Genomic DNA, 143394 nt, shown 5'->3' on the forward strand with positions numbered 1-143394 from the left:
AAGTTGTCCTTAACAAGCCACTCCAACAGTCATAACACATACTCAGAATATCTCTGGCCTTTAATTAAAATAGGAATTTAATTCTTGTGAAGACAAGGAATTGATATAATTTGAAACATGAAATAATTATATAGTATGCTAAAAAAAGGAAAATGCTCTTTTAATCATATTTTTTCTATCTTTGCATTATGCAGCAATCTAAGTATTGAATTAGCTGATTATCTTCATTACGAAATAGAAGTATTCCTGAATGGTTTCCAGATAATAACATGGTAAAATTAAATTACAGCATAAATACATGAAAAAGTATATTCTATCTTCAAGGGAAGTCACTTGAAATGCAAGAATTCCTCGGGAAGAATAAAATAAATAATGTACCCTTGCTGTGTGTGAAATGTAAGTTTTGCCCTTATGTGCTTTTTCTTTTAAATTTTTACGCATTAATCTATTGGAGTAGACCTGTACTTGGAACATGAGATAAAGAAACTGACTCCTTGGTACAGCACCAAATGTTTGCCAATTATAGGTGTGAGAAAATTCAATGGAAGGAAAACAAGAATATGTGAAAGGTTGCCAAAGGCAGAATTAATTAATCAGTTAATTAAGTGACAATTTCCACTAAATTAGAAGTGAATACTATTTTTTAAATAGTTATTTCATTTCTTTCCTTTCTCCATTTTTTTCTGGTTTGCCAAAACAAGCCTCTCACCTATGCCAAATAGCTTAAAACAAAGCATAATTTTTAGTTTGAAAAAGAAAAAGATGATTGACTTATCTGTAATTAATACACAGAGAGTTAATTCTAAAAGAGAAAGAGTTGGGTGACCCAAAAGCTCCTCCTCTACCTCGATAATGAAATTTTTTTTTATATTCACTGAACATTTTACTGAATAGCTGAGAGGAAGACACTTTTATATCATTTTCCCTTTTCCCAGAAGTTGTGCTGTATTTATTGGAATGAATTTCAGCACTTTCTTCCTATTTTCAGATGACTATGACATATGAACTTTCTCACAAGGTCAGCAGCCAGAGCTGGAGGATTTGTGGGGATTTGTATTTTGAGGCCAAAGATTCTTGGGAACAAAAAGAAACTTAGATAGAGATATTGGCTGTTCTCTATGCTGCAGACTCTCCAGAAAAGCAGTTTTTAAAATACTTAATATTTTTTGTGCCAGAAAAAAATGGACAATGGCGCAAAAGTAAAAAATGTTCCTGGAACAACTGGAAGCCTTTGACCTTAGCAAGTCTGGCAACTTTAAGTTGGATTCTTCAGCCCCCACATTTGGTCTTCATATTGGGCTTTGTACCTGGACTCACCCCTTCCCAGGCCAGGCACAGTTCATCTGGCTGTGCCTTTTCCTGTGTGGGCTCAAAGATAAGTAACTAAGTGGACTCACTGCTCTTCTTGCCAGTGTATTTCTCTGCTGCCCAAAAGAAAAGCAACAACATGGGCTGTCATGAGTAGATTTCGCAAGTCTTACTTGAAGGAATGATTTCCATATGGTGTAAGATTAATTACTTAGACATGGGGCAGTTGAAGGACCCTAAGGGATCTTAAGTGTCCTGAAAGAAAAGGTCAAGAAAGGAAAGGATGTGGAGATGTTTCAATGAGCCGCTAAATAAATTTATGCAGGTCATGACATGTAGCCTATTATTTAAACTTCCTAGACCTTAAATTATTTTTTAAGGAGAAAACATTTCCACTAATGGTGTGCATTAAAATTGACCAAAAAAAAAAAAAAAAAAAGAAAAAAAAAGAAAAGAAAAGAAAACATGCATAAAAAAGAGACAGTCCTTACTATTCTTTAGAGAGGATCAGGCATAAAGGGTATGCAAACAAGTGAACAAATCTATAATAAAATTCACATATGCCTGTAAATAAAAAATATGGCCTAAAATATTATCTTGGTATAGGAAATATAATTTATTTGTTTTTATAAAGTTCTTATGGGGAGAAGAAGGCTTAGAACTCTCCACTGACTTGTCCAAAGGGCTTGCATGCCTTGGGCTTTATCTGACTTAGAACAATTCCCGGGATCCCTGGGTGGCGCAGCGGTTTAGCGCCTGCCTTTGGCCCAGGGCGCGATCCTGGAGACCTGGGATCGAGTCCCACGTCGGGCTCCCGGTGTATGGAGCCTGCTTCTCCCTCTGCCTGTGTCTCTGCTTCTCTCTCTCTCTCTCTCTCTGTATGACTATCATAAATAAAAAAAAATGCAGTATCATAATGTTTTAAAAAAAAAAAAAAAAAAAAAAAAAAAAAAGAACAATTCCCTGTGTGTGTATTTATATGTCTGTGCATGTACCATTGTGTTAAATTATATGTCACTTATATTAGATTGTAGATATCTAAAGAGCGAAGATTATACTTAACTTATATCTGTATTATAATGTAACATATGGCAGGTGGCCTGGCTAATAATAAGCACTTAATAATTATTATACATAAAGCAGGTTAATGTAGTGACAGGTTTTTAAGTACAATAATGATAATTTGTTCATTTATTCTACAAATCTTATAAACTGCCTACTCTATTCTAGATACTATATTAATTAAAATCCATATCTCTTCTCAAGACAATTACTGTCTATAGGGGGATAGGAGATACATAAACAGATAATTAAAAATACTGAAAGTCTTTAATCAGTTGTATAAAAAATTATACTGTAGGAAATAATCCTAGTATGGTGACAATTTTAGTTAGTGTAATGGGCCAAGATCATCAATTAAGGTACAGACTATTAGAATAGATTTTTATTTTATTATTATTTATTATTATTTTACAGAATTTCAGGGATAAACAAATTCTAAAACTAGATATTTAATACACCCTTCTTTGTTTTTTTTAATACACCCTTCTTTGAAATTCAGAAATTGCCCACCAAAGAATGCTTGTTGTTTTTCTACCATATTTTCAAAAATATTATATTTCATTACACAAAGGAAGGTTTGGTACCAAAGTACTGATATTATATAGGTTACATTTTCTGATTATGATCTAGTAAAATTAGAATTTACTGTCAAAATGATAGCTAAATAAAGTCAAACACTTGGAAATTAAAGATATATTATCAAATAATCCTTAGAAAAAATGAAATAAAAGATTAAAGGAAATAAAGCAATGCTTCGATTTGAATAATAATGAGAGCACTACATACCAAAATTTGTGAGAGCCAATCAAATTGGTGCTGAGAGGGAAATGCATAGCTTTACATACATTAATCAGAAAAAAAAAAAAAGAAAAGTTGAAAACAGGTGAGCTAAGCATGCAACCCAAGTTGGAAAAAGAGCAAGAGAAACAACCCAAGAAGAAAAGAAGGAACAAGATAATAAGGATAAAATAAGAAATCAATGAAATATAGAACAAAATGTTATATAGTAGATATTTATATAAACTTACTATTTGAAAGATAAATAAAAGAAATATCTCTGCAAACACAAAAGTAGTAAACCCAAAACTGGCACAAGAAGAAATAAAAAATGTGAACATCAAGGGAGTGAAAATGGCAGCCAAATACCTCCCTTCCAAAATACTCCCTGTCCAGATGGCTTTCTAGTTCAGACGTACAAATCTTTTGAGAAATAGTTTCTATCTTATACAAGCTGTTCTACAAAATTTTTAAAATGTTAAAGATATGTAGCTCACTTTATGAGACTAGTGAGCTCTTCATTGTAAAACCAGATAAAAACTACAAGAAAACAAAATTATTAGGCCTATTTTATGAATATGGATACTAGAATCCTAAATAAAATATTAGTTAACAAGGAGAAAATATTTAAAAAGTCTACATACTGATCAAGTAGCTTTGGACCAGGAATGCAAGCATTTTTAACATTAGAAAATATATCAATGTTATCCACCATAACAGATCAAAAGACAAAAATTATGGAATTATCTCACTCGATGCAGAAAAAGCAACTGGTGATGTGTTTCTTTTGATTTCACATATATATATTTTATATATTTATTTTGTATTTATATATTTAGAAATAGAAATATAATATAAATCTTACATATAATTATATATATTCTTCTTAATTAGGGATAGATGGGAAATTCCTTCAATTGGTAAAAGTTACATGCCAAAACCCCAAAGCGAACATTCTTCTTAATGGAGAAAGTTAAAATGTATTTCCTTTACAACTAGGGATAAGAAAAATATGTTTACACTTATCATTATTATTTTTCATAGGACTGGTAGGCCTGACCAATGTTATACAGAAAGAAACAAAGTGAAACAAAGGCTAATAAAAAGGGAAGAGAAAGAAAAAGAACATTGTTTTGAGACAGTGCTATTTGAAAAACACAAAAATAACCATACATTCAACAAACTATTACAATCAGTGAGAGATTAGTAAACTTGCCTATAAAAGATCATCTGAGCAAGTACCATTTTTTACATTAGCAATAACTGAAAAATATACTGAAACTAGAATACATTTCACAATACCAACAAGAACTGTTGGGTATCTTTGAATTAATTTAATTAAGAATATATAGACTCTATGAAGAAAACTCTATGACTCCAACAAGAGTGATGGAAGACAATCTGAATAGATGTAAATATCTTCTATGCCTATGGATAGGGTGATTTCCTACTATAAAGATATCAACTTTCCTGAACTTTCCCTATAAACTCAATGCAATCCAAATAAAATTTTCAGTTGTAAATTTTGAGATGTCATAATCTCTCATAGATTTTACTTTTTATTTTTCACATTTAGATCTTTAATCCATCTGGAAATGTTCTTGTTCTGGCTCCATCTTTTCTCATTGGTTTGCAATGTTCTCAAGTTCCCATCAGGGAGGAACTCTTTCTAGTTTCTGTATTCTTTAATATCACTGTTTTTCCTGTGCCATAACAATTCTCCCAATTTTCCAGGACATCTAGTAATTTTGCTAAATGGAAGAAAGACTAATTTTTCTCCTTTCCTTAAAATTATTTTGGCTATGTGTGGCTCTTTGGCTTCTCATCTGCTTTTTTTCATTAGCTTGCCAGATTTTATTTAAAATCTTCTTGGAATTTCATTTAAATTTATTGAAGAATTTGGGAATGACATCTTTAGAAAATTGAACCTCTTCATCCATGGCCATGATATGTTTTAAAATTTCTTTAGTTGGTTTATATTTATTATAAACATTCTACCTTTTTTTCCTGCAAAGATCTTACATTTCCTTTGTTTGATTTATTATGACTTTCAGTGTTTTTGTGAATGACATTTTAAAAGTTACATTTAAATATAATTTCTACTGGTATACTTAGGAATATGGAGGATTTAAAACAATCTGTATTTTATAACATGGTAATCTTATAGAAGTCTCATATTAGTTAAAAAACTTTTTTTCTTTAAATTTTTTTTTCTAAAGATTCCTTCAATTTTCTGCGTAGGCAAATATATTGACAATGCTATTTTTGTATATTTCTTTCAAAAACATATAAAATATATTTTATAAATCTAAAAGATTTTTTGGTTGTTTGCTTCATCACCCTGCTAAGAATAAGGTAGATAGTGGATATCCTTACCTTGTTCTTAACTTAGAAGGAAATCCTTCTTGTGTTGCTCTTGATTATAATGTGATATATTTATAGATTTTTTGTGAGTATCCTTTATCAGGAGACAAACGTTCTCTTTTAACCTTAACTTTCTGAGAGTTATTATTTTTAAAACCAATGGGGTGTTAAATTATATCTAATGTTTTTTCATCTGTTGTAGTATCACTGTTTTTCTCTCCATTAACCTCTTAATATGGTGAGTTACAATAATAGATTTTCTAATGTTGGCCTTATTAAATTATTTTGGTTTCCTTGATTATTAAAAGGTTTTAATGCCAATTAAGTTATTCCCATAATTAGCCACTGTTACCATTAACGTTTTAGACAGCCATTGCTTGTTTTGACTTACACATTTGTTTACCAATCCCCTTGCATTCAATTTCTTCTCTTTGTGCAATTTTCTGAAGTAAATCCATTACCAACAAGTTACAGTATTTGTCTAAAAATATATTTATTTTGGGGCGCCTGAGTGGCTCAGTTGGTTAAGTGATTAACTCTTGATTTTGGCTCAAGTGATGATCTTGGGGTGGTAAGATCGAGCGCTACGTGGATCCTGCTTGTCCCTCTCTCTCTCTGCTTGTCCTCCACCCTGGCTTTTCTCTCTCAAATAAATAAATAAAATCTAAAAATATATTTATTTTGTCCTTCCTCTGAAGTGATAGTTTACTGAGAAATAAAAATTTTAGTTTGAAATTTGCTTTCCCTAGTACTTTCAAAATATTTTCACACTATCTTCTGGCTTCTTCTGATACTGTTTCAAAATCTGAGGTCAGTCTAACAGTTGCCTTTTCATTTCAGTGATTTTAAGATTTTTCGCTTAATTCTTTGGTGATCCATTTTCTGCTATGATATAGGTAGCTGTGGCTCTGTTTCTATCATATGGCTCAGGACTGCTTCTGTAATGTGATGAATTCATGTCTTTCTCCAATTCATGCATTTTTAAAGACATTATTTCTTCAAATATCGCCTCTGCCACACTTTCTTTAATGCCTCTTTCTTCAACTTTTGCTAATTCATGGTGGATCTTCTTATTTTATCCTCCATAAGATTTATTTATTTATTTATTTATTTATTTATTTATTTATTTATTTATTCATTCATTCATTCATTCATGAGAGACAGAGAGACGCACAGACACAGGCAGAGGGAATAAGCAGGCTCCATGCAGGAAGCCTGGCCTGGGACTTGATCCTGGGACTCAATCCTGGCTCTTCAGGACCACACCCTGGGCTGAAAGGGGGCGCTAAACCGCTGAGCCACCCCGGCTGCTGTTTCCTCCGTGTGTCTTAATACTCCTTTATACTGAATTCTGAGTAGTTTGCTAAACTATTTCCTCCTATTTGCTAATTTCCTTTCCTTCATTTTTATGTCTGTTGATGAGTTCCCTCATATATTTTGTGTCTCTAGATAATGAGTTTATTTTATTTGAGCTATTTATGGGAGTCCTAATCAACCAAGTCATTAGATTATCTTTCCAGAATTGTTCTACTTTTTATGCAAGTGCCCAAGGGAGCAGAATTTATCAACTTGAGAGTTCTCAGACACAAAATAGGGATATATTTAGAGTTCAAACCCATCTTTGTTTGTTTGTTTGTTTATTTTAGCATATAAACAACAGAATTTTATTTCTCTGAGTGCCTGGGTGGCTCAGTTAGTTGAGTGTTTCTTTTTCTTTCTTTCTTTCTTTCTTTCTTTCTTTCTTTCTTTCTTTCTTTCTTTCTTTCTTTTTTTTTTTTTTTTTTATCAAACCCGTCTTTGGAATAGGCCTAACTTTTTGATTTCTCATGGGGGGGTTTTTTGTTTTTGTTTTCTTTTTAAATACTCAGATACCAACAAGCATCTATGTAATCTTTCTGTGCTGCTGGATTGCTGGATGAATTTCTTTCTGGCCATTTACTGACTCATTCATGCAACAATATATATTACATATTAACTCTGTGCCACACACAGTGCTAGATGCTGGCTGCTTGCAATACAAAAGTGTACCTGATACAGTTCTCAAAAAAACCCAGAATGAAAAGTGGCTTAATCACTCAGGTGTCATGGTAGCAAAAATGTAGGCACTCCTGCATTTTGGGACAGCAGAGCCTCCTCAGGAGTTAGCCAGGTTCAGTCTGTGCCAGGGCATAGATGCTACACTTCCTACTTCAGATTCCAGAATCAGGAAGTTTTGTTGGTTTGTTTTTTAACACTTCTCAATGGAAAGAATGAATGACTCATTGGCATGAGTCACCATGGTTAGTCTGTACTGCTCATTTCTGGAGCCTCTGAAAAGCCTCAAAGCTCAACCAAGGCTAGAATAGTAGCCTCAACACTTTCTCCTAGTTCATGGGTCTGCCATAGGTGGGGTTTCAAAATTCAGATTGCTTAGAATATATAAAAAGGGGAGAACTGACATTAGAGGCTCATTCTTCACTGAAGTGGTTAAATGGGGTAAATACAAGATTAATTAGCTCCTTCCTCTCTTTACTAGTTATAAGTCTTGCCCCTTATTAAAATTGCAACAGTGCTTGGGTGGCTAGGGCAGCTGAGCAGCCATTCTTGATTTCAGCTCAGGGCACGATCATAGGATCCTGGGACCCAGGCCAGAAATGCACCCTGTAAGGGACTCCAGGCTCAGTGGAAAGTCAGCTTCAGGATTGTCTCTCTCCCTCTGCCCCTCTCCCCTGCTTGCTTTCTCAAATAAAAATAAATAAATAAATAATCTATAAACAAAAACAATATAAACAGAGGTTTACAAAGATGTATGCAACAACTGTAATAATGTAACCACATATCTCACAGCCACTTCCCATGTCTGGTGCTCTCTCTGTAGCTACTTTTCTGGGTATTCATTCTCACTTTTCAGTCATACATATTATTCTTAGACACTGACCACCCCGATACATTTATACTGATTTCTAATTGTAGGCATAGTTTCCTTCTTCTCTGGGGCACAAACTCATTTTTATGGTATGGGTTATTTCTTTTGAACTGACTCTAACTTTTTTTCATTTCAATGTGATACTCACTTTTGTTCATTTTTCAAACTACCTATTTATCAGGCTGATACTATGTGTTGCTACTGATTGCAGAGAGGACAAGCAAAAAACTCATGAAAACAAATAAATAATTTCATAGGAGATAGCAGTAGATGCTAAGAAGAAATGGAAAGATTATAGGAATTGCTTTGAGGGTCTGCACCTCTATACCACACGATCTGCAGCTCACTTATTCACATTTGAATGTTCCTTTGGATTAGCTCACCCTCATCTACTCCCTACACATGCTTATCACAGTATGGTGCTATGCTTGTGAGCTAGATGGATAAATCTCTACCCTATGGAACATATAGTCTTGTTGAATGAGATAATCATGAAAATGCATAATTATAAACTTCAATAAATATAATGATGGAAAAGTACTTCAAGTTAAGAAAGTATGTGACAATAGATCCAGACTTGATTTAGGAGGTAAGGAAAAAATTTCTTGGAGAAGAATGTTTGGTCTGCAATTTGAGATATAAGTAAGAGTTAAATGTATACAGGGGGCAGTGCAAACAGGAAGAGAAAAACTGAGATACAGTAACTGTATACGCTGTAAGGTGGAATGAGGCTTTTTGTGTTCAAAGGCACAAGATCTTAAGTGTTCTCACTGCACACATGCACACCACATGCACACAAAGGTAGCTGTGTGAGGTGATGGGTGAGTTCATTGACTATGGTAATCATTTCACAATGTATATGTAAGTCATTATTTTGGACAACTTAAAAACACATTGTACAAACCAAATATATACAATTTTTTACTTGTCCATCATACCTCAATAAAACTGGGGGAAAAAAGACACAAGGCTTGGGAATTAGGCAGGACCATGTGAAAATGCCAAAGATACAACACTTTTAAATATTTTTTTAAAGGTTTATTTATTTATTTATTAGAGAGAGAGAGAGAGAAAGAATATGGTGTGGAGAGGCAGAGGGAGAGAGAATCTCAAGCAGACTCCACGCCCCCTACAGAGCCTGATGTGGGGCTGGATCTCATGACCTTGAGATCATGACCTGAACTGAAACCAACAAGTGGACATTTAACCAACTGTGCCACCCAGGTGTCCCTTTAAATCTTAAAGCTAATTGAAAACCACTGAAGAACTTTAAGAAGGAGGAGGGAGACATAGTAAGATATTGTTTTAAAAGCATGAGTCTGGCTGCCGTGTAGAGAATAGTCTGAGAAGGGGCAGGAGTTAATGCAGGAAGATCAGTGTAGGGGGCTATTGTAATAGCCCAGTGCCAGGTGATGGTCGCTTAATCTAGGATGATGTTGAAAAGAAGGAAAGGAGGAGGGGTATAAAAATTACTTAAAAGGTAATGTTGAACCAATAAATGGAGAGGTAAAGGTGTGGCGTCAAAGACAGATCCTTTGTTTCTAGATGATTACAAGTGTTGCTGATCTAAAACAGTTCACAGTTTTAGGGAGAAATGAGCATGAGTTGAGATGTTTTTGTGATATCTAGATAGAAATGTAGAACATGTTGTTGTGTTTAGTGTCTGATCTGAACTGGAAAAGCAAATTTAGGAGTCAGTAGCCCATACAAACGAAACACATTTATTTTTCAAAATAAACGAAAATATACCTTTCCCTAAATGAGTTCTCACCTGTTTTCCTCTATAAAATGAGCTGTTTTTTACTCAGGGATGAATGGAGGAGATGAGTCCTGACAAATCCCTTTGCTTACCATATCCTAACTCCTTCATGAGTGATAATAATAAAAACCAAACAATAAATATACTGTGCAATATCGACAAAACAGAGTTACCCAGAGAGAGTTTAAACACACAAGTTCATTGGGAAGATTTGCTCAGAGTAGGCGATCAATACATATTTGTTGTTTGACCAAGTCACACTGAAAATATTGCTAAATCACTTTTTAAATGACAGCTTATAATTGGGTTTGTTGTAAAAAACATGACTGTGACCATAAATATTCCCCTGTAGGAAGACAAGAGAAAGCTCTTCCTACTCTGGGGAGGCTGACTTTGGCCACACAGTTCAAGTGACCTGGGATAACCTAAGACCCAGAGTTTCAGTCTGTCACTTAGTCTTTGGTGGGCCATGGGCCTTCTCAGCTAATATAATTTGACAAACACAAAGTGTTTTATGAGAGAGGCAGTGTGGAAAGAACTCTATAATTTTGTAAAAGATTTTGCCAACGTTTTTAACCACTCATCTTCTCAAATGCTCTGCCTCAGTCAAATTAATTTACAAATATCTCCTATTTTCCATGCCTTTTTCCATTCCCTCTCTAGAGACCATGTAGTCAGCATGAATTCTGGCTGTAATACCCTCTTGGGATCAGGCTGAGGAATTGTCTGGAGGGACAGGAAAAGACGCCATTTAAGGTTCAAATTCAAGTTACTATTAAGGAAAGGGAGAAAAGGGTCAGAATCAGAAGAACAATGTTAAATGTTGGGTCCTATGATAGAGTTCTGGGCATACATCGAAAATGTAGCAAGAAATCAAGGGATCAGCTGAAGTTTCCCCCACTGGGGCTGGTGTGTGGGTATTTAAAGGCTCAGCATCATCTCAGACATCTGTGTCCCTGTACTGCACACCACTCCCCTCTTCTAGGATACTTTCCTCTCCTTTTGTCTACCTAACTCCAGCCCATTTCCTTTGGACCAGCTCAAGTCTTATGTGGCATGGGGTCACTGATATAGTACTTAATTGGCCTGGGAATAACTGGACAAAAATCTATTTACAATAAAAATGCCACATCACTGTAGTCTGTTTGTTTTAGGTGGTAGATTTTGCAACCTTTTATGTGTCTTTATGCATTTTGCTCTTTCTCCCAACATTTTCAGAAAATTTTTCTAAAGTTTTTTTTTTTTCTGGTTTTATGGCTTATAAGCCTGAGAGTGAGAATCATGTTTTACTTGTGTTGTTTTATATACTTTGGAATAATAATGATAATAGGGGCACCTGGCTGGCTTGGTTGGTAGAGCATATGATACTTTTTTTTTTTTAAGAGCATGAGACTTTTGATCTTTCAGTAGTGGGTTTGAGTCCCACATTGAGTGTAGAGGTTACTTAAAATAATAATAATGATGATAATAATATCTATTATTTATCCAGTGCCAATTATATTCAAGGCTCTTCACCTATATTATTTCTAATTTTCATAGAAACCCTTCCAGATATGCATCTTATCCCCATTTTGGGTTTGGAAAGGCTTACCTGCTCAAGGATAGAACCAGTAAATATTAGAGTTGAGACCAATACTCAGATTTGAGTTTTCCATTATTCCAGGCTGTATTTGAATATCTGTTGAATTGATTAACCCAAATTGTTTGTTACAGAGTTTATGTCACGCGTCTCCAAGAGCTTCTGTGGCCATCTCTAGAGCTGGTATATACAGGAATCAGAGAGAGAGAGAGAAAGAAATGATAGATAGATAGATAGATAGATAGATAGATAGATAGATAGATAGAAATATGGGGAAGGAAGAGGCCCACATTTTGTGCCTCCTTGTTTCACATGGGAAAAGCTCCAGTTTCTTTTTTCATTGTTGGTTATCACCTTTCTTTGTTTTTATCTTGACTGTTCTTATTCCTTTTCTTATTCACAAATATTTACTTAAGAAAAAGAAAAAAAAGTTTTCTTACATAACACTTTGACACTTCCTCCCACTTTCTGGATTTCATTTTCCATCAGTAAAATGTCTAATTTATACATATAGTTTCCCAAAAGCTCTTTAGGTAAATAGCTAAATTCCAAAAATAGTTAATTTGTCCAGCAGGGGCTAATTTGTTTCATCTTCTTCAGGGGGAGAGGGGTGGAGGAAAGGAGGAATGGAGAGTTTCTAAGAGGAGAAAATCAACAAGTTCCAGCAAATTTATTCTTGGAGGCAACTTAGCTAGTTTTCTATACTAAAAAGACAAACTCCATGGAGTCTCTTTCTGAGTGGTCACTGTCATATGCTCATATATTTTCAGATTAGCATAGATGTGGTGGAAAGAAATGATTGACCACCAGTTTTTGGATGTATCCCAGAGATTTCTAAACTATTTATTGAATTCTCAATGAATGCTACATGATTTTATTTTTATTTATTTGAGAGAGGGAGAGAGAGACAGAGAGAGCGTGAGTGGGAGGAGAAGGGGGAGAAGAGGAGAAAATCTCAAGAAGATTTTGTGGTGAGTGTGGAGTCCAACTCGGAGCTCGATCTTAAGACCCTCAGATCAGGACCTGAGCTGAAACCAAGAGTCTGACGCTTAGCTGACTGCACCACCCAGGTGCCCCTATGCTATACGCTTTTAAAAGAAAGTTAGACACATATGTAAATTGATAGTGGCAATAAGATATGATCACTGCTGTATTGGTTGATACACCCCTGTATCATGTACTAGGGGAGTCCAAGGCCCGAAGGAACTTCCAGAGAGACCCATTTGAGTGTGGCCCTTGGTGGCTAATGAGGAGCTGCCAACTAGGGAAGGTGCAGTGATATTCTATGTAGAATGACTAGCTAGTACCTTAGTACAAACTGGGGGGAGGGGAGAGGCAAAGAAAGCTTGTGAAGTGCATGTCTCCCCACTTCAGGATATTCTTCAGGGATCGTAATTGACGCTTGCTCTGTGCCATTGATGTTTCAAGTCCTTAACTTGTGCTATTTCACTTGGTCTTCACAATAAGCCTATGAGGCTAGTCTATTATTATTCTTATTTTGCATCATGGAGACTGAGAGACAGAGGAATTAGGAAACTCATAAATGCTCACACAGTTCATATGTCATAGAAGCAGACTGTCTGACTCCAGAGCCTATATGCGTAACTGCCGTGATGTATTGCCTCCTACCAGGCTCTTCCAAGTGTCTGTTGAAGACTAGAAATAATTGTTAGTGAGGTTTCTTTTGCAGGTCACTTGTGAACCTCGCTAATCATAAACCCCTATATCTTAATAGCACTTTACAAAATCCATGAGGAGAAAAGGAAGAGGCAGATTCACATGGAAAGGAAAACTCCTAAAAGGTGGAAGGGAGAGGACTGAATGCAAACTCAGCCCTAGATCTTGTTATAGAACCGAAGGCCCTGTAGGGACAGGAAGTGATAAAGACCATCATCCTTAGTCAAAGCCAGGAGGGCAGTGAGTGCCAAAAAACACGGAGCGCAAAATGAAGATTAAAAATGGATCTCACTCACTGGGATTATTGTGCCAGATTTTTTTTTTTAAAGATTTTATTATTTATTTGAGAGATAGAGACAGGGAGTGTGAGCAGGGGAGAGAGGGTCAGAAGGAGAAGCAGGGAGCCCGATGTGGGGCTGGATCCCAGGACCCTGAGATCAGGACCCCAGCCGATGATGTCAGAGCCATCCAGATGCCTCAATGTGCCAGTTTTTATAAAAGGAAGATAAATGATCCTACCAGGGTTCATTTAATTTTTGTCACGTCCAAATTGTATTACTGTTAACTTCCCTTAAGAACTTCTTGTATTCTTGGCATTGTTATTCCTAAAGCAGTCAGGCGTTCTTCAAGGATCTGGGGCAATAATTATACAGTGGAGCCCCGGATTCCAAGGGTTTTGGGGAGCAGATTTGTGAGACAAGAGTGAAAAGGAAACAAGAAGGAGGATGTTTATTTTTAATAAAGAGACCCTGCCCTAACTTCCTGAACTCAGACCAGTCTAGACTTGTTTTTTCCATTTTACACAATGTCCGCAACAACAGAATAAATTTATTAAAACCAAACAAACTGGGGGTTGAGTTCTGGCACCAAAAGTAAGACAGAAATAGAATCAGCTGCTTTTGAGTTGAGTCTAATGACTGATTTTCAAACCAGTGGGAGATTTAGGCTGCACTGGCCTTAACTGAACCAAAGTTATTTTCATTATGAGGAGACAATGAGGAGGTAGAATGTCTGGCCTGGCGCCCAGGACGTGAACAAGTCAGTTCTGCACTCCTTTTTCTCTAATTTTCAAAACCCAGAATGCTGGAGTTGAAAAGAGCCTTTTCATCGGTCATTGTCTTCAACATCTTATTTTGTGTGGAGGAAACTGAGACTCTGAGAAGTCAGATGTCCTCCCCTTCCCCCGATTGCACTAGATTAGAACAGTGTGTAGGTACACTACCGAACTGTACCTACACATGAGGAGATTCCATTCTGGCTCTTCTGTGAAGATAAATGTGGAAACAGTTCAGTTTTCACACACTTGAGCGTGAATTCACATAGTCAACTGTATTCATTGACAGATTCTGTGTGGGAGGGTGTCCGGCTTCCTCCTCTCTTCTTGGCCTTTGGAGGCTGTCATTACAATGCTTTGGCATCAGGACACAGGTGTGTGTGTGTGTGTGTGTGTGTGTGTGTGTGCATGTGTTCATAGTGTGCTTGCTCAGAGGAGTTTCTGAGTCCAGGCCAAAGTCAATGCATATTTCTACATTTCAGAATGCCTTCCCATTCCTTACTTCATTTTTTCTTTGCTATAGATTTGTGAGGAGATAGAAAGTTAAAATTAACTCCATTTCTCATGTTAATGGAGTGGGATAGCCAGGGAAAATGATGGGAAAGGGAAAATGAGGCACAGTGACATTCCCAAGGGGACCTGCTGCATTTAATGGAGAGGTCAGAACTGTTTCAGTTTCCTAATAGTAGGGCCACACACTCCCACCACTCCCTCCATCAGTATGATTTAGAGAAGTTGTATGATAAATGGATGCTGGAAGATACATGCGCTCCTAAGCTCTTTTCTTTTTTCCCCAAAAGATGCTTCTAGTTAATTTGCTTCAACATGTTGGGCTGATTTTGAAGAGGCATGTAACATTTGGGACCCATGTGCCACTTTTTTTCTAGATCTCATTAATTTAAAACTTAACTCTCCCTTTCTAAAGACGCAGATCCTTTCATGGGCCTCTTTGTGATGAACAGTACTCCATGCCAGAGTCCTCTCATGGACAATAATTTTTCCTATGACACATTATAAAAGTTTAGTTGTCTTAAATAAATGAAACCTTATAACAGTTTCTTAAGTGCAGCGTAAAGAACTGATGGAAAAGATAGTTACTTAGAGAAGTGACTTTTTCCTTAGATTTCCCATTCCCTCAGAATTTCTTCCCTTTCATACAAATGAAAATGTATGATGGCCACTTTGCTCCAATCTTAGAGGCTTGGTCTCTCCAGAGGAAGAAAAATGAAGCCTCTAATCTTGATGGATTTTTTGGTATCTGTTTATTTAAGGGGTGTGTCCTTTACAGAAACATGGTGAAGAATTCGTAGAAGTGCATGAGAAATTAATATGATCTCTGCAAACACAACAGCCTTTGCTGTGGTTTGGGTCCAATTCTGTTTTTGGTGACTAAGAACTGTAACTAATATATGGTCTCTTCTGAATGCATCCCTTTTAAGATCCTGCTTGATGGTTATCACAGCTTCCCTCATCCGTTCAATAGTTATCTAGTAACAAAGTGCTTTTAAGTTTATCCCTGAAATTTCTCTCTCTTCCTGGAACTTGAAAACATGTGCTTAAAACCAGACATTTGAGAACTATGTGGAAATTGTGTTTTATGACTTGAGCTTTCCAGAAATCATTATGCTAAGATACTAAGATATAATTAAACTCACACAGATTGGAAAATGGTGAATTTCTCCTTCAGGAAACCCTGATGAACCTGAATCTTCTATAATTTAGCAAATTGGAAAATGAGAAGGTTGAAGGGGAACTAGAAGGTCATAAGCTGATGACAGTTCTAAAACTGTAGCTCTTAGTAAATTGTCATTTTAACACTTGGTCTGGCTTCCATAATTATATCCAGCCTTAACCTCACTGGCTACCGTTCTTTCCCAAACAGCAGCTGGCCCCAAGAGAGCAGTGGCTGTTTGACCTTCAGCCCTCATCTTACAAATCAACATCATATCATCACATTATTGGCTATTACCATTCTTACGTTTCACAATTGTAAATACCTGCCCACAAACTACCTGCCTGCTGTGAACACCCAACATTTCCACTTGTTGACTGTGGAAGTCTTCCTTGTCTTCCCTTCTCCAGCCCTGGCGTATCATTTGTGGTGTTAAAGGAAAAGAACATGTGGAGTGACCAGAATGAGTCAATCGAGAGAGGCTGCAGGTCTAAGGGGTTAGATCACAAATAATTATTTCCTATCTTCATTCTGTGACATGTTTGCCCAAGTGTGGTGGAGTGAGGGTTACTCATTCTGTAGCATGTTTGCCCAAGTGTGGCAGAGTGCCCTTTGGGACCAGTGAGATTCTTATGATCCTGACGTAGAATGTAGAGATTTCAGGACACTGCTAGGACTTTCAATATGCTGTTCAATGTATACCACTTCCCTCCAGATATTTCCTTCCCTGACCATACTCCTTTGTGCTCAGTCCTGATGCTCACTCAACCTGATTCAACCTCTGCCCCATGTAGTGACCTGGAGCAGCATCCTAGGATGAGGTGAAGATGGTAGAAGAGGGAGTGTCAGAAGCCATGAGTTGGTAGGAAAGTAATAAAGAATAGACCATAGGGTGGTAATTATTAGCAAGAGGTTGATGGGTCAGAGGGAGGGAGGAGCAGGAAGTGGAGGAAACAGGATGAGGGCATAAAGCCCTCGCCCCCATTCTCCAGTTTAGGACAACTCTGCAAGGACATCCCAGCATTAAGTATCCTTAGGGGTAATCTGAGTCCTTGTGGTCATAGCCCAACTTTTCCTTCTGCCCAATCCTACTTTCTTCATTGCCCCACAGGTCCCAAGAGTATACTATTCAATAAACTTCCTGCAAGGAAATTTAGTCTCAGAGTCTTCTTCCTGGGAAACAAAACTATGACACAACATATTTGTTAATTTTAAAATTCTTACTTCACCACAGCTAGAATTATGTCAGATCTTGTCTATTTTTTCTTTCTCAAGCTTAGGCTAACACCGTGTTCCCATATTAAGACCAGTGGGCCTAATGGAGAAATTGAATCCTGCTATTAAGGCTTAGTGCAACCAAAATAACAAATGTTGGCGAGGATGTGGAGAAAAGGGAACCTTCATGCTCTGTTGGTGGGAATGCAAGTTGGTGTGGTCACTCTGGAAAACAGTATGGAGGTTCCTCAAAAAAATTAAAAATAGAATTACCATACAATCTAGCAATTCCACTTCTAGGTATTAATCTGAAGAAAACAAAAACTAATTTGAAAAGACATATGTATCCTTATATTTACTGCAATGTTGTTTGCAACAGCCAAGACAAGATATGGAAGCAGCCCAAGTGTCTATGGAGAGATGAATGGTTAAGAAAATGTGATATATATATATATATATATATATATATATATATATATATATATATATATATAATGGAACGTTACTCAGCCATGAAAAAAAGAATGAAATCTTGCCATTTACAATAGCATGGATAGACCTAATGGGTATTGTACAAGTGAAATAAGTCAGGCAGAGAAAAACAAATACTATTCGATTTCACTTCTATAAATCTAAAGGATGGAGTAGATTTAGAGGATGGACAAGATAGGTGAAGGGAATTATAAGGTGCAATCTTCTAGTTTGAAAATAAATAAGACATGAGATATAAGGCACTGCATAGGGAATACAGTTAATAATATTGTGATCACTCTATATGGTGACAGATGATAACTAGATTTATTATGGTAACCATTTTGTAATGTAAATGAATATCAAATCATTATGTGGTATGCCTGAAACTGATACAATATTGTATGTCAATTATTCTTCAATTAAAAAAAAAAAGACTATTGCAGCTATTTGGACAATGAAACATTAAAGTCTGGATTTCAGGCAGTCTGGGTAGCTCAGCGGTTTAGCGCCACCTTCGGCCCAGGGCATGATCCTGGAGACCCGGGATCAAGTTCCACATTGGGCTCCCTGCATGGAGCCTGCTTCTCCCTCTGCCTGTGTCTCTGCCTCTCTTTCTCTGTTTCTCATGAATAAATAATAAATAAATAAAATCTTTAAAAAAAATAGTCTGTATTTCACACTTTTTATAACCTATAAAAGTAACTTCACCCCTTTGCCCCCATTCTCCTCTCCTTACCTTTACTCCTGATCTAACTATTCTCTAGATGTGTAAAAGTACTGTAATTAGGGGCATGGGTCAGATACATCCCACTCCCTGTTTTATTTTTCTTTGCTTAGAAAACCAGATATTTTCAGAAAGGTAAAATAAATAGGGCCGGTTCCAAACTCATTGTGAAATAGTTTGTTCATGATGAGCTTCTTCCCCTTGCATACACTATTTTTCTTTGTGGCTACTCTTCCCCTAACTTTGAGACTTCCTTGGTTTATTGCCAGCCTTCTGTCCCTTCCTCTCCACAGCATCCCTCTTCTTCATTCAGCTTTCTCTGTTCTGCTGTTCTTGTCCATGACCCACAGTCAGTCTGTTCATGGCCTCCATGCTGCTCATTGTCACTATAACTGAAACATCCCTGTTCTACAGCTCCTCATCCAAGGCTAACTTTGCACTTTTAGGAGGCAATTTTACTTGGCACACTTATAATTGATCTGTAAGTATTTAAATAAATGGGTGAGAATATGAATCAATAAACTGCTCCCTCATGGTACATCACTTAGCACCCATCCTGCGCCCACCCACCCAACGTAAACGTGTTTTACCAGGGGCCTGAAGAAAACATCATGCCTTCCTTTGTAGCAGGATGAAATGAGATGAGTCAGGAGAGGAGCCCTGTGACAGATGGCTGTTGGAGTATTATGCTAACCATGTGTTTCTGATGCCTTAACAACATCTGGGGCTTACTGACCCTAGAGAAATTGCTCTTCCTAAGGCTGGCCAGCTCCAATCAAGCCAGGGCCCATATCCCAAAAACCTTCTTTAGCTAAGTTCTCACTGGGCTCTCACATTCTGATCCACTAACCACGTGCTCTAATCACTCCAGGGCCAGGTTCCAGACAACTAAGGACAGCTCCTATATTCCAGAGCCTGCTGAAATTGTTCAAAGTAGCCAGTCTAAGCAGGCTAACGTGGTTTTGTCTGTTCTTTCAGATAGAAAGCACAATAAATTTACATTTTTGTGTATATTTTGTTTATATTTTCCCCTTGCTCCTTCTGCCTCCTGACCAATCTTGGTGCTTCCCCATGGTATGACATGTTCCCTCCTCTTAAAAACTGTAACAAACTATCTTTTCAATGTCTGTCTTGTCCTGATCTGTTGGCTTCACCAATGTCTGAGGGATAATAAAACCTACATGTTAAAATAGTTATTTCCAATTATTTCTCTAATCCCAAGTATGAGGCCTCCCATGCTGATTCTTTTACTTCTGAGGGAGGCCTCTCTTTTTCTAAACGTTCTGACAATTTGGAGAAATAACTATTACCTGGAGAAGGCAGTGTAGTATTAAGTTAAAAAAATAAAAGTAATGACAGGCTTTACTTCATATGTATTATCAAGCTAGGATCTCAAAAGTCCTGTGAATTATTTTATTACGCTAAATGAACTGAAATTTAAAGACTGTTTTCCAAGGTCCCAGAGCCACATACACAAAGAGATGAGACGCAAACACAAATTTTCCTGGCGCTTCTCTGAATCATGCTCTGTTTCTACTAATTCTATCAAAGTCTTCCAAATCCTCCGATATCTTTTACAAAGTTTGTTGTGTAACATCACCACTTCCTTCATACTTTAAAGAAAAGTATGGCAATTTCTTCATACTTTAAAGAGTGAGTCCATAATGAAAAGTAGCTAAGATTTATCTAGATTCTTCAACAACAACATGGCCTTGGAGAAATGAATGTAGAGTCTTAGGAATATATTACCCAAAAATAGAGAAGATCTAGAAATTAAAGAACTTTACAATGCTAAGTCTGATATCTAGTGAATGACTGAGAAACTTTAGAAATCTCTTCTTTCTGAAAGAGTTCCATTCTTTGGTCATGAGTCATCAGAGCGACAAAGAACAGATTGGCTGTGAAGAAGACAGGCAAAAATATCTTGCAGTTTTGGGGAACCAGAAATTGAAGGAAAACTCAATTCAATAGTAGAGATGAAAATAAGCATAAAAAGGCAATATATAATAAAATTGCTACCAAATGTCATCAAGCAGCAAAATGCACAATAAAGATGTGGTCAGTGTCGACCGCAGTTATTGGAGGAAACACTTCAAGTGAAATATTTGACAAGTTAACCCAACATGGAACAAAATATATCTCATGGGAATTTATCTTTTAACGTTTACCAAATTTGTACAGTGTTTTGGAATTCTCTATTTTAAGAAAAAAAAAAAGAGGGAAACTTGAGAAAGAGGAAAGAGAGAAAGACAATAAAGCTATTCAAGTGACCTGGAGATAAAACAAATTGACTGAAGAATTGGACTGTAGGTATGGAGAAAAGAAGACTGGATAAGGAGGTTAAGAGCAACCAGCAAGAATTGGAGGTGCCACTTGGAGATGGTGATTGGCAGCTGTTAAGAATTTCCATGGACTGTAGGTAAGAAGAAACGAGTTTGTGTGGCCAGAGGACCTCAGCTGGATATCAGGAAGAATTTCCTGACTGGAAATGTCAAGAGTTCTGGTTTACAGGATCAAAGGGAGGCTTCTGGGATGTGCCTACCCTAGGAATATTTTTTAGCCTCAAGCAAGAGACTGGGTGGTTTCCTGCAGCCCCGAGGATGGACTGGATGGCCTCCTCACAATCCATCAGTCTCATGTTGCTGAGAGGCGTGCCATTCACACTGCTGCTTTCCTAGTGTCCTTGCCAGCTGCCCACTCCCAGCTCAGAGGCTGTGGAGTGTTCCCCACAGAGAGAAACAACTAAGTCTTTCACTCCCTGTTCCTCACTTGGGCCAGTCCTTGAGGTGTACACTGTGGTTTTTCAGCTCTTCAGCACTTAGGCCCTTTCCTTCTGAGCCAAGGGCCTCCTGGGAACAATGTAGCATCTGTGTGTTGACAGTAACAGTCTAGGGGCCAGAGACACTTTACCAAACTCCCTCTGTTTCACATAAACTGGATTGCATACCCCGCCTACAGTAATCTGCACCTATTAGCCCCAGCGTGCCCCAGCACCAGGTGGGCCCCTTCTTACCTATTCCCCAATCTTTTACCTAATTTGATTCCTAGCTTTTTTTGCCACATTTATGTCGATCCTCATGCAGGATGGTCTCTACCACCTCCCATCCCACCCATAGAGTTAACAATAACACATTAGTGGCTCGTGGCCTGACACTAAACAGTGGGCACCGAAGGGTGAGGTACCTACTGCTTATTTGGGCATCTGGGTATTTATAAAAGGTTTGGCCTGCAAAGAGATGCCAGCCTTTTCCTATAACATTATTGCTTTTTATTTATTGTGTGGTTGTTGATTTACATAGGAGTTAGGAACGCTAAACAAGCATAGTTTTTACATAGTCTGTTTCTGCTGAGTTTAGAGACTTGGAAACATCATTGGGCTGGCAAAAAGACAATTCCAGAAAGGTGTCTCAAACCTTCCCTTTATTCCTGACTGAGTTAGAGAGGGACACGTGCTTGTGAAGAAAGTAGAGTTTCAACTCTTCAGGACTAGAAAAGAGCAGAAATTATGTTGCATGAGAGTCCTGTGGTATGTACAGATTCAATAGGAAATGACAAATCAAAACAACCTCTCTCCCTTCAAAGAGAACACAGAATTTCTCTTTAAGGCTCCATTGAGCAGCGTGTATTGCAGTGTATGGGGCTACGCAGTATGACTGTATAGAAGATTGGATGGGTAGTAAGAGTGTAGACAATTTAAAAGAAAGGATAAGGAGAGTAAATGAGATTTTAAGGAACAAAGTGGAGAGCTGTGTGTGTGTGTGTGTGTGTGTGTGTGTGTATAAGGCCTGGTGATCCTGTTTACTGTCTCTGAGATTTCAGTTGCCTTTTTTACATTTCATGTAAATACTTAGTAGTATGTAGAAGTATCAGGAGAAATCAGAGTTCCACCTTTGGAGTTTTTTCTTCTGACTCATGGTTTTCTCTCTGAAAAACATCATGACACTGTTACTTAGATTTGGAACCCACTCTTGGTTTTGAGCTCTGAGATTAGCAAACAGCTATTTAATTACTCCTGAGGTCCTAAACCCATTCTTAATTTTTATTTCATGAACTCTTATATATAGGAATTTGGTTTGTTTCCCATTAATAATGTAAACAGAATGGTAAAACCCCAAATTCAGTTCCTTTGAATATGCAAGACATTTCCAAAGTTGCCTGTGTAGTTCTATTCTCACGACTCTGTCCTAAGAAGCATTCTTTTTTTTTAAATAATAAATTTATTTTTCTAGAAAGCCACCTTCCAATGGGGCAGCGTTGCTAGGCTTTATCATTGAAATCAATCTAAACATTTCTAATATTGTTAACAGACACACATTATTATTTGATGGCCATTTTAACAATAGTATCATACTTTTAAAATTCATTCTATTTTTTTATTGGTGTTCAATTTGCCAACATATAGCATAACACCCAGTGCTCATCCCGTCAAGTGCTCCCCCAGTGCCCGTCACCCATTCACCCCCACCCCCCGCCCTCCTCCCCTTCCACCACCCCTAGTTCGTTTCCCAGAGTTAGGAGTCTTCCATGTTCTGTCTCCCTTTCTGATATTTCCTACCCATTTCTTCTCCCTTCCCTTCTATTCCCTTTCACTATTATTTATATTCCCCAAATGAATGAGACCATATAATGTTTGTCCTTCTCCGATTGACTTATTTCACTCAGCATAATACCCTCCAGTTCCATCCACGTAGAAGCAAATGGTGGGTATTTGCCATTACCTAAGAAACATTCTGATCCTCTCTACCATACCCTTGTGAACTTTTGTTCTTAATCAAATCCAGGAGAGCTCAAAGAATTTTTATTCAACAGGACATAGAGAGGAAAACTCAACTTGTTATACTGGAGACTCCTACTTACCAGCCGTTTCCCTTTTAGGAATCCATCACAAAAGTTTTGCACATGCTCCACAGAAACTTCTGCCATGGGCAGTGTATCCCACTCTTCATCTACAGTACGGTAAATTGCCAAAGCAGGCAGTTGAGACTTCTTTAGTTTGAAAAATGAGATCACCTTCCCATTTGCCTCCACGCCACTGTCCACCAGAACAAAAAGAATCTGAAAAAAAAATCTATCTGAAGTCCAGAGGAGAAAGAGACGTCTCATAATTGTTGCAGTTTACACTAACTAACCTGTGGTCTGTGCCATATAATATAATGAATTTCTTATTTTTCTCTGCTTTGGTATTTTATCCCTTTTCATCAGATTTAAGATTAAGAACACAAAATTGGAAATAACTTTAGTGATTAGTTAAATAAACAAGTATGGCCTAATGGTTAAAAGCAGATAATACATTTTACATTTTGTTTCTGGTACTTTCCAGCTGTGTGACTTTGGCACATTACTCAGCCTCTCTGAGACTCAATATTCTCATTGGCAAAATAGGCTTTTGCCCAGAAAGATTAAATGAGCGGATCCATTTAATATGTCCAGTACAGTTTTTGGCATATGGTAAATGCTTGATAAATGCCTATTATTTTATATTATTAAATCAAACCTTCTACTCAAAGTAGAAACCTTTATAATGTTCTTGTTAGGGGATCATTTAGATTCAGAAATTTTGAAAACATCCAGTGTTAAGGAAATAGCCGCCCGAAAGTTGGCTTATGTTATTACCAGACAATTGTCAACATCGAAAAGGTCTAGTTTAATGCAGTAACATTGAAGTGGTTGGAGTTTTATTATTTCAGTGATACCAAACAGAGCTGCATGAAGTAGAGAAGGGACAGGACTAAATATTTATTGGACATCTAGTAGGCACCAGGTACGTGAGAGTTACTTTATATAAGAAATAAGTCCTGAGTCTAAAATTCTAAGAGATTATGGCAAGGACTAATTAAATTGTGACTAATAGGGGATTTTTATTTTCAACATCTTTGGATCTCTATTTTTCTCTCCACTTCTTAATGTAGAAAAAAAATGAAATAAACTTCCAGCCAAGAGAAGATATGGTTATACAGGACTTTAATAGTATAAAATACAGCATCTTTAATTTTAAATCAGGGTAATGTGATTTATTAGGTCCTAGTTCTTACTTTTTTATCTCTTAACCTTTTTTTTTTCAGATCTTATTTTTTATTTTTTATTTATTTATTTTTGTTTTCAAGAATGTTTTTTTAATAATAAATTTATTTTCTATTGGTGTTCAATTTGCCAACATACAGAATAACACCCAGTGCTCATCCCATCAAGTGCCCCCCTCAGTGCTCATCACCCATTCACCGCCACCCCCCGCCCTCCTCCCCTTCCCCCACCCCTAGTTCGTTTCCCAGAGTTAGGAGTCTTCATGTTCTGTCTCCCTTTCTGATATTTCCTACCCTTCCCTTCTATTCCCTTTTGTTATCTCTTAACCTTACTCACTTTCCTTATTTACCTAATCTCCCTGGATCCATCTCCCTGTTTTTAGTGTCCTGCTACTGAGTATTCAAAAGAGTATCTCCCATTTCAGACTTACTTTCCCCTGGAAGAGCTTGGCTGCCTTCTGGTATCTGGACATGCTTTCTTCATACTCTGGAGAGGCCTTGTTCATCATCAGTAGAAGATGAATCTGGATCATGCTATTAAATAGGCCAATCACAGTCTGGCAAATTGAAGTATTTTATAGTAGAATGAAAGAGACAAGGAGCAAAACAAAACAAAACAAAACAAACAAAAAGCCCCATTAGTGGCAACACAGTAAATAAATAGGCTTAAATATGAATGAGAACTGTCCATCCATAACATAAATGGTAACTAGCCTTCAGTTTGACCCTCAATAAGTCTCTCCCTTGGGCTGTCATGAAACTGTGTAGATCCCTATTGCCCACGCTAGATAAGGGTGAGCCGAGTAACCACTGGGATATTGCAGAAATGATGGAGTGTGACTTCCAGGATGAAGTCATAAATGACATAGTGGCTTATGCTTGGTCTCTTCTATCATTCACTCTGGGGAAAGCCAGTCCCAGCGTTGGACACTCATGCAGCCTTATGAAGAGATTCACACAGCTCTATGCTCAGTATAGAGTCTGCTTAAGACTCTTTCGTCCTCTCTCTCTGCCTTTGTCCCCCCATCAAATAAATAAAAAATATTTTAAAAAAAGAGTATACAAACAGCCTAATACATGATTGTGGGTTTCTGCTTCCTTGTTGTCACTGGTGCAAACCTCTGCATCAGCAGCAGGTGAGACATAACTATAGTGGTGGGGGCAGGTCTCCAAATAGGAAAAATATCACTTTTGGGAAACAGAAAGGTCACAATGAAAGTTAAACTTGCTTCTCTAAAGTTATTCTTACCTAATTTCTTCTTGGTGTGATCTACCTTCACTACTAATGTGGAACTTAAAAATTGTGTCAGTATTTTGTAAGAAAAGGGATTGCCCAGGCCTAGAATTCAGGAAGGCCAATCCTTGTCCCTGCTTTCATTAGCCTGAAGAACTCCAGGCCCCTGGGTACATGAAATAGGGACTCTAAGATCATCTTTTCTGCTCCCACATGCACTCCTGACCTCTATAGACATAATCATGAGAATGATGATGGCCTAGGAGAAAGATGCCTTTTTGATTATTGCTGCTGACACCTACCCCTGGGGTGCATGTGTTTGGAATCTGTGTAAGAGTGGAAATGGAGTCACCACTCCACGAAGACAAACGTGGTGTGAGAGGTGGACAGGAATTTAGTCAACAGGAAAAAGGGTGTTTCCTATTGAAGCCTGAGTGGGGCAATGGAAAAACCACAAGATTCAGTCAGACAGACTAGTCATGAAAAAAAGCAGGGACAAGTGCAGAGGGTTGTTTCTGAGGCTCAAATTGCTAGGCATATGGCCTTGAGGAAGTTACTCCACTTTTCTGAACCCTCTTTTCTCCTGCAAAATGGAAATAGACAGTGAACGAATGCCTCAGCAGTAGACTTCCTGCCTTCTACTCTGCCTTTCCTGCTTTATATGGGATCTCAGATAAGTCACTTGGATCTTAAATGTGCTCCTCTATAAAATGGGCATAATACTTTTCTCTCTCCTACCTCAAAAAATCAACATGAAGATTAAATGAGAAAATGGGTGTGAAAGGACTTGGTGAGTTCTAAAAATCAAGATGTGCATCTAAAGTCATGTTATTAGAGAATGCAGAGCATTTTTGACCTGAGGAAATCACTGGAAATTAATACTCTATCACTTTATCATCTACATCAGGGAAAATAAAAGGGTATAGAAGGCACTTGTAGAAGCTGTAGAGTGTTAGAAGATTATCAGAACAGGTGGATCAGCACCTTCACTCGGGTTGCATGCAGCATGCAACACCAAAAGGAGACAAATCCAGAAAGAAAGCTGATTACTGCGAGGGTCTAGGCATGTGCAGGGGAAGTCAGACCAGGAATTGTTGGTTACTGGTCCATAAGGAGGTAGGGAGAAGTTTTAAAAATTTTATAGAAATTTTGCTTAGCTGTAACATCCAAATATGTGATCAGTGGGCTTTTTAAAATCTTTTTTCCATTTGTCTGTTAATTTACTTTCCTTGTATTTTGCAAAAGTATTGGTCACTAATGCTTTTGGGGAAAAAATGGACTCCGGCTAAGATTGTGATTTTGTTTGAAAAGTGTGGTTTAGAGGGTGGCTCAGATGAGTTGCCTATAGTGAATGGTTTCAGGTAGCAAAACTCAGAAGTTTTTGACTCACTCATCTTTGACTTGCATTCTGGCTCTTTTTCTTACTAGTCATCTGATGGGTATTTAAGAGCTCTTTCTTTCTTTTTTTTTTTTTTAAGATTTATTTATTTATTTGAGAGAAAGATCATGAGTGGGAGAGGCAGAGAGAGGAGAGAGAATCCAAAGCAGACTCCATGCCCTCTGTGGGGCCCAATTCCATGACCCATGACATCATAACCTGAGTTGAAACCAAGGGTTGGATATTCAGCTGACTGAACCATCCAAGTCCCACTGATGGATATTTAAGTTCTCTGTGTTTTTTTTTTTTTTTCTGAATAGGGACAAACATCAAATTTAAAGGGTTGTAGTAAGGATAGCAAAATAAATGACAATAATGGCAGCTGCTGTTATTAATGGTTAAGGTTAGAATTCCTAGATGAAGGGATCTCTGCTATGGAGACAAGTACCCTCCCTGACACAGGGCTTAAGGGTCTGGAGACAAGGACTATTGTTTACCGCAGGGTTGTACTCTGTCACCAAGTGGAGACTGTTGATCTCAATGAAACGGCTTAATTTGTTGGCATCAATGCTTTCAATGTATTTGCTCTCTAAATCCAGTTTTTTGTTGTCCACCTGGGTAACACAAAAAGGATAAAATTGTCACTATTCTGTTTTTATTCATTCATTGATAAATGTTTCTGGACTATCTACCACATATCAGGCATTGACTAAAGCTCAAAAGACATAAAGGTAAGTAGGAAATATTCTCTGCTTTCGAGGAACACACTGTCCGGTGGGATACAAAGAAGTTAACAGGAATGTCATCACCGGGGAATCACAGGCCCATATACCACCTAAAGGAAGAGCAGGAAAGCTTCCAGGAAGAAGCAACTCTTGAAAAGTAGCTAGAACTTGGTCAAGTGAATGAGGATGGGGAGGGAATTATAAAAAACAAACAAACAAACAAACAAAAAAAAAACAAACAGTATTTGCAAAAAAGATGAGAGACGTCATGTTCTGGTAGCTGCATTTAGTTTGCCATGACTCTAACAGTAGATGTTAAGTGTGAGTAGGAGAGAGACAGGTTAGTGGGGTAGGCTGGGACAAACTTCCAAAGGACCTTGAAGCTGAAGTAAATAGATTAAACTCTAACCTGTAGGCAAGAGGATCATTTACATAATCAGATTTATGTGTGTATATATGTACCCTTTAATGTGAAATAATACATATAGAGAAAAGCATGAAATGGAGAATATAAAATTCAGTTTTTTCACTTTATAATGGATGCTTAGATTCTTGATTTTTATTGTTATCTTTTTCTAAAATATATGTTAAAATCTATGCATTTCCTCCTTTCAGGGCTATAAATGCATCCACAAATTTTATATGTAGATTTCATTATCATTCAGTCCAAAATGTTTTCCAATTTCTGTTCTTATTTCTTCTCTAACCTATTGGCTATTTAGAAGTGTGCTTTTTTAAATTTAATCTTGTTATTCTAGCTTAATTTCTACATTTTGTTATATCATTTGTCAACTTCTATATATGCTATATATGTCCTTTAAATCAGGTATATTCTGCAGTTTTCAAATACAGTATTCTGAATATACTAACAGCTCACTTGGTTAATTTCGTAGTTCAGATTTTTCTATATTCTTACTGATTTGTTTAACCAATTTATTCTACCAAGAGAGTAGTTTAAAATCTCCCACCATGATTGTGAATTTAATCATTTTTTCTTACAATTCTGTCAGTTTCTGCTTATATATTCTCAGGCCATGTATTAGATGAATGCGAATTTAGAATTGTTACATATCTGGCCAAGTTGAAACATGTATCATTATGAAACATCATTCCTTTACTTATTTATTTTTTTAAAAGATTTTATTTATTCATGAGAGACACACACACACACAGAGAGGCAGAGAAATAGGTAGAGAGAGAAGCAGGTTCCCTGCGGGGAGCCCGGTGTGGGACTTAGTCCCAGGACCCCGGGATCACGCCCTGAGCCAAAGGCTCAGAGTCCCATGAAACATCATTCTTTATCTCTAGGTATTCTTGTTGCCTAAAAGATGACTTTGTCTGACATTAATATGCCTAAATCAGCTTTCTTTTGGAAGTATTTGTATGGTATAGCTCTATCCATTTACTTTTTTTTCTTTAGGTAGGAATTCCTTCTTTAAAAATTTTTTTATTTAATTTTTGGTTAACATACAGTGCAATATATGTTTCAGGAGTAGAATTTAGTGATTCATCACTCACATGTAATATCCAGGGCTCATCACAAGTGGCCTCCTTAACACCCATCACCTATTTAGCCCATTCCCCACCCATCTCCCTCCACCAACCCTCTGTTTGTTCTCTGTCACTAAGACTCTCTAATGGTTTGTTTCCCTCTCTCTTTCTCTTTTTTCCCCTCCCTTTTCTTCCTTCCCATATGTTCATATGTTTTGTTTCCTAAATTCCACAAATAGTGAAGTCATATGGTTTGTCTTTCTCTGTCTGACTTATTTTGCTTAGCATAATATATTTAGCTCCATCCACATCATTGCAAATGACAAGATTTCATTCTTTTTGAGGCTGAGTAATATTCCACGGTGTGTGTGTGTGTGTGTGTGTGTGTGTGTGTATCACATCTCCTTTATTCATTCATCAGCCCATCATTTGGGCTCTCTCCATATGGCTACGGTTGATAATGCTGCTATAAACATCAGGGTGTGTACTCCTTCAAGTCTGTAGTTTTGCATCCTTTGTGTGTATACCTAGTAGTACAATTGCTGGATCATAGAGTATGTCCTTTTACTTTTAACCTATATTTATACATTACATATATCCCTATGTTTTAAAATGATGTCTTTGGTAAAAAAGCACAGAGTTGTATTTTTTTAATATAGTCTGCTATTTTTGTCTGCTATATTATTTTTATATAATGTAATGTATTTTTATATAATATAATGTAATATAAAGTAATCAATGAATACAGTTAATCCCATATGCATTGCACTTGTTACTGGTTCTGACTGTTCCAAATCCCACTTTCTTTCATTTTGGGATTACTTTCAATTGATTGAGCACTTTATATTATTCCTTCCTTCCCTTGATTGGCTTAGAAGTTACATGTGCTATAATCACTCTCTTGAGGATTACCAAGCATGCTTTATACAACATGCATTCTTTAGTTATCCAAATCTAACTTAGTCTGGCAGTTTTGTCTCTTCATGGATAATGCAGGCATTAGTTTTCCTCTTTCCAACTCTATTCCTTGACCCCACACTGAAGACTTACAGCTGATCATTATTGTGTATTTTAATTCTAAATCTCACAAGATATTATTGGTATATAGTCAATATACATTCACATTTATACATTTTTAGTTTCTTTTCATTTCTTCCTGCACTTATGAGCTTCCATCTGGGATGTTTTGCCCTCTGCCCAGAGAATACATTTTAGTATGAGTAAGACCTGTTGGGTGACATAGTCTCTCAGTTTGGTTGCTTAAAATATCTCTATTTCAGCTTTATTTTTGAAGGCTATTTTTGCTGGAGGTAGAATCCTAAGGTTACTGTTATTTTCTTTCAGTTTTTACAGGACATATTTCTTTATATGTAACATTCCAGTCTGTACAAAGTCACTGAGAAGTCATCTGTGAAACTTAGTATTAGCCCTTTGAGATTATTTTGAGGGAAATCTCTTCTCTGATTTAAAATTGTTCTCTTTTTCTTTGAGTTTCAGCTATTATATTATGGCATGGCTAAGGGTAGATTATATAAATGATACATGTGTATAATTAAGTATATGTAGAGGTATATGTGTGTTTGTATGCATGTATGCATGGGTGTATATATACTTATATATCCACATAGGATCATCTTAATCCCATTTCAGGGACTGAAATGATTTAAATATGTTGCAGCCTTTGGGAGGGCTGATATACTTATTGTATATCCTTGTTCTTAGGGTACTGCTCTTTAGGGTCAAAGTGGGGCAAAGGGTGTTTTACTAAATCTACTTTGTACTTCTGCTTCTGGGCCCTGGATTTCAACATTTACTTTTCTGGCTCCTTGAGGTTCTCAAAAAAGATAATAAACTTCTCAGCCTCTTGACTTCTTCAAGAACTGGCAGGAAAAGCCCCTAGGACTAAAGCAGTCCCAATGAAGGGTTTTATTTTTGGATTTTCTTCCTCTAGATCTTAGTCTAGAAATTTCTCCCTCTTTTACTACTTCTCCAAGCCCCACCCCTCCACCCCATTTTCTGCTCACCTGGCTTTTAAAATAAATTATTTTTGACAGAAGGGCTATCTAGTTACCTAGTCCAGTTTCCCATATTTGCATTTTAAAGCTGCCTTTCCACCATACTCAGATATATTAAAAGATAGGACTTCATACTGTCAATCATTGTCCCAGGGTTTTCCGTCCCCCTCCCCCAATCTACTCATGCCCATAGAGGCACAAGATAATGCTTCTAACACCCATGGCAGCTATGCCTACAGACAAATGCTAGCTCCTGAAGGGTTACGTTTCCTTAAATACCTTGAATCTTCGAATCACTTTTGAGATGCTTGGGCCACTACCCCTTGGACATCTCAACCCCTTTACCTTACATTTGCTATCTCATATAGGTCCTACCCAATCCAATCTTGCCCTGGATCAGAACCATCTTTTTGCCCCCTGGATACTTTCTCCCAGTATACCCAGCAAATTCAGAGTTATGTCTCATTGTAGTTTATGCAGGAGGGAATTCAGGCAAAGATAAAGTCTCTAAACAGTAGGAATCTAAGATTGTTCATTATTGTCATTTCCATGGTGACTCCCATTGCCTATTTTTCTCCTCTTTTTTTTCAAGGTGGTCTCCCATTGGGTTAGTTGAAACCAATATGCACCTTTAAGAAGCCCATGGTTCTCTATGGTTAATATTGTTAATTCTAGATATACCCAGTCATTCTCTTCTAATACCTTTGCAAATGAATTATTTTTTGAGTGCCTGCAGTATGTTAGGTGCTGAGGCACAGGAATGCCTGACATTCCTTCAGATAGCAATTTAATCACTTTATTTTATGACTGTTTTTCACAACTCAAATTTATAAAACAGATACATGCAGAGGTACAAAAAATGTATTTCAAAATAAGAATTTCGAAAAAAAATCGTCAAAACCATAGGATATTTTAAACTGTGAACTCCCTTTGTATATTTAGTTGTTTCAATATTCACAAATTCTGAGCAGAAGGCTTGAGGCAGAAATATCAAAGCAAGAGAAAAAGTCTTTCTAGAGAGGAGTCCTTACTGGGCCCCTCCCACCCACCTCTCCAAGTCAGTAAGAGTCAGGAGAAAAAGAAAATGAGCACACAGGCTCTTTGCTGTTGCTTAAAGAATGCTTTGCCAGCTGGCATGTCTCCTTTACACTTAAGGCTTTGCTAATTGCAAACATCAAAATCATCAGTATTATAATCACAACCGGGGCCCTTTTAATATTTCATGTGTCTAAATACTTCCTGATTATTTGTCTAGGAACTTGCAGGCCTGGTGGCCGCGCCTCAGCTAACAGAGATGTGCTGTGGCCAGGAGCCCCTCCCTCTCTGCTCTTCCAGGCAGTCCCTCACCATTTCCCAGAACAGGGAGAACAGGAAGCCCAGTTACTCCAGGTGTTTCTGGACTTAAGGAATGCAGTATGTTGGAGGCAGAGGATGTTAAGTGGTGATAACATTCTCTAAGTAGCAAAGAGTTTTAATAAAAACCACTCTCCTGAAGTCTCTCCAGTTTGTAGCTTCTTTTAGCGAAACATGGTGGATTGGTTCACTATTTCTTGAACTAATAAACTCTGGAACATTCATATGTAGCATTCCTGGAAATATTTGAACAGGAAATCTCCCTTCTGTAAAGGGAATTATTTGCATAATGCACTGGGCAGAAAATAACCCTGAAACCAAGAGTTGGGGAAAATTTTTTTTATATATATTTTTCCAGTTTTTGGAAAGAATTTTACTCGAGATATCATATCATTTTTCTCCCCCCCAAAAAAAGGCACCAGAAGAAAAACAGAAACAGAAACAGTAAACCAGGATTGCCACCTTACAATATAATTTTGAGTCTTCCCAAGAGTATTTGAAGTGGATGATTTTGTTTTGTGATTTTTGTATCATACCAACAGATTAGTTTTTCCCTATAGATTAAGACTTCAGCAATATTTCTTTGAATTCCTATATGTCTCTCTAATTAAGAACCCAGTTTTTCATAAAGCGTATTAAAGTTGTCTTAGTTTACCCCACAGTTACAGTATTAAATGTCCTGACTAGCCCTGAGAACTCATTTGTTAAACAAATATCCTCATGTCCCTGGGTTTGTTTTTATAAACTCCCTAGCTTGCCATATATTTGGTAAATATATACTTTAGAAAAAATACCTAATAATTTGACATATCTTCCTTCTTGCATTTATTAGTTTATTTTTATGCACTAGTTCCTTTTGATTCTCTTTGTTTGGTAAGGTGCATTCCTTATAATAGGAACCCAGCACACAACTGTCCAAGGAATGAAAGAATGCCTTCACTGTGTTTCCATTACTGTCCTACTGGGTCAAAGTTAGGCTAATTATATTTCTTAAAATAGAGGTGATTGAGGAAAACCAAAGCAGGACAAACATTCAAATAATATCTGAAATTCCATTTTAGAACAGGCTTATGGTTTATTCAACCTAGGATTATATCTCCATTAGGGAAACAACAAGAGTGCTGTCAGAGAGTGTAGAGGGTCTCCTTGCAGTCACACTCAAAAGAGACAAGCTGTCATACACACCAAACAGGTTGTCATATACAACTTATTGTTTCACTTACTTAAATTCATCCTCATCACATTTATATAGTTGGCCTGCACTATTTTTGGAGGGAGATGTGCTCCATGAATATAGCATTTGCCAGCTTCTTGTTGCGCCAGCATTTCAAAGCATCCAGTAATGTCAACTCATTACAGACTTGCTATTTCTCCACTTATTATTCCAGCTTATCTCTAAATATGTTCTTACAATAGAAAATTCTCTATGTCTAAATTCTGAGATTTCTTTGCCAAAATACGATTAAATCTTGAGTAATAATCCTAGGGTTTGATTAAGTAGTGCCAGGGGGATAGATAAATGTTTTAAAAGGTTAAAATAAGTAGGCTTGAGAATGAAGGGCATTAGAGTAGATGGAATCTAGGAGTAAAAACAAAGATTTTTGGCAGGGTTAAGTAATTTAGAAAGTCACTATAGTAATATAAAAATGGAATGTTTTAGAGACAGCAATGTGTGTGAAGCAGACATCGGTTATTCTATAGTTGTGAAACTATAGAATATGGAGCTGTAGAGTTCTTACTGATAATAAGCATTATTTCATCAGATTCTTGTGAGAATTAAATGGTAGAACACGAAAAACACCTAACAGTGTCTATCATAAATTAGGCACTAAAAACAAACAACCAAACAAACAAGCAAACAGAATGAACTATACATTTAAGATGAGGGTAGATACCCAAAATTTTGCAACAGGTTCACATTTCCCAATTCAAAAAAGAATAGTCTTGGATGATGTTCTTTAAAGAAAAAGAAAAAGGCATCCCGAACTCCTAAATAATAATTCTATTAAAATATAGGGCTAAACTTTTGAAAGTATAAACTGAGAGAAATATGTTTATTTAAAAGCTGGCATGGGTGTAAGTTGAACCTCTCTGAGACCTGCTAACAGAGTAGGGCAGGAACCCATGTGTTTGTTTTTGGTATGGTACATCAATAATCTCATCCAGGGTTCCCAGGAGTTCATTCAGAGTAGGTCTGCCACTAGTGGTAAACAAAAAAACAGATGCTAAAGAACCGCGAACAGCTCTGGGAAGTCTCAACAGGGCTTTATAAGGAATAAATTGTAAACAAGGCTAATGCATCCATTAGAGGTCATAGAGCCTGTAGACACACTGGAAGCAACAGCACTAGTTTTTCTTCCCCACATATGTATCTTGGGAGCACTAAGACTTATTTATTTATTTATTTATTTATTTATTTATTTATTTATTTATTTATTACATTTTACATATTTTTTAGTGTTGAGAGTGTTTTTTTTTTTTTTTGTTGAGAGTGTTAAATCAGGTCTTTATGAGACTTACAAATAACAAACTGGGAAAGAGGTACTTGTGGACAAGTAGCTGATTAGAATTTTTCTACTGGGGCAGCCCGGGTGGCGCAGCGGTTTAGCGCCGCCTGCAGCTCAGGGTGTGATCTTAGAGACGTGGGATCCAGTCCCACATCAGGCTCTTGCATGGAGCCTGCTTTTCCCTCCTCCTGTGTCTCTGCCTCTCTCTCTCTCTCTCTCTCTCTCTCTCTCTGTGTGTGTCTATCATAAATAAATAAATAAATCTTTAAAAAAAGATATCTCTAATATACATTTATTTAAAAAAAAGAATTTTTCTACTGAAGGGTTACTACTAGTGGTTCAACAGTCACATGATTAGCCCAATCTTCCATATCTTTCTTCCAAAGCTTGTCACAGAAGAGTTTGATTGAAACCTATTTTACTATGGTAAAAATACAAACCTGCAACTACTGTCCAGGTGAGTAAAGCATTTTTGAAGGGACTCAGAGTTACTTTTGGGGGTGAGTCAGTTTCTCAAGCACTTCTGAGTGTCTTTGTGACCAGAGGCATACCTTAGAGCTTTGGATTGCAAATGCAAATAAGTCATGGTTCCTGCCCTTGAATAGCTCATGGTCTTAATGGACTGTTAAGTGAAACAGACACAGAGATACATGACATGTGCTATAAAGTGGTAAATGGAACTAGAGATATGGAAGTATAGAGGCATAGGTAAGGCTGATTTGAAAATCCATGGAGGCTCTGTGAAGGATACAATACTGACCTGATTCACTGGAACATGAAGAGTTAGCTGGGTGAGGCTAAATGACAGAGATCTTTAAGGGTGGTGGCTTTAAAGGCAGGGGACTGTACAAAACCATGGAATTGAATCATCGTACTGTGTATATCTGGGTAGTGAGAGAGTAAAGCCGATGGTGGGACTGTGCTAAAAAAGGAACTAGAGAAGCAGGTAGCAGCCAGGTCATTGAAGACTAGATGTAATATTAAACATCTTGGTTTTTATCTTAACAGAAATGGGGAATATTGAAGAGTTTTTAAGAAGGGAGTGTGATGGTCAACTTTCCATTTTAAATACATCATTGTGATACCAATCTAGAAACTGGTCATGAAGTAGCAAAGGGAGACAAATTAAGAAGCTATTAAAATTGTTTATGCCAAAGAAGCTAGGAGCCTAAATGAGGAATGAAGTAAAGGAGTGAAGGGGAATATAGATTCAATCAATGTTGAGGTTTAATTGGCAAAACTTAGACTAAATGAACATAGCCATTCAATAAACGTGTTTTAGAGGAAAGAGCATAACTTAGCAGATGCAGATGATAAATTCGGTTTTGAACATGTTAAGACTGTAGTGCTTATGAAGGTATCCAAGTGCATTTTAATCATGAGAGAAGTCCAGGCTAGAGATGAAACATTTCAGATCCTCAGCAGGCACATGATAGCCAAACAAACAAACAAAAAAATTGTATTACCTAAGGAAAACACATTCATTCAATAAATACTTAATGGGCATCTGCTCCATTACTGACATTTTTTTAGGCTCTATAATTAAAGTAGTGAAGAAAACAGTGTCTGCTTATACAGAATGTGAATTCTATGCTCAGGTTGGGAAGAGCATTGGGATCAGGAAGCAGTGTAGATGGAGACAGAGAAGATCTCAAATAGATTAAGAAAAGAAGAAGAGGAATAGAAGAAGGCCCCTAGGAATTAAGGAAAGAAATAGTGTTAAAGAGATAGTCAACAATGTCAAATATGGCATGTGAACTGGTACAGCCACTCTGGAAAACTGTGTGGAGGTTCCTCAAAGAGTTAAAAATAGAGCCACCCTATGACCCAGCACTTGCACTACTGGGGATTTACCCTAAAGATACAGGTTAGTGAAAAGCCAAGACACTTGCTCTCCAATGTTTATGGCAGCAATGTCCACAATCGCCAAACTGTAGAAGGAGCCTCGGTCAGTGTCCATAGAAAGATGAATGAATAAAGAAGATGTGGTCTATATATACAATGGAATATTACTCAGCCATCAGAAATGATGAATACCCATCATTTGCTTCGACGTGGATGGAACTGGAGAGTATTATGCTGAGTGAAGATAAGTCAATCAGAGAAGGACAATCATATGGTTTCACTCATACGGGGAATATAAAAAATAGTGAAAGGGATTATGGGGGAAAGGAAAGAAAATGAGGGGGGAAAATTAGAGATGGTGACAAAACATGGAGACTCCTAACTCTGGAAAACGAATAAAGGGTAGTGGAAGGGGAGGTGGGTGGGGGTATGAGGTGACTGGGTGACAGGCACTGAGGGGGCACTTGACGGGATGAGCACCAGGTGTTATACTATATATTGGCAAATTGACTAAATTTTTAAAAAAATGTAATAAAAATAAAATAAAAAATATGGCATAGATGTTCACTTAAATAAGATCTCAAGAGTGTTCACTGGGTTGGGAAATATGGAAGCCATGCTGACCTGGAAGAAAGCAGTTTTAATGGAGTGTGGAGCATGGATCAGACAGCAGAATATTTAAGAACTTGAAGAAAATTGGAGACATTGGATATAAAATACATTTAAAAAGGATTTGGATGAGAAGTGAAATATGTAGGTTGGAAACTAGAGGGGGAAGGACATTTATCTTTTGCCCCAAATTTGCATTTTCAGTAGATTCTATACATCTTTATCTTGATATTCCATCAACAATACGAACTTAACAACAACTAACTAAAGCATCAGAAATCACTATTTTTGTATATGCCCTCACTATCCCTACATACCCTGGCTTTAAACTTTGTCTCCTCTCCAGAACTTTTATATTTAATCATTAGCAAGACCTGCCTTTTCTTCACTTTCTTTTACCACTTCTCTATTGCAGACTCCTCTCTGCAATATGATTGGTTATGTCAACCTAACAAAAGTCCTCTCTACTCTTGTGTTTTTGCTTAACAATCCATCCTAGCCATCACTGCCAAAATAATCTTGCTAAAAACACATTCCTGTTCCTGTTACTCCCCTGATCTAAGGGCTTTAAGTGCATTGCAGTGCCAACCAACTTAAGTGCAAACCCACTAACCTGGCATTCAAATTTTTCCATGATATGGTTTCAATCAAACTTCTCTATCTTATATTTATTTTCTCTAAACATGTGCCCTGAGATCCAGTCAAATTGGCTTGCTTGATCACTGTTTCTGAAATTTGATATTACTCCCACCCTGGACATGAATTCTCCTCTACGTTGTCCAAATTTTATCTATCCCTTAAATACCAGCTCAGTTGTCTCCTTAATCAGTTTTTTTTTTTTGCCAAAATTCCTACATTGCATTTATCCTCTTAATCATCACAATACTTTATCCATAGTGATGCTTTTTGCATTCTAGATACTTGTAAATTATATTTATATTCTCTACTATATTTTAAGATCTATGAGAGCAGAGGTCCTACTTAACATGTTTTTATTATCATATCTTGCAGAGGACACAGTAGTTGTTTCATACAGGTTTGGTAAATGTAAGCGAACTCCCAAGGATATAGAACATTTTATATAACATTTTGGAGCTCAAAATGACCTTAGAGATGACACAAACTCTTTTATTTTAAAGCAGAAGGAATTGAAGCTAAAAATATGTCAAGTGATTTGCTCAAGTCACATGACTGGCCCAATGACAAAGCAGTTCTACAATTCTACCTCTTGACTCTCAGTCCGATCCTCTTTCCATCCCGTACAGCACCTGTTTGGGAAGCTTGAGCTGAACTGCCATTCTTGTCATCATTCTCTTTGACTCCTTGGTCCCTGTCACCATCATTTGTATTAAAGGCATAGAGCCCTTTCTAGTCTTAGAAGTTTGTAAATCCATAACCAACTGGAAGAAGCCTCAAGCAGTCCACCCGACTTACCAGGCGAAAGAGTGAAATGGTGTTCCCAGTGATGTTGTAGTGGGCCAGAACCTCAGAATCCGTGCTGATTCCAAATGACACATCTTGGAATTTTTGCACCATGCTATGGAATAGGGACACTGCTGGTATTTCTAAATCCTAAAGACAAGAGGAAAAAAAAAAAAAACCCACAGAGACTATGTTGGAGATGAGACACATCAACAGAATAGGAGATAGAAATATGCTTACTCATGAAAAAATCATAGACTTGATTTAGTACTGGGTGAAACAACATTCTAAGAATGTAGCCTAAACTTGCAGCATTGTTGAATTTTCCAGGCTGGGTGGGCTAATAGGTAACTACAAAATTGTGGCTAAGCTTGAAACTCCTGTCTGGCCTTCCCATAAAACTTGCAGTTTATTAGCAGAGAGGGGCCTCAAAATCATAGAGGCCTGCAGAGTTTGGCTGCACTGTCACTGACCTACCCAAGGAGGCAAATGTTTTGGAAATAGGTGCTGCCAAAGGGCCAAAAAAGAAAAAACAGAAGGATAAAGGAAATTAAATTAGAAGCTTAGAAGTTTTATTAACAAAGGTTTGTGCAGGACGAAGAACAGTCTTCTTCCCTGCATTAAGTCTCAAGTATTGCCCATGAAGAAACTGTTCTTGTGTTGTTCCAACTCTAGAACCCAGGCCTGCAGGAAGGAGCAGGGAAGACACATATAAGTAATGATTCCAGTCCTTCTGCAGCAAGCAGGCATCATTTTCCCAGCTGTCACAGGACCTTTGCCCAGAGAGGCTCCAGGCAATCAACTGGAGGGAGCATATTCTCTTCTGACATCTTTCTGGGCTGGAAGGAACAATGTGCAAAAAGAAAAGCAGCTGACTAGCCTTGCCTCTGGGGTCAAGCAGAGGGAGCTCGTATCTTGTTCATTGGAAGCGTGTGTGGAGTTCATTTGAGGCTACAAACAATTGCTAATCTCTGCTTCCCCCTTTTTAATTCTCCTTAGAGGGGAATTACTCATGGATCAAATGACGGACGGCATCTGGTGGCTGCTTAACTTATTGCAAATTCCTCCATTCCCGCTTTCTTGCCTCTCCCTGCCTTTCTGAGATGGCTGTTTTGGTCTCCAGCTCAGATTTCTCTCATCACTGAGAAACGTGCTCCCTTGTCTTCCTTCCCCACTCGCATCTCATTGTAGCCATTTCCAGCTATGTTCACAGAATCAACTGGGTGATGATGAGTTGTAACTAATTAATGGAAATAGGAAGGTCTGCGATTAGAGTAGGGGCTTGATCTGTGAGAATAACCTGACATCACCTTCAAAGAAAGATAAAAATGCTGGAATGGTGCCCTTTTATTGTGGCTGCTTTCATTAGCCAGGCAGCAAATCTGGAAGGTGGAGGTTAACACCTTCAATATTCAAATGGTCATCCTTTTCAGCATTTCAGAACAGAGAGAAAGCAGAATAAGGGACTTCCTGCACCGTAAGGCTTTAGATAGAGATGAACTATTGGCTACTGTGTTGCCTGGATGATAGAAGTTGGGCTTACTCTGGCTCCTGCCCCAGCAATCTGGATACTGACTTAAAATTCAAAGCATTCATAGATGAGGAGACTCAGAACTCTTGAAGCAAGGGTCAGAAAGACATAATTCAGAGACTAGGAATGTCTGGAAATTTATATGTCTTGATTAATAAGCTGAAAGCAGACTCTGTGCTCCTTGACTTAAATACAGTGTCATCTGGCCAGTAGGTGACTGTCATGGCTGCTCTGGGCTGGAATGTTAATGGTTCTTTAGGGGAACAGAAACAGGGTATCTAGACAAACCTGAAAGAAACCTATGACAGCCACCTCAGCAACAGCAATGAATTCCATGGTAGCTGGGACATCTGTGAGCCATATGGGTTTCTGGGAAGCAACAGAGCCATCTAGAGAGAGAGGAGAAAGAGAGAAGCAGAAGGCATTGGGGTATCAAATGGAGAAGCAGCAGTTCTAAATGTTGAGGGCATGTATACTTTTTCTCTCTCTACTATGGCCAAAGAAACCATAGTCTCTAGGGGTACCATCATCATTCCAAGGCCTTATTGTTTTACTGACATATGGTGGATGACTCCACCTTATGGTTTCTCTCTGAAGGACAATGCTAGACTTTTCTTTTCTCCACTAGGCAACATGGGTCTTTATCTTTTTTCCATTTCCTGAAAAATATTCTCCATTTGGAGGAAAATTATCCAGAGCACTACCATGTTCCCATCCCCTTCCCTAACAACAATTTCACCGTACAATCACCCAAGTGCTTTTTTCTTTTACCTGACGATTCCTGAACTTCTGCAGCAACTTCTGGAGATAGTCGCCATGTGAAAAGAAATAATAGAAACAAGAGTCTGGATTGGTCAGCTTCCATTGTTCTTTTCCTGCTCCTTCTCCGAGCCCTGGACTTTGTATTTTGGGGTGCTGGTTCAGGGCAGCCCACTCCAGTTAATTGGCTGTGGCGTTGTTAGTGTTCTGGGAACTGTGCAGCTGGCTCTATGGGAACCTTCAACATGTGAGATAAAAGACCAAATTCCATGACAGGATCCCAGAACATAACCAGCCAGAAGAAAGTTGAGTCTGTTCATTTGGATTAAAAAAAAAGGAAATATTCTCTGAAGATATTGATCTAAGCATGAGGGATACAAAGATAAGTAAGATCTGATCCAGACTTTCCCAGCTTAGATTGTTAGTGTGAGTAATGGACCAATAGATCATTTAAGTACAAAATGGGAAGTGATAAAAAATTGAGAAACTCATAGGATACTATGAGAATACAGACTTAAGGACATTTAAGACAATGGTGGAGTTCAGTGAAAGTTCTCTTCCTCCAGCAGATGCTTAAGCAGAGTCCTTTGTAAGTAGGATGTTGCCAGGCAACAAAGGTGGAAAGAGAGTTTCATGTAGAGCCAAACATGGAGATGCAAATGTATGGGAGAATTCTGAGTAATTGAATTTAGTCCAGATTGTAGGGGGCATTTGATAATAAGTGTAGGATCTTATTCTTTAGGTGATAGGATTACATTGAAAAATCATAAGCAGGTGAAGGGTAGTATGTGATTTGGCCCACAAGTGCCCTCAGAAATCCAAGATAGGATTCCCAGAGGCAGTGAGATATATATAGGTCTCAAGCTCAGGAGGAAGTTCCAAATGTACTACTATAGAGTAAAATAATTCCAGATTTCTACCATTCAGATTCTGAATATTCATTGCTCATCACACTAGAACAGGGAGACAAAACCTTCTCTGCTGTGTCCAGCCCACACGCCCTCTGAGGAAACTCATGAACATAAACGATTTAGTTATCATATTTGTTCAAAGGAAGAAAGCAGGGAAGTGAAGGTCTCAGTCAGATCATACAACTGTTTTATTTACTCTCTTGTGCTCTTTACAGTGTCTCCCAGAAAAGAAGAACCCCAACTGGTAGGGAATGTGATTAGGGACCTTCATTGAACCAGCAGCAACCACAGAAGAATCCAGGGTTGGGAATGAGCTACTGGAACCCAAGGCAAAAGGACTGTTAGTGATAGTTTGCCTATTTCCTGGCCTCTAGTTGCTCAAATGGGAAAAAATAGAAGGAACTATTAAATGGGTATTGAAATGAAGAATTTTGAAGATCTGGTCATGATGGGGGACCAGAAGGAATGGGCAGGATTAAAGTCTGGGTTTTAAGCATCTTGTGCTAGTGAACACTTTGAGAGACATGGTGCCTTAAGATACATTGATAACAGAAAGTGGGGAGCATTGAGGAAGGGATCCAGCTGTGAATGGGGGGAGGGATTGGGTAGTGAACATGACTGAGAAGGTACTTCTGGGTGGCAGGGTAGGGAAAGGGATGGGCAGATGCACTCATTCTGTCCACTCCTTCTTAATGGACAGGTTCCACTCCCAAGTAAGGTGGTCATGCTTGTCATCATCAGTGAAGAAGGACTTGTTGTGGTAAGTGCCTCGAGCCAGCATGCCCTTGGGAGCCTCCTCAGCTGGAGTCAGGAACTCATACTCTTCCGGCCGAGGCCCGTAGCTGCCAACCATAAATGTTGCTTTATCCACTAGGAAGAAAGAAAAGTTCATTAGGGGAAGAGTCAGACAGAAGAAAAGCAAACACAGAAAACTGGAACATTTGGAGTACAGCCTACGGCGATCAAACCCAAAAGCCATAGTTTCCAAGCTTAGCTAAACATCAGATTTACCTGGGGAATTTTTTTTTTTTCCTTTAAAATATTTTTTTATTGGAGTGTCTTTTAATAATACAGTTTCACTTTCAGGGACTATGGATCAGTAATCTGCTATGAGCAGTGCCAAGAATCAGTGCATTTATTTATTTATTCATTCATTCATTCATTTATGTATTTATTTATTTAAAAGATTTTATTTGAGAAAGTGAATGAGAAAGAGCACAAGAAAGGGGAGGGTCAGAGGAAGAGGGAGAAGCAGACTCCTTGCTGGGCAGGGAGCCTGACCCCAGGACCCTGAGATCAGTACCTGAGACAAGGGCAGACGCTTAACCGACTGAGCCACCCAGGCACCCCAAGAATCAATGTTTTTAAAAAGCATCACAGCTGATGCTGTCAGGAAAGTTGGGAAATCAGCACCTTAAATCCATGGGGATCAAGACCCTTTTTTTATGGAGATATAGCAGATTATACCATTAAAAGTCTCTCATTAATTGGGATCTGAGTTCTGGTCTCAGCTTTGCAATCACTTACATCACATAACATTTCTGGGACTCTGCTTCTTTTTATATACAGTGAGCCTCAAGGGTCTTCTATCTACAACTCTCGTTCTATGAACATATTAGTTGGGGTTAAGGTAACAGCTGGTGATCAGAATGAACAGAACTCATGAATGGAAATACCAGATGGAAGGGGGAAGTCAATAATTTGGTTAAAAAAAAGTGAAGAACTGGTTCAAATGTTGAAAATAGCGAACCAAAGTTATTAATAGGTGAATAACGGGGATATATATTTAAAAAGGTAGGGCATTAGAAAGAATAACTAAAGGTCAGTAGGTACACAGGCAGGCAATGTGTACTTAGATGTTCAGTGTTGTCAATAAGTTTGGACAAACAGCTACAGGCATATCATCATCCTCTTGCCTAAGTGAGGCAACATAATCTTTTTACCCAAAGGAAAATAGGAAACTGAACTATTTTTTTCATGAGACTCGGTACTGGAAAGACCAGTTAAGATCTTCCAGGTCAACAATCTTCTGTGGGATTTGGATAATGGAGTGGTTGTCTATGTCATGAAAATTTGTCAAACAATTTTCCCCCTAATCCTTTGTTTAGTAATTTGGTGGAACTGACTTGTGCCTTACTGCTTCACACCCCTGGAAGAAGAGAGCACCCAAGGTAAAAGGGGACTGTATAAGTACTTCTATCACCTTTCCAAATTTCATTTCTCCCTGCTGATAATAATGGAAGGAAACTGAAGACAGTTCCCCAAGGCAGCTACGGTTTAGGTACAATTTGTCAAGTGCAACTGCAGATCATATGTCATATTATGTCTCAACCATAGCTTTTCTTAATTTAGAAAGAATTCTATTTCTTTGTTTTAAAAATTAAGTGCTGCTCCCCCACCCCACTCCACACCTGCCCACATGCTACTGCCAACTCCTGTTCCCAAAAAACACACCACTGGATAGATCCTTCCAGTCTTGGATTTCTCTGACACTTAGGTTTATACCTGTGAACTGCTTCTTTTAAAAGTTTTTTTTTTTAATTTTTCTTTTTCATTTATTTATTTATTATTTATTTATTTATTTATTTTTTACTTTTGAGGGTATTTTAATATAGTCCATTTTTATTCAAACTTATCTTGGTTACACTTCTCCTTTATGAATAATAAGCTTAAATCACAGAAGCTGAATGCTGAAGGTTAGTTGTTGATCGAGTCTAAACTCGGTCTCTGAATGTAGGCCTTGCCATTAATGTCTAGGTTAGGGGTATATGTGTGCTCCTTCCTGGGAGAGTGTCCAAAGCTTTTTGTCAGATTTTTAAATGAGTCTATGACTACAATTATTAATAAGCAGAAGTTTAAGTATCAGCAGGGAGCAGAGTTTGGGACAGCGTGAAGTGTGGGTCCCTTACCTTTCACCCCAGTCCGATAGGTATGTTGAACGTATTTCAGGCCTGACACAATATCCCTGTTCACCTGTAGGCAGGAAGGATCCAAGCAACTCAGATTAAAAATGGTCTTCATTTTTCCTTATCTTTCATGCTTATCCTACCTAGCTGAGTCTTCTTTGAAGCTGAAAGAAGGTTAAGAGTTCGTTCAGAGTAAGTGCTATTATTTTCATTTAGTGTGGTGGTGAGGCAGAGATTGGAGAGGAGATCACAAGACTCGACATTGCCAATTTGGTTTTAATCATCAAATACTGTGCTATTCGGTTTGGGAGTGGGGTGTGTTTAATTAAAACATTGTCTCAATATTCTTCATTACATTTTTCCTTCCTCTAAAAGTCCAAAGAATGATCTTGAGCTCTCCCTCCCTATACTGCTGGCCAGAAGACCATCCTTGTCTCAGCAAAGGCTACAAAGGTACCAATGGAAAATGTTATATGAATACCTGAAAACCCTAACCTCAGAAATGATCCACCTAGCATGAAAAACAAACAACAAGGAAAAAAGCTATAATGAAAATTGAGTCTAGAAGATGGTTGCACCCATAATTTCACTGAGATTGGAGTCTAATGATGAGGAGATGGGCCCCCAGAAACATCTTCCCTACATATAAATAATGGGTGAAATCCACTCATGTCTGGCAAGCATTTTGGATGTCTGTCCTTTTCAGATGTTGTCAGAGATGTCACCACTTCCCCAGGCCTTTCAAAGAAAGGTCACTAAAACAGGATGAAAATATACACAGCACAAGCACTTTGTTTTTCCATGATTCATTTTACTTAGGATTGAACTGGGCTGTCCATTAATTTTATACAGCACTCATGTTTATACAAACAAAACGGAGGTTGCGTCAGTACTGGAGAGCTTAGTTAATTGTTTGCCAAGATGAAGAATGAAAGCATCTTCAAATAATTTCTCCCAATAGTAATTATGGCTGCCTATTTGTTTTGGTCAGAGTAATTAAACCAATTTTTCAGTGCTACATTTTGTTTCGTTGGTGATGAGCTAGCACAGCAGCAAACACTGCTGGCTTAGGTTCTAGACTGTCACTTGGTAAAATCTATAGTATAAATCTATCAAAAGCAGACAGAATGGAAACAGCTTCATCAAAGAAATTGTGCTAAAATGACACCCAAACATTCTGATTACTCTGCCAGATGTGGCTCATACAAATAGGAAAAAAGGGAATGCATTTTCTAGAAGTCTCTCAGCTAGTCCTTTGGGCCTCATGGGAGATGTGGTCCGGTAGCAAAAAGACTTAAAAACAGGAATGGTAATTGCTATTCAGCAGTAAGGACTTCAAAACAGAATCCTCTGTTTTTCTACTGCTCCATAGAGCAGTAGATAGATAGTTCCATCTATCTATCTATCTATCATCTATCTATCTATCTATCTATCTATCTATCTATCTATCTATCTATCTATCATCTATCTATCATCTATCTGAGAGGGTGGGAAGGGCAGAGGGAGAGGGAGTGAATCTTAAGTGGGCTCCTTGCCTAGGACAGGCCGAATATGGGGCTCGATCTCAGGACCTTGAGATCATGACCTGAGCTGAAATCAAGAGCTGGATGCTTAACCACTTAACTGACTTAGCCACCCAGGTGCCCCCAAGGGATCTTTTAATATAAATATGTTTGAGATGAGTAAGAGAAAAGTATGAATATTCATAGTATTCTCTTCTTCCATCTGTATGCCCCGCTATATTGCTCTCCTTCTTCCCAGAAGGAAGAAGCCTTAGTGACATGACAGCTATGGAAGTCAGAGAGAATGTACTGCATTTCCTTGGGAAGCAGGAGGAAAAGGCAAAGAAATTAAAAGAAACATCCCAGGCCAAGTTTTAGAGAGAGCCATGAAGTTTGCAGGGAAGAAAGAGAACACCGAGTGCAATTAGGAGAAAGATAATGCAAGAGGGTTTTGTGATGTGTTGCTGGTGTTATAAATGCAAATTGTCTTAGATATTTTTCAACAGATGTCAGTAAAGATTTAAATTGGTTCTCAATTATTTCCAATTTTAAGCTGGTGTTTCTTCTAATGGTTGCTTCACACTAGGACTGGCCACAGATTGGTTCAACTTTGTGTGAGTCACACACAGAGAGCGGTTTTTCTCTTAAGAAAATGCTAAGCCTCTGAAGCAGATGGGACTTGAAAACTCCTTTCTGTACCCTCTTCCTCCATCACCTTAATGCATAATAGCAACTACTACATTCTCTTCGGCCTTCCCATCCATAGCTGAAGCCCATACCCCAGACTTTCCTTCTGATCTTATTCCCATCAAAATTTACCTGTCCTGTTTCATTTGGTACAAACTGGCTTACTAAATTGACAAATTAAAGTCGTAGCACCAATGATTAAAAATTCAACCAGTGTGTAACCTATCCTAAGCCTATTTGGATATAATGCCTTGGATATAATAATAATAATATAATATAATATATATAATAGTATAATAATATAATAATATAATGGGCATATTTGGATATAATATCAGACTCTCAGGTACTTCAATAATAAATAATACTATAGGAAACAAGCAAGTGAACCATAGCTCAGTGCATATTATAGAGTAGGTGTCAACAAATATTTTCAGAATGAAATTATTTTGAGGCATATTTATATATGGTACGCAGTGATTGTTCACAGACCCTGAATGAGGGGGGGAAAGAAGAGCCCAGTGTTCAAACACAGAGGGCAGATGGGATCTTCCTTGGTGGCCCTGAAGAATATGCTGAGAAGGGCAACCAAGGCAAATATAAGCAACTAAGAGCAAATAGTACATTTCTGACTTATTTGTTTTCAGCCAAGATTATTTTCCTTTTTTGCTTTTGGCTGTTCACTGGGGCAATATGTCTATTCATTATATGTCAATTTATCTCCTGTTTAGTTTTTGCTCATACCTATTTGCTTGCTCCACAACTATAATTGTAATTTCCAGTTATTTACCAAGGTCCACACTCCCTGGATTTATATAATCCTTGAGCAATTAGAACTAAGGCTCTCTATCTGTTCCATTTCTTACTATTAATTGATTCATACATTTATTGATTCCTCAATACATATCCACTAAATATGTAAAAAGTTTACATTTTACATATTTACATAAATTACATAGTTTTATGTAAAACATTGGAAAAAAGAGATATATAATCTCTCCTTTCTCAGGGCGCTTGGGCTGTACAGGGAAGAAATCGCACAAATGGTACAAGATAAAGCAGGGAGTACGTCATGGATGGGAGCATCCAGAGTTCCCAGTGGGTGAAGTGATCAGCGGAGATTTCAAGGAGAAGGTTCTGGTAGGGCAAAGGTGTGAAGTAATGGTGGGCCTCAACAGGTCGAGCTCAGAATTGGGGAGAGTACAGTCCAGATCCAGGGGAAAAACCACAAAAACTATGACAACATAATGCAAGACATTTGATTTTTTCTATCTCTGATTATAGGAAGAATGCAGACTTTATAAATATATGCAGGGCAAGATACTTACTTTGAAGTGAATTTTGACTCTGTATTCAACACCTTCCTTTAGCACAAAAGTTTCTTTTTTGAGGGCTTCAAGATCCCCTGTAGAGCAGATTTAGAAAGAGTTTATTCTCCTCAGAAGGAGAAATACAAGGAGATGATTGAAGTTTAAACCCCAGAGCTGTTTGCTGGGCCCATCACAACATGGTGCATGTGGACCTCAACTTGAAGAATATTTGAGATTACACATGTACATGCACACACATAGGCACATAGGCACCTGCCCTTGAAATGGCTGAAATCTTACAGCTAGATATGAAAAAAATGTGATAGCACTCCCCCCCCCAAGTTTGATGATAATGCTAAAATATACAAGGTATGGTCATCAAAGAGTTATGTACAACAATGTCTTTTTTTTTTCTTTTTTAAAGTAGGCTCCATGCCCAAGGTGGGGCTTGAATTCATGACCTCATGATTGAGGGATGCATGCTCTACCAACTGAGCCAAATAGCTGCCCTGACAATGTCTTTAATAAAAACAAATTTCAACCAGTCATCCCAGAGGAAAGCCTGAATTACCTTTTTATTTTCTCTATTGAAAATGATATTGTATATGTGGCCAAACAAAGAGATGATTAAAGAATATGTCCCTGCCCTTCAAATAAATAAATAAAAGAAAAATATAAGAGTATCAGCTATTTGGTTTTGTTTTTTTTTTTTTTTAAATTTTTATTTATTTATGAAAGTCACACACACAGAGAGAGAGAGAGAGAGAGAGGCAGAGACATAGGCAGAGGGAGAAGCAGGCTCCATGCACCGGGAGCCTGATGTGGGATTCGATCCTGGGTCTCCAGGATCGCGCCCTGGGCCAAAGGCAGGCACGAAACCGCTGCGCCACCCAGGGATCCCAGCTATTTGGTTTTGTAGATTTGGTGACGTCTGTGGCATTTTCTAGCTTTAAAAAATTTACTTGTTTGGCTCCTTTTTATTGTTCTAAATATACATTCACTTTTGTACTTAACTTTGCATTTGCATTTGTAATCTCACATTATTTTTCTTCAGGAAAGTCACTTAAGTGATAAAAACTTTGGGCCCCATAAAACCAGGATCTGACTCTGATTCTGGTACTCTGGTTAGAGACGTAAGCACTCTCTGTTCTTCTCCCAGTGTGACCCTGTACCATCTGACTTCAGGGGTGAGTGTATGTGTGCGTGTGTCTCTCTCTGTGTGTGTTTTATTTAGTTCTGTGCATGTGCTTCATACCATGTATATGTGTGCACATGTGTATATATACACACACTATGTGTATATAGTATGTATATAATAAATATACCATATATTTTGTATATATACTATATACCATGCATATTATATGGATATGTGATGTACATATAATGTATATATGTATATATATTTACACACTGTATATGTAGTATATATATTATTTGTATATAATAAATATATTATATATTTTTATATATTCTATACATTATATATGTATATATACACACACTATGTGTATACTGCATATATGTATTATATGTATATAATATACTATGTATTTTGTATATATACTATATATATTATGTGTATTATATATATGTGTATGTGTGTGTGCATATATACACACACACACACACAGGCATATATATATGCACACACACGCTAGGCTTCAACTCAGCAGCTTCTTGGTGACAGAAAACCATATTTGGGCATCCCGATGCTAAGAAAGTGAAAGAAATTGAGTTTTCCCTGCAATGTCATCAGGCCCATTGATTTCCTTAGCACTAATTCAGACCTTATCTCACAAACTGACGGTTATACCTGGTAATGTTACACAATTTCACACAGGAAGAGGCCTGAGTCCTGGTAAGAGAGAGAGAGAGAGAGAGAGAAAGAGAGAGAGAGAGAGATTGTCCTAGAGAGATACTAGAAGGTGGGGGTAGTTGAATTTATGTCTGCTGTAATGATTTCAGTTGAAGGGGAAGTGTGTCTTCTCAGCCTCTGATTTCCTCCTTCAGACAAATAAGCCCATATAAGGTCAAGAGTGGATATGTCCTGTGAGAGGGGAATCACCTAGCTGCTAAGGAGTCATGCTTTCCTCTGTCTCACGAGATCACCTTTTGATTCTGGGAATAATGTTCTTTTTCCCTGAAGATCTGCCTCAGATGCCTCCAACCTCCTGGCTCTGTGGCCCTTCCCTCATTCCTCTCAGATGCACATTGCCTCCAAAATACCCACCTTCTCAGCCTCTATCTCCATAAGATTTAAGTATCAGGCAAGGACTTGACCCTTGTCACAATAAGAGGAAAGGAAATAACACCTTAATTTATACATCTTTAGTGGGTTAAGTTGCTTATACAAGAATCAGAGCTTTAAGCTAAAATGGTACTTAACCGTGGAATTCCCAGCACTAATTGAAAGGTTTTAGATTCCTCCTTGCTTTCAGGTGAGTTCTTGAGTTGATATAAGATCAATATTCTCTGATATTTAGATTGTATGAATATTACATTTCAGAAGCATACAGCTTGATTCTTAATATTTCCATCATCAGTCTTTTTATGTGAATAGTAAGTCATTCCCATGCTGCTGTGTGGAGATAAAAATCTGAAGTAAATATAATGATACAAGTAAATATATCCAATACTTATGACTGTACTGTCTGTGTTCCATTACATAGAGACAGAGATTGGATTTTTCAGTAAGCACGGTAAATACTGTGTACTGTGAGAGCAATGATTTGTGAACTGGTCCTAGCATATGTTTGTTTGGGATTCACCTTAGTGGCACTTCCTTTTGCTGGGAGGGGGACAGATTAAATGTTCCCAGAGATTAAGTTTCCCCTATCACTGGGCCCCTTTGAGCAGAACAGATGTGTCCACTTACCAGTGAGGTCCATGGTGATCGGTCCTGGGGCACTCTCACAAACCAGGGTAAGCCGGGTGACCGTGACATTGGGGGCTGTTGGGTCTGCAGGATTCAAAAAAGAATGTAAACATAGAGAAAAGACATGTGTGTACAGTGTGTGTGTGTCTTTTGAGTAGAAGAGAGGGAACATAAAAAGAAAAGTGATATCTCTATCCGGACTGGCAATAGAAATGGAAGGGGCAGGTGCATCATGTCAGGCGTAATGACCTTATAAATTAGAGCAGTGCTATTTCTGCTTCAGACACTTGCAGGTCTGCCTTAGTTACCAACAGCAAACATTTCCTGGGTGGCTGTGGGCAAGTTCCTCTGCTAGGGCACTGCCCATCTACATCTTTTTCTGCTGTTGTGTCTGTGAAAGAGATGAATGGTTAGGAAAGGAAGGAGTGAGAAAGAGAAGGAGAGAAAATGTGAGAGGATGGAGAGAATACAATTTTAAGTGGTAGTCTGGAGTTCTTTCTAAATCCCCCTCATGTGTAATTTTTGCTTCTTTCAATGCTGACTTGCATTTTCTCTCCAAAAAAAACGTCATCCGATAGCCCATAACTTTATGTAGCACATATAGATTGTGCCTCACTCACTTAGCTCTAGTAACATTTGGTACTCTGTCTTCTGCACCTGCTCCTGAGTTCCTGAAATCTATGCCTTATAGGGCTCCTTCCACCTGCCCCCCATCCCCCCCCCCACATATACCTGCCACCACAGGGCCGTCCCCCAGGAGTGTTTTCTTGTATTTGATTAGACTTTCATCATCTTTGTCCATCTCCTGTAGCTCTTTCAGGGATTTCTGGGGTGGAGGCTTATAGTTGAGCTTGCTGTCCAGCTCATCGACATCCTCCTCCAGGTGTGCTTCTGGGGCCTTTTCAGTCATTTTGATCTATTTCAGAGAGAGAGAGAGAGAGAGAGAGAGAGAATGATAGTCCATTATCCAAAAGTCAGTGTATATGAAAAATGTCTTTGGGGCTTCTGGTAGCACCAACCTTGACCTAACTGACTTCTGTAGTCATCAGTGATTTTCCAGGGCATTTTTCCCCCTAGTTTAATCTCACTACTTTTTATGCAATAAGCATAGAAAGCATTTGGTCTTTTCTCTGACCTTCCTGAATTTCTCTGTACTGTGACCAATGTCTCCTATTCATTGAGTAGAACTGACAAGAATGAAATAGCTCATTTGTGAATAATGTACAAGTGAAACAACATAACACAAGTGATCCCAACTAATGAGCAGATAGCCCCAGTTCAAACAATTCTAGAAATAACCACAGTCCTCTAAATCCAGCCCCTCCTTTAGTGTCAGAGCTCTTAGCGTTGTATAATCTCTGTGATGATGATTTCAAAACACAGGGAGCTAAAGTAATGGTTGGCTTCTTCCCGTTATTGAATTTTTCTCTGAACTCCTGAAATACTTCAAAGGTAAGTCATGCAGCATTGTAGGCCCCCGTGACACCTGCCTGAGGTGTCTAAATGGTTTCCATCCAACACCGCTAATAACTCCCTGAGGGCAGATACCAGGTTCTGTGTTTCTCCTGAATCTCTCATAATAATTGAATAGTTTAGACAATTTATCAAACCCCATTGTTTGATATATTTGGATCTACACCTAAGGATCTTCTGTTCTTTTGAAATGACATAAAATACCAAAAGACTCTTTAAGTTCCTCCAGACAAGATGGTAAGGATTAGCATGTCTTTATTTTACTTTTACCTTTCATTGATCTCTCTTTTTTAGGTCCCCTTCCCTTTGAGTATCTCCCTTACCTCACCAGATTGCTAGTGACTTTATGCTCTAAGACCTCACCTGGGCAAACCCTGGAGTCTCCTTCCCTCATCACCTCCACTTATTTGCTATGTGTTAAAATATTGAGGGGGAGATTCTAATAGGATTATTCACCCTTAACTGTTAGTGACTGAATAATAGATTTAAAAATTAATTTGTTTTCTCTGTATGTTGGTAAATTGAACACCAATAAAAATTAATTTAAAAAATAAAAAATAAAAAAAATAAAAATTAATTTGTTTTAACATATATATAGTCAGAGATTTTCAGAGCAGAAAAGACCCCTAGAGGTGAGATATTCCAACCTGCCATGCAATCATTGAGAAAACTGCAATTTAGAGGTTAAGAGAAATGCCCAAATTTCCATAGCTGGATGAACTGCAGTGTCCTAATAAACTAGAAGAATTTCGGGCCTGTGGCTGGCAGCAATGGAGCTATTTAGGGAAACACGGGAGGGATTTGGGCAAGGAGATAATTTCCTGATTTCCTGTAATCTTCCCCCAAGAGTAAGTGTCTTCCCTGCCTGTGGTTAAAGACTACATTGATCCTAAGTGGCACAACTCTAGACAATATCCAGCACATCTCATCCTGAGTGACTTTGCAAACCTCTGTAAAGTCCCTCAGGGGGTGAAGCTATCTCTGGCCAAAATCAGCTGAGGTTTTGAGTTTCAATGTCTCCATCATTGGCATTAGAAAGGAAAATAATTTGGAAGTGAAATCAAGTAAAAACAATTTTAGCAGAAAAAGAAGGAAAAAATAGAGAATAAAAAGAAATGCTATCTCTCAGTGCATCAATCCTCTTCTAGCAAAATAGCAGGCCAAGCACCATGAGCTTGATCAAGTCTGCAAACAGCATTGCAATGCCCAGGTCTACTTCCTGTGCAGGAAGGAAACATGCAGGCTTGTTCCTATGGCAACTCTTGCCTCAGCTGAAGACTCAGCACCACTCATAGCTAAGCCTCTTGAGAACAGCATAATAAAGATTGTGACCAGGTCAACTGGTATTCCAAACAACACTCAGGGAAAGTGAATGGACTGGTTGGAAAAATAATAAGGATGCAGTGGGTGGATATTGGAGGTTATGGGGCATTTGAGGACAATCACTAAGGGGCAGATGAAGAGCAGTCCAGATGAGATTAATCAGGAGAGAGAGGTTCTCCTCTGGTGATATCCAGGACCCTGACAAGATACCTAGAGTGGAAGTCACATGACAAATAGGTGGACAGATCATCAGGAAGCCTATCTACAGATGAGGATGTCTTGGATCTCTTGGACAGGCCTTTCTGGAATATATTGCTTGGTTCTAACAAGTCACCTGCAGAAGATAACAACATCACACCCACCCACTAACTAGCTCCAGGTGATTTCCATAACCTGCAGGGAATTACTATTCTGCACCTTGAAATCTCAATTTTGAAAGGAAAATGAGAGAGAGAGAAAGAGAGAGAGAGAGAAGGGGAGAGAAAAAGACAAAGACATGATCTAGGACAGGATTTGACCACATCTGTGTGATCACTGGCAAGTCAATTTATTAGTCTTCTAGATCCTGATATTTTTATTGGTACTTCTGAGACTTATATCAATTACAAATTTCCTTGATTCATTGCAAACAGATAATAATTGCTTCATAAAAATGAAACACAAATTTATTTGAAAGGCATATAATAGCAGAAGATAACTTGAGATTCTGTATTGCTGCAGTAAAGAGGAGGAAATTCAGGACCACACTGAGATACTGTTAATTATATAGCATGTGAAAAAGAGATATAAAGCCAGATGAGTTCAAACCAGCTCAAAGCTGATTAGAAAAAGATAAAAATATAATAATACAGCAAATAAAGAACTAGAAAAAACAATTCTCCAGGAAACCTTCTTTAAAACATAATATTTGATGATCACCACATACTCTCCAAAGTGGAGAAGGAGTTGGAAGATGGACAACTACTATGGACTGATTGATGGTTCTTAATCTTTTTGGAAATTACAGGTCTTTTTAAAAATCTGATGAAAGTCACAATCCTCATAAAAGGACAAAAAGGATATGCCCATGAGATGGTGTATGCAGTCCAGAGACATTACTGGAGTCCAAGTTTAGAAACATGACCTTGAAACTGTGATTTCTTGGAAACATGAAGCAGAGAGTTGAACGTTAAAGAGGAAGCTTGCTTCTTTCGGAAGCCTGGCCAAATCAGCGACCCAACCTAGCTTCCAGGCAAGAATCATGTTTATCAAACCCCAAATGCTGGATATGTAGAAGCAGAAGGAGAAATCAGATAACGTCTGTGTTTGAAAGAATATGAACCCAAGCCCAGTTGGGGAGCAAATGTGCATGGGGTGCAGCTCTTTAGGGGAAGATTTTCATGGTCAATCTAGTTGATTTTGGATAATTATCTCTTCATTGAACTACATCTCATCATGCATGGGTGTTGGCTCTGGCTTTGATACTAATCTGCTGTAACACCTTGAGCAAATAGTTCAACCACTGTGGGTCTTATTCTCCTTCTCTTGAGGTTTGGGGGGTTGGAGCAGACCACCTCTAGGTGTGTTCTTTTTCGAAGCTCTCCACCTGTAGATTTGTCCTGCCCTGCAGCCCTGAGTCAGGGACAGATGAAGAGCAACCCAGATGAGATTAATCGTTAGAGAGAGCTTCAGACATTCAGTTACCTTATTTCACTTGTGTACATAAGAGACTTAGCCAATCTCGGTTTTAATATCTCAAATTTGCGTGAACTCTCCAAAGAAACTGCATTTTTTAAAAATATTTTATTTATTTATTCATGAGAGACAGAGAGAGAGAGGCAGAGACACAGGCAGAGGGAGAAGCAGGCTCCACGCAGGAAGCCCAAAGCAGGACTCGATCCCGGGACTCCAGAATCATGTCCTGGGCTGAAGGCCGGCCCTAAGCCATGGAGCCACTCAGGGGTCCCCAGGAACTGCATTTTTAATTCCACAATTCACCTCTGGGAAACCTCAGATTCTGCTGAAGCCTCAGCCATAATGGCTTATGTAGTTAGTAGATAAATAATTTCCCAAACTCTGTGTACATACTGAGTCACACACATCATCATTTTTCTGTGGGCTATGCCTGTGAAAGGGAGACTAGGCATTTTACAGAAATTCTACAACTACCTTCAAGTATCCAAAGAACAACTGGCTTTATCACTGATGATGATATTTATATTAGTTATCATACACAGTGCTAAATGCTTTCTCGAGCATTATCTCATTGGTCCTTACTACAGTCTCGAGGGTGGGCATTATCATCATTCTCTTACAGGTTAGGAAACTAAAGTTCAGTTAAGTAACTTGCCCAAGCTGACCTGTTGTGTGAGGAGCAGAATTACCATCTGAGCCAGGTTGTCTGGCTTGCAGGTGCTATGTCTGTTGCTCTAGCTGTCTCCAGTAAGAAGTAAAAATGAAATTGTAGAACCCATTAGTCATCTTGGTACCCTATCCTGAGAGTGTCCAGGCAGAGGGAAATGTGCTTCTTTGCAAAACTCTGCAGGCTTTACTGAGACAGAGAGGCATCACATAAAGAGGATTTCAGGGCAACTCTGTCCCGTGTCACCTTGCACAAGTCCCTGAACCTCTCTGCACTCCAGTTTTGCCCTCTGCAAAATGAAATCATTGCATTTGGGTGGTGATATGAGAGCGAAGTGGAGGGGGGGTTTGTCTGGAGAACCTCCCTTTGGGCTAGTCCAAGGATGATGGCATTGGCTCTTTATTTGTTATCTGGTCCACAATGTCTGGTTGGTTGTTTCGAATGGGCAGTTTTCTACAAAATGAGTACAGAATAAAGAGGTTTCAGAGTGGTAGGACAAGAAAAAAAAAAAAAAAAGAAAAAGAAATCATTGCATCAGAAGGATCTCTGAAGCCTCTTCCTACTTCAATGACTTGAATGCTCCTTAATTCAAAGAAGCCTCTGAAATGAGAAAAGAAAAGAGGAAGTGGAGGTGGGGTTGGGGGGAACCCAGTCCATCTGTGTAGAACTTTCTGGCTGGCCTTTTCTCACCTTCCTCTGCAGCTCACCCACTGTCCTACAAAGAGCAGAGGTGTTTTGTTTGTTTGGAGGTCATTTTGAGTTTGGTTTTTTACACAGTGAAAGTGAAATGGAGAATGAACAATTACATGTTTAACGAGGTTAGTATGGAATCTAACTATCAGGCCCCAAAACACATATTTTGTGTGTGTGTGTATGTGTGAGTATGTGTGTGTGTTTGGTACTCATTGCCTTTGTTTTTTACTTCACAGGTGCCTCCACAGATGAATTTTCACAGCGAAGCCCTCACACACTCATGTTTGCTATGCAGTGAAGCAGTGTAAGAGATAGGCGTGCTGAGATAGGAACTTAATCCTCTCAGGCCCAATTAAAATGCCACATTAAGTTAGGATGGTTACTCATGGCATGACTATGTCGAGCACAAATTGGTGGTTTTGCTTGCAAGTCCCGTGAAATGTCCAAGATACTGAAAGTGAAATACACTTAGGGATTTGCAGCAATCTCAGGACAGAGCACACTTGTCTGGTTCATTAATGCAGTTCCAAATAAGCAGAGGGCAAGAAAAGGTGAAACTCTTGAGTTCAGATGAAACAGATCATCTGGTTAATGCAAAGAAAGGTGATCTTCAATGCCTACTAGGATATGGACTTTGAATCCAGTGGCCAGAGATTCAAAATGTGGTTCTGTGTTGACTTATTGCAGGACTGAAGCAAATTATCAGCCACAGTGAGCCCCAGGTTTTCCACCAGTAGTGTGGGAATAATGATCTTTCTTTATGGAGTTGAAGAGTTGGAGAAAACACATGAAAATTTCTCAGACGATCCTGGCAATAGTAGATGTTCAATAAACTACCCATTCTCTTCCTCTGCTCCCTGCCCTGTGGGGCTATCTGTTCTGTTGCACAACTTCTGTGAAGCAAGGTAACTGACGCCCTAGGCACCCAATGCTTGCTCTTGGATCTGCAGTGTTGACAATGTCCACTCCTTCCATCTTAAAAATAGAATTTGCTTCTTTGAGGAGTACGGAAGAGACAAGAAGTTCTGGGAATTGCCAGGATTGTTTAGTAACTGAATCAACCTTAGAATGGGACTGTCACTTTATATTTCTTTAAAAAGCTCCCATATGAACAACTTCATTTTAGATTCTATTTATTGCTCCCTTTTATAATTGAAGCCAGAGTTCACTCTGTGGATGATGAGAAATGATAAAAGACACAGGCACAGCCAGGGGACAGAATTTCCTTTGGCCCTGCAGAGATTTAACCCATGTTCCAAAGTGGCCTGATTATGCATCTAGATGTACTGATCATGAATATGAGATAGAAAAAGGGAGATGAGAGAGAGACAGAGAAATATGGAAGTACCAGAAGTAGGGGGATTTCCATCAGAGAAGTACCTATGCAAACATCAGCATTCTCTGTCACCCTGTCACATCCTCTCCCTGCTGACTAGGATACATCTCATTTTCTCCAAACCTGGGGCTGCAGCTCTAGAAGAGGCCATGGAGAGTTGGGCCATCCCTGAAGGACTGCTGACATGGTAGAGCCAGTCAAGGATTTGGGTCTACTTTGCTGCCTACCTAGTGATTTAGCTTATTTGGGGAATCCAAGTTTACCCCTTGGGGCACCAGAAGCTGTCTTGGTCCTAGAGTCCTCCATGGTTTCTGAGAATGTCTTAGCAACATAGAAGGATTGGTGCCTCCTGGGTTCCTCAGTGCTGCTCTCTACCATCTTAACCCTATGGAGAACATCTGAAATAGTAAAGCTGAATGAGGAGAACCAACTTGGTGTCTGAGAGGACAGTGTCTTGTTAGGTACAATAAACATTAAAATCAATCATGGGGACACCTGGGTGGCTCAGTGGTTGAGCATCTGCCTTCCCCTCAGGGCGGGATCCTGGGGTCCTGGGATTGAGTCTCGCATCGGGCTCCCTGAAGGGAACCTGCTTCTCCTTCTGCCTATGTCTCTGCCTCTCTCTTTCTCTGTGTGTGTTTCTTATGAATAAATAAATAAAATTAAAAAAAAATCAATCCAGAGAAGGGTACAGATTATTAGAAGCAGAATTCTTTAACATTTCCCTCTGTGAGAGAAATGATACACTCTTTCTCCCCTGGATATTCACAGGATACTCTCCCAACCCCAACTCCTATGCAAAAGGAAGGAGAACTCAGTGGACCCATTCAACTTGGCCGAGCATCTACCCTGTGAAGTTATTTACTATGCTCAGGATTCTCACAAATCTTTCTTTCAAATAATTCTCGATGACAACTGCATCAAGTCAGCCATCATTGGGCAAAAGGCTGTCCTGCCATAATTCCATACAGTCACTGAAGTTTTAAATCAAGTATGAAAATAAGTAAAGACATTATCACTTGTGCTGGGAATATCAGCCCCTTTTAGAAAGCTCAAGTGAATTTTTACTAGCTCTGGCTACGGAAACCACAGCCCAGAGCTATTCGATCAGTGCTCACACAAGGGATGAACATTGAAGTTGTGAGAGCAACATGAGAGCCATCCCTAGGTATGCCAGTGGGGACTTTAATCCAGGGTCCTGGACAGCACAACGCTGCCTACGAACAAGGATGCCCAGAATGTGGGGTTAAAGAAAATTTCCCCCCATGGGACATTTCCTAAAATGTCCTTCTAAGGCATTGTAGCTATTGGTTCTTTTTTTTTTTTTTTTTCCTGTGACTTTAGTCAAATAATTTAACACTTACTATCCTCTCAGGATTCAAATTTGAAAGTTTCTACCACCAGGCTTGACAAAGAAAAGGCACTTAACAGATGTTGGTTCTCTTCCTCTATCTGCCTAGTTTGTAGTCTCTGGGGCTTCTCTCTTCCTGCTAGCTGAAATCTGTAATATATCATGTTCCCATAAATTGGCCCAAGCCAATCTTTCCATCAGAATGACTCTGCCTTGCTGAGCTTCCACCGAAAACCAAACCTCAATGTTGCTCCCAGCATACTTCCCTGGGGACAAATTCATGCTCTCCCAAACAAGGAAGAACTAAATCCCAGTTTCTGGAACATGCCAGTCAGTTTTTGCTCATCTGTAACATGGTTATTTCACGTGTGCTGGGTCTGGGCGGCACGAATGGAGAATGAACCCTTCTCTCAGAACTCTACACCTCTCACGAAAGAGTAAGATGATCTTATTACTACGCTTATGTCATGTTTGGGTTGGGGAAGGATATTTTCTTGTAACCTTAACGAAACAAAGCAGTGGCAAACATCAGTGATGTCTGCCTGTGGCCAAACCTCTTGATTTCCCTTGCTCTTTCAGTCCTGCAGGGAGGACCCAACATGTTAGCCCTGATACCAGTGGCTTCATGGGAAAGGGTGACTCTGGGACCTCTCTGGGAGAGCAGTCAGCCTTCCTCGACCTTGAAGGAAGGAACAGCCCAGGATTTATCAGACCCAGGTCACAAGTAACCCTATGTCTAGAGTTTAATTACACACCAGGTTGATAAAACGTGCTGACGGGAGCATCCTCTACAGGGAAGAAAGAATTTCAGATCATGCCTAAAGCGCTCCTAATGGTCACCAAATTCAGTCCTTTACGTTTTGAAGGCTCAGGGATCAGGTGTCCTAGTGGGGCTAACTGGATGTAGAACCCATCTCTTAATAAATTATTTGGTGTCTTCTATATTTGCTTTTAGTTCTCTCAGATGTAAAGAGCTATTATTATTTATATTATTATTATTATTATTAACTTTTTTTTTTTAAAGCAACAACAGCAACTACCTTTCTGCCCATCTGACTGCAGGGATTTACTAAGTGGTCTTTGTTAATGGTAGAAATCAATCCCTCTATGACTGATGAGTAAATAACACTGTCCTACCATTCCTCCCCCTTGATGGTTAAACCCCACAGTACCCTAAGGGAAGCTTTCCTTATGCATTTCTCCTATATCACCAGAAAAATTCTTTAGTGAAAAACAGTTTAATGCTTGACAGCTTTGAGTCTTTATCTTTTTTCTTTTCAATCAGTCTCTTTACATCTACCTAAAAACAGGAAACCACATATCTCCACCCCAGCAGCAACCCCTCATCTACTAGCATGTTCCACACCAGTTTGGGTCTACAGTCTTTTTGCTTCTGAATTTGGCTGGATGCCCACTCCTACCTTGTAGGAAACCCCTCCGGGCACGGCCCAGTAATTGCACTCATAGTCCTTTTTCCAGACACTCAGGATCTCTTTCCCTGGACTGCAGGGCACACCCTCCTCTCCCTCACTGAGCTCTCTCCCCTGAGTCATTGCTAAGATTCTCTGCTCTGACTTCCCCTTCTCTGCAGAACTGTACTTTCTTATCATAAAGTTTGTTTCAGAGATAATCTAAAGAAAGTAAGCTGGAGAGGGTCCTAGGCTAGCTGAGAGCTTGCCTCCCTTTCTCCCTGTGCCCGCCTATAGCCTCCCGACCTCGAGGTATTTCAACTTACATTCAGTGGCTCACAGCTCTCTGGGGTGCCTCTGTCTCTCACTCTGCCTTCTGAGTACTGGCAGTTAGAACAGGAAGGAAGTTAGTGAGGAAAAAAAAATGTTTTAAACCTACTAGAAGAGGAAACCCTGGGCTGTCTCAAATCCTGTTCCTTTGCACTGCATATCTCTTGATCAGTCAACTGAACAGTGTTCTTGTCAATTAATGGCACATGTCGGAACACGACTGCCCATATGAGTGTGGACACAGACATGCATGAGTGTTCATGCAAGGGCACTGAGGCCATAACCTTTGAGTGCTATGGATAATTGTGTGGATATGTCTAAAAATCGAGTCATTGCTGTGCATAAGCTTACTGAGGCAAGTAGCCTAAAACCAGTAGCAATAGATTCACATCAGCTTTACTTCATACCACTGACTTCTGTTCCTATCTGGTCTCTGCCAGCTTTCTTATCAGCCAGATATCTTGAGAGTTTGCTGGCAGCGAATGCAGCATGGCAAGGAATTACAAATGTTAACTGTGTATACGTGGCCTTAAACTTAAAAAAATTGCCCTCAAACAGGTTTTTGGTTTTGCTAGTTATAATTTCAAAATGTAGCTTTTTACTGCAGCACAATCAAATGTTACTTGCTGTAGTTTTCACTAATTTATTTAATTAATAAAAAAGTAAGGCACTGCTTTTGATTAAACCTAGGAACGCGGATTACAAAATAGCTTAAAACTTCATTTAATTCATAGTCTTCTAACTCAGAATGTGTGGTAATTTAACAAGTACTAAAATTGACTTCATACCATATTTAAGGAAATGGTTTGTGAAGTAATTTAAATGGGAACAAGTTGCCATATTTAAACCATTTAAAGGAACATTGTTTAAACATTGAAGCCACATTTATTCCATACACTGCGGATGCTGCTGTCAATAAAAAAATGCTTATTTATGTTAACATTTCAATATTCAGTATTTACATTGTTTCAACATGTGTAGAGCTGACCAATCAAGCAAGTATATTTGGAGAAATTGGCATTTATTTTGCTGTCGTTTAAACATGCTGCATTTTGTTCCACTTATTTTGTAAATTGAGGCTACCAGATAGATTGTTATCTTTAGTCACCGGAACCGAAACAGTCAAGATGGTGGTCATTTGGTGGGAGAAAAAATATTAATATAGAAAAATAGAAAAAGGAAAACAGTATATAATTAAAATTAGCAAAAGTACTGAAAACCGAATACAAACTTAGTTTGTAAATTTCAAAATGATATGGATAGAAACTAGCCCTTGAAAGTATCCGACTGAATTATAAATCGAAGCAAATATTAATTCACATGGAAGAGAGTAAATTTTGTAGCTCAGTACTCTCAAGAGGGGACACATTTCTTCTTTCAATAATATTTGTGGAGCACCTTTTTCCCCCGCAGCTACTGTTGTAAGTACCAGTGAAACAGCAGTAGACACCAGACAAACTCTCTGCTCTCTTGTGGAAATTATGTTCTAGGGGTGACAGATAACTAAAAAATAACCCAGATAGAATAAATTATTTAGAACAAGAAGGATTTAAAAATTGGGGATGGTAGATTCATAGTCTACATGCCACTCCCTATTTCTCACGTTATTAAGGAAGACAGAACTAGTCAAACAGGGTTTTTTTTTTTGTTGTTTGTTATTTTTTCCTGTCAAGCTTAATGTATCTCTAAAATATTCCTTAATGCATTGCATTGTGTATGGACATTAGAAGGTAGGGAAGCCCCTAAGAAGTGTCTGTAAATCAGTACGTATGTGTGCAGTGTGTGTGTATTTAATGGGGTGGGAGAGAGCGTTCATAACTTTCAGCAAATTCTCAAACAGTCCATTATCTCAAAAGGATTAAGAATTGCTAATTTAAAGCCCTTTCTTGATGATATAGCAATGGGCTTTCAGTAGCTTAGAGGACAACTGTCATGTTTTCCTAAAATACCTCCTGACGTCACTTCAGGGCAGGGATCTCTCTGAAATTCCCATTTCTCATTTTTCATAGTTCACTATTGACCTGTGTATATCAGTTGGGAAAAGAGGCAAAGAGACTCTTTGAAGAGGCCTACCATGGGAGACTTCTCCTTCGAGCAGTAAGGATGCTCTTCCTTTAAGGATCTTAGCTGCTACCAAATGAAATCAACAGGACTTGGAAACCTGCATAAGAGTTTCCAGAAAAATGACCAAAACGGGCAGCCCGGGTGGCTCAGCAGTTTAGCGCCGCCCTCCGCCCAGGGCGTGATCCTGGAGACCTGGGATCGACTCCCACGTCGGGCTCCCTGCATGGGATGGGGGTTGGGCTTCCCTGCATGGAGCCTGCTTCTGTCTCTCTCTCTCTGTTTCTGTGTCTCTCATGAATAAATAAATAAAAAATCTTTAAAAAAAAATGACCAAACCATTAAAGTATTTTCCATCTTTTCTTTGTTGTTACAAGCATATGACTGAAAGGTAAATTCTAGACAAATCTTCCATGGGTCATGGGCCTCAAAAAGTGGCAAAAGGCTATGGCAGACTGTTAAAGCTTTCTCTTTTTGCACAGACCTATTTCTTTGTGGCTCCATGTTGAGACAATAAATTCTCAGAGATGACTTTCAACCCTGAATGCTGTCCATTCAGAAATGTGTCCACAAGGCACTGTTAGCAGGCTGGCTAGGGGGCGGAAGTGGGGCATTGCAGTTCCATGGATGTCCTGGCTCTGTGTCTTCCCATCAATGTATCTCCGGCCATGGTTTCGTTTCTTCAAGCCTCAGTTTACCCACCTGTAAAAGAGGAATGATATCGAAATCCAACATTGCAGGAAGTGTTGGAAATAATGTGTGAGGAAGCATCCAGCAGAGTGAGTACTATAGAGTAACTGCTCAATACTCAATAAATGATTGAGGCTAAAAAAAATCATCACCATCATCATTTCCACATTACATTTTGATGCTTATTATTGCAGACTACATATGAGATTGACTGGGAGAGAGTCTTTTTCATCTAAGTGCTCACCATCAGCCAACACACATCTCAAATATATATATATATATATCTTATATATTACCTTCTTTTTCATTGAAGATTTCCAGCGTTGATCTTATCCTAGATCCTAGATTATATTTTTTTTCTGAATTAGAGTGTGAACTGTTTATACAATTTAATTTAGGACTCTGGTAGGCACTGCTTTGTGTTAAGTAATTATTTTCTGAATAGTAGAGTTATTTCTACATCAAAATATAAAATGTGTAAGGAAGGGGCTGTGTCTTACATGTCTTGTATTATGTGGAATGGCTATCATAATATTTACCTGAATTATGCAAAAAACTGAGCAAAGTTCCTTAGTAGATATGTATCTTTCTAAATTAGATAGAAATACCTACATTCTACACTCCTGCTCCCTTTCTTTCCTCTGGTTAGAGTGTTGCCTTGGGGAAGAACAAACATGAATATGAGTATAGTCATGTGTCCATAGGAGTCACGGAGACCAATCTGTATTCTGCAGGGGCTCATGGCCTTGGTATAAAGATTCATTTCCAAATTCAACAAGTCCTTAAGAATTCCCAGCTATATCCCAGCAACTGTGCATAGCAGCAGAGATAAACCCACTCCTAAGTCACAGTCCTAGACCTTATGTTGCTAATAATGTAATGAGAAAGACAGAAATAAACAAATTAATTTTTTGGGTGAGCTTGGGAAAAGAAATGTACACAGTGTATTATGAAAGAAGTTAGCAAGGACATCAAGGAATACATCTTGGAGGAAGTGACTACAGTGCCAAGTCTACCAAGTGAGTAGACATTGGGTACTTGACATGGGAAGTGTTGGAAGTGGAGGAGAAGGCATTTGAGGAAAGGGAAACCATGAGAAAGGTGTGGCATCCTAAAATGTATGTGCGGGAGTTATAAAGAAGCAGCTCCAGGTTGCTGGACTTCAAAATGAACATCATATAATGATGATAAATGTGCCTGGAGTGGGGCAGGTGGAGGGTCACATCCTAATAGACCTCTTATGCTATGCGAATAAGGAACTTGGTCTTGATCCTGTCAGTGATGGAGAACCACAAAAAAATAAAGGAGTCCCCTGAACAGTTTTGTGTTTTACCCTGTAGTTTTCTTTGGTAGCTGTGTTGATGGGTTTGATGGGAACAAAACCAGGTTGGAGACTATTTAAGCCTTAACTAAAGTACTCACAGCGGGGATAGACAGAGGTGGTCAGCTGCAAGAAATACTTAGGTGACATTGGCATGACTTGGTCTTTGGAGGGATGTGAAGAATGATGATGAAGAGGGGCAAGGACTTACAGGTTTATTTCAGGAATGACAGGGTTCTTGGTTGTACCATCAATTGATATAGAAAATAAAAAAGAAAAATCAGGTGTGTTGGGGGAGATTATGACTTAAGTTTGGACATGTTGAATTTGAAAACAACTGTGCCATGGATGCCTGAGTGGCTCAGTGGTTGAATGTCTGCCTTTGGTTCAGGTCATGATCCTGGGTCCTGGGATCAAGTTCCACATGGGGCTCCCCGCAGGGAGCCTACTTCTCCCTCTGCCTATGTCTCTGCCTCTCTTTCTGTGTTTCTCATGAATAAATAAATAAAATCTTAAGAGAAAAAAGAAAACAACTGTACCATTTCAACTGTACTTTTTCTATAGACAGAAAGATATATAAGCCTAGATTTCAACTGTAGACTAATGATTCATACTTCATCAGGCTATGGATAGTGGCTTCAAACAAGTTACCCAAAGTGTGGTCTGTGGATCAGCAGATGGGCATCATCCAGGAATTTGTTGGAAATGCAAATTATTAGGCCAAATCCAGACCCATGATAACAGAATCTCTAGGGTTGGAGCCAGGAATCTGTTTTAAAAAACTGTTCAGGTAAATTGTGACATTTGAGAAACACTGGTTTAAACCATAGAAATGGATAAGACAACGCTGAGAAAGTATAAAAAGAAAAGTTGGCCACATCTAGGAATAACCTGTTTTATGCAAACTCTGCTTTCAGTATATAACCTGCTGGCTACTTTTCATCTCCTCTGCTAACAGCCTAGCTGTACATCATCATGCCTCCGGTGGACTTTTAAGATAGCTTCCTTGTATTTTTTCCACTTCCATAACAGCCTAATGCTTTATTCTCAAAGTAGCCAGAGTAAGAAGCACACTCATGACTAGATCATTCCTTCCACCTGAAACTTCTAGGGACCTCTTACCCATTTGCAATAAAATGGAAGCACTTACCATGGTCTGCAGGTTTGCTCATTGTGGTGAGCAGTCTCCAAAATGGCACCAATGATCCTGGTATCATCCTTGATCACGTTGTATAAGGTTTGGTCTGTGTGACCAATAGAGCATGGCAAAAGTGATGCTACAATCAGTTTTGAAGCTATGTTATAAAAGACATTGTACCTTCTTTCTTGATCTCTTAGATCATTTGTTCTGGGGGAAGCTAGGTGCCATGTCATAAGGATACTGAAGTGACATGTGAGTGACATATAGAGTGGTCTACATGGTGAGAAACTGGGGATTTCTGCTGACAGCCATGCGAGTGAGCTATGTAGGAAGTGAATCTTCCAGCTCCTGATGACTGCAGTCCCAGCAGCCCGACTCCCCCTCATGAAAGACAGAGCAGGAACCCCCCAGTTACACTACTCCTGAATAGACCTTCAGAAACCATGGAATATAATAAATTTTTATTGTTATGAGCTGCCAAATTCTGAGGTAATTTTTTTGTTATTAGATAACTCATGCTCTCATGATCTGGCCCCTTGCACCACTCCAGACTCCTCTTTTCTCCATTCTAGTCCCTGCTCCCTTGATAATCGTTACATGAGAAGTGAGTTCCCATTTCAGGAGTTATTCTCTCTGAGGAATGCTCTTCTCCCAGATAGCCATACCTGATTCATTTCCTCATTGTGGTTTTAATTTGCATTTCCCTAATGGATGATTATGGTGAACATCTATTTATGTGCTTATTGCCATCTGTATAATTATCATCAGTGAAATGTTTATTTGTATTTTTTGTCCATTTTCTAATTGGCATGTTTGCCTTTTTAATATTGAGTTTTGACAGTTCTTTGTATATTCTAGATGTAAATCCTTTGTTGGATGTGTAATTTGCAAATATTTGCTCCCAACATGAAGTTTGTCTTTTTATTCTCTTAAAAGAGTTTTTCACAGAACAAAAGTTGTAATTTCTTTCTTTCTTTCTTTCTTTCTTTCTTTCTTTCTTTCTTTCTTTCTTTCTTTCTTTCTTTCTTTCCTTTCTTTTTCTTTCTTTCTTTTGTTCAATTTGCCAACATATAGCATATCACCCAGTGCTCATCCCATCATGTGCCCCCCTCAGAAAAGTTAATTTCGATGAGGTCAAATACATTAGATTTTCCTGTTAAGTACATTTGCTGGCAAGTCTAAGGCCTCATTGCTTATTACAAGGCCCTGAAAATTTTCTATTTCTTTTCTAAATCTTTATAGATTTACATTGTACGTGTAAGTCTGTGATACACCTTGAACTAGTTTATATACAAGGTCTGGCAGTTAGGTGTGGAATTTTAGGTGCTTAAAGTGTGAAATTTAGGTTAAAATTCACTGTTTTTGTTTGTTTCCTTGTGGATGTCCATGAATAAAATGTCAATGCTCAGCACCATTTGTCCAGGACTTAGACGTTCATTCCCCAGCACCATTTGTTGAACAGACTTTCCTCCTTCCATTTAGTTGCTTTTGCACCTCTATCAAAAATTAATTGGGCATGTTTGTGTAGGTACACACTTGTGTTCTTTACTGTTCCACTGATCCGTGTATCTATCACCTTGTCCATACCACATTGTCTTGATTACTGTAGCTATATAGTAAGCCTTAACAATAGGAAGAGTGATTCCTTCCCACCCTACTTTCTTCTTTTTCAAAATTGGTCTTGGCTATAAATTTTGGAATAAATTTATCTGTGTCTACAGAAAGCTTTGCTGAGATTTTGAAAGGAATTGCAATAAAAAGAGATCAATTTAGTGAGAATTGACGTCTTTATTATGTTGAGTTTTCTAATCCATAAGCATGGTATATGTTTTTTCAACTATTTAGGTTGTTTTGAGTTCTTTTAAATTAGATTTTGTAGTTTTTAATCATGTGAATCTTGTGCATGCTTTGTTAGATTTATACCTAAGCTTTCATTTTCTTTAGAGCAATTGTGAATTATGTTACTTTTTAAATGTCAGTTTCCATTTATTCATTGTTACATATAAATGCAATAGATTTTTCTATATTAATTTAGTATGCTTCTGGGATATCTGGGTGGCTCAGCGGTTGAGCATCTGCCTTTGGCTCAGGGTGTGATTCCAGTTTACGGACTGAGTCTCACATCAGGATCCCTGTGAGGAGCCTGCTTCTCCCTCTGCCTATGTCTCTGCCTTTCTCTGTGTCTCTGATGAATAAATAAATAAAATCTTAAAAAAATTATAGGCTTCAACATTACTGAACTCACTTATTAGCTTATCGGATAGTTTTAAAATGCAGATTCCTTAGGATTTTCTATGTAAACAATCATGTCATTTGTAAATAGAAACAGCCTCATTTCTTCATTTCCTAACTATATTCTTTCTATTTTTTCATTCCTGATTGCATTGGCCAGACCTTTCAGTATCATGTTGAAGAAAGGTGATGAGAGCATACATCCTTGACTTGTCCTTGATCTTAGAGAGAAAACATTCAATCTTTCACAAATAATATGAGGTTAGTTGTAGGATTTTTTTGTTTGTTTGTTTTTAAGATGGTCTTTATGAGTTCCCTTCTATTTATAGTTTCCTGAGAGTCATTGTAAATGGGTACTAGGTTTTGCCAAATGCATTTTTTGTGCATTTGTGTCTATTGATATGATCGTATGATTTTTCTTCTTTAAACTGTTGCTGTAGCACATTATGTCAATTGATTAGGCTTTAAATAGTCTAGCATACATGAATAAATTTCACTTGGTCATGGTGCATTATTATTTTTATATAGTCCTGTATTTGACTTGCTATTATTTTGTTAAGGATTTTTACAGCTAAATTCATGAGAAAGATTGGTCAGTACTTTTCCTTTTTATTCTCTTTGGTTTTAGTGTTAAAAAATCTTATGAAGGTAAAACTGGCCTCATGAAATTAGCTGAGAACTGTTCCCTCTTCCCTATTTTCTGAAAGAGAGTATTGTATTACTATTTAATAAGTTATTTCTTTCAAGATTAACAATATTGTCCTGGAAAATGCATAAATATGATGGGGTATTAAGAGAAGATAGGGACAATCTTGTACCTTCCTTCTTTACATTTAGGGTATTCCTCTCTGGAATCTGCTGTGTATTAATCAGAGTGGGAATCTCAGTTGAGGAGGATCCAAATGTAGAGGAAATGTATCTTTGATGTGTGGCTTCCTACTCAAAGATATTTTAAGTAACACTAAAGAAGGATTAGAGATTAGTGCTTGTGTAAGGAGCTTATAGGACAGCTAAAATTTTAATTACTTTTAATTACTAAGTAAGTGCCCTTTAACTCTCTTTCTGTATATGACCAATAATACTTTCCCATCTGTCAGAAAATATCAAGAACCAAGGATTATTGAGCTATGGAACATAATTTTTTAAAGTATTTTTATGATATTTAGGGTTTTTTTAAAAAAAGATTTTGTTTATTCATGCGAGACACTCAGAGAGAAGCAAAGTCATAGGCAGAGGGAGAAACAGGCTCCCTGTGGGGGAACCTGATGCCTGACTCAATCCTAGGACCCTGGGATCAAGACCTCAGCCAAAGGCAGATAGATGCTCAACCACTGAGCCACACAGGTGCTTCTGATATTTAGCTTTTAAATTTGCAAACTCATTCTCATTCTCTGTAGTGTGCTGTTCTATGTGTTTTGACAAATGCATGGAGTTGTAGATTCACCACTATAATCAAGATACAGAGTAATTCCATTACCCTTTAAAATCTACTGCATTGTCCCTTTCATGCCATCAACTTTTCTCAATCCCTGGAAGCCACCTATTAGTTCTGCAACCTTATAGTTTTGCCTTTTCTGAATGTCATTAATGAAATCAGACAGCATAGAGCCATTCAACTCTGGATTCTTTCACTTAGTAAAAGGTGTTTCATATTCATTGATGTCATTACATATACCAATAATTCTTCTTTTCCCAGCAAAGAATTCTTGTCTTTGAAAATTTAGAGTATCCAGACAACCAAGGTTCTTCCAGAGAAATTTCTTGGTCATCAATAACCTTGTTTAGAGCCATGTGACCTCATTACCTGGTTGATAAGATCAGAGATAGATAACTGATCAAAAGCCAGCCATGATGAGTCTAGCCAATGATCAATGAAGTAACCTAGGAGAATTGTTCTGTGTCATGGAGGCAGTATGTATTTACTGCTGATTGGCCAGGGTACTCAAACCTTCTAAGACCAGCAGCAGCAGCAGGAGTAGTAGAGGAACAGGTAGAAAGAACAGCCTTGGAACAGAGAACAATGGATATATACAGTTCCTGAAGATACAAAATGACCAGATCTCTAGAACTTCACAGTGTCTTGAACAGTGTTTCAGTTTCCACAAGGCCCTGCTGATGTGATTGAATTTCCTGTCTTCCACACTTCCCTTTGTATCCCACACTTTCTCTCTTTTTTGTTGTTCTTTCTTCCTAGATGTTCAAAATTTTCCTTTTTCCCTAATATGTTTTTTCTGTTTAAAGAGATTCCTTTATCATTCCTTTAGTGTAGGTCTTCTGGTGATAGATTGTCTTAGTCTTTCTTTATTAAGATGCTTTTTCTCTCCCTTTCATTCCTGAAGGATAAATTCACAGACAGAGGCAATAGTTCTATGATCAGGACTTGAAAAATATTGTGCTACTTTCTTCTGGCCCTATGGTTTCTGATGAGAAATCCTCTGTCATTCTATGTTTTCACCTCTAGGTAAGGTGGTATACATATATTTTTCTATTGTTTTCAAAATTTGTTTTGTCTTTAGTTTTGTGGTTTGATTATGATGTGCTTTGGCATAGATGTCTTTGGATTTATCCCATTGGGGTTTGATAGCTTCTTGATTCCGTAGCCTTTGTTTTTCATCAAATTTGTGAAATTTTCAGTCATTATTTTTTCAAGTACTTGTTTTAGCCTCATCTTTCTCTTCTGTCCTGCAACTCTAATGATGTGAATATTAGATCTTTTAGTTTCCGAGGTCTCTGAGCTGCTTCCCCCTCCTCCTCCTCCTCTTCTTATTTTTTCTTCTTCTTCTCTATTTATTTTCTCTCTTTTGATCAGATGGGATACTTTCTATTGTTCTAGCTTCAAGTTCACTGATTCTTTCTTTTGTCTTCTCTTTTCTGTTGTCAAGCCCATTCAATGAATTTTTATGCTGGTAATTGCATTTTTCAGCTCTAAAATTTTCATTTTGTTCTTCTTTAGGTACCTTGTTACTGTTGAATAGTGGTGACAATTCGGATTCCCCACATGGGCCCCTTAACACCATTCTAGTAGGAAGGAAGATGGTGCCTTATTATCACTGGTTGTAGATGAAAGTCTAAGATCTCCAGGTGGCCTTCTCTGATACTACTCAGGGGGTGTGGAGCAGGGTTACATAAGTATAGCTGGACCAGGATGGAAGTATCTTTACTCAACCTGTGCTGATAAGGTTGATGTGGCCATTTTTCCCCCTCCATAATATTGTATTTGTTGATGTTGGATTTCTTTCCATGGCATAGGGTAATTTTTGTCTAATCGTTTTTTTTTTGACTAACTAGAATACTTCTTTTCTGGTCATTTGTCTACAAAGAGTAGGTTTTTTTGAGAAGATTTTTTTTTTTTTTTTTTTTTGGTCTGCTACTGTTTGTGTTTCTGGGTTGCTGCCTCTCTTGCCTCTAGTTCAGAATATACCAAATAAAAAGAGAACTCAAGGAATTTACTGCCACATTATTCCTAAGGCCCTAAATTCCCTATTTGGTCTCTCTTTTTCTCTTGACTTTTTAAAATACTCTTGTGTTTGTTCTATGTATAATATCTAGGAATTTTAGTTGTACTTTGCAGGAGAAATGGGGGGAGGAGTATATCTGTTCCATCTTGGCTCAGAGCTGGATGGAAAATAAATTTTTAAGTCTTTAAAGCAATTTAAGAATTTTCTAATCATAAATCCCTGAGAGCTAAATTAGAACCACTTTAGAAGAATTTTTCAAACTATATAATTGGTCATATATCACACTCCTCACTCCCCATTCTTCTGGGTCTCCATTTTGCCGGGAGGGCAAAGAGTCACAGTACAACAACCCTCCCCCTTCCTCCAACATTGAGAATCACTGGTTACAAATCCTGCTACTGATCAATGTGGTTTATCTTTCTCAAGTGTTTTGGGATGGAAAAAATCGAGAACCTTGGCACATTATGACATATGACATGAAGAAATTGAAACTTGAAGAAGGGGCAATCTTGTCACACAGCAGCGATGTGGTGAAACTAAGCTTGCATGTGAATCTACAGTGGTACTATGCCAACAAATTATGTTGGTACCTTGTTAAAATGCAGCTTCTGGTTCAGTTAAGTCTGGAGCAGTGCCTGATGTCCTGTATTTCTAACAAATGCCCAAGTGGTGTGGATGCTGTTGCACTTTGAGTAGCAACACTCTAGAGCATTCAGCTTATTTTTCTTTTCACTATCTGCATGAATTGCAGTTGTTTAACAAAGAAATACAGAATGGGTGGGTTTCACAGATAAGAATCTCAATATCTATGTGCCTGGTGTGTAAGAATAGAGGAAGGTCTGAATGGTAATGGCGACACAGATGTGGGAGTAGAAAGACTCATTCAAACACCAAACACTCTGCTGGCTCTGCAATGCATTTGCTGCTTCAAAACTCCTCTAATTTTGGTGAAGACCAAAGGAAAGCTTATCAAAAAAAACCCCATAAGCTGTTGAGCAGCCCATGTAATCTGCTTGGGGCTGTCAGAATCTTTCCCCTCCTAGGAAGGATAAATTGACCTTCTCTCTCTATAATCTTATGGAGTACAATTCTCCAACAGGTAACAATTTAGGGAATGCACATTACAATTCACTGACAAGGCATGAGAGAGACCAGCAACACATGCATCTTGGTCTATTTTGCTTTGCTGTAGTATAATAGAAAGGAAGCAGAATACGCAGAGCGTTCCGAGATTTGGGTCTTGGTCCTGGCTTCACTACTAACTTATTATATGCAGTTGAATAAATCACATCATTTCTCTATGATAAATTTGTCAAAAGAACTTACTGATACTAGCATATGAGCCAAGGTCTATATAAAGTGTTGTACAAGTTAATACTAGTGGCTCAATATAACTGAAAAACTGAAGCCAAGTGTGCCAATGAATTGGTTTGTAGCCTGAGCCTCATACTCTGAAGCCTTTGATATTGAAGATCCAGCAATCAATTTTCAAATAAATGGCATCAGTTATTAGTTATCAGCTATCACGTGGGCCTTTTCTCTGTCAAGTATCACTGCATTTTGTGTCATTTTTGGTTTGTGGTTCTATCTTACTGAGGAAATGTATACATTACCTGTTAGGGAGAGATATCGTATACTTTTCAATGTCATTGCTCACACGATTAGCATCCCAGTGTCCCCACTGCAGCAAGGGACATTATGATTCACTACCTTCTTCTCAGTTACCTAGAGTCTTATAATAATTATGACATGATGTGTGTGTGGTGGGATTGATTTAGGATTGGGTGTGTGTGTGTCAGAGGAAGGGAAAAAATGAGGGGTAGCAAGGACTAACAGTGGGAATGGAGGAGGACAAGAGATATTGAATCACAAATTATGAATATGTCCCTGGATATCAACACTTTGTGTGTGTTTGTGGATTTAATACCTACTTATTGACAGGAGAGAGCCCAAGTCAGTTTCGTGAGAGTATTCAATCATCAGAAAATTCCTAAGCCGGTCCCAGTCTCACCCCTTATTCTTCCAACTTCTTTTTTTTTTTTTTTTTTTTTTTTTTTTTTTTTTTTTTTTTTTTTTTTCTTCCAACTTCTTTGACCTGGGTTGGTGCTTTAATCTCATAAGAGTGGGATTAAGAAGCATGTGGGTATTACAGGGAGATAAATCAGGACGCAAAGGTCCTTTATTCATCTGCTGTGAAGAGGGCAACTAGACAGTTTATAGGAGCAACATTCAACTCTGTGAGTATTTCTCAACTTCTGATGTTTAAGTAGTTTGTAATTGAAAGGCTTTGTGGGTGGTGAAGGGTTGATGTGGCTCTAAAATAAGGAGATGGAAGAAGAGAACTCTGAATCTGAGCCTGGACTGAGGCCAGGAATGAAACTAGGGAAAACATGAAGGAAGTACACCACAATGGCCTTATAATATCATGCAGCAGGCTAATAAGTGAAACTTGATTATTACAAGGTCGCTGAAAAAATTTATTACTAAATTCATTTTGAAAGAACTCCAAACTGATTCATTCCTTTTTGTGGCTCCCAGTTTTCTGGGAAAGGAGGGATGTGGGGCATTAAACGACCACAGAACAAATAGTTCTTTACACCCAAGACGTGCTAAAAAAGACCAAAACACAAAAGGAGGACATGAAAGAGTGAGGATAAGGAGTAACAGAGTCAAGAGCCAGCCAGGAATAACCTCAGTGCAGTACAGATGGCTTAGCCTTCTTCCTCTAAGGTCAAAGTATTTGTTTGTTCCAATCTGAAGGAAAGTACTCACTGGACTTTTGTTCTTGTCTTTTCATGGCTTTGGTTTGAGTCTTCCTTGGCTCTCCAAATTATTTGATTTTCTCTGCTTCAGCAGAACCCTCGTAACATTTAGGGACAACTCCACCAGTGCAAGGAGAGCACTTCTGCATCTATCTCCTCCTGACCCCTCTTTCCCTTAGTCCTTCAACAATAGAATTGTCTATTTGCTTATATCTTTTCCAAGAAAGAAAGAAAGACTGGAAGTCTGGGATGATGATAGCAGCATCAGAGATCCTGAGTCAAGAACCTTCTGAAATTGCTCTTCCTTAGCTGGGATTTATGGATGATCATCCTCTGTAGCTTTCTACAACTGAACTCTGCTGCCTTGGGTCCAAGGTGACACTCACCTTGGTTCCCCATAAAACCACGCCTTGACATATTACTTTGCTGCATCCACTTCTTTCTGTAGGACAACAGTTCATAGTCTCCAAAAGAGGAAGGGCTAATATTGCTTTAAAAAGAGAAAAACATTCTGCCTCACAAAGGAATGAATTACTTGACACTTCTGGGAGGCAAAAATGTGAAACATCTTCTTAGAGCTAAAATCAAGTCTGAGACTAGATTGAGGATTGTTTAGCCTAAGGGATGCCCTTTTAATTCACAAGAAAGCATGGCCAGGATAAGTTTAGCCTTTGGTGATATCTGTGGTGGACAAGACTAACTTCCAAGGCTGGAAAGGGTCATATTTGTTCTGCTCCTTCCAAAGGTTTTACAGAGAGAACTGGGGGCACATCTAACACTCTAGGAGTTAGTTGATTGTCCTATATACTCAAAAATGAAATATTATACATGAAAGACACAATAAACATAAAATTCTTACTCATTGTGCAAACACTGAGTGTCATGAGGATCCATGGATTAGCCAGGAAGCTATTATAGAACTCTTTCTGAAGAATTCCTTTACATAATGCATCACACCTACAAAGGAACTCTGTCTGAGCTTAGAGGTGTAACTTCAAAATTTTATAGGTAAATATGCAAAAGAAACATAAGAAAAAAGGAGAAGTACAATCAGGGAAAGATGGAAGTCAAGTGTGATTTTTAAGTTCTTTGGGGCTGCTTTTGGGGATGTCAAAGAATCCAAGGAGAGCTTAAGACAGAATTTTAAGGCTAGGCATAAATTAAAAGGGTGCTGGAGAGATGCAGAAGATTACTCAGCAAGTGCTGATGACAGTCACCTCTCTGGTACATGACAAGAGCTCTTCAACAGTTCGCCCAGGAGAAAGGGTGTAGGTAGGGCAGGTGAACCTGTGTCACAATCATAGATTTGTTTGCCTGGCTTCCTTGATTCCTAAGGTCTATTACATAGTTACTGTTTTCTGAGCATTCTACACTGAACACTTGTTTACATTATGCCCTTTACTTTTCCCCATAACTCTAAAAAGATATATTTGAATCATTTTATAGATGGAATGAGATCCAGAGAAGTTATGCGATTTGTCCAAGGTCACATAAGCAGTTCTTGTGGAGCAGGAATTTGAGAATATATCTATTTGATTCTAAAGCACAGAAATTTTACATTGCGTTGCCCACAAAGGGTAACTGATTAGTTTATGTTAGGGCTTCATATTATAGGCTCTGGATCTAACCCAGTGGGATCCTAGTTAGAACTTCTAGATAAAAATAAAAGATGTCCAGTGAAATTAGAATTTAAGATAAACAAAAAATAATCTTTTGAATAAGTATGTATCATGATATATTTGGGATATCCTTATCCTAAAAAATAACCATTTGTTGTTAACCTGAAATTCAAATTTAACTGGGTGTCCTCCATTTTTATTTGTTAAATCTGGTAATCCTAATGCTAGTAAACTCTCCAGATGAGCTAAAGGAAAGTTTGTGCTTTCTTACTATTTTGAAAGAATTGAGAAGTCCAAAAACCTTGATCTGAGAGAAATTCGCTAGTTTTCCTCTATAGCTTTGTCAGAGCTGGGATGTGTCAGTTACTGGTGGTAAACTCTGAGAATAATGTTGCTCTTGGCTGCCCACCAACAGTTTCCACAGTCCCAACCATACTTGGACACAAACTGTGCCTGTTTACCAGCGCAAAAGAGGGTCCACAGCACAAGAACTGGATTCAGTGAACAGATGAACTGGCAGCCTATTTCTGAAAACCACTGAGAGGTTTGTGAGGAGAAGACCAATTGTTGCCTTCTTTATGGTTTAGTGGAGAATTCACAGGGTCAGGATCTCATGACCCAGTGTTCAAGATATTAGTTCAACTTCTCCATTTATTTATTCACCCATTGGATAAATATATATGGCACCCCTGCTATGTGCCAGGCCTTTTTCTAGGTTTTGAGGTCGCAGAAATGAACAAAAATGGAAAAAGCAGCCTTATGGAGCACATTCCAGTGGGGAATTAAGATAAGATCCATGGCATGAACAAATGATCCAGAGCCCTGGCCAGATTGACCATCCTTGATACCTGCTCACAGGTTAGTCAATGTATTTCTGTTGAAGAAGTTGAGAACTAGGAGAAAATTAAAATAGTAATTGGGGAAAAGAAGGTAAGGAAAAATATCTTTTATGCAAGGATGATAATTTAAACTGATTTTGAAAGTAATAAGAAAAAGTTGAACTTGAAGTCATAAAATATAAGATTTGAGGCATGGTCCATGTGGCAGAGAAAGAGAAAGAAGATTTGCATGGGCCAAAGATAGCCAGGAAGAGTCGGAGCTAAGAATATTAGCATAAATCAATAATTTATAGATTATATAAATAAATCTTCTAGGTAGCAGGGCATGGAAAGGATTGGTTCAGGGTAAGAGATTAAGGCTACTTAGCAGTTCTTTGGAGCCTTTTAGAATCTTCCTTCCCAGGATAAGTGTTACCAACTTTTGTGATAGAAAAGGAGAAAAAAAAGTCATACTTTAGATTAGCATACTTACTTTTTTTTTTTAGCATACTTACTTTTAAAATTTATCTTATTAATGCAATTTTGTACTTGAAGACAATGTACAATTCTTCTTTTTTTAAAAAGGGATCTTATTTATTCATGATAGACACACAGAAAGAGGCAGACAGAAACAGAGGGAGAAGCAGGCTCCCTATAGGGAGCCTGATGTGGTACTATTGAGTCCCAGGACCCTGGGATCACAACCTGAGCCAAAGTCAGATGCTCAACCACTGAGCCACCAGGCATCCTGACAATGTCTATTTCTGTAGTTAAAGTAAAAGTCTGTGAAAATCATATTGGGGGGCAGCCTGGGTGGCTCAGTGGTTTGGTGCCGCCTTTGGCCCGGCGCATGGTCCTGGAGACCTGGGATCAAGTCCCATGTCAGGCTCCCTGCACGGGGCCTGCTTCTCCCTCTGCCTATGTCTCTGCCTCTCTCTCTCTTTCTCTCTCCCTGTCTCTCTTGAATGGATAAATAAAATCCTTTAAAAAAATCATATTGGGTAAGTCCATGATTTGGATAATGGGAGAAAATGTTGAACATTTCAGAGAGGTCTGTGGCTAAAGAACCTCATGTCTGGATACGGAGTTAAAGCATAAACTTACTACTTAATCATATTCCATTGCGTTCCCTAGTGTGTGTGTGTGTGTGTGTGTGTGTGTGTGTGTGTATACTGAGATGTATCAAATACCACACCGGTTAGTGTCTCTGGTTCAGAGCTCCCCTGTCCAGATGACTACATTGTTATCCCCCAGGACTAGGAGAGAAGTATCTTGATCACATGAGGTTTAAACAAAATAAGGACTGGAAGGTAGAAAGCCCATAAAATGTGAGGCAATAAACATTAAGAGTCAGGTTATTATGTAGTTGGGTGGAAAAATATATAAAGCTTAAAGAACATACCAGTTCTGTGAAGACTGTAGGTAGCATTTAGTCCATTTCCCTCTCTTCACAGAGAGTGGAACTGGTGATCACAGAGGGGAAGTACATATCATAATAAATTTACATAGAAAGCTCATGACAATTCATTGAAGCAACATATCTACCTAGATGTTTGGTTTGTAAATCTCTCTGTTGTGAAAATCTCTTTCCTGAAAATCTCTTTAAAAGATGGTAAGTTCTTCCCTTTTGTTTTAACAAAAAGTCCGGAGCTTTTCTGGAACTTCCAGTGAGGGTCTAAGAAGCAATGGTCCCATCCCTGGGTGGCGCAGCGGTTTAGCGCCTGCCTTTGGCCCAGGGTGCGATCCTGGAGACCTGGGATCGAATCCCACGTCGGGCTCCCGGTGCATGGAGCCTGCTTCTCCCTCCGCCTATGTCTCTGCGCCTCTCTCTCTCTCTCTCACTCTCTGTGACTATCATAAATAAATTTTAAAAAAAATTAAAAAAAAAAAAAAAAAGCAATGGTCCCTGTAGCCTGAAGGGTCTTTTTTTCCCTCCTCTCACTATCTAAGGAACCTGAAAGAGAACCATCAGACACCCAGGGACATCAGGATGAGTGACAACACTACTTTGGCTCCTCCAGCTTCAAACCAGGGTCCCACCACCCCCCGCAAGGGGCCCCCCAAGTTCAAGCAGAGACAGACACGCCAATTCAAGAGCAAACCTCCTAAGAAAGGTGTGAAAGGGTAAGACCAAAATGAAAAGGAAGATTTGCTCTTATTTTTTCCATCACAAGCTTGCTTTGGTTTTTGAGAAATTAATGCTCCCAATATTAAACAGACTTACAAAGATTTCCACAATCTTTGCTGAATCACGTTGTTAGCCCTGGAAGGTTTTCTCTCAGCCCCCAGGTCTGTGTTCACATTTAACATGGTAAATGGGGCCTGTCACAGCAACCTTTGACTTACCTTACCAGACTTTTTTGTCCACTCCTTTTTACCAGTAAACCCTGTGGTTTAATTTGGACTACTAAAACACTGGCCATTTCCAGAACACAGAGTTGATTTTTATGGCTGCAAAAGTTATGTCTTCAGTTCTTTATTTTTCTTTCTCTTCTTGGCAACACCCTATTTATTCTTTAACATACACCCATATGTTAATTTCTCTTGGGAAGCCATTCCTGACTCTCTTGGACAAATGTGATCATTACTTCCATGTTTGCATCTTGTACATTCAACTATCATAACTTGAATTGTTTTACACTAAATTTGTTTATTTACATCTGTTCTCTGAGATTGAAGTTCCTCAGAGAAAATTAGCTTTTCCTTAATTCCCTATGCTTAAGACACTGCCTGCCACATTGTAAATGCTTGATAAGTGCTTTTGAGTAACTAACCAAATGAATGAATTAATCATTTTAATATCTTTCGTACTGTGCTTAATTCCAATTTCTATTCTTTTAAAAATGGAGCTTGACTAAATTGCTCCAGTGATAGTTCTCTTTGGCTCTCAGTTGTTTTAGGCTAAATTTTTATGAGGGGAAAATCTCTCTCCACTGGGACACACTGTCTGAAACCAGCCTGAGTGATATTGTCTTTGCCCCAGGTCAATGCAAATAAAAGATATTTCTCAAAGACAAAAACTTAAACCTCTTCTTCCCCCTTAGTCAGGAAGCTTTCTCAATGAGTCATTTTGAGATCTTTTCACTCTGATGTCAGCTAATTTTTCTTTTTTTCCCCCATAGGTTTGGAGATGACATTCCAGGCATGGAGGGGCTAGGAACAGGTGAGCCACACAAGAGTGTGGACTTTCACCACTCTACATACGTTAGGCCTCAAATGGCTGTGAAAAATTATAAGAAATAGCTAATACAGTAGATATTTGAAGACATAGAAGTGTGGGGCTTAGTTGAACCTCTTAAGTAAGTACACGTGTGCCCAGAGCCAAACATTCACAGAAATCAAGCTAAGCCCTGGAGATACAAAATCTTGTTCTATTAACCAATGCTTGAGGACATACGGTGATTTGTCAACTTTCACGGTAGAGAAATGCTCAGGGCTAGTTTATCCCAACTTCATCACTTCTTCAGAAGAGAAACCTGAGACAGAGGGGAATTGAGTGACAATCTGAAGCCACAGAGTGAGGTATTGGAAACAAGGGAGGGGCTTGGAGACTTTTTTCAACACTACCAGGCAAACCCCTCCCTAACCAACTTCCTCTTTTTACATATTCTCTGGCACCTAGAACGGGGCCCACACACTGAATGTCTCCAATACAATATTTTTTAGTTGGCTAGAATAATTTGAAATGGTGGATAATGAATGCAGATTACCGGACATTCTTTTAAAAATATTAAACTTTATTCTTTAGAGCAGTTTTACATTTACAGAAAACTTAAGCAGAAAGTATGGAGCTCTTAATACCCTTGTACAAAGCTTCCCTTATTATTTGCATCTTACATTAGTGTGGTATATTTGTTATAATTGTTGAGCCAATGTTGGTAACATTAGTATTAACTAGCATTCATAGCTTATATTAGAATTAATTCTTGGTGTTGTCCAGGTTCTGACAAATACACAATGTTGCATATCCACCATTACAGACATATACAGAATATATGCCCTAAAAATCCCCTGGGCTTCCCCTGTTCATCCCTTCTCCCACCCTCCACAAACTCTTGACAATCACGAACTTTTTTACTCTCAAAACTTTTGCCTTTTCCAGATTGTCATGTAGTTAGAATCATACCATATATAGATTTTTCCAGACTGGCTTCTTTCACTTAGCAGTATTTATTCATTTAAGATTCCTTTATGCCCCATATGGCTTGATAGTTCACTTCTTTTTTGCCACAGAATAATATTTCATTATATGGCTGTATCACAATTTGCTTATCCTATTAAAAGACATTTTCTTGCTTCCAAATTTTCACAATTACAAATAATACTGCTACAAACACCATTGTGCAGGTTTTTGTGTGGACATGTTTTCAGCTCATCCAATACACTTTTGATAAATACTGTAATCAGTAATCAGTGTCCTCACCAAGCAATTCTCAGTGTATTTGCTTTTTACAGTCAAATGCCACTTCTGGGATCTCAAATACATTTTCTGGCTACTTTATAAAGCTCATTTGCTATTCTGCTAAATCAACTGCTTCTGTATTTTGGCCAGGTGTATATAAGAGCAGCAGATTTGCTTTGGGCTCTGGAGGATATGCTTAACTCTGCCAACATATTTGGAATACAGGAGAGAGCTTTATACTGTGGGGAGATCTGACATCTTTGGCTTGGTTCCAGTCCCATCTCTATAACTCAGATTTTTTTTGTAGGCATTTAATCTCTCTGGGTTCCAGTCAGCTTCTCTGTAATTCAGGGATTATAATATTTTATATTTTTTAAGCAAAAAATTGAATTAGTAGATGCCTTGAGATTACCTCTCAGTAGGTGACTAGATATAGCAGGCATTTCAAAATGTAAAGGAACTAAAGAGTGAGTCAGAGAAGCCCAAGGAATGCATCTGAACGAATAAGGAGTAAGAAGACAGTGGATTTCCAGATCATGGGAATTTAAAATGCTTCTATTTCTCATTTTAACCCTTGGCCTGACTAGAATTCCCCTATATTCCTTCCATAGTGGTTGTGCTTTGAGGAGACCCCATTTGATCAGTGACTTGCACCCTCTCAGGCTAGCTGTAGTCAATACCTTGGGTCACCTCGCTAAAGCCTTGCAGAATGAAACCAGTGAAGATGCCCACCTAGTGGCGCCTGTTCTGGGGGCATCAGAACCCTGTAAGGGATTAATGAAGCAATCAGTCTAATCCTTCCAGCGGCTGTAGGGCCACTCTAGATAACTTCCTGGTTACTGAGACAGCGAATAGGGGAGAGGAGTGAGGTGTCTCTGCCTGAAGGGACTTTTTTTTTTTAAGATTTTTATTTATTATTTATTTTAGCAAGAGAGAGAGAGAGAGAGAGAGACAGACAGAGGAAGCACAAGTGGGGGGAGGGAGAGGCACAAGCAGACTCCCTACTGAGCACATAGCTCTGATATGGAGCTCAATCCCAGCACCCTGAGATCTTGACCTGAGCTGAAATCAAGAGTCAGATGCTTAACCGATTGAACCATCCAGGCGCCCCTGAAGAATGTCTTTTCTGTGAATAGAAGAAGCTCTAGAGGGGTGGGGTCGGCTTACACGTTCTTCCCTTTCTTGCAGATATCACGGTGATTTGTCCCTGGGAAGCGTTTAGCCACCTGGAGTTGCATGAGCTTGCTCAGTTTGGGATCATCTGATGCACCACAGGTTCTGTCGCTCTCAACAGCATCGGCTGTAATTTTGATTACTTTTGCCCTATTGATCTGCCGGAGTCTTGAAATTCAGCTGTTCGGAAGTGGTTTCTTCAGCTTACACAGTCATTTCCCCTCCATTGCTATGAAGAATTCTCATAGTGTCAGATCCTCTCTTGCCATACAGTTCAGCTCAGAATAGTGGATGCAAATTGTCTTTTATTAGGGCATTTCAAACTTTACCATCTTCCCCCATCAGCTGGTTGGAAATCATTGATAGTTTTCTAGATTTTGTTTATTTGTTAAATCTTTCAAATCTATTTGGACTAGGCAATCCAATAATTGGTAGTAGCTTTTAAGAGACATTCATGTCATTCCCTTCCTCTTCTCATTTAATAAAGAAGATACTTACCTTCACTCTAATGATGTGGTTGTATTAAATGCTATATGCAAATATCTGATGCCCTGACCTGAACGACAATTAAACACAGAAGTCACAGTCCTACAGGAAATAAGCACAGTGAATGTGAAAGATCATAGGAATAAGAGTCAAACCCTGTTTCTATTTTGTAACTTTGTATATCAAGTACTTTCCCGGTCTAAATTTTATTGAACTGGGATATCCCTGAGGGCCTCTGCAGCTTGTACAAGTTAGACAGGCTTATGTTGATGGAAGACTAAAGATTTAAACTCAGGAATCTGATAATTTGGGTCTTCTTTGCAGTGCCTTGGCTCAGTTGATTGAAAATATTTAGATGTGATAAAGTTTAGACTCCAATGTAAAGGAGAGGTAGTTGAACTCTCTGAATAAAATGATGGGTTGCTTCACCCTTGAGGTTGTGTCAAATGTAATGTGCACATAGCTATCTTTCCCCAATACTTTCAAGGCAATTGTGTAATTCAAAGGCTGCTTCTGTGTGACTTGGATGCTTTGGATACCAGCAGTATTAATTTCTTCATTTCAATTTTGTAATCTGTGGTAAAAGAATGAAGTAAATTAACTGAAAAGAGAGGCAGAATTATAGAGAGGAAAGAGATCTGCGTTCTAATCCTAGCCTGACCAGTAAATTACTCTGTAATTTGGGACAAAGATTTCTCTCTTTGGATCCTCTAGTTTGCCTGAATTTGGTAATGTAAGGCTCACAGTAGTGATAATTCCATGACTTTGAGGCCCACGGAGTCTAAGTATGAGAATTCAAGTTGCTCAGCACTCAAGAAAATATCTTGTGCTGCAGGCTCTGCACTATTTTGCACAAATGACTTACTTGCCATTGGCCAGAAGACTAGAAGCCCAAGGAAAGCATCTGGTAAGGGGGTAAGGAGACTGTGGATTTCCAGACCAGGGGAATTTAAAGCACTCCTATTTTTTTATTTTAATTCTTGGCCTGACTAGAATTCCATTTCAGTTCCCCCCTTAGTAAAAAAGAAAAAGTACAAAAGAAAAAATAAATAAATTCAAGGGTGGAACTGTGACATGGAAGAAATGTAGTGGTGGAGTGTGCTTCCCCCTCCAGCAGGGACTCTTGCCTCTACTCATGCATCTGTTTTCCAGCTAGCAGCTCCATTTGATAGCCAGAGCCTCGGGCTGCACTTGTTCATTCTTGTATGCCTCTCAGTTATGGATGTCTGGGTTCTTCTCCAGCTGGGTGAGACTCTGGTCCACATTTGACCTACTTTGCAAATGTTTCTCTAAACATTTTAAGAATGCACCCAGAAGAACATACTCAATGGTCAGGCTGGAGAAGGATCCAGAAACCATGCTACATGAAGAATTGTTGAAGGAATTCATAACATTTAGCCTAGATGGAAAAATGATGATTGCCAGCAAGTATTTGCAAAGTTGTAATGAACAGGATGAAGCAGATCTATTTTATGAAGTATTCTAGCTTTTAGTGGTAAGCTAGAAGAGATAAATTGAAAGCCATTCAAATCCTAGAATTCTGTTATTTCCATTTCTAATTCTACCTCTACCATTTCTACTATTTCTAATAAGAAACAAGGAAGCCCTTCTTATATAAATAGCACATATAGTTAAAGGTAAGTCATGGTCCTCATCAAAGTCCTGGCAGCAGAAATCCAGACTCAGAGTAAGAAGACTTACTGGGATTCCCTCAGGTGTAGGACTGGAAACTTTGCTAGCCCCAAGTTACTGTCTTACAATGGAATATTACTCAGCCATTAGAAATGAAAAATAACCGCCACTTGCTTCGACATGGATGGAACTAGAGGGTATTATGCTGAGTGAAATAAGTCAATCAGAGAAGGACAAACATTATATGGTCTCATTCATTTGGGGAATATTAAAAATAGTGAAAGGGAATAAAGGGGAAAGGAGAAAAAATGAGTGGGAAATATCAGAAAAGGAGACAGAACATGAAAGACTCCTAACTCTGGGAAACGAACTAAGGGTGGTGGAAGGGGAGGTGGGCGGGGGGTGGGGGTGACTGGGTTATGGGCATTGAGGTGGGCACTTGACGGGATGAGCACTGGGTGTTATTCTATATGTTGGCAAATTGAACACCAATAAAAAATAAATTTATTAAAAAAAAAAGAGGAGAGAAGGTTAAGCTAATAAGTAACTCAATGTTATTCTTTCTCATTCTCTACTCTTCTGTTGATACCTCCCATTGGATAACCCCAATTGGAAGTCAGAAGACAAAAGAGTTCACTGATGTGGTTCACTGTGTAAAGTTCACTTCCAAGAGCAGAGATCAGGTGGAGAAGAGTGGAGAGTGGATGTGGAGGGGCAAATAGATGTGGAGGGGAATTAGCCAGTGGGTCACAGTATGAAAGAATAGAAACCAACTGTCCACCAGCAATTGTTAGTTGAAGTTGGGAAATAAGCCTGGGTAGGTGTAAAATCTGTGAAGGTGAAGGAAGGACCACGTCAAATAGAATAACACAATTGGCAAAAGAGAACAATAGCAAGAGGAAGTTATCACAGCATTTAAGGGTTTGGAGAATTTTTAGAAACGTTCTGACACTTTCTTGATAATAACAACCATTGTGGCTTTCTTTTTAGATACACAAAATTTGGGCCCCATTCCAGATTTTCTGAATAAAAGTCTCCAGGAGTAAGATCTCGGAAACTTTTATTTTCAAGAGGGGCTCCAGGGGATCCTTGTATTTGTGTCAGTTTGAAAACACTGATGTAGTCCAAGCCTACACTGTAAGTATTAGGAATTCAAGGATTCTTGTTACCACCCAGGCAACTGATTAGCTGGGTCCACTTGCCCCTAATAACATATATAATACATGTGAGAACAGGGGTTAACATTCTGGTGTCTTGACTCTTATATTGATCAAACAGACATGTCTCATGACACTAACTCAGTTAATGCTTCTCAAATTGCACAGAATGTCAGAAAGTTTAGAAAGTCTTAGACTGAAGCAGTTCCAAGAAATGTAGGACCAAACAGTCACCAATACTCCCAGGGTGGACAGCTTGCCATTGTCTCACATGGCTTCCCTTAGTCTGTAGTCTATGTCATTTGCTGCCCTCGTCTTCCTCCTCTGACTGGAGTAGTGGTGACCACGGAGGGAGAAAGCTTTGTCTCCGCAGGTGGAGGCAGTGACCTTCACTTAGCCTCCACCCCTTTCCTATTTGTTTACATTATTGGGTAGAAGTTGGGGTCGATGGTGCTGGTGATGTAGGCACCACCCTCCATGCTAGAGCTCAGTAGCATCATGTCAGAGCAGAAACAGTGTGTTAGGAGAAAATGCTCCCCTGGAGTGCCCCCCCCCATGAGCAAATAAACACAGTTGTTATTAAACATTTGGAACTGTGCAACTGACCTCTATTTTTTTTTGAATAATGAGAGAAACAAGAATCACCATAAACTGAGAAAAGGAGGGAAAGTATTGTCTCAGCAACTAAAGAAGTGAGGAGAAAACATACATAGACAAGAATAATTAGTGAGACTAATATTTTGCAGAAGAGGAAAACCAATCCCTCAAGACTGACCAACACAACAAATATTATGACAACCAAGCATATATGACAATAAATTGTTTTAAAGAGAGAAACAGAAAAGGACTTTTATTTGATGAAAGACTAGAGGGAAAAAGGCTTATACAGGCCACAGAAATTGTGTGCTTATAGAAACTAGCCTAGTGCTTTCTGCAACTTGAAATGAGTTATTTGACTTTGTTTTTTACTTTTTAAGGGCAGTCAGACTGATGAAAACCATAATTTAAAACAAGATTCATAAACCTATTATCCACATCAGTCACACCCTTACGGCCTATCAGGAGGCGTGGGTTCTGTCCGGCTGTCTGCATAGGATTTGCTAGACATCTTTTGGGGCTCAGTGTTTGAAAATAAAGCATGGATATTGGATTAAGTAATTGCCAAGGTCCCTTGCAGTATAAAATTCTAAAAACCAAGTAATAAATCTAAGCATATTTCAAACATGAACCAGCCATACCCTTTCTGGCCAGAAGTCCTAAGGCACAGAGTTTCGAGCTCTTTTCATATGTAATACTGCCATCTGCTGTAATGAATGATCATTTCATGAACATTTGGAAGACCCTATCAATTGGAAGACTCTTAATTCCACGGAGCTAGTTCTGAATTTGTTCCCACTCACTGACCAATTTCAATTGTTATGCTATGTCTATATATGTCTATGTCATATCCCGATGCTATGTGGCTATTTATGTTCATCAAGTGCATGTTTATTCCATATTTATAATATTTATAAATATTTAATAATACTTTTTAAATAATAAATTTATTTTTTATTAGTGTTCTTTTTTTTAAATTTTTATTTATTTATGATAGGCACACAGTGTGTGAGAGAGAGAGAGGCAGAGACACAGGCAGAGGGAGAAGCAGGCTCCATGCACCAGGAGCCCGACGTGGGATTCGATCCCGGGTCTCCAGGATCGCGCCCTGGGGCAAAGGCAGGCGCCAAACCGCTGCGCCACCCAGGGATCCCTTTTATTAGTGTTCAATTTGCCAACATACAGAATAACACCCAGTGCTCATCCCGTCAAGTGCCCCCCTCAGTGCCCGTCACCCATTCACCCCCACCCCCTGCCCTCCTCCCCTTCCACCACCCCTAGTTCGTTTCCCAAAGGAGTCTTTATGTTCTGTCTCCCTTTCTGATATTTCCACCCATTTCTTCTCCCTTCCCTTCTGTTCCCTTTCACTATTATTTATATTCTCCAAATGAATGAGAACATATAATGTTTGTCCTTCTCCGATTGACTTACTTCACTCAGCATAATACCCTCCTTCCAACCACGTTGAAGCAAATGGTGGGTATTTGTCGTTTCTAATGGCTGAGGAATATTCCATTGTATACATAAACCACATCTTCTTTATCCATTCATCTGTCGTTGGACACCGAGGCTCCTTCCACAGTTTGGCTATTGTGGACATTGCTGCTAGAAACATCGGGGTGCAGGTCCCGGCGTTTCATTGCATCTGAATCTTTGGGGTAAATCCCCAACAGTGCAATTGCTGGGTCGTAGGGCAGGTCTATTTTTAACTCTTTGAGGAACCTCCACACAGTTTTCCAGAGTGGCTGCACCAGTTCACATTCCCACCAACAGTGCAAGAGGGTTCCCTTTTCTCCGCATCCTCTCCAACATTTGTGGTTTCTGCAATGTGTGCATGGTTTTGGTCTGTGTCTGATAGCGGTGTCTGCCTGTGTATTTATAATACTTCTAAACATTAAAGGAGTAATACAGGTGAACAAGGTATGTTTTGTTTTCATCCAATGCCCTCTGTCTCCCACCCATTCTCAGGCAATCCCTGTTACTAGTTTGTTCTAAATACTTCCAGAGACAGTATTATGTGTATACATCTTTTCCTTTCTTTTTTTTTTTTAAAGATTTTATTTATTTATTCATGAGAGACACAGAGAGAGAGAGAGGCAGAGACACAGGCAGAAGGAGAAGCAGGACACCCCCCCCCCCCTCCCTGCTGAGCAGAGAGTCCAATTTAGGGCTGGATCCAGGATCCAGGTCCCTGAGATCATGACCTGAGCTGAAGGCAGACATTTAACGGACTGAGCCATGCAGGGGTCCCTTTGCCTGTAAATTTTCATGTACCTCATAGGTTCTATTTATATGATTGAAGTCTAATTCACTTTTCCAGTCTCACATTGATGGTCATTTTGGGTTTTTAGTCTAGTACATCTTTCTTTAACTGTCTGCACCTGTATGACACTTTTGCACAGGTCTATCTAGGGTAAATTCTTGGTAGTAGAATGGATGGATTTTGAAGGAAAAAGATTGCCAAATTAGCCTCCAAATAATTTTTAATCATTAACGCAAAATACACAATTAAATATACTTTTCCTAACACTTTTGCCTAAAGTATTAATAAATTTTTATTTTGTCTGAGTTTGAGCAAGTTTTCATGTTTATTTATTTTATTTTTTTTTTATTTATTTATGATAGTCACAGAGAGAGAGAGAGAGGCAGAGACACAGGTGGAGGAAGAAGCAGGCTCCATGCACCAGGAGCCCGATGTGGGATTCGATCCCGGGTCTCCAGGATCGCGCCCTGGGCCAAAGGCAGGCGCCAAACCGCTGCGCCACCCAGGGATCCCAAGTTTTCATGTTTAAAAATCACTTTTATGTCTTTATGAATTGTCTTATGTGCTCTACCTGTTTTCTGATAAGATGATTGATCTTTGTACTTAATTGTAAGATATTAATTTCTATTTGACTACCAGTCTTATCTATCTGAAAGGAAATGTTTGTCTTTTATGTGTAGTAATTTTTTTTTCCTATTTGGTTTCTTATTTTAATTTATATTATTTTTTACCATGTAGTTCTTTTATATTTTATATAGTCATATTTATACATTTTAGTGACTGCTTTTTTTGTATATTTTTGTTTCACTTAGATTTTTCCCCTTCCAAATTTGAAAAAAATAACTTTCATATTTTCTCCCAATTTTTTCTTTCATTTTTTACTTTAAATCTTGGATTCATCTGAAAGTTATTGCAGAGAATATTTTTCCCAGGTAAAGAGACATATATCCTAATAGAATTTATTTTACAATCCATATTCCCATTACTTTATTGAATTGCTATGTTTATCACAGTGTCTCTATTTCTCTATTTCCGTGTTATGTTATACTGCTCTATTTTTAAATAGCTACAGGGATCCCTGGGTGGTTCAGCGATTGGGCGCCTGCCTTCTGCCCAGGGTGTGATTCTGGAGTCCTCGGACTGAGTCCCATGTGGGGCTTCCTGCATGGAGCGTGCTTCTCCCTCTGCCTATGTCTCTGCCTCCCTCCCCATGTCTTTCATGAACAAATAAATAAAATCTTTAAAAAATTAAATAGCTACAAACATTAGACCATGTAAGATCTGAGAAAACTCATTGTCTCATTATGATTCTTTTTCACATGTTTTCTGGATATTATTGCATGTTTATTTTTTTCATTTGTAATTTAGAATCAGCTTGTCTAACTCCTTCCACTTCCATCTTGCACATGAACAAACCCCCCAAAAAGTTATCTTTATTTTTATTGTGGTAAAAAATAAATATAAAATTTACCTTCGTAAATTTTTGTGTACAATATCGTTAACTCTAAGAACAATGTTGTACAGTGGATCCCTAGAAATGTTTCACCTTGTGTGACTGAAATTCTATACCTATTAAATAACAGCTTCCCATTCTCCCCTTCTCCTAGCCCCTGGCAATCACCAATTCTATTTAATGTAAATGGAACCATGCAGTATTTGTCTTTCCATGATTGATCTATATGACTTAGCATAATAACCTCAAATTTCATCCGCATTGTAGCATATGAGAATATCCCCCTCTTTTTAATGGCTGAATAATAATATTTCATTGTGTATATACGCAACATTTTCTTTATTCATTCATCTATCAATAGACTTTTAGTTCCTTTCTATCTCCTTGCTATTGTGAATAATGCTGCAAATAAACTTGGGGCTGTAAATATCTCTTTGAGATCCTAATTCACATATTTTGGGTATATTTGAAGTGGAATCGCTGGATCATGTGGTAGGTCCATTTTTCATTTTTTGAGGAACTTCCATATTGTTTTCCATAGGAGCTGCACCATTTTACATTCCCATGAATAGTGTACAAAGCTTCCATTTTTTCCACATCCTTGCCAACACTGATTTTCTGGGTTTTGTTTATTTGTTTGTTTATTTTTTTAAGATTTTATTTATTTATTCCTGAGAGACAAAAGAGAGAAGCAGAAACATACAGAGGGGGAAGCAGGTTCCTCACAGGGAGCTCGATGTGGGACTCGATCCAGGGACTCCGGGATCACGCCCTGAGCCAAAGGCAGACGCTCAACCACTGAGCCACCCCGGTGTCCCTGTTTGCTTATTTTTTATAATGGTTATTCTGACAGGTTATGAAGTAATATCTCGTTTGCGGTTTTGATTTGCGTTTCTCTCGTGGTTAGTGATGTTGAGTATCTTTTCATGTACCAGTTGGCCATTCGTATGCCTTCTTTGGAGAAATTTGTACTCAAGTCCTTTGTCCATTTTTTTAATCAGGTTGTTTGGGATTTTTTTGTTATTGAATTTTAAGAATTCATTATTTATTTTTGGGTAGTAACCCCTTATCAGATATATGGTTTGCAAATATTTTCTCCGATTCTCTATATTGCCTCTTCACGCTGGTGGATTATTTCCTTTGCTGAGCAGAAGCATTTTGGTTTGATACATTCCCACGTGTCTATTTTGATTTTTGTTGCCTGTTCTTTGGGTATCATACCCATGAAATCACTGCCAAGACCTATGAAAGGTGCTATGAAAGGTGTCCCCTATGTTTTCTTCTAGAAGTTTAATGGTTTTAGGTCTTTAAGTCTTGATAGCCATTTTATGTTGATTTTTACGTATGGTGTGATATAGGGTCTGCTTTCATACTTTTCCATGTGGCTTTCCCATCGCCATTTGTCGAAGAGACTATCTTTTCCCCATTGTGTAGCACGGCACCCTTTTTGATCATTTGACTGTACATGTATGAGTTTACTTTTGGGCATTCTATTCTGTTCCATTGATCCTATAGGTTTGTGATTATGCCAATACCATGCTTTTTTGAATACTGTGGCCTTGTAATATGTTTTCAAATCAGGAAGTCTGGGGTCTCCAGCTTTGCCCTTTGTCAAGATCATTTTGGCTACTCAGGGACCTTTCTGATTTTATATGAATTTTGGGATTTTTAAAATATTTCTGTCAAAAGCACTATTGAGATTTTGATAAAGATTGCATTGAATTTACAGATTACTTTGCATAGTATGGACTTTTTAACAACATTAAGTCTTCCAATCCATGAACATTGGATAATTAAAATTTGTTTTTTACTCATTTAGTCATTCTATGTCTTTTGACTGGAGAATTTTATCCATTTTCATTATTGATAAGGAAGGAGTTACTATTGCTTTTTTGTTAAATGTTTTCTGGCTATCTTGTAGCTCTTTTGCTCTTGTTCTCCTCTCTTGCTGCCTTCGTTTGTATTTCATTGATTTTATGTAGCAGTATGTTTTGATTTCTTTCTCATTTTCTTCTGCATATCTTCTATAGGTATTTTTTTTCTGATTACCATAGGATTTTCATAAAACATCTTATAGTTGTAACAATTTATTTTAAGCTGATAACAAACTAACTTCAAAGGTGCACAAATACTCTACATTTTTACTCCTCTTTTCTATGTTTTTGATGTCACAAATTACATCTTTTGATATTCTGTATCCTTGAGCATATTTTTAGAGTTATAGTTTCTACTTTTGCCTTTTAACCTCTATGCAAGAATAGAAATGATTAACATACCACATTACAGTATTACAAAATTCTTTATCTGTGTACTTACCGTTACCAATAAGCTTCATGTTTTCATGTGATTTTGTGTCTGACCTTGAATAGAATGTTATTTTTTGAAAATAAGCTGACATTTGCCAAAATAAAAAAATATATATATCTTGTTATTTTCCAATCCTCTCAATTTGAGATGGTATTTTTGGCCTGACTGATGTCATAGTGGAAGGTTGTGAGATGCAGGCAAGAAAGGTAATAATCAGAGCAGGAAAAAGAAGCAAATAGTATGCTTTGGTTATATCAATTCAATAAACTCTCTGGTTGATATTTTTGGAGGCTTATTATGGGTAAGACCCAAGACAAGCTCTGGAGACACAGAGATAAATATATTGCTTCTCCAAATGTCTTTTGGAGAATATAGCATCTATTTCATGGGAGTGTTTTTTGAAGATTATATGAGATGAGAGTGTAATGCCAAGCTCATAGTAAAGTGCTTAGTGATCACAGTCTGATTGCTATTGTCATTGTTATTATTATTATGAATCTCTTGGTTTCAAGGTGCTTACAGCCTAGCACAAGGACAAAGTTTGAAATTAGATCACACTGAAGGGAGTCATCAGCTACATGACAGTACTGGTAGATGTTGTGTCTGTGGTGGGGGCGGTGGGGGGGCGATGAATATTCAAGTTAGGAAGAGTAATAATTTAGGTGAATATGCCATTGCTCTCCATTTCCATCATATTCGGGATGAATTATTATAACAAGCTTCAAATAATCTTTCTGTTCTCACCCCTGCCCCCAATTCATCCTTTAGATTGCAGCTATAGTGTCTGTTTTCCCAGAGTTTAGAATGTAAACTCTGGGAAAACAGTGACCTTAAAGTATTGTTTTTGGCTGTGTTCTCAGTGTCTGGCATGGAGTCAGACAGTAAGCACTCAATAGATATTTGTTGAATTAATGAATAAATAATGAACTAAAGGACTCTGGCCCTAACATTTCTATCTTAGCCTACAGGCATCCTCCTTCATGTTGATTTTGTATTCATGGGAGGTCACTTGGCAGTACTGGAAAAATATTATATTGACCTAGATGTCTGTAGGTTCAGCACTGTAAACTCAGCTGAAACATTAACATACATTCTCTCTCTTTCTAAAAGTCAAGAAAGTTTTTTTCAATTTAAATTCAATTAGCCAACATATAGTACATCATTACTTTCAGATGTAGTGTTCAGTAATTTATCAGTTGCATATAACGTCCTGTGCTCATCACATCATGTGCCCTCCTTAATGCCCATCACTCAGTTACCCCATCTGCCCACCAACCCCCCTTCCAGGAACCCTCGGTTTGTTTCCTATAGTTAAGAGTCTCTTATGGTTTTTCTCCCTCTCTGCTGACTTCTCATTTAGTTTTCCCACCTTTCCCCTGTAATCCTGTGTGCTCTTTCTTATATTCCATATATGAGTGAAACCATATGATAATTGTCTTTCTCTGATTGACTTATTTCGCTCATCATAATACCCTCTAGTTCCATCCATGTTGATGTAAATGATAAGTATTCATCCTTTCTGGTTGCTGAATAGTATTCCATTGTATATAGACCACATCTTCTTTATCCATTCATCTATTGATGGACATCTGGGCTCTTTCCACAGTTTGATTATTGTGGACATTGCTGCTATGAACTCTGGGGTGGAGGTTCCCTTTAGGGTCACTACATTTATATATTTGAGGTAAGTACCTAGTAGTGCAATTGCTGAGTCATAGGGTAGCTCCATTTTTAACTTCTTGAGGAACCTCCATACCATTTTTCAGTGTGGCTGTAACAGCTTGGATTCCCACCAACAGTATAAGAGGCTTCCCCCTTCTCTGAATTCTTGCCAACATTTGTTATTTCCTGTCTTGTTCATTTTAGCCATTCTGACTGGTATGAAGTGATATCTTGCTGTGGTTTTGATCTGTATTTTCCAAATCAAGAAATTTCTTGAGAAATTTCAATTAAAGACACATCTATTAGCACCTTGCTTGCACATCCTTCACTAGCTTAGCAGAATTCCATTAATCTATGTTTTTAAGAATCCCCATAGAGTAAATAATGTTTTGTTTTCTATTCGAGACCACAAAGTTTTAGAGCATGTTAGCTTTTGTTTTTAGCTCTATCATGTAACATTCTGTCTAGAGGTAGAGAGAAGGGTGTTAGGTATAATTAATTGTGGGGTTAATTCACAAAGTTTCTGGTTTTGTCCTTTACATACAATGTACATTTTTATTAATATTCTTATTCTTGAATACTCTTTGGAAAGAGTGTGGCCAGTTTTGTCTCATTACTTGTGTCTGATTTGGCCAATTGTCTTGCTGAATTATTCTCATTTTTAATCACACGGCCCTACAGATCTGCCCTTTGAAGTGGGACATCTCATTTTACACATAATGTCCAGAGACAGTGAGTAACATCCTCTAGAATCACAGAAAAAGCTAAGAATGGATTATGAATGAGGACCTAGGAAATGACTAATTCCTGGCTTAATGTTTTAGCTACTGTTATGAATTTTTTCATGTACTTCATGGCAAACATGGACAGAGCAAATATATATATATACACACATATATGCATATATGTATAGTTATACACACACTTATAGAGATACTATATAAGCACATTTATATATAGTGTATCTGTAGTATCCACGTGTATATATGTGTGTTTCTATTTTCAGATGAGGCAGTAGAAAAATTGTCATACATGTTAAAGAAGAAATGGGCATTTCTATAACATTTTTTATGTATCTGATGATTTAGATTACCTTCCTTTAGGTCTGAGAATAAAAATTCAATGTGTGCATTGTTAATAGCATTTTACACTATATAGGAGAGTAAGTCTTAGCAAGGTTAAAATAGCAGAAGTGTGATTAAAATGCTGGTCTTGGAACACAAATTGAAAAGTTCTTTTCATTACACCTGCTATTTGCATAGGATAAGAAGGGACTTAAACTGCATTGAACATTCAAGTATAAATGATCAATTCCATGGAAATGCAAAAAAGTAGTTTTGGAGGTATTCTGGGAATAAGATATGTATGGTCTCAGTTAGAACATACTCATATGTAGAATATATATGGGGTATGTGGGTTGCTCTGTCAGTTGCACGACTGGCTCCTGATTTTTGCTCAGGTCTTGATCTCAGAGTCATGGGATTGAGCCCCACATTGAGCTCTGGGTTCAGCAGGGAGTATGTGTGAGATTCTTTCCCCTTGCCCCTACTCCTGCCCACACCGTGTGCTCTCGTGCACTCTCTCTCTCAAATAAATAAATAAATCTTTAAAAAAGAACATATTCAATGATATGATGTTTCTGCTTGAAATTTGGAGAAATTTATATATATTTAATAAAATTTTTCAGTATCAATTATTTTAAAAAATGTGTGTTATGGGTTGAACTGTATTCTCCCCAAAAGATATGCGAAAAGTCCAAATTCCTAGTACCATGAATGTGACCTTATTTAGAAATAGGGTCTTTGTGGATATAATAAAAAAAAATACGAGATAATATTGAAGTAGGGTGGACCTTTAACCCAATATGACCATTGTCTTTACAAGAAAGGGGAATTTTGGACACAGACACTGACACACAGGGAAGATCTCCCTGTGAAGACAAAGGTGGGGATTGAAGGTAGGTTGCCATAAGCCAAGAAACATCTGGAAACACTATCAGAAGCTGGATTAGACAAGGAAAGATCCTTCCTTAGAGGCTTTGGAGGGAGAATGGCCTAACCAGCATCTTCACTTCAGATACCAGGCTTTAGAACTGTGAGAGAAAAAATTTCCATTACGTCACTCAGTTTGTGGTACTTTGTTATGGCAGCCCTAATTGTCTTAGTTATGATCCTACATTAGGAAATTAGTACACTCTGTTAGGTCTTGAAAGAGATATACAAAAGCTAATTATTTATTCATTTACTAATTTTTTAAAGATTTATTTATTTGGGAGAGAGAGTCGGTGGAGGGACAGAGAGAGTGGGAGAGAGAGAATCTCAAGCAGACTCCACACTGAGTGCAGAGACCAATGCAGGGCTCGATATCAGGACCCTGAGGTCATGACCTGGGCTGAAGTCAAGAGTCAGATGTTCAACCAACTGTGCTGCCCATGTGCCTCATCATTTACCAAATATCTTGAGCACCAGTTTGTGTCAGGTACTCTTGCACTGTGCTACAGATACAATAAAGAACAAAACCAGACATGATCCTTGCCTTGGTGGCACTTACACTCTAGTTGGGAGAAATATAATAAATAAAGATGACATATAGAAAAGTAAAATTTCAGCTGTGGTTAGATGTATAATGATCTGTGGTATATAAAACTGTAATGGGGGAAATAACCAGGAAAGGAGGTCAGGATAGACATTCTTAAGAAATAACAACTGAAGTGAGATCCAAAGGAAAATCTGATTATCTAGATGATGGTGTAATGAAGATGTGCTGAAATATGTCAGGCAGAAGGTAGAGAGCATTCAATAGCCCAAGGAGGAGTGATCCTTGCAAGTTCCAGGAATTGAGCAAAGTTTGTTAAAGCAGGAATGTGGGGAGGAGGCAGGAGGAGCACAGTGCAGGATGAGACTGGAGGAACAGAGGGTGTCAGACAATGTGTCTTGCTGGCCCTGGCAAGAATTAGTTAGACCTTTTTTCATCCATCCTATGAAAATGTTAGAGAAAGCCAAATTATACGAGTTGAGTCCAAAGAAAAAAGCTAGTGGCTGATGGTGTGTTTGTACAAGACTATGTCCTGGGTTCTTCCTACTCAGAATATCCAGGGTAGAGAGACCCAGGGTAGAGAGGCTGTAATCAGAGACTGTGTCCCTGAAATCTGGGAGAAGCATTGAGAGGACAAGGGAACATGAGCATATTCAAAGCCTAGGAGGATAGCGCTTCAGTGGTTTGGAGTGTTCCAGAAACACTATGCCAGAGCAACACCAGGAACGTTTCCATCTTTGTGAGCCAGCATTGCCCCAAGGAGCCTGAGCAAGAGAAAGAGGAAATGGCAAAGAAATTGGGATAGTTGGTTTTATGTATCAACTGGGCAAGGCTGTACTGCCTAGCTTTTCAATCGAAAACACTAATATCTAGGAAGATATTTTGTCATTGTGATTAACATCTACGATCACGGATTGAAGTAAAGGAGATTATCCTTGCTAATCTGGGTGAGCCTGATCCAAGTAAAGCCTTGAGAGCACAACTGATGGTTCTCTGAAGAAAAATTTGGCCTGTACCAACCAGCTTCTGCTTGAGAGTTTCCAGCCTGCATTAAGATTTCAGGCCTACCTCGCCAGTCCCCAAAACCACATACATCAATTTCTTAATAAAAACGTCTTAATGTTTATAGCCTACTCATTCTGTTTCTCTGGCGGAACACTGACTGGTATGGAAGTGAAGGTGCTAAGAGGTTTGGTTGATGAAGCACCCCTGCCAGGGATCTCGGAATTAACTGGAGGAGTGAGGGTCGTGAGCAGCAGATTGAATTTCCCACAGTGGGAGTGGAAGTACAAACCAGAGAAAGATGATTTTGTGATTCTTACTTGGGAACTATGTTCACAGGCTGTTAAGACCTGTGGCAATGTAGTTCCAGGCTACTGGAGAGGTTTAGCAGTGGTGGAAGGTTGTGCGGAGTCTGCTGTCTCTGAATGGTATTTGTGGCCTCATGGGGCTTTTCCTCAACCTATTTCTCTTAGTTCTTAGCTTTGTAATTTCTCCCAATAAGACTAGGAGGGTTAAAAAGAATGAAAGGGACTCTTTCTAGAACTAGACTTAGACTGCCATCTTGTGGATATTTAGCCTCATAGTCTAGTGCTGAGAGACCAATACATAAATATGTGCATAAGTATTCTTAGGAAACGTTAAAACCGGGAGCAGATTTTACGTTTATACAATATTTTTATTTGGCCAATTTGATGAGCCATTTTGGTATATCAGTAGTTTTGTGCTCCTCTGGACCTCCAGATAGAGTAAGACCGGGTTCGAGGCACAGGTTGGACAAAGATGAGATTTTAGGTGTGAATAAGGATAGGATGAGGTTCAGAAATGGATGAAGCCAAAGCGTGGTTCTTAACACAGTATTTTATTGCAAAATTATTTCATAAAAATCAGTGTAAATACATATTTAAGAAAGTAAAAGAGCTTATTATAAATAGCAAAATGGGGGAATCCATGGGTGGCTCAGCAGTTTAGCGCCTGCCTTCGACCCAGGGCCTGATCCTGGAGTCCCGGGATCAAGTCCCACGTCGGGCTCCCTGCATGGAGCCTGCTTCTCCCTCTGCCTGTGTCTCTGCCTGTGTCTCTGCCTGTGTCTCTGTCTCTCTGTGTCTTTCATGAATAAATAACTTTTTAAAAATAGCAAAATGCCCATTATACTCTTTCCATTCTCTACTTTCTAAGGGCGACTCTTTGTCTGCTTCTACTTTTTATCTTCTCATCATTACCAGTATAACTTTAAATTAGAAGCTTATGCCTTTGTTTAAACAATATGTATAGAGTCCTTGCTAGAAAAGATGATATATTGACTTATATCATTGGCTACTTTCCTTATCCATTCTCATTTCTTAAATTCAATTCTTAGTTTTAGATCTTCTATTCATTATCACTATAATTTCATTGATACAGTTCAAGTGACATTTCTTCTTCAAACAGCTTTTGTCATTTTCTTGATTCTTTGCTTATTTAGGATGAGATTAGTGCTTTTACCCCTTTCTCCGACTTTCTCTTCTCTTTTCCCCATTCTGTCAGGCACAACTTTTCTTTCACATTCTCAGGATTTTTAGCATTAACATTCGTTCACTAGCCCTACATGAACTTTCTACATTTCTCCTATAAAATGATTCTAAAAACAAAACTAATCAATAGCAGTTACATTATGATGATTATATATCTTTTTTCCCCCAAAGTAGGGCCAAGTAGTATACTTAGTAAACATTTCTTCTCTATTCGTTCAGTGTCTACATTTCTGGACTGCTCTGTGGAACATCTTCCCAGCATCAAGGTCAAAAGAAATCTTGGGGCACCTGGGTGGCTTGGTTGGTTAGGTGTCTGACTCTTCATTTCAGCTCAGGTCTTGATCTTGGGGTTATGAATTCCACCCCTTTTTTGGGCTCAGCCCTGGTTGTGGAGCTTACTTAAAAAAAAATATGAGGAATCTCTTCCTTTACACATCATTTATTACCTTAAGTCTTATACATTCGTTGTTTTTCTATTTCTTTTTCCGATTATCTTTTTTTGTTTGTTTTTTGGCAAAAAAAACCCTCTATGTCTTTATCATACTCTCATAGTTTATCTAACTTCATGATTATTTTGTATATTGAACCAAGTTCTCTGACTCTTTTAGGGGAGACCCCATGAGAGCATCTGTTCTACCAGGCCTGTCTGGACTGGCTGTTTTCCAAGCTTGTAGCGTAGTTGTGTTGTCCTAGACAACAGATCAAATTCCAGACCAAATTTGTGTTTTCATTCCTATAAACATTTGTGATTATTTTTTTTTATCATTGGTGTTCTAAGATTTACAAAGATTTTTCATTGAGTCTACTCGGCAATCAGGAACTCCTTCTCAGGAGCCCTGGGTGGCTCAGTGGTTGAGTGCCTGCTTTTGGCTCAGGGCATGATCCCAGGGTCCTGGGATTAAGTCCCACATTAGGCTCCCCATGGGGAGCCTTCTTCTCCCTCTGCCTATGTCTTTGCCTTTCTCTGCGTCTCTCATGAATAAATTAATAAAATCTTAAAAAAGAAAAAAAGAAAAGGAGCTCCTTCTCTGCTGAAAACATCTTTCTCAATTTGGGGAGACTTTCCCCCCACACTGCTGTTTCTTTGATAACATTGTTTCTCCCGTTCTCTCTGTCTCTGAGATTCTGAGTCAAAAAATGGTTTTTCTATTCCTCTTATGTTTTCTCTCATATTATATTCCTCCTATTGTCTTGCTTACATTTTTTGATATTTCTGTCCTTTACTGTTCATATCATTTTAGTGTGTGTGTGTGTGTGTGTGTGTGTGTGTGTGTGTGTAGTTGTTTTTCTATCCTATTTCCAACTTCTTTACTGGTCTTTGCTTTCTCCTTTCTCTTCACATCCTGTTCATGGATGTCAAATCTTTTTGTACACAGAGTTTCTTTTTTATCCCCTGTTGTGATTTTGTTGTTGTTGATCTTTTTTTCCTTTATGCTGTTGTTTTTTTCTCACTTATCTGGTCACCTTTGGATTGTTTCTTCATATTTAAGAATGAAGGACGGGATCTGGTAAAAGCACCTACCCTGTTTTATTGGTTTCCAATATTGGCTTTCAGACAGCTGCTCCAACTGAGTGGAAATTCCTAGAGGGAGTTCTGTTTACACAGGCAGAGCCTGTGGAATGACAAGCTTAGTTTTACAATGAGAAGATGTGGAGGTGGCTGTCAGGTGTGCTTTTGCCAAAAGTCAGAGCAAGGAGATTTTACTGTGGGGGCCAACATCACACTAGAAGTCTTAGTTAGCTCTCAGCTCCCCAGAAGGCTTGCAAATGTTGGCAATGAAGGAGGTGGAGAGAAAAGAATTGACCTGGTATCCCTTTTCCCTATTTATATTTTCAGTATATCTGTCTGTTTCCAGACTGCTGACCAATTCCTCACCCTGAGCCCAGAGCCCCTTTGAGATTCTAGTTGGCAGATGGTGGCACCCCCATCCTCCAATGCATTTCTCTCATGGAACAAATGTTCCATGGGTTTCAGGGTATGACCTCTTTTGCCATCAATAACAATAAACTCCCATCCGTGTCCTGTCTTCTAGGGATTTATTGAAATCTCTCATCTATTGGTTATTCTTATCCTCCATTCCTGCTGTTTTCTTGATGTTGTGTGTGTTTGTTTCTGAAATATTTCAGTTTGTTCTGGGAGAAATGGGATATAAAGGCAGATATCCTTGAATACGTGACTCACCCTTTGTTGTTAAAATGTTCTATTTCACTAGAGCTGGTGTGTCCTTTCCTGATTCTTAATAAAATACTCTTCCTTTCATATGGTTATGGTGTTGGTTTAATGATGCAGAAATTATTTCACATCTATTTTGTTGAGTAGGGATTTACAAAGGAACTTGGAGATAGTTTCTGTTCTTTCCAATTAACAAATCAGGAACATGCTGAGGACCTCCATGTTTTTTGAAACATGATATGCACGTTGGTACATAAAAATATGGCATATTTTTGCTGCCTTCTGGGAATATAAATGGTAGTAGCATAGACAAAGCAATTCAGGAAAACAAGAATCAATAAGAGAGATCATATAATTAAATCCCAAATGGTATAAACGGCTGATTGTCTTTTAAGCTCTTTCAGCAAGAGTGAGAGCCGTGAGGATTGGAGGCAGCATGGATGGCTCCCTAGAGGAGCTAGAGTCTGAGGTGTCATGAGTGGGACCATAGTCAGAGATAAGGTAGGCAGATGAGAGTGATCAAGGCACAGTCAGAGGACCCAGTGAAAACCATCCTATTATGGTCTAATGAATGAGACAAAACCCAATGGAATGTGTGGAATCACTTCTTTAGTCAATAAACACGAGTTAAGTTGCTCCTATGTGCAAGCAGGGTATTGTGTCGGACATTGGATAGGTAGCACAGGAAAAGCAAGCCCTGTCCCTTTCTATTTATATAAATAGACCTAGTTGATGTGAGAATGAAAACATAGGTAAAGACAGCTCCTATTGGTACAGCCACTCTGGAAAACTGTGTGGAGGTTCCTCAAAGAGTTAAAAATAGACCTGACCTACGACCCAGCAGTTGCACTGCTGGGGATTTACCCCAAAGATACAGATGCAGTGAAATGCTGGGACACCTGCACCCCAACGTTTCTAGCAGCAATGTCCACAATAGCCAAACTGTGGAAGGAGCCTCGGTGTCCATCGACAGATGAATGGATAAAGAAGATGTGGTCTATGTATACAATGGAAAATTCCTCAGCCATTAGAAATTACAAATACCCACCATTTGCTTCGACGTGGATAGAACTGGAGGGTATTATACTGAGTGAAGTAAGTCAATCAGAAAAGGGCAAACATTACATGGTCTCATTCATTTGGGGAATATAAAAAATAGTGAAAGGGAATAAAGGGGAAAGGAGAGAAAATGAGTGAAAATATCAGTGAGGGTGACAAACATGAGAGACCCCTAACTCTGGGAAATGAACAAGGGGTAGTGGAAGGGGAAGTGGGTAGGGGGTTGGGGTGACTGGGTGATGGGCACTGAGGGGGGCACTTGATGGATGAGCACTGGGTGTTATGCTAAATGTTGGCAAATTGAACTCCAATAAAAAATTAAAGAAAAAAAAATAAAATAAAATCGCCACCTAAAAAAAAAAAAAAAGACAGGTCCCACTTAGGTCTTTCAGACTCCTCATGTAAAATAGACATTAGAGGGTGATAGAATCTCTAAGCTTCCTTTCAATGATTATAACTTATTATTCAAGAATCACATTTAGAAGTACTTAAAGTTGTTGGCGTATTCTGTTTCAGATCTAGGAGCTTTCAAATTGCTGCCGATGCATGGCAAGAACGTGCTAATCATCAATATTCATTAGTTTTTGAAAGATAAATATTAGGGGGTAGCAATATAGTGATTAATTTTTTTATCACTGTAATTGGTTTTGTAACATTGTAACAAGGTATTAACACGCTTACTACTAAGACAGTCTTATTGTGAAAATACAGAAGGACAGTGGATTTGGACAGGGCTAAACCTACTATTTGCAGATCAAACAGATGCGAAGGCCAGTGGGGAATCAGGAAAGGGAAAGAAATCACATCCAGTTAAGCAACATTCTCTACAGTGAGAAGGAACATAATTAGGACTTCAGATTCTATTCCTGAGAAATGAAGGAGTAAATTTCTAAGACTTTTTTTGTTTGTTTTTCATTTTCTAGCAGGGTTGGTTAATTCTTAGGGTGTGTCCAGGAGGGAAATTGTCTGAAGACTACAGAGGACACTGAGAAAATGTACCTTGGTTTCTAACACCCCACTCTTTCAGATCCAGGGTCTCTGAATACATTCCGTCTCCATCCCCACAATGTGCTTATCCGAGAAATTACACTTTGGCATCGGGAACTTTAACATCTGGTATTTACTGATTAGCTGCAGGTAACAGGAAATCTGTTGGTTAAACCTTTTTTTTTTTTTTAAACCACTTTTTTAAAAATCATGAAGCGGTAGAAAATGTATAGATGCTAGTGATCATTCAATTGCTCAAAGATGTCAGGGTTGCTAGAATATGTCATAGCTGGTCTTCTGGATTTTCAGGTCCTTTTTTTTTTCATAACTATAAGATGACCACTATAGCCATCACATCGATGTTCAAGATAGAATGAAGGAAATAGGAGAAGAGGCAAAAATAGCCAGAGAATACAGCACTTATTCTGGTCCCCACCCCAGCAGACTTCTGCTTATAGATCAGAAATATATCACATGGTTACCTCTAAGCAAAGGAGGCCTTAAAGATATCCAGTTGCTATATACAGAGACCACAGGATGAAAGGGTTAGGAATGGCTTTTGGTGAGCCAATCACCAAGGTCTGCCCCATTATTTCATAAATCAGCAGCATACTTTGAACAAATAAATGCTTAACATTACAGATTATTCCCATAACTATTTGCCAAGATAGTTTATTGATTGATATTCATCTGTTTCTCCATTCAACAAATATATTACTCTGAGTCAGGCACTAGGCATCATATTCAGTAAATAAGACATAATCGCTTGCCTCAGGGATCTTCCAGATGAGACAGATAAACTAGAACATCTAAATCAACTTGAAGTTGGAAGGGACTGGGAGGAGGCGTTATGTGCCAGGCACTGTCTTAAGTTTAGGAAGTACAAAGATGAAAAAACTCTGAGTCCAGTGGAAGGAGATAAGTGGGATAAGGGATCAGATAGAGGTTCCTGTCATCTTAGATCTTCCATTATTCAGGCCTGTGGGACCAAGGAATCATTGCGTTTCTTATCCATTATTTTATTTATTTTATTTAATTTATTAATTTAATTTAATTTATTTTTACTTGTTAGAGACAGAAAGAAAATGAACAGGGTTAGGAAGGGGCAGAGGGAGAGAGAATCTTAAGCAGGCTCCATGCTAGGCCTGTGGGTCTTGATCTCATGACCCTGAGATCATAAACTGAACCAAAATCAAGAGTTGGACACTCAACTGACTGAGCTACCCAGGCACCTCTTCTTATCCATTTTAAAACAGGAGTTTCAGATATTTGGTAGAGTCAGTATCTTGTATACCCCATGCCTAGGCCCTTAGAAACAATATTCTTTCTAAGCTTTACAGGCTTTCTGTAGGTTTTCTGGTAAACACACACACACACACACACACACACACACACACACCACACACACTTCTACCTTCAAGTTGTATGACCTAAGACCTCTTCTTTCTTGACTCCCCATCTTCATTCCCTTCTATATCTTCCTTCCCTTAATAGTCACCTTAAACTCATGAAGAAGTTTCATGAACCTTCAACTAAAGATTGCACACTTAGATATGATATTCAGTTAATATGACTATATGTGTTGTCTGGATATTGATATTTCTATAACATAAGTAGGTAAGTACTGTCCTGAGCTTCCTACATGTCCCCCACACCTCTGCACCTTAACCTCTTCTCTACACAGTCAGAAAGCAGTGGGTTAATACTTAACACTGCATGAGACCTGTAGGACCTCACTCTATTACCCATACTTTTTTGGTTATTTTTTTTAAAGGTTTTATTTATTTATTTGAGAGAGAGAAATAGCAAGTGAGAGAGAAAGGTCATCAGCAGGGAGAGGGGCAGAGGGAGAAGCAGGCTTCCCACTGAGCAGGGAAACCCAACAGGCTTGATCCCAGAACCCTGAGGTCATGATCGGAGCTGAAGGCAGACGCTTAACCCACCGAGGCGCCCAGGTACCTACGTTCTTGGTTCTTATATATGTTTAATATCTTTCTGAGCTATTCAATGAGTACAGAGTCTGTAAAACTCAAATTTCTCCAAAGGCCAGTAGGTGATGGAACTGGGTGAAGCAGTTTGAGCAGGACCAGAGATTGTGCCCCAGGGACAACATGCTCATGTTAGAGGACATCTTCAAGGGTGTCCACTGGAAATTGAGAGCTAGTGTTATCTGATTCTCAGAATATGGGTTTTAATGTTAGCTGTGAGAAAAAATATAGTAGGAAGAGTTTTTTTTAAATCCCTCTGGAAATAAAGTTTATCTTTATAGCATTCTAAATAATCTATATAACCTACAGATGTTTTATAGAGTTTAAATTAATCAAGGATCAGTAAATGTATGCCAGAATCTTAGTTACTTTTTCTAACACAAGTTACCGTGCACAAAGACACAAATTTGATTAATATTCTCCATATTTTAATAGTTATGGTGCCTAGAAGAAGCAAAGCAAGTTGGAGTCAAGACATCGGTGGTATTTATTTTGCCCAGAGTAAAAATATAATGGAGCTAGAATAACTCATCTTATAATATTTGTATGTAGACAACTATACACTTAATGTAAACAAGTGATTTGCCACTGAAGCTTTAAAGAAAGGACAAGTTCCTGAAATGTCTCTGGGTTTTAATTCTCCTGCATAAGCTGTGCCTGTAACTCTCCACTAAATCTCTTTGGGAGGATCATTTCAGACATCATAGGATATGTCCAGGGCAAAAACATCCTCCAAGAGAGTGTCCTACCGCCCCCCACCTTAGTGTTCGGGCTTGAGCTGATGTGTCTGACTTTGGATTTTTCCAGGGAGCAGCAAATCTTAGGTCTTGTTTTATCAGGGACATGTTGTCAGCCAGAATGCTTAATACGAGCTACTGACAGTTGGAATGATGGCTTATGAAAAACAGGAATTAATGTAAAATTGCAATCCAGATGAGCTGGAGCATTCAGTTATTTTTATAAAATACTCTGTGTTCGTCACATTACAAAAGGGAAGTGGATTGATGACCCCTTCCCTACCCCCACCCCACGGACCTAGCACTACTGGCCATTGGTTATGTGTTTGTTTGTGGTCTGTCTACCCCATTAGAATAATATAAGCTCCATGAGGACAGGGAATTTGTCCATCTTATTCACTGTTATACCACCCCAGCACCCAGAAAAATGCCTAGAAATGAACGTCAAAAAATACTTCATGGTTGAATAAATATATGAATAAGTGAATGGGATGATTATTTGTGTCTATGGACGGCTGGAAAGATCAACATGGCATGAACAGGGGCTTCCCTACCCTTAGACACAGAAATGATGTTCTTTGTTTACAAACTTCAGGTGCCAATTGAAGCACTGCTATGATTTGTGACTGCCTCAATTTACTTGAAGTGGTTGCTAAGAAGATACTGGACTGATTTATGAAGCTAGTCTCTCTTCCAAACTCAGCTTTCTATCTTCAGCTTTGTGAGACCAGGCTGAGAGGCCAGGAATTGTAATTTGGGCTGCCTGGAGGAGGAGGCCCTGGGGGCATGCAGGGGGGTAGAGGGAGAGAAGGGGAAGTTCCTGTTCCTTTCTTGCCAACAGTATACCCAGCAGCAGCTGCTCTCTCTTGGCAGCAGTGACTGATCCCTTCTGTTCTCCAGTTCCTTCTATGCTCCCTCTCCTTCTGCAGAGCTGTCAGCACCAGCCAGGCAGTGCCTTCTCCACAGAGGTCTGGTGAACTCCGAGGGCCTCTTCTCCACCTCCAAGTTTTTCCCTCTACTGCACCTTCCTTATGGTGGTTCCTGCTTCTGGAAGTTCTCTCTGTATTCATTACCTCAATGTTCCCTTTCTGCATTTTTGGCCTTCTAATGCTTATTTAGGGAGTTCCTTAATTGATTATAATTAACTTATACTATTTATATCTGTTAAGTAATTAGTATGCTTTCTAGCTGCCTAAAGTGGACTCCAGTGGACAATGATACTCATGTTTTCTATCCTAAAGCTATATGTGTTTCTGCAAATTCTGTATTTTATTAATTTAAAAAAGATTATTTATTTCAGAGAGAGAGAGAGAAAGAGAAAGAGGGTATGCACGAGAGTAGAGTGAGAGGAGAGGGACAAGCAGACTCTGTGCTGAGCCTGGAGCCTGACGCAGCTGATCCCAGGATCCTGAGACCATGACCTGAGCCCAAGTCAAGAGTCAGCCACTTAACTGAGCCACCCAGGTGCCCCTACAAATTCTATATTTTAAAGCTCTAAAAATTTAACCACAAACTTTTCGACCTTTTTAAAATTTAATTTAATAGTAATTCAAGATTTCTTTTAATTTAAAAATATTTTTATTATGATGGGTATTTAACTACATAAAATACATGGAAGCATGTACAGAATATAAATACCATAATTCCAGTGATCAATTTTAACACATTTCAATTGGATCAATGCATTTTTTACTCTTAAAACTATCTTTTTTTAAAAGTACAACATAAAAAAAAGGAAAAAACTATGAATGCTCCATGAATTCTGAGATCATCATCTGATATTGTAGGGGAGAAGAAATTCCTATGATTTCTAATCCTATCCCATGCCAGTTAAATTTGTTGTTGTTGTTGTTGTTGTTTTAGATTGAATCATTTGAGTAGTTTTCAGAAGAGCCTAATCTTGACAGACCACTTGCTTGTGCCTGCCAGAGTCTATTCACAGCAAGAAGAATGTAGGTACACAGTGTTCGTGAGGCAAGTTTTAGGAAACCATCCTTTCCTGGTGGGTCAGAGTCAGGGCAGCTTCCAAACAAATGGAAGCATTATTGTAGCTACTTTACACACATTTTCTTTCATAGTTCTCCACAAACCTGTGTTGTAAATATTACAATGGTAGAATTTATCATGCCCAGAATTTAATCCCCCACAACTAGAAAGTGGTGGAGCTCATCCTTGGTCAAGTCTAAGTCTAAAGCCTGACATGTTGCCTTTTTATTTTTCCTCTTTCCACTATAACAGATATGCACTTGTGCATAATTGGGACATTTTTTACAATTTTTTACAATTTTTCATGAATGAAAACCACAGAGAACTGATGTCTCATGCAACTTTTTTTTTTTAATTTGCATTATTTTTCCATTTCAAAAACAGGTATCATGCCATTTCTTAATTTTTCAATAAATTTTATGGCATTGGTATTGATTCCTAAGGAGGTGGCTTAGAGTTTCAGATCTGAAGCTATTGATCACTCAAAAATTCCTCCTTGAATTTTAATGTCGCATTTGTCCTTAGAACTTCAGGTTTTGCATTTGCTCTGTGAGTTGTATTCCATTGGAAGATGGGAGCTTCCTTTACTGTTTTTCTAAAACTATATGATTTGGAGGTATTTTCTTTAGCAAACATTGAAAGAATATTTATTATTATATGTTTGACGCTAGAGTGCAATTCTTACTGCAATATTACCTAAGACAGGTAATATTGAATAGCCCGACTTATGAATAAGAGACACTGAGGCTCAGAAGGTAATTGTTCAATGTTACTAACTAGACTAGAAGATAGTGGGGCAATGCCTCAAATCAAGTCTATCCAAAGTCCAAAGCCTATTCCCCAAAGCACTAAAATCTATCCCACCATGTCCACTGCATCATACCATCGCCCAAACCTTGACTCAGAGCAACAGTTTATAGAGCACATGCCTGATGCCCTGGTGGTACCATGTGATACCCATAGAGCAATGGTCTAGCTCTGTTGTAATTGACTGTTTCTGTCACCCCAACTTGAGGAGTGACAGGCATGAAGAGGTCTTCTTCACTGTTTCATTGCAACACTTAGCATAGTAAGGAGCACATAGTTGGGATTTAGCAAATATTTATTAAATAAATGGGTGAATGAATTCTAGGCTTGCCAAACATATGCTTAACTTCGCCTTCTGAGCCTATGTCTACCTGGGGAATTTCCATCTGTTCCACCCACCATCAAATCTCCATAAATAAACACAGTCTTTGTCAGGTTGGTAATGGATATTTGTTGTTGTTGACAAAGCTGATTAAGGGATGTGGAGAAGTGACCTCTCCGATTATTTCCAGGAGCAATGAGAAATGTTCCTGAATGGACATTTTGGTAACAATATATTTTACTGAAATTGTATTGGCTGTGTCTTTTTTTTTTTTTTTTTTGTAGCAAGTGGCCAAAACCCAACTGACACTAGTTTAGCAAGAAGTGTATTTATAACTTTTAATATATAGCTGGGAAATAGAGTGTGGGAGCTGGCTTCAGACCCTGATGGGCTACAGAGCTGTATAATCTTGTTTAGACTTCTCTCCGCATGCCCCTTCCTTTCTCTTTATTCCATGTCTCTGATTCTGACTTCATTCTACAAAAAGGCTCCCCTTTTAAACCAAAGAGCAAAACTGGGTAGAAGGACCATAAGTCCAGAGGTCTTAGGGTGCTTCCTGCAGAAGCGGTGTCCCCCAGAAGTCGCAACTTCTCAGGCTCTACCCCAGCTCCCATTGACTAAGCAACTGTGAAAGGAAGGACCAGTATTCTATTCTTTGACAAGTCCTCCAAGCTATTATGAGATATACTAAGATTTAAGAACTACTGGAGTAAAGGACGGAAACTGAGTCATGAAATAAATGAGGGCCACCCAGTGACCTTTCATGTACAGAAACAGAAGAACATGGAGGTGGACCCAAAGGAGAAATGCATGCCTGCAATTCATCTGAGGTACAAGTCACTTACTTGAAAAGAGCCTAATTAATCCACCTGAATTACATCTTTTTCCCTATTTGGAAGAGTTTTCAAAAAGAAAAGGATCTGGTGAAAGTTTATTCATGGATGACACTTTGGCCAATTCCATCTTTAAGACTTAGAGAAGAATTGCAGGACAGTAAGGGTCTGTGCTCCACCCAAGAAAGGCATTCAGGGTCAAAATTCCAGACTTCTATAAGAAATTTGGGAACTCTGAAGCTTCTGGACAGTAAGGGTCTGTGCTCCACCCAAGAAAGACATTCAGGGTCAAAATTCCAGACTTCTATAAGAAATTTGGGAACTCTGAAGCTTCCAATTTTATTTTTTATTCAGAAAAATGTTTTTAACATCATTCTTCTATTGTATGGTACTTAATAATAAAATCGTGGGATGAAAAAAGGTTGTTTATTACTTCAGGGAGATAGCACAAAGAGGAAAAAGTCTGAAACTGATCTTGAGGAAAAGGCATCCATGTAGATGAAAACAAAAGCCCCAGCTCAGAGGAGGAGAGGAAAACTAGTCATTGCACTTCCAAGAATAGAGGGCCCCCAGGGACTACAAAGGATTCCCGGGGACCTCAGCTCCCTTAGAAGTAGCAACAACTCACTTTGGAATGCTGTGTTCTGTGCTGTTTGCCCCCTTTATCTGCAGGGGAGACATTCCAGGACCCCCAGTGGTGCCTGAAATTGTGGCTAGTACTGAGCCTTATATATACTAGGTTTTTTTCCTAGACATACACAACTGTGATAGAGCTTCATGTATAAATGAGGCACAACAAGAGATGAACAACAATAACAAATAAACAGAACAAGTATAACAATATACTAACAAAAATTATGTGAATGTGGGCCCTCTCTCTCTCAAAATACCTTACCATACTCACCATTCTTCTTGGGATGCCATAAGGTGATAACAATGCTTACGTGATGCAATGAAGTGAGCTGAGTGATAATGCGCTTTGAGAGCAGACTTACACTACTCTTGACCATGAGAAGGAGAATCACCTGCTTTCTGACAGTGGCTGACCACTGTTAACTGAAATTCTGGAAGCAGAATCGTGGATAAGGAGCGACTACTGTATTATCTTTCTTTTCAGACAATAATTGTTTTTATTCTCATTTGTTCCTTTAATTTTTTTATTTTTTATTTTTTTTTTAGAAAAGATTTCTCCTCCTTTTAGGGCTAATTAGAATTGTCCTGGCAAGGGCCATGCTAGAGGGAAGGTTGTCAGAATGCCTCTTCAGGACAGTAACATTGGAGGCAGCCGCTTGGCCATTCCTGGGCTAAAATTAAGATAGCAAGAGCTAAGAGAGAGCTAAATAATAATTCTAAATAATGTAACGATTTAAAATTGAATGATCCCAATAATTACTCTAAATAAAATAGTTCTTTTTTAAAAAATATTTTATTTATTTATGACACACACACACACACACACACACACACACACACAGAGAGAGAGAGAGAGAGAGAGAGAGAGAGAGAGAGGCAGACATAGGCAGAAGGAGAAGCAGGTTCCATGCAGGCAGCCCAATGCGGGACTTGATCCCAGGACCCTGGAATCATGCTCTGAGCCGAAGGGAGATGCTTAACCACTGAGCCACCCAGGAGTCCCTTAAATAAAATAGTCCTAAATAATAACAATAGTAATATATAATGCAAACACTTACTGATTTTTTACGGTCTAACAGGTTCTTCAATTATATTAACTCAGTTAATGTTTTCAGCTAGTATCCATTTTACAAACAAACAAACAAACAAAAAAACCCTGATATAGCTTGTCCAACTCACTTTTTAAGAAGAATTTATTCATTTATTTGAGAGAGAGAGAGAGAGAGACATCATAAGTGGGGGAGGGACAGGTGGACAAGCTGATTCCTCCCTGACTGCAGAGCCCCATGCGGTGCTCCACAGGGCACTCAATCCCAGGACCCTGAGATAATGACTTGAGTGAAAGGTGATGCTCAACCGATAGAGCCACCCAGGTACCCCCTAACTCAGTTTTGGAAATAAATCCATAAAGTTCTGTCCTCCGGAGGTTATGCAGTTTATCATTACATAATGCTACCTCTCTAGAGAAAATGAGTTTTAGCAAAGTATGTAGATGTCTGCTAACATTTAAGACTCCTTGGTGTCCAGAAGGCTGTTGCACACCATTTTCCTTAGGAGCCCCACGGTATGAGGATGGGATTCTACTACCATCCTATCTCATCATGACACTGTCATTGACTAAGACATCAGAGTGGACATTAACCTCTGCTCAAGGATTTCCATCCACAGACCCTATATTGAGGCCAGGCGTGCTGCCTGTAGCTTATATTCTTCTTTAACTCTTTGCTGTGAAGGTAAAAGGCTCTTTCCCATCTGAATTGTTTTTGATGAGAAAGCCACCTTCCCAAGCTTAACATGGGAAGAAATACATGAACCTGTGGCCGGGAGGAGGCTGAGTAACTTGTAACCTGACTTCTTGACAAAGCAACTGACATTCATGCATTTGTTTTTACTGTAATTTGTCATGGTTCTTGAAGCCTGCTCAGAATGTTCAATTGAGCAGTAGTGGAGTCTGGCAAGATCTTACATCATTCTACGGGAATCAATTTATAAACTTTGTTTACTTCAAGATTCTAGTTGACACATAAATTTAGCAGCTACAGAATTACAGATAGCATTACAAAAAAGCTATTAGCTATTCTCGTAGAGATAATATTTATACATGAAATATAATTACTGCCCGAACGCACACTATTTCAGAGCTAAAAGCAACAAAGCTAAAGCAGTAAAGAATTCACTATTAGTTCTCCTGGGAGAAGGAGGCCACCAGCAGAATGGGAAAGAGGCTAGGTTGAACCTGGGAAGGGGAAAGCAGAAAGAAGAGAAGAGGATCAAGAGAGAAAGTAGGCTCTTCCAGACAATGAATATGTTCCAAGCTGTTCTAAGGGAGCAGAGACTGGCGCCTACAAAGAGCTGAAGTCTTCTACTGTCACTAGGAGAAGATCTGTTAAAGTACTTTTCCAACCTGAGACAAACTTTCTCATGGGAATGCCTTGCTCACAGATGTTTTCCCAGAAGATGCTGTTTTCTTTTCCCAGATAATTGGATTTCAAAAATTAATGAATACAACCCAACAAGCTAGAGCACATGTGGCCTTTATCCTTAGAGTTGAAATTCAATTCAGCAAATATTTGTTGAGCAACTACTATGTGCAAGATACATTTCTAGGGGTTTTGAGAGATACCAAGGTGAATAAGACATGATTCCTATCCTCAAGAAGCTTAAGGTTTAGAAGAGTGAGAAGCCATATAATACTGTGATTACTAGGTACTTGGTGCCAGGCATTGTTCTCAGGACTTTAGACATATTAAATCATTTTATCCTCACAGTTACTCTGCAAGAATATGTCATCCTTGTTTAATAGATGAGAAAACAGAGATAGAGCATTGTTACAACTTGTCCAATGTTACACAGCAAAAAAGTAAATTGAAACTTGGGATGTCATATACTTGCCTTAAAGTCATACAGTAAATCTATGTCAGAGCCTGGGCTATAATTCAAACGGAGTCTCCTAACTCTCGGCACAAGGCCCCTTTTATTAAACTATGAAGTCTTTTTGTTTTTTCCTTAATAATGAATGGGACTAGAAGGGATTTCCACACTCCATCCAAGACTCCTGCTTGCTTATTCTGAGAAAGCAATCAACTTTAACTCCAACTTTGTTTTTCTAAAGAGCCTTGAAAAGTATTCAGTAAGGGTTTTATGAAACCTTTAAGCAAAGAACTGTTTGTACAAATACCATTTTGAAAGAGTTTTCTGGCTAGAACTAATATAAACGTACATTGACTGTTGACTTTAGGAAGGCCTAATGTGAATATCAGTTTTTGAAGTTTATTTATTTTGAAAAATCACTCATTTATCTAAGAATGTATGTTTTGGTTTAGCATATCACAATCAAAGTTTGTTAGATGTCTTTATTGGAAAAAAATGGCTTTATTTACATAAAATAAGCGTGCTAATTTTCCTAAATAATTTTGAGGACATCGGCAGGGCTGACTGTAATCAACCTGGACCCTTAGACAAAAGTGAACAGCAGGCAGTCTCGCTTCAATATCGTATTTTTGATCTGTCTTCTCCATCTTGTCTCCTTTCTCTTCATTTCTTGGATCGCTTTATTTGTCCTCTAGCCACTTGGGATGTCTCACTCCTATGCTTTTGGCAGCCACTGAAGCGTCACTATTTTCTATTTCATTCTCCCACATTCTACGCTTTTTCAAGTGTTCAAAGAGATAACTACATGGTTAAATCAATTAGTGACAATGGGCGTATTATTTTCCCAGGGTTGCCATAGCAAAGTGCCACAAAATGGGCGACTTAAAACAGCAGAAATGTGTTCTCTCACCGTTCCGGAGGCCAGAAGTCCAAAGTCAAGATATTGGCAGGGTGGCACTCCCTCTGAAGGTCCTAGGGGAAGACAGCTTTCTCGTTTCTTCTGAGCTCCTGGTGGGTCCTGTCAATCCTCGGTGTTTCTTGGCTTGTAGCTGCATCGTTCCAGTCTCTGTTCCTTATGTCTCTGCTATGTCTCTGCGTCTGAATCTCCCCCTCCTTCTTCTCTCTCTCTCTCTTTTTTGAGCAACTCTCAAAAAATTGAGCAACTCCTCATCCTTTGTAAGCTGTGGTTCAGTTTACCTACAACTCATCTTTGGCAGGGTGACAATGTTGAGCCCAAACCCAACCCTCTTTTTTGAGAAAGAGACAGAGACAGAGAGGGTGCCAGCGCAAGCATATGTGAGCTGGTAAGGGAGGGGCAGAGGAAGAGGGAGAGAGAGAGAATCTGAAGCAGGCTCCATGCCTAGTGCAGAGCTAGTGTAGGGCTCTGAGGGGCTCAGGCTCATGACCCTGAGATCATGACTTGCCCAAATCAAGAGTGGGATACTTACCCCACTGAGCCACTCAGGTGCCCTTCCTTCTCCCTTCTCTTAGAGAGACACTAGTCACTGGATTTAGGGTTCCCTCTAATCCAGTATGGCCTCATCTTAACTACTTCTCTTTATTGCCCTATTTCCAAATAAGGGCACGTTCTGAGGTCCCAGGTGGACATGGATTGTGGGGGACATTATTCAACCCAATACAATGGGTTCAATAAAAGAAGGTAGGAGGAAAGGTCTACTCATCCAAGCAAATACTGGTTTATTTTGAGAGGAATTGTAAGGTTTTATCTGCCTAGAATTAATGCTTCTACTATTTTGTCATAGTTTCAGTTTCCTTTTACAGCTAAATGGAAATGACCAATGACCTTGGGTGGGATATCATCTCAAAAGCCATGGTGACAAGTATCCATGTTAGGCGAAGAGGAAGGTTACCGTTGGTCAGATTAATTCATCCACTCCACTAATTATCTTCCAAAGAGCAATAGAATTAGGTATGTCTTGAAAGGAAATGGTTGTTAAAAAGCAAGCAAGCAAGGGAGCAAGCAAGCAACTGGAGCATAGTGTCTTTAGTGTCAGAAAAAACATTTAATTCTCAATACTGCCATGTACTAGTTTCCTAATCATGGGTAACTGTCTTAGCAGCAATCTCTTGGACAATTAAATTTACATCCAGGGCTAGTTATTATTAACATTAAAGAAAGACACAGTAGGGGCACCTGGCTGGCTCAGACGGAAGAACAAGAGACTCTTGATGGGGTTGTGAATTTGAGCCACATGCTGGGTATTAGAGATTACTAGAAAAAGAAATAAACTTAAAAAAAGGCACAGTAGGTATTCAAAAATAAAAGCTAGTGTGTTTCTTATAATAATAATAATGTCAAAAGGGAATGGGATTGCTATATAAGAAGATGCCTTCTAAAATGTATTCTACTTTTTTCATATTTTTGAGGAAGTTAATCCTTTATTCCACACCAAAGAAGGGGACAGTAGGCTACCTTAGAAAGCTGAAACAAAATATTTAGTATTTACTGAGGTGGTCAAACCTCCAGAATCCTCATCCTTTGTAAGCTGTGGTTCAGTTTATCTACAACTCATCTTTGGCAAGGTGACAATGTTGGGCCCAAACCCAACCCTTCCCCAACATGGCAGAAATTCCATTTTTCTGGCAATAACTCTGTGTATGTGTGTGTGTGTGTAGGTAGGCAGGTAGGTAGGGTAACTCTAAAGACTAAAAGTGGTGAGAAGATGTCACTTAAAAAGAGAAGGTGGTGTGGGGTAGGTGCAATACTTCTAAGTATCCAGCTAGTTCGTTCAGACAGGATTCTGACTGCATATATGAATCTCAAGAGGAGTATCCTTTTGTTTATTTTGTTTGTTTATTACTGCCAACTGGAAATCAACTTCTTGCTCACTGTCTCTCAATTTTTCCCATCAGTCCCTGGTTTGCTTAAGAGAGTGCTTAGGTGATCATTGGACTTGCCCTGGCTTTGGCCTGGTCTCAGTCTGCAAAATCTTTTTTTTTTTTTTAAGATTTTATTTATTTATTCATGAGAGACATACAGAGAGAGAGAGAGAGAGAGAGGCAGAGACACAGGCAGAGGGGGAGAAGCAGTTTCCATGCAGGAAGCCCAATGTGGGACTCGATCCCAGGGCTCCAGGATCATGCTCTGAGCCAAAGGCAGATGCTCAACTGCTGAGCCACCCAGGTGAACCAGTCTGCAAAATCTATTAATGTGGAGATACCTCTGATAAGTAGTCATGTAACACGCAGTTTTGCTTCCTGAATTTCAGGTCTCTGATCTTCTGTCTCAGGCTCCTTGGTAATTTTCCCGTCTCTCCTGATACCCCTGAACATTGCCACCGCTACCACCACCACCGGTCTGGCCTCACAGGTTGGTTGTTGCCCTGCTGGTGCCTGTGGTATAGTTCAGGCAGAGCTGTCTTTTTAAAAATGCTCACTAGGGAGCAGCACACTGAAAGGTTTAAAGCCATATGCACCCTTTCGCTGGGTGGATTCATTTAACTTTCTACATAGTTATTTATTATAAAGTAAGTAAAATGTGAATTCTTACATAAAACTCTTATCTGAGTATTTTTATTAGGGTTTTAGGATGAAAACAGTCAGATACCAATATTTTCCGGACGCTCGTTGGTTATAGAAATTTAACTAGGCTCTGTGGGAAGGCAAAATAATATGGTGTTTGCTTCAGGGAGGTCAAAAAACATCATGTTTTCCTCATCCTAAATGACCCCCCCATTCTTCTACTTTGAGGGAAAAAAAAACAAGGAAAATGTTCTATCACATAGTTCTTTCCATTTCCTTCATTCCATCCTCCTTTGAAATACCTACCACTGCCAACAGCAAAGGATTTTCTAAGCAAAACAAAAATTTGTCCTTGCCAAAGGAAAAATAAAGGTCAATCATTGGAAGAAACTCCAATAGTGAATTCAAACGAAAGCAGCCCCAAATCCCTCTTTTCTCAGCATGATCCTTGTACTTTGAATCTTGAAATGAAAGAACAAGGGGAAACTTTTTTCTACAGAACATAACACAAAATTTCCCCTTATTCTTTCATTTCAAGAACTATACTGGGAGTTCATTTCAAGAACTATACTGGCCAATGTCACAGAATCTTATTTATTTTTATTTTATTTATTAATTTTTAGAGGTGGGGGAGGGGCAGAGGGCGAGAGAGAATCTCAAGCAGACTCTGCCCTGAGTGTGGAGCCCAACATGGGGATTGATCTCATGACCCTAAGATGTTGACCTGAGCCCAAGTTCAGAGTCAGATGTTTAACCGACTGAGCCACCAAGGTGCCCCACAGATAAAATCTTATTTAAAAAAAAGAACTTCTATCATCTTTAAGTACCTAAAATAATTTCCTACTTTCTTTCTTTTTCTTATAATCACACACATACCCTCACTGCATGCAGTTTTTCTCAAAATTGTGGAAAGGAGAAACATTAGTTGAACTTAAGCCCATTTATCTCAGTAGATGAATTAGCCTGTAACTAGTGGGTTACCATTAACTGGGATGAAAATTCAAAATAAATGTAGTTCTCCACATGTAGTAGCAACTAGAACTTGTATCTTCATGTAGTTCCAATCCTGTAAGTACACATGGCAGGAAAAGAAGTGATGCAAGTGCATATAATGTTCTGGTTACATAAAGAAGCAATAAGATAAAAATCGAGTGTATCTGCATCTGAGGCTGGAAAGTGGTCAAGCAGAGAGCACAGAAAAATGTCAAATGTCAAACCGGGGTCCAGAAATCAGATAATAAATAGTGGACCCTGGATTTAGCTAAATGGGAAGGGAGAAATTCTTGGGATTGAGAGAAATGGACTTGGAAAGTAAACCATTTAAAGAAAATGTTCTTTCAAAACATGTGTTAGAATTAAATGGTGATCACTCATTCAAATATTATAAATACATGCTGTGAACATGAAAGCGGAAGGACAGTGAGGTCAAAGGACATCTTTGTCTTTTGAGCACATCAGGCTAGAGAGGAGGGACCAAGTAGAACAGAGTTGATGTCAAGAAGGAAGAAAGGAAGCTGTAGCTGAGAGCAAATTGTTCTTTGTCCTTGAGATGAAATGGAATTTTGCACTGTTGGTTAGAAACGTGCATGGCACAGGTCCCAGAATGATTTTTTTTAAAATGTCTTATTCTACAGATGGAATGGAATTAGATGACCAACTGCTCTGATAGATCCAGTTAAGAGCAGAGCCTGGATCTCACACTCAAATTCTCCCATCTGCAATGAGTTCCTCACCATGGGATACTACATTAAAAATATTTTTTGTCCTTTAATCCTCAAGACTGATGCCCATCACATAATCATCTCATGTGGTTGCTGGCGAGTCATTTGCCAAAAGCTCACATTCAGAAGCAGGAGGCCCAACGAGGGGCATACTCATAACAAACCTTCAGTGTCTCTGAGACAGAGAACCCTGAGGTCATTGGCTTTTCTTTACCCTTATGACAAGTTTCTGCTATGTTGCCATGGAGCAAACCTGCAAACTTAATGTGGCCTTATGGTGTCAAGAGTTATCAATAAACACAATCCAAGTAAATTATTATTTCCAGGACCTGAATGAAAACACTACCATACCCTTCCACCACCTCTACCTCCTGCACCTCTACCTTCTGCTGTAACCTGTTATTTTCTCTGACCACCATGGTGATAAAAAGGCTTGACATTGGCTAGTCCTTTTGGGTAAATGCTTGTAATAGACACTGTGGGATGGAATGTATTACTGCTGTAAGCTGTGGCTTTGCAACCTTGGCATTTGGGAAACTATTCACATTTGGCTAGGTATTTCTTCATCTTTGGGGTTGTCCTGTGCATTGTAGGATGTTTAGCAGTACTTGGTCTCTACCTGTTAGATGCCAGTAGTATAAAATATCTCTAGACACTGCTAAAGCTCCCTGTAGGGCAAAATCACCCTGGCTGAGAACTGTTGCACTGAACTATTACCTTCTATTAATCCTGTGTGATTTGGCTCCAAGAGTCTAGCAGAGTATTGAGAGAACGGGAGGTTTCTGGAGCTCAGGAAAACCGGAAGCTCAGGAAGCTGTAGGAAGTGGCTCCACAGTGTAAATGTGAATTGGCTATTACAAGGCAGAGGTAACTTCCAGAGAACCACAGCATACTGAATGAAGGGAAGACAAGGATGAGGGGCAAAAAGAAAAACAACTGAAAGGAAGATGGAATATTGAGAACAATGTGCCTTTCTCTTTGGGGCTTACACAGACAACCAGAAGGCAAAAACCACAACAGACAGAGAACCTAGGTTCTGATTTCCATTTACCCATAGTTTCCTTATCTTTAAAATGTGACTTTGCTTCTGGATCTGATTATCCCAGATTGTTGTGTTAAGGTAATATGTAAGAATGTATCTTGTAATTGTGTTTCCTATAAAAGTGTCAAGAATTGTTATTTTTGTACAGCTGTGCCTCACATAGAAGTTGGAAGGCTGAGGGGATGTAACTCAAAACTGTGGAGGACCTGGGGGTAGAGGAAGTCAAATCCATCCCAGGGGAGAATCATGTAGGTTAGTAAAAACTGAGGCCATGCTTCATAACCTAACCCCGGATTCCTGGCTTAGGAACAAGGGGCATCCGAGAATGAACAGTTACATCTGAATAGATTGGAGAGCAAAAGTCAACTGTCAGCATCTTCCATATAAAGGAATTTCTGTTAATCTCAATGTGCATGTATAGATCTTCCCAAAAAGGAAATCTTAAATCTTCGTAATAAGATCATCATACATCTATACTGCTTGTGTTCCATGGTGGAAAGAATACTTGCCTGGCAAAAACTTAGAGAGGTATTTTCAGTAACTCTGTACACAGAACAATCATGGATTTTTCTCCCTTATATCGTGTATGGGGAGCTGATAAGATCTTTCTTAAAGCATATATTTTTTTTAAAGACCAAAATAAAGCATATATATTTTTTAAAGATAACAGGAGAACAAATGAAAACACCAGGTTGAAAACCTAAGGCAACAACACCTTTTGGAACTTCCTAAAAGGTTATGTTGAGGATCAGCTCAAGTTTTAAGGCAAGATTTAGTGCTTATTTGCTCAACCTTAGTAAAAATAACTAAACATGTTTGCCCTCGGCAGTCTAGACTTTTGTACCGGGCCAAAAGGAAAAAACAACATCAGCGAAGATTAACCCAGTTCTTACTGGAATATACCATGTGGGGCAGAATTGAGAAGTGTAGATGTAAGCACAGTGACTGGATGATCCCACCTTTCTCTTTATGTAGAAAGTTAGACATCCTTTCAAATTTTCATTTTCAAACTTTCTGTAGACCAAGCTATAAATAAAAATATGTGGAAATGTGTTTTAGGCTTTCTATATCTGAAATGCTGCTGGAGATTACAGTTGTACTAAGTTGGAAGCTGAGAGCTTAATTATAGTAAAATCTAGTAGTGTGGGAGGTAGCAGCTGAGATGCCAGACTGCTTTTCCTTTGTTTTCGGTGTGTGGGGATGGATTCTAACCCTCCTCTTTTATACTTCTTCTTTTCATTTTTCCAAACCAGACAGCTTAACCTATGTGCACATTGTTACTGCAGCCATCTCATGGGGGGCGATTAATAAGTAACCACAGTTTAATGATACAAAGAACCGAGTGGCTAGTTACCAGAAAGACAAAGGTGACTTGAAGAATGTTGTAAAGCTTTAAGAAAAATAAGTGCTCTAAACTGGATTTAGATACTTCCTGTATGTCAAATTCTAGGATTTCAATAAATTCATCCCCAGAAGAGTACAGAGGGTAGAATATTGTAGATTTTAATGGTGAGGTTTATCGAAAAGTGCAGTAGGCACCCTCAGATTGGTTGGTTCCCTATCACTGAATTATTTCTAATAAGAATAATGATCTCTTCTATGTAAAAATATCCACAAAATGAATGGACAAACCTTCATGATTACTACTTACTTGGAAATTGTTTGATGTATGTATGTTGTCGGATTCTTAGAACTTTTGCAAGAAAAACACTGAAATCCTGTTTAAAAAACAGATCTATTTTATATGGTACAACATGGATGAATCTAGCGGCCAATAAGCCAGCCACAAAAAAGACAAATGCTCTATGATTCCACTTATATAAGAGGCATCTAAAGTAGTCAAATTCAAAGAAACAAAGTATATAATGGTGGTTGCCAGTAGCTGGAGGGAAGGAGATATAGGCAGCTTCCTTTCAGTGGATGGAGTTTCAGTTTTGCAAGACAAAAAAGTTCAGATCTAGTGCACAGCAATGTGAATATACTTGATAATATGATAGGGAATAGTACAATAGGGAACTATATGGTTCCCTAATGGGTTCCAAAATGGTTAAGGCGGTAATATTTATGTGACTTTTTTTTACTATTAAAAATTTTTAAAGTATTTAAAATTTAGTTTAAGCTATTTCACAAAAAACAAGACTTCGCTATAAAATCCTGGCAAGAATGATTGAGTAGGAACACAGAACATGGAGAGAGTAGCTGAGTGTGGTTGTGTTATCTTGTCAGATAAGCTTTTAGATCAGAGAATGAGAATCACTACATTTTAAGTACAGTTGAGAAAAAAGAACAATTCTGTGCTGTTACGTGACTTAGAAAAAAATATATAGTGCAATCTTCAATAAATATTTACTAGACAATGAGGAGAACCAATCATTGCGCTAGGTGATAGGGATTTAGCAATGCATGGGACTGACTGACATTTCACACTTCAAGTCTATATTGCAAATTCCCCCTTCGTGAGGTTGTTGATGACCTTCTGGTAACTAAATACACTAGAAGCATGTTTGACAGAGCCTCATTGACTAGTTCCTCCTTATTAAAACTTTTTTCTCTATCAGCTTCCATGACATCACCCTTAGCGATGTCAGTGGTTCTTTTTCTGCTAAGGCTGCTTCCCCTGCCTGCTCCCTTAAGTATTGGTACTATTCATTCAGCATTTGATCCTAGGCCCTCCTTTCTTCTCAATGTATACACCTTGGGAAATCTCATCAACTAATTAATGACCCCAACTCTTCTCTCCAGCTCAAATATCTTTTTCTGAGGTCCAAAGTATAACATCTTACATGCTGCCAGAGAGTTCTACCTTGAATGTCCCAAACTCAAGACACAATTAAACTCTTTTCTTATGTCATTCTCTTCTTACACATTCTGTTTCAGAAAATGACACCACTATTAATTTAATTTCTCAAGTCAGAAATGGGGGGTCACTCTATATTTCTTCCTCCATCTAATCCTCACCCAACATTGCCCAAGATGCTCTGTTAATTTCATCTCTTTAACACTTTAGAAGTATGACTCATCTTCTCCCTCATCCTACTATCACCTTTTGAGTACTCATTTGAATGATCTCATTTTAAGTATTTCAACAGATTCATTAGTTTCCACCCACCTAGCCTTGACTTACCTTAATTCACCCAACATATTACTGTCAGAAGGACGTTAGCCTATGTTGAGAAGGAAGAATTACTTCTGCCCTTTGAGGTCCTTCTAGCAGGATTAAGTATCAAATTGACAAGAGACAAATTAACAGGAGAAAATGATATTTAATTTCATATGTATGGGAAATTCACATAGATACGAAATTCTAAAGACAGGCAACATGAGGTATATATGCCATCCTGAACTAAGAAGGGAGTAAGAAGTCTGGGACTTCAAAGAGAAGGAATGCAATTCACAGGAAAATGAAGAAGACTAAATGGTTGGTAAACAGATATTTGCTAGGCCACTCAGAAACAGTGCAACACAGAAGACTTGGATCAAACAGCCCTTGCTGGGTTCCTTCCTGTCTACCACACCCAGTTCATATTGTAATGTAACTATCTATGGTGATGGTTTTCCTCCTGGAGCAAGTTCTCTAAATTCTTTTTCGCAGCTGAGGGGAAGGTAAAGAGCTTTTCCTGAACCTGCTGAATTTTGATTAGATTACTATTAACTTAAACATGATCTTCATGATGAAGTGGCTCATCTTTGGGGCAGCTTGCCCTTGGCCCCTACGCACACACACACATCTAATTATGTTTTGCTGTACAAAATTCCTAGCGGTTCTTTATTACCTATAAGATAAAAATCCTTACACTTTTTCATTATCCTTTGGGTGCTCTCTTGGACCTCCTCTCAAGCACCATCTCTTATTTATATTATCTTTGCATCGTATGCTCAAACAAAATTGTTCTTTAATGTGAGACTCTACTATGCTTGCTTTCACATCTGTGCCATTGCATATTATTTCCTTTGGCCGGTTTACTCTCCTAAAAACTTGCCCTGTGTACATTTTTATGAGTGAATGTACTTTTAGCCATATGGAATCTTAGTTCTAGGTGGCTCATAACTATTGTTTTATTATTTCATTGATTTTAACTGTACATAAGTATACGGGAACTCTACTTTCTGCTCAGTTTTCCCATAAACCTAAAACTACTTCTAAAGAAAGAAATACAGTCAGTTATATATTTAAAAAGTACACCTTAATTTCTGAAGACAGGCAAATAGTTTACTTAACATCTATGTATGCTTTATTACGCACCTGATGGTACTGAACCCAAGATCCCCAAGCAGCTAAAGATGATTTTAGTGTAACACAGGCAGACACCTTCTCTTGTTATTGGCTGTTAGTGTTAGCGCCAAGCATTACAGGGGAAGAACTGGTGATTCTCAGGATGCTCATGAAAATTTTGTCTTTCCGTGGGGTGGGGTAGCTTCTCAAGTGAGCCAGGACCATGCCATTGGAAGCAAATGGATAATCGGCCATTTAAAGAAAAGAAGTATTAGTCAACAGCTGTATATCTTCTAAGAAGAAAATCCTAAATGATCATAACTACTTCTGAAAAAATAGTATTAATGTTACCAATGATGCTGATAATGGTAACAGGAGTGAACATTTGCTGAAAGCTCAGGAACTAACATTAGGAACTAAACATTTTGCCCCCAAGGTACCATCACTATTAGCCTCATTTTTCAGAGGAAGGCTTACAGGGGTTATATCTTGTCGAAGGCTATACAGCTATAAAATAAGAGTATAATGTAAAAGCCTCTTGGGTATTATAGCTACTACTGCCTCTAAGAGAATTTAGAAACAGAGAATTTGGAATCAGGAGAAGGCTTTTGGAGGCCTAACTTCTTAGAACCTGACCCACCAAACATTTCTCATTTCTTGACTCTTAAGCTTTCCCTCATTTCAAGAGATCTGCACCACATTAGCCAGGAAGTGTCAGAGAACTTTGTCATGGTTATTTAAAACCCAGATTATATGAGAGCTTTAGCTTTATCATCTCTACATTAAGCCACAGCAGGGGGAAAGCTACATGAAAAATGAGTATCTGATAAGTATTCTCTGCCTTGGGCAATCTCTTCTCTTTGAATTTAAAAAAGAGGGAAAATATCATATCCCTGTTATGACTGTGGGGAGGGGAAAAATCATAAAACTCAGATGACTTTGTTAGAGAGTCACACAAAACAACAAAGTGAACGGACAATTGCTTTTTACAGAACCGAAGCTCCTTTGCTGGTTTAGGCTGAACCTGAAATGACATTGGAGTAGGATTTGTGAAAAGGGAATTGGATATCTTGATGTTCCTAACAAGATAGAACACAACCAGACTGACACTAACAAAAGCCATTTGGTGCTGGTGGAAGGCTGAAAAAGCCTTGAAGGAGAAGGTTAAAGGGATGACTCAGAGTCTCTCCTTCCTGTAGCCAGTCACAGCAGGGCAGTGGGATTTCAGAGAGAATTCTCCCTGTGAAAACAAAGGTACAAATGTTCTGACTTCACATTTCATCATGCTGTATTCTTTCCCAGCTACTTTCGCATTTTATCCTCATGACAAATTTGTGATGGCATTAGGGCAAGTACTGTTTTATCCAAGAAAAAGAAAAAAAGACCCAGCAAGGTTCTTTGTCTTGGCTGAATTCAAGGAGTTAATAAGGAGTGAAAATTGTACTCGGACCAGGAATACTTGGCCAGGTACTGTAATCATTGCTCACAATTCAAAGCAAATAGAAGAAAAGAATGGGACCTCAGATCTTATACACTTTCATGAGCCAGGTAAGTGCAGAAATGAGAAGTGCAGAAACCAGAGGAGAAAGGAGACCATCTCAATTCACCAATATTCACTCCTAGAATTGTGAAGTTAACTGTCTTGTCTTGGGTTTTTCAGAAACAGGCCCAAACAGAAGAATTTCAATGAAAGAAGTTAGAGGGTGGGAAATCAAGAAAGGGAAGGGAAACCAGCCAATAAAAAGGATGCATGATCAAAGCCAATTACCACTGTTGGCTACTGGATCTTAATTCTGCTGGGGAACTCCCTGGGAGCTGATAAAGAAAATGTACTTCATAGTTAGCTCATCCAAGGGTCAGGGTTAAGGGATACTGCAGAGATTGTGTAAAGGGAAACTGATTCCTCAGCACTTGTAGCCAGGTTTAGGCAGGTTTCAGCCTGTAGAGAAAACTCACAGACAGTTAAAAATTGGTTAGTTTTTCACTCCAGTGATAAAATCATAAGGGGTGTGGGTGAGTGCTGACAGTCTGCATAACAGTACCTCCAGCAAAGGTCAAGTGTGGGAGAGAAGTACTCAAAGAATAGGATAGAAAAGTTTTATTCTTGGATGGAGAATAGTATGGTAATTGATTGAGTTTTCTCAGCATCAGAGGTAATATCAGAAGACTTCTTTTTAAAATTTTTAATTAACCTTTGCTGAAAGGTTTATTGAAATTAACCTCCCTCTTCCCTCTTTCTTTTTTTTATATATATAAATTTATTTTTTATTGGTGCCTCTTCCTTCTTTCTTAACCCCTGGCAACCACCGATCTGTTCTCCATCTCTACAATTTTACCTTTTTAAGAATGTTATACAAATGTAATCATTTGGTATGACCCTTTTGGAATTGGATCTTTTTTAATCAGCATAATTCTTTGGAAATTTATTCAAATTGCATGTATCTATAGTTCATTCCTTTTTATTTTTAAGTAGTATGGTACGCATGTTACACAGTTTGTTTAACCATTCAGCTGTTGAAAGACACTAGAATTTTGACAGTTTCTTGCTATTACGAATAAAGCTGCTATGACCATTTGGGCACAGGTTTATGTGTGAACAAAAATTTTAACTTCTCTGAAATAAGTGCCTAGGAGACAAATGTTGGGCTCTGTGGTAGTTTTATGTTTAGTTTTTTTCCCATTTAATTGCCAGACTGTTTTCCAGAGTGGCTTCATCACTTTCTATCCTCATCTGTAAAATTAAAGTGATCCAGTTTCTTCCCATCTTCACCAGTATTTGGTGTTGTCACCATTTTTCATTTTAGCCATTCTTATAGATGTGCAGTGTTGGCTCATCGTAATTTTAATATTTATTTCACTGATTGCTAATGATTTTGAACATATTTTCATATGTTCTGAATATAAGGCCTTTGTCTGATTTAACAAATTTATTCCAGTATGTACTTTGTCTTCTCTGTCTTTTCACATGATATTTTGTAGATCAAGGCTCTCAATTTTGATTAGATCCAATTTATCAATTGTTTACTCTTATGAATTATGCTTTTGGTGTCAAGTCTAAGAACCCTTTGGCTAGTCTTAAGTCCCAAATATTTTATCCTATGTTATTTTCTAAAAAATTTATAATTTTATGTTGCGTCCATAACCCATCTTTGTATAAGTTAAATTTTGTGTTGTTAATTTTTGTGTAACATGTGAGATATAGGTGAAGGTTCCTTTTTTTTCTTGCCAATGAATACTCAATTGTTCCAGCACCATTTATTGAAAAAGCAATCCTTCCTTCACTGAATTGTTTTTGTTCATTTGTCAGAAATTAATTGGACATACTTGTGTAGGTTAGTTTCTGGGTTCTCTATTCTATTCTAGTGATCTTTGTATCCTTCCAGTAGCACTATACTCTCTTGATTATTTCAGCTATGTAGGAAGTAAGAATATTAGGAAAAGTGATTCCTCCACTTTATTTTTAATTTTCAAAATTATTTTCAAAAATAAAGGCCTCTAAAACTTTTTCTCTTTCCATATAAATTTTAGAATAAGTCTGTCTATGTCAACATGAAACTGAAATTTCAATAAACAGATAAATTTGGGGAAAATTGATATATTTGCTATGTGGCACTTTTCAACCTATAATCATGGCATATTCTCTCCAACTGTTTAAGTCTGATTTTTCTCCCCAGCATTTTATAATTTTTACAAATTCACTCTATTTTGTTACATTTATATCTATTTCACTTTCTTTGACCAATTATAAATGGTATTACATGCTTTATTCCAGTTTCTACTTGTTCATTGTCAATATATAGAAAAACAATTGGTTGTGTGCTGATCATGGATCCTGTCACTCTACTAAATTGTCTAAGGAGGTTTTGTTTTAGAGATTCCTTGGAATTTTCTATACATACATATCATTTGCAAATAGATGTCGTTTTCTTTCTTTCCAATTTGTATGTATTTTGTTCCTTTTTCATGCCTAATTGTTATAGTGGTTAAAATTTCCAGGTCTGGTTAAGTAAAAGTTGTGAGAATGGATATCCCTAGCTTTATTTCTGATCATATGGGGAAGCATTTTTCACTATTGAAGATGATGTTGACTATAAGTTATTTGTAGATGCTCTTTATGAGGTTAAAAAAGTCCTCCTCTCATCTTGGTGTACTGGGAGTTTTTATTATGAATCAAAGTTGAATTATGTTAAATATTTTTTCTGTGTTAATTGATATCATATGATTTATTAGTGGTTGTTGCTTGAATTAGGTTGGTTAAATTTTGAATGTAGAGCCAGCATATATATGTGGTATAAATGCTACTTGGTTATGATGTATTATTTCTTTTATACAATGTTTGAATTGATTGCTAAAATTTTGTTGAGTTCCCAGAATTCTGCTTCCCACTAGGATCAGAGAGTTTCAGATATTTGAAATCTATGAGGAACAGATCCTATGTTTTCTTATCAGAAAACCTAAGAACCCTTTGGCTAGTCTTAAGTTCCAAATATTTTATCCTATGGATAAAATTTCTTTCTTACTTCTATGAGGAAATGTGATTTTAGGGATACTGAGAAGAATCTTACATTTTCTCTTGTTTGCTGATAATTAAAAAATCTTAAGAGGAAACAACTGATTTCATTCTGTAATTAGAAATAAACCGCTTAAAATGCAAAACACCCAGGGGAAAAATACATCTGTAGATTTTAACCTTGGGAAAAGTAGGTGATACAGACAAGACAATATCTAATTTTGGTTACATGAATGGCAACATGTAGAAATGTCTGGCATTTGCCACTTCTCCTAGCTACCTATTATCCCTGCATTTCTTATCTCCTACTCCTTGTTAACAAACAGTACACCAAAGCCCCATTGCCAAACCAATCCTCAAAATGTTTAAAATCACAGAAACCAGTTTTTAAAAATTTTAACACGAATGTGTAACATAAATAAAACATAGAGAGCTGAATTGCGGAAGAAATGGGCTAGCTGGGGAGACTTAAGCCTGTCCAATTGTTCTCTGCTAAAAGTTTAAAAACCACTCTCCTAACCTGTTTTCCCCTGGGGGAAAAATTGTAGGATGGCTGTTTGAGGGGAGAAGAAATATTCAAATAAGACAATATCTTGTTAAAATTAATAGTTTTAAAAATCTGGACATGGAAGACTGATCAAAATCATGGCCAATGTCAGACTTTTGAATTACCTTTTAAACCAAAGTAAAACGGAACACCTGGGTGGCTCAGCAGTTGAGTATGGGCCTTCGGCACAGGTTGTGATGAGTCCTGCATTGGGCTCCCTGCAGGGAACCTGCTTCTCCCTCTACCTGTGTCTCTGCCACCCTCTGTGTCTCTCATGAATAAATAAATAAAATCTTTAAAAATAAAAAGATAAAAAAGCAAAAAAGCAAAAAAACAAAAACAAAAACAAAAACAAAACAACAACAATAACAACAAAAAAACAAGCCCCAAATAAAACAGAATTTGTGCAGGACTGAAGAAGGAGATGTCTGTACAGACATTATATGGATGTCACTGTGATTAGAGATATTCCCCACATCCAAGTTTTGACTGAAGACAGGAATTTCTCTCTGTGAGCCTCCAGACTGCCTTTCCCCACGTTTGCTTCCTTCTGCACTGCAGTGAAGCCTGTATTTTTGGGTCACCCTGGTCTGTTTTGGGGTGGGGAGAGATTTGGAGGAATTCTTGGAGCTCAAGCTTTAGTACTTGTCACTATGTAAATATATATTGTATATACTATAATATTGTATGGAAGTGACAATCTAACAATAGAAGTTGTGGTAAGGTGGTGAGGGATTTTATTTCCCTATGAATATTGGAAATAAGATTCAAATTTAGAATTGGGAGCTTCATAAATTGTATACTTTGTAGCTGTAGTAGAAAAGAGAGGAGATGTAGCTGAGATTTCATTTAGCCCAATGTGCCCTCCTCCAGTGAGAAGGGAACACAAGATTTACTGTGGACGTGGGTCTTCAGCCCACTTCCTCACACTCCTGCATCGCCAGAGGGCAATCACAATTAGGGTTCCCACCCTTTGTCCCCCCCCCCACCCAAATTAATCTAGGCTCCATGATTGTAAAAGATGTAGGAAAGAAGAGTTCTTGTAGTGAAAGGATGCCTGTATTTTGAGGCAGGATGTTTATGTTCAATCCCTGGTCTGAGAATAACCAACAATGTGATTTTTGAATAAATCACTTCATATTTCTAGCTACAATTTTGTTTTCTGTAGATCAAAATATTTACCTCAAAAGGATATATTGTTAGGTGTTTCAGAGTTGTCCTGGCATCTCTCATGTTAGAGAAGAGCTATTTCCTGTATGCAAGCAAACAGCTATTTACACTTGGTGGAATTAATGTTTGGGCACTACTGATGAAAACATTTTCGACAGTGGTTCCTGAATCTGACCAAGCTTTGGAAGTTTTATTTTATTTTATTTTATTTTTTTGGAAGTTTTAAAAACAGATTTAGGCCCACCCCCAAACTAAGTGAATCAGAATTTCCATGGTCAAGATCCAAGACTAGATGTTTTCAAAAGTGCTCTACTGTGATTTTGTTGATTGCCCAGATTTGGGGAAACCAATGCTTTTCAAATTTAAAGTACATGTAATTCACTCAGGCTTTAGCTAGAATGGGGGTTTTAATTCAGCAGATCTTAGGTGGGGACTGAGGCTCTCCATTTCTCAGGAGATACTCTTTAGGTAGCAATATCCTTTGGGTCTTCCTCCCTTTGAGAGGGCAAGTCACACATTGTCAAGAAGCTTCTCTCTAGGAAAAAGGAGAGATGATTTCAACTCAGAGACTCCTTATTTTGTGAGTATTTCAAATGGCAAAAGACCACACAAATTATTCTTGGCAGGGCCAAAAAATAAGTGGTTGGATGTGTAATTAAAATGTCAACTCTGTGAAGGTATTAAAAGAAAGAAGGCAGTTGATTTTTAAATATCATGCCCTGGGGACGCCTGGGAGGCTCAGTGGTTGAACTTCTGCCTTCAGCTCAGGGCGTGATCCCAGGTCCCAGGACTGAGTCCCACATTGGGCTCCTCATGGTGAGCCTGCTGCTCCCTCTGTCTATGTCTCTGCCTCTCTCTCTGTGTGTGTCTCTCATGAATGAATGAATGAATGAATGAGTAAATAAATATTTAAAAAATCATGCCTTTTTTATGAGATATTTTGGGAGGCTAAGGGGGGGGTAGCTATGATTTGTTTTGCATGTCCATGTGTAGGGCAACTTGATTATTATCTTATAACAATTTAGAGTCACTTCAGCCAATGATCCAGGTAATAAAATTCATTTTCTATTGGAAGATTCCCTCAACAATGAAAACTTATTGGGAAGTTTCATTTTAAATTATTCAAATTCAGACTCCTCATAAATATTGAAATGGGACTTGGAAACATTTTTTAAAATAAAAAATATATAATTTTTAAAAACAAGGAAACATAAGAAGCAATCTCATTTTGATGAATTTATCAGGACTTAGGTTCTCATCCTCGCCTTTGTATGTTCAGACATTGTATTATAAAAAATTAACTATAACATTGACATTCTTATTTTACACTGAAAAACAAAGCAATTAGGCACAACAGTTACTTCCTTGTTCTGATCGATATATATTTTTCTGTAGGCAAGCTAATGATGATGTTACCAGGAGGCCTGGTTTCAGAACAGAGGGATTAATTATATGATCTAAATGCTTACTAATATCCAATTCTGATAATTTGATGATTCAATCTCCAGAATGGAGTTGCCCCAACCCAGATGAATGGATACCATCACCAATTATGCCTCTGGTCATAATCTACCAAAATGGTACATACTTGCTGAATACCAATCCAATCTAGCAAGGTGGATGGGACATTTGAGTCAGTCTTTCAGGATATTCTCATCTTTGGACGGTGAATAATAAAACCGGTGTTTCTGATTTTATGCTTTTATTGCTGACCACCACAGCCTTTCTTCCTAAAAACCCACTGAATAGTACTTTTCTCTTCTTTTAGGAGAATAGAATTGATCACACTTCTCAGTTTCAGGCTAATTATGATTTGCATTCCAAGACTCCATGTTTATTTTGTGATACTTATTACTTTTTCCTTTACCAGCCCCAAGTGTAATTCCATTTCCTTATCCCCTCAGTAGGTACCCACTCTAGTATATATTTCTTCCAATCCACCTTCTATACCTGTTTTAACCTTAGAAAAATGTAAGGTGTGATTTTGTCAGTTTAATATACATATTAATGTAATGCCGTAAAATAAAAGTTACAATTATATTCTTTTTCCTTTATTTTTCATACAGCACTGTGTTCTTGATGACCAAAAAAGTTAGGAAGTCCAGTTATGGCTTGTGATTGCTATAATAATCCATTCTATGTATATATCAGATGTTATTTGGCCATTCCAGTAGCAATGATCGTGTTAGTTATTTCCAATTCTGCTACCATAAGCAGTACTATGTGAACATTCTGGTGCACTCAATACTTTGATTGAGCTTTTTTTAGCTCATTAAAATATATATACTTAAGTTTTCTTTTGGGTTTTCAGTATTTTCTCTTGCTCATTTTAGGAGTTTCTTGTATATTCTCAATACTAACCCTTGTTAGTTTTAAAAATTACAAATACTTTTCCCAACCTGTCTTCTTTGTTTTGTCTAAGGTGTCTTTAATTGAAGAGAAATTTTGGTTTTGATGAAGTCAAATGTATATATTTATTTCTTAACATCCTAAAAGTTCAAACCATAGAGAAAAAAAATATGTACATTTGACCACATCATTATCAGTTATCTCTCAGATAACTATCATAAGTTACATGTATACAGAAGTCCATTTATGAATTTTCCACTTGTTTTCCTGGTTGACTTATGATCTTGTTCTAGCACCACACAATTTTAAATATTTGTTTTTGTAATGTTGTTTGAGCACAAGCGCCTTTGCTCTTCTTTTTTTTCAAAATGTATTAGCTATGCAGGGATTTTTATTTACTAATATTAATTTTTTAATTAATTTATTAAGGTTCCTGCTTTCTGAGATTTTGATTGAAATTTAACAGAGTGTATAATTTATAAATTATTTTAGAGATGAACTGCTGTTAACCGATACACACATACATATATATTCTTTTATATCTTCTAGAAGAATATTAAATTTTTCTCTATAAAAGTCTATGTTTTCTTTGTTAATTCCTAGGAATGTTGCAAATTTTGTGAAATGTTATTTTATATTGTTGATTATTACTGGGAGAGAGGAATATATGTATATGGCTTGTATACGGCTCTTTGATTAAGTAATTTTTTTTGAATTTCTTATAGTTCTTATAGTTTATATAGCAATTTTCTTAGGGTTTCAGTATAAATGAAATCATTACTAAATAGTATCTACTTGTTATTATATATTTTCTTTTCGGCGTTTTTTCACTAGGAAGACCTAGAAAATTTTGTTGAGGAATCACTTGTCATGGCAAAAACTCCTGTCAGGTTCCTAAACTTACATAAAGCTTGTCTAAAATTTGTATATTAAAAATGATTGGGAGAAAGTCATAAATTAAGAAAGTTCTCTTCTAATCATAATTTTCTAATAATTTTTATTATTGATAGATCTTGAACACCACAGCAGGCTTTTAAGGAATCTTTTGATATTTTTCTATTTTAAGTCTATAATGTGGTGAATTACTTTGAGAGATTTTTTTTTATGTTTAAGCTCCTCATATTCCTGAGTTAAAACCCTATGTTGCCATCATGCATTAAAAAAGAAAAAAATCATTGAAGTAGAAGGGGATTGATCCCAGTATTACTTCTGTTTTTCTGGAAGTTTGAAAATGTACACCATAAAATTTTAAAATTGAAATTTAAAATATTTCAATAATAACCTGTTCAATTATAAGTACTTAATTATTTTGTTTAGGACTTTTACATCTACATGATTTTTCTTAAATATGTTAATATCAGTAGTTCTTTCTTTTTCATGGCAGGGCCCTCTGTTCACTGAAAGGTTATATTATAGGTTTACTTTATTTTTTTAAGGCTCAGGGGGCAATCTTATTTCCCTGACTGCAAGCCATTATCATTTCACATGTGCTCTCAAAATCCTGTGAAAATCACATGACATAAAGAATGCCTCCCTCTTTTTGCTTCTGCCTAAGGCAGAGGCTGTGAATTTAGGGAGATATGATAAAGAAAATAGGATAGTTTTGATTTGTTTTTTAGTCTTCCCAATCTCTTTTCCATAAGCCAGACAGACATTCTAGCTTCTGGTATTGGCAAAATAGTTGGGTCAAGTGAACTCTTCTAAGATGACAATTGTAAAATCTGGACACTACATAATACATAACCATTTGAAGGCACTGGAAAGTGATCAGATGCAGGCTGAAGGGAATCAACCCTTCAAAGATGGAAAATACAACATGAAAGATTTGCATATTTTACAGCAATTTCCTAAGCATATTTTCTGCACAACTTGGGATAGCACATAGACATAGCTCATTAAAAATATGTGAACCAAACCTTCAATTCAAAAGCTTAGAAAAAGAACATCAACATTGACTTTGCAAAAGCAGAAGGGAGTAATTGAAAGAAGCAAAAAAAATGAGTTAGAAAACAAAAATTATAGAACAAAGAAAGTATATTTGTGAAATTAGCAACAAAATAGAAAGGATTTTTCTAGTCTGGTTAAAAAAGTAGGCACAGATAAACAAATATAATTATAAGTTGGCAAAACAGAATAATTAGCAAAGCTAAATAATTTAAAATTATCATGTAACTACTCTATGTATCTTTTACAAATAAATGTATAAACCTAAATGAAATGAATAAGCCTCTAGGAAAATATGCTTTATTAGAAATGCAGTTGCTATAGCAGGTCCAAGCAGATCAATTTCCATTGAAATAATGCAAAAAGTTGTGTAATAGCTTCCCCACACAAAATCATTGGCCCAGATGATTTCATAGGGAAATTCTACTAAAACTTTGAAAATCTGGATAGTCCTAGTGCTATTTATGCTATTACAGCACAGAGAAAAAAAATTCTAAATTCTTTTATAATGTAAATATAACAACACTAAGGCCAATATCAGATGAAAACTTCACAAAGGAATAACTAATTTTGCTTATGAATGCTGATGCAAAATAATCAATTATAAAATCACAAAGCATATAGAATTCAATATACATTACCTTTGGATTCAGTAAGACTTATTTCAGCAATGCAAGGATAGTTTAATATTATGGGTTCCACTAATCTAAACTGTACATTGATATTTCTAGGAGAATTATAGGATCATCTCCATAAATTCTGAAATGCATTTCAGAATCAGTTAAAAAATCAATGACTATTCTGGGTTAAGATAAAATCAATGAAATAAAAGTAAAACAATTTAGCGGGCACACTCTGATGCCAGGATTTTACTTAACAGAAGAACATTAAAAACCTAACACATTCCTCCTAAAGTCAGAAATAAAATAGATTTTCCCAAATCATCGCTACTATTTAACATTGCATCAGAAGTATTACTAGCAAAATTAGACTGTTAAAAGTTACTGAAGACATAAGATTTGTAAAAGGAAAGGTAAAACTAACTGTATCTATAGATGATATAATTATATATTTAAAAATCTAGAAAAATTACTACAAAATAAGAGTCCCTGATAAAGTAGAAGAATATAAAAACAATACCTGTCTCTCTATCTATTCTTTGTATATACAAACAGTAACTAGTTAGATGATACAATCAAATTGAAGAATCCATTTATAATCACAATAAAGAGAAATAATCTCCTTATGAAGAAAGTTTTAAAACACTACTGAAAAACATAAAAGATGACTTACACAAATAAACTATGTTCTTTTTTAAAATTTAATATCCTGGAAGTCCTCGCCTCAGCAATCAGACAACAAAAAGACATTAAAGGCATTCAAATTGGCAAAGAAGAAGTCAAACTCTCCCTCTTCGCCGATGATATGATACTCTACATAGAAAACCCAAAAGCCTCCACCCCAAGATTGCTAGAACTCATACAGCAGTTTGGTAGCGTGGCAGGATACAAAATCAATGCCCAGAAATCAATGGCATTTCTATACACTAACAATGAGACTGAAGAAAGAGAAATTAAGGAGCCAATCCCATTTACAATTACACCCAAAAGCATAAGATACCTAGGAATAAACCTAACCAAAGAGGTAAAGGATCTATACCCTAAGAACTATAGAACACTTCTGAAAGAAATTGAAAGAGATGGAAAAATATTCCATGCTCATGGATTGGCAGAATTAATATTGTGAAAATGTCAATGTTACCCAGGGCAATTTACACGTTTAATGCAATCCCTATCAAAATACCATGGACTTTCTTCAGAGAGTTAGAACAAATTATTTTAAGATTTGTGTGGAATCAGAAAAGACCCTGAATAGCCAGGGGAATTTTATTTTTATTTTTTAAATTTTTTATTTATTTATGATAGTCACAGAGAGAGAGAGAGAGGCAGAGACACAGGCGGAGGGAGAAGCAGGCTCCATGCACCGGGAGCCTGATGTGGGATTCGATCCCGGGTCTCCAGGATCACGCCCTGGGCCAAAGGCAGGCGCCAAACCGCTGCGCCACCCAGGGATCCCAGCCAGGGGAATTTTAAAAAAGAAAACCATAGCTGGGGGCATCACAATGCCAGATTTCAGGTTGTACTACAAAGCTGTGGTCATCAAGACAGTGTGGTACTGGCACAAAAACAGACACATAGATCAATGGAACAAAATAGAGAATCCAGAAGTGGACCCTGAACTTTATGGTCAACTAATATTCGATAAAGGAGGAAAGACTATCCATTGGAAGAAAGACAGTCTCTTCAATAAATGGTGCTGGGAAAATTGGACATCCACATGCAGAAGAATGAAACTGGACCACTCTCTTACACCATACACAAAGATAAACTCAAAATGGATGAGAGATCTAAATGTGAGACAAGATTCCATCAAAATCCTAGAGGAGAACACAGGCAACACCCTTTTTGAACTTGGCCACAGTAACTTCTTGCAAGATACATCCACGAAGGCAAAAGAAACAAAAGCAAAAATGAACTATTGGGACTTCATCAAGATAAGAAGCTTTTGCACAGCAAAGGATACAGTCAACAAAACTAAAAGACAACCTACAGAATGGGAGAGGGTATTTGCAAATGACATATCAGATAAAGGGCTAGTTTCCAAAATCTATAAAGAACTTATTAAACTCACCAGCAAAGAAACAAACAATCCAATCATCAAATGGGCAAAAGACATGAACAGAAATCTCACAGACGAAGACATAGACATGGCCAACATGCACATGAGAAAATGCTCTGCATCACTGGCCATCAGGGAAATACAAATCAAAACCACAATGAGATACCACCTCACACCAGTGAGAATGGGGAAAATTAACAAGGCAGGAAACCACAAATGTTGGAGAGGATGCGGAGAAAAGGGAACCCTCTTACACTGTTGGTGGGAATGTGAACTGGTGCAGCCACTCTGGAAAACTGTGTGGAGGTTCCTCAAAGAGTTAAAAATAGACCTGCCCTACGACGCAGCAGTTGCACTGTTGGGGATTTACCCCAAAGATTCAGATGCAATGAAACGTCGGGACACCTGCACCCCGATGTTTCTAGCAGCAATGTCCACAATAGCCAAACTGTGGAAGGAGCCTCGGTGTCCATCGAAAGATGAATGGATAAAGAAGATGTGGTTTATGTATACAATGGAATATTACTCAGCCATTAGAAACGACAAATACCCACCATTTGCTTCAATGTGGATGGACCTGGAGGGTCTATGCTGAGTGAAGCAAGTCAATCAGAGAAGGACAAATGGTGTATGTTCTCATTCATTTGGGGAATATAAATAATAGTGAAAGGGAATATAAAGGAAGGGAGAAGAAATGTGTGGGAAATATCAGGAAGGGAGACAGAACATAAAGACTCCTAACTCTGGGAAACGAACTAGGGGTGGTGGAAGGGGAGGAGGGCGGGGGGTGGGGGGAATGGGTGACGGGCACTGAGGGGGACACTTGACGGGATGAGCACTGGGTGTTATTCTGTATGTTGGTAAATTGAACACCAATAAAAATTAATTCATTAAAAAAAATAAAAATAAAATTTAATATCACTCAGTTGCCAGACCTTTCTAAATTTTATGTTTAATGTATTTCAAATAACCATGCCAATAAGTTTTTATTTTCTCAAGCCATGCAAATTGACTAAAAAGTTCATATGGAAGAGTAAATAAACAAGAAGACCTAAAAAGTGCTTTGAGGAGACTAGTTAGTTCTGTTATATGTTAAAACATAACATAAAGCTTCTATAATTGAGGGAGTATGATATTATTGAATAAATAGGAAAGCTAATGGAATAGGATAAATAAATTTTAAAAAATAGACCCATGAATATAGTAATTCTGTATATGATAAATTAGGAAACTCAAATTTATGGATGGAAAGGCAGATTTTTTTTTCAAAAAAGATTTTATTTATTTATTTGAGAGCAAGTGAGAGACTGAGTATGAGCAGGGGGCAGAGACAAAGGGAGAGGGGAGGGAGAAGCAGAGTCTTTGCTGAGCATGGAGCTGGACTCTGGGCTCAATCCCAGGACGCTGAGATCATGACCTGAGCCAAAGGAAGACACTTAACTGACTGAGCTACTCAGGTGCCCTGGAAAGACAGACTTTTTAATAAAAGGTTTTGGAACAACTGATCAGCAGCCATTTGGAAAAAGGCAAAATTCTATCTAGATTATACACTACAACTAAGAAAAATTCTAAAAAGATTAGCACCATACAAATGGAATTGTACGATGTCTAGAAGAAATCACGTGTGAATTTCCCTTTGCACCAAGGTACAGGGGAAAACTTCCTAATTATACCTAAAATTCAGGAGCAACAAATGCCGATACATTTGGTCATATTAAAACAAAAACAAACCTCTGCTAGGCAAAAACCAAAGAGACAAATGACACACTGGGAAAAAACTGTTACAACTTTTATCTTAGAAAAAGCACCAATAACCCTAATATGTAACAATCTTCTGAACATCAATAGGAAAAAACCCCAACAATTTGATTTTCTTTTCTGTTCTTTTTTTTTTTTTTTAAGTCGGCTCATACCCAGTGTGGAGCCTGATGTGGGACTTGAACTCACAACCCTGAGATCAAGACCTGAGCTGAGATCAAGAATTGGATGCCTAACCAACTAAGCCACCCATAACAACTTGATTTTGAAAATGGACAAAAATATAGACAGTTCTCAAAAAAGAAAGACAATGACCCTGATGAATAATGAATATGAAAAAATGTTGCTCAATCTTTCCCATAATAAGAGAAATGCAAATTAAATCCACACTGACATACTGTTTCTTACCATCAGTTTCACAGCATGTTCTGTTGGTGTGGCTCTAGAAAGGCAGTCACTCTCACACTTTGTTAGTGAAAATGCAAAATGGGGTAGCTTTCATAGAGGAGAATTTGACTGCAGTTAGTAAAATCCCCTCTAAAATTTCTCCTTTGACGTAGTAATCTCACTTTTGGAAATATATCACAAATATAAATTTAAAAAAGAAAAAGTGACATATATACAAGATTATTCATTGTGGCATTATTTGTAATAGCAAAAGACTCAAAAAAACTTGCATGGTTATCAATAGGCAACTGGTTGAATAACTATAGCATGATCACACCATTGAATCCTATGCAGTGGTAAAAAGGAATTAAGATATTAGAGGGATCTTTATACATTAAAATGTAGTCAACTCCAATATATATTGCTAAGTGAAAAAAATAACAAAGTATGAAGAATATTATAGAATGTTAGCTTTTTTGTATATGAGAGATGGAGGAAATACATACAATTTGCAAAATATATATGTTTGCAAAATGAAACAATGAAGGGAAATGTAGGGTTAATACAAGAATTCTTTGAGATCCCTCATTGAGTTTTGAATCTCGAACTATGTAAATATTTTACATAATAAAATAATTAAATAATGAAGAAAATAATCCTTTGGCATCATTGAAAATTGAAAACAACAAATAAATTAATATAACCATATATTAACTTGGTGGGGGGAAAAAAACCTTACAAAGATAAAATTCATTCTGCTTGACCATAAATAAATAAATAAATAAATAAAATTTATTCTGCTTGACCTGCTGTGACTTTAAATCCTTAGCTATGTTTAACTTAAAGACTAAAAACTGAAAGAAATCTTAAACTTTATTGAATACTTTTATTGTTAATTTAAAAAACTACTGTATTCATTTGAAAGTATTACATGTTTATTGTAGAAGAAAGAACAGAATTGTACTAATATCCTTAGGAGAGACTCAGATAACTAGCATTTTTTATATACGAAGGGAGAGCAGTGAAGGGGACCAGCTGCCAAGAGGCAGCGCAATACAGAGAAATGCCAATGTTCCAGGCAGAAGTTATCACTGGAAACCAGGCCAAAGCTGGTCTCAACAGACCAGATAATTGGAGGCAGGAAGATAATGTTGGCAAGCTTAACATGAGGCTTGGTCCTTGTTTGATTGTTTCTGGATAAAATGAAATCAATAAACAGTTATGTATTCAATTTATAATTGGAGCAAGTTAACAATTGTTTCGGGTATTCATTCAATGAAACAAAAACATTTATGATTGTTCTCCTCTTATAATAATCTCTTATATATTGAAATACATGACAAATTTACTTCTCAACCCTCTACTTGGATTAAAACAAAAGAATTCTAGCCATTTCTTCTGTTTTATTTTTCTGATCCTTTCATTTGTCTTCTTTTCAAGTCTCAGGATCTAAATTTCAATTACAGAGCTCAGCAAAATACCAGAAAAATATCAGTAAAGCTTCAAGGATAGATACAAGAATTTAGTAAAGGGCAAGAATTGTGCACAGTAGGTAGGAGTCAGAGGAGTCACATGACTGGTGAGGCACAGAATCTGCCTGCTGCTAAAGGCAGTGGCTCAGGATAACACTGACATTTTCAACAAAGCGAAGTTGTCTATGAAGGAGATGTAATGCTATGTCATGTATCCAGAGGTGAAAATGGTTTTCCCAACCCCTGCTTTGCATTGAAACACAGAAGTCTGAAGATGACATTTTTTGCTTGTGAAAAGTCCTTGGGAGACTCAGCAAGTTTTGTCAGTTGAATTGGCATATGGGAACTATTCCTTCCTAATGGGGAGCCTTTGCCTCCATCTCAAACATGACATGATATCTTTCCACTTTCTCAAATCCTAAACCAACTTCCTCCATGGAGTGTTCACCTACCCATCTTGATCTCTTTATCTCACCACCCCCCCACCCCCAACTCTTTCTAACTTCAAGGCATATTGAAGCCCAAGCAGGTCAAGTTTCCTTGAAGTAGATAGGGTTTTCCAGGTGGCTTCCATTTCTTTGCTTCACAAAAATGGAAAAGCATATATAGCTTTCCTTTGCTTAAGAATTAGAAGAATTACACCTAGAAGAGAGGGAAAAAATGGGGGAGAAGTGGAAGCCAAATAATCAGCCTATCCTTATTTTGTTTAGAATTGAGATATATGCTACCAGAAATGTTTGTGGGTGTGGTCTTAACCAAGAGACCCTCAGTGCTCCACTTCTAGTGTATTTAGGCGACCAATGTGATGTAGTTTAATAAAAACAAAAATTAGGGGCACCTGGGTGGCTCAGTTGGTTAAGCGCCTGCCTTTGGCTCAGGTCATGATCTTGGTTCCGCCCCTGGTGGGGCTTCCTGCTCAGTGAGGACTCTGTTTCTCCCCTGCCCTCCATCCCTCCCTGCCACTCACGCTCTCTCTCTCTCAAATAATTTTTTTTCTCAAATAAATTTTTAAAAATCTTTAAAAAGATTAGAAAAATGGGTTTCCTCAGTTTTGAATGTGTACTATTGTATATTAACTTTCAATTTTTATTTTAGTTCCTGTACATGGCTTAGAAATTCAGATAGACCCAAATGCTCATATTACACACGTAACCACACCGAGCACATGACCCACCTTTTTGTTCCTGAGTCCTACTCCCCAGGGAAAACTGTTTTTCAAGATTTTTAGCTACTGCTCCTAGTATTTGCTTCCATATTTCTGAGTAGTATGCTTATTGGCTATTTCTTGATTTATTTCAAGTTAGGGTATTGTGTGATGGCTTCCTACTTGGGAAGATGATTTAGTCCTTTAATATTATACCATGGTCTCATGCACTTCCACTTCTCCTTCATTCCAACGTATTTACTGGACACATTTTTGTTAAATCAGTATTAGGCTTAGATTATTAGAATTATGCACATATTGTTTGCTGAGGCACATGGTGTATTATGATTACATTTTTCCTCATATAACTTTTAACTTCTCCTGGAGT

At 38.1% G+C, this 143394-nt stretch overlaps 3 protein-coding genes across 5 annotated transcripts; 1 reads left to right on the plus strand and 2 right to left on the minus strand.

Moving 5' to 3' along the window:
* Nucleotides 1-21888: 21888 nt before the first annotated feature.
* Nucleotides 21889-42407, minus strand: ERP27 (endoplasmic reticulum protein 27). 2 transcript variants are annotated; one of them, XM_041736960.1, is made up of 7 exons: nt 41472-42407; nt 40989-41089; nt 39182-39319; nt 27700-27816; nt 25022-25147; nt 23428-23625; nt 21889-22494 (listed from the first exon to the last, which is right to left on the minus strand). In XM_041736960.1, the coding sequence occupies exons 1-7, from the start codon at nt 41563-41565 to the stop codon at nt 22447-22449; spliced, it is 822 nt and encodes a 273-aa protein (XP_041592894.1). In that variant the 5' UTR covers nt 41566-42407; the 3' UTR covers nt 21889-22446. The 2 variants fall into 2 exon arrangements, with proteins under 2 accessions (XP_041592894.1, XP_041592895.1); XM_041736961.1 differs by lacking the exons at nt 40989-41089; nt 41472-42407 and adding an exon at nt 39943-39980.
* Nucleotides 42408-42540: 133 nt separating this feature from the next.
* On the minus strand, nt 42541-62037 carry ARHGDIB (Rho GDP dissociation inhibitor beta). Its single transcript, XM_041736962.1, has 6 exons — nt 61906-62037; nt 52386-52569; nt 51654-51737; nt 48794-48870; nt 45280-45343; nt 42541-43240 (listed from the first exon to the last, which is right to left on the minus strand). The coding sequence occupies exons 2-6, from the start codon at nt 52561-52563 to the stop codon at nt 43041-43043; spliced, it is 603 nt and encodes a 200-aa protein (XP_041592896.1). The 5' UTR covers nt 52564-52569; nt 61906-62037; the 3' UTR covers nt 42541-43040.
* Nucleotides 60494-84089, plus strand: PDE6H (phosphodiesterase 6H). Of its 2 annotated transcripts, none has more exons than XM_041736963.1 (4): nt 60494-60607; nt 79962-80135; nt 81134-81174; nt 83602-84089. In XM_041736963.1, exons 1-4 carry the CDS (start codon nt 60495-60497, stop codon nt 83676-83678), a joined length of 405 nt encoding a protein of 134 aa, XP_041592897.1. In that variant the 5' UTR covers nt 60494; the 3' UTR covers nt 83679-84089. The 2 variants fall into 2 exon arrangements, with proteins under 2 accessions (XP_041592897.1, XP_041592898.1); XM_041736964.1 differs by lacking the exon at nt 60494-60607 and adding an exon at nt 77702-78051.
* Nucleotides 84090-143394: the final 59305 nt, after the last annotated feature.

Source organism: Vulpes lagopus, chromosome 21 (genome assembly GCF_018345385.1).
Source record: "Vulpes lagopus strain Blue_001 chromosome 21, ASM1834538v1, whole genome shotgun sequence".
NCBI lineage: Eukaryota > Metazoa > Chordata > Mammalia > Carnivora > Canidae > Vulpes > Vulpes lagopus.

What these genes read in the sequence shown, in the direction of transcription:
- ARHGDIB (XM_041736962.1), bottom strand. Translation starts at nt 52,563, where the DNA reads ATGACTGAAAAGGCCCCAGAAGCACACCTGGAGGAGGATGTCGATGAG. An exon ending in GATCACCATGGACCTCACTG is followed by an intron (nt 48,871 to 51,653) that starts GTAAGTGGACAC and finishes TCTGCTCTACAG; the next exon opens with GGGATCTTGAAGCCCTCAAA. An exon ending in CTATCGGACTGGGGTGAAAG is followed by an intron (nt 43,241 to 45,279) that starts GTAAGGGACCCA and finishes CTTTCTTCCTAG; the next exon opens with TGGATAAAGCAACATTTATG.
- ERP27 (XM_041736960.1), bottom strand. Translation starts at nt 41,565, where the DNA reads ATGGAAGCTGACCAATCCAGACTCTTGTTTCTATTATTTCTTTTCACA. An exon ending in CTGTCATAGGTTTCTTTCAG is followed by an intron (nt 39,320 to 40,988) that starts GTTTGTCTAGAT and finishes TCTTGTCTTTAG; the next exon opens with GATTTAGAAATACCAGCAGT. An exon ending in CCATTTCACTCTTTCGCCTG is followed by an intron (nt 27,817 to 39,181) that starts GTAAGTCGGGTG and finishes TGTGTTACCCAG; the next exon opens with GTGGACAACAAAAAACTGGA.
- PDE6H (XM_041736963.1), top strand. Translation starts at nt 60,495, where the DNA reads ATGCCAGTCAGTTTTTGCTCATCTGTAACATGGTTATTTCACGTGTGC. An exon ending in TCTACACCTCTCACGAAAGA is followed by an intron (nt 60,608 to 79,961) that starts GTAAGATGATCT and finishes TCACTATCTAAG; the next exon opens with GAACCTGAAAGAGAACCATC. An exon ending in CCTAAGAAAGGTGTGAAAGG is followed by an intron (nt 80,136 to 81,133) that starts GTAAGACCAAAA and finishes TTTCCCCCATAG; the next exon opens with GTTTGGAGATGACATTCCAG.